This window comes from Lacerta agilis, chromosome 7, assembly GCF_009819535.1.
Source record: "Lacerta agilis isolate rLacAgi1 chromosome 7, rLacAgi1.pri, whole genome shotgun sequence".
NCBI classification, from domain to species: domain Eukaryota; kingdom Metazoa; phylum Chordata; class Lepidosauria; order Squamata; family Lacertidae; genus Lacerta; species Lacerta agilis.
Window position 1 is genome coordinate 62033003 of NC_046318.1, and position 132906 is coordinate 62165908.

Genomic DNA, 132906 nt, shown 5'->3' on the forward strand with positions numbered 1-132906 from the left:
ATACACCAACCTACCCTCCTCACAGATATATTAAAAGTGGAAAGCCAGTACTGAAGGCTGGGCAGCCTGGTCTAGTTCTTGCAATTGCTCCCATCAGCAAAGTGTAGCCAACTGATGCATGTGGACTTTGAGGAGACAGCATATCGGAGCCCCGAAGGAAGCATTGTGCAGATGTGCAGATATGCACTAAATCCTACATCGCTGCAGCATTGTGATGCAATGGCTGGAATGATTCTCAGCACATGGTTCAGAGCTAGTTTTTGTTGACTCTCTAAGAGAAAACTAATGAGTTTCTTAGAAGAGCTTTGGGGCTTCCTGTGATTTAAAACTGGCAGTAAAAGGGGGGAAAGACAGAGAAGGTAGTTGGTTAATTGACCTTTATTGTGCCTTCTGGTTCATTTAGAAATGGAAATTAAATTAACATGATAATTCAGTCCTACTGAGTTAAGGCTGCTATAAACCCATTAAATTTTATGGCAATTGATTTAGCATTTTTTTCTATTAACTGGGTTTAATTTTCAATATTGTCATGCAGATTCGGAGAAGTGGTTCATTCACTTGGGTTCCTTCAAGTTACCAATCGTAGCTGTTTTATGAGGGTAACTTAATTATGGAAGAGCACAGGCCCTTGCCATCAAGAGCATGTATTAATCTTGAAAATGAGTCTGTGCAAAGAGCATGGAAAAACGAGGGAATCCAGAATATCGTGTGTTAAATGCCATGGGGAAGCTCCCTTCACCTATCACCAGTGACCCCCTTCCCCTGAAATTCTCCAATAGCCAAAGATATGTTTAAGATTCACCTGCCGTTCACCATAATACAAACTCTTTATGTATTTTGCAATGACTCGTGGGTTTTTTAAAATTTCATTTCTAAATCCAGTATCTCTAGATCTTAGGCAAGCTCAGGCTTGATTCTGTTCTTCTCACGCCCATTTTATTGTGGCCAGTTTGTATTTTCCTTCTGCTAGGACTAATTTTGCTATTTCATTAGCATTGCAGAAGATGATAGTGACTATATTTTTATCTTATACAATGACCAAACTTAACTAAACAACCAGGATCCCACAAGGAAGTAATCACAAAACAAGGGTACAGACTAGAGTTGTAATGGTAATGCATACATACAAAACATTTATTAGGGGATATTTGCCCTAAATGCTGATGAATTGTTTTAACTAAAATTCACAAATTGCTGCAGAAATGTGAACTGAGTTTAAGATTGTAGTTTACCCCTCCCAGAGCTACAATTCCCAGCCTCCGGCAGAAACTACAATTCCCAGGATGCGTGCATGATGTGGATGCGGCCGATACATTATAAACTCAGTATAAGGCAATTATATACCGGTAAGTTCTTCTGCGCCAGTTTCGTGTCACTTCATCCGCATACAACTGATACTGTAACCACCTTCTTACGAGCTCTGTTGTCTGAATGAAAAACAAAACCCCACATGATCGCCATTTTACCTCATCAGCAAATCTGTGAACTCATCTGAAAATATATTTTCCTCCTGTTTAATATCTGTGCTTATAAATTTATGTGATTTTAATCTATCCTGTGTTGTTTGTTTCTGTAATTGTTTTGTGTGTTTTTTGTGTTTTTTTTAGAAAAGGAAAGGAAAGAAATAGCAGAAATATGCGGTTTGGTGCCTTAAGGGCACACACTGAATGCCTGAACAAAATGACAGTAATAATAATCAGCATTTCAATGCAAGATTGAATTCAACTCTCTGACTCAAATTCAGATACAGTTTCGAGCAGATATCCCCCAGGGAGTTCTGAATGCTAGGTTGGGTTAGAGCAAGTATTTCTCAGGATGCTGTTTGTAATTCGTGCTGTTTTGAGATGTATTATTTCTGTGTGGTCCTTTTCTTTTGCATCTACTCGCTCATGGAGAGACTGCAAGGGTGTGAATCCTGGCTGAATGGTGAACGTCAAATGTAAAGTATAATTAAGACAGACAGATGCTTACTGCCCATGACTATGTGGAGCAATTCTGTTCCTCACTCTTTCCCCGCCAATGATGATTTGCAAAAGAGCCTTGTTCCATATTTAAACATTGTTAGTGTATTGGGAGCGCTTTGGGTAAGCCTGGAGTTATTCAGGAAGCAATTTTAGAGCAGTTGTTGTTTTTTTATTAGCTGGTAGGCACTGGAATTTGTGTCAACATCCTATTCCCCTGAATTCTTACATGACTGAAGCTGACATATTTTCCATAGCTATAAATATTGCAGAAGCTGCTCTTGTGTGCAGGTAAGCATTTTACTGTGAGGAATTAATGGCAAACAGCTTTTCTTTATTCGATCAAAGGGGAAGTTATACAAAATAGAATACCCAGATCATAAATTCTTCACTGATGTGTGTTGTATATGAGTAAATCTCTGTCTAAAATAAAATAAAATAAATTCATTATAAACTCTTTTGATGAAACTGAAAGATCCAGAAATGTATACATCTTTAGGACTTTTTATTATCTGTGACCTCTTGGGTGGGTGGGATGTTTTAATCCTACCATTTCAATATATGTTTGACATTTAGATTTTTATTTGTTTTGTTTTATGGCTGGCCCAAGACGGACAGATGCCAACAACGAAATATATATGTGTTTTTTCATTGTTTGTAAGTCACTTTGAATTACTTTTGCAAAATAAAGCAACTAATTAATTTAATAATTAACTAACTAACTAAAACGGAGAGGGTGGTAAACATTGAAATATTTATTGGTTCTAATAATCAATGGAGTAGGGGGGGAGTATTTAAAACAAATATTTAATCTGTTGTTGTAAGTCAAGCTGTACTGCTAGTCAGTGTTCCTTAGATTGGATGGGACTTGGTCAAGGAAAGTTGGCTGTTCTCAAGGAAATGGATGCAAGTCATGTTCACCTGCCAAAATCAGGGCTTAAGTCAGGTAAAGGGGTGTTTGTGTACCACACACAATAAAGCATGGGTTTCACTGCCCTGTCCATTTCAGATACACAGTCATGAATCCATCACTACCAACCTGCTTGCTTATGAACATGTGAAGCTAAGTGGCAGGACAGCCACAAGAAGCTGCCTTATACAGTACCAAATTAGACCATTTGTCCTTCTAGTAAAGCATGCCCTCCAACAGTCCTCAGATAGGGACATTTCTCACTCTCCCGCCAACTGACCCTTCTCGACACCCCATTTTTTGTCGTCCCCCCACAGAGCACTTAATATCAGAGGAAGGGTGAGTGTCACCACCACACCACCAAATGGACACACTAAGAAATCCCAAATGCTGCACCCTTTTCCTCAGGGGGTGTTGCTCGCTAGCTGCCGGGCACCCACCTAGAAACTATTGGAGACATTTTCATTTCAACAAGCTTTTCCAGCTGGGTGGTAAGGAAATTGCAATTGTTTTTAATCCTATCTTCAGAAGGGTTTTAGGTTCTGTTTTTAACTGGTTCAGCTGGTTGTTGGGGCATGTTTGCCAATCGCCTTGAGACGCATTTAAAAGATGACTAATAAATTAACAAATGAATCATTCACATGGTCCCGTATGAGAAGGGAATTCTCTTCATGTGCATGGTTTCTGCTGTGGACACTGGAAGCTCCCCTCTCACGAAAGGGAATGGCTCGTCTTTGCATGTATCGAAGCCATGGCCTTTGCCTCAGTGAGTGATTAAAGAATGTATTATACATTCAGAAAGTATCTGAAGTGTAAGTGGGTTCCCATGAGGCAAGACACAGTGATAACAGCAAGAACCTTTATTGAACTAATGAAACTGGACAACAGGGGCAAAACAACTGCTTATATACATTTCTGAAGACCTGGGCCACTCTCCCAACATGATTGGCTGTCTAAACTTCCAAGCTACGAATCCTGATTCAGAGTTTAGGGGCCAATGGCAGAGGCCCAAATCCTGAAATGTTTTGTGACTGGATATCATGTATCAAATCAGAACACAGGGGTTCAGACTCCTTAGTCCAGACTCAAGCTCAGGCAAACACAGACTACTGAATACATAACAGTATCATAATGGGATTCTGTAATATAATTAAAATTGTGACATTTGTTTTAATGGATATGGCTGAGGAAGTGCACTGCCCATGTGTATTCTTTAAGAAATATTGTATTAACTGCATTTTTAAATATGTTGTTGTTAGTTGCCTTGGTTTTGTTGGAGAAAGACAGGATTTAAATCAAGAAAAGAAACTCTAGCTATCACTGCTCCCCTTTTTACTATCCTAATCTTTCTCATTTAATTCCTTCCCTCCCGGTGGAACACAGCCTGGCTACAACCAGAACATGCATTTAAGGCATGTGGGGAAACCACAGGCAGGGTTGATCTAGCCCAGCTAATATTGTCCATTTTGGCAGAGGCTCTCCACAGTCTTAGGCAGCCTGTCACATCACCTGCTTACCTGAGCCTTTTAACTGAAGATCACAGGGACTGAAACTGGGATTGTCTGCCACTGAAACATGATTGCAAGAGGCTCACTTAGCATTTACATATCAATAGACCCTGATGATATGCTTTCCTTTCCTTTCTGTAGGCAGTGAGTTTTTGACACCATGTCTCTGAATACTGGGGAATGCTGGGAATCACAATTAGGAGAACACTATTGACCTCATGTCTTCCTTGCGGGGTTCCCGTAAGCATCTGGTTGGCCGTTGTGAGAACAGAATGCTAGACTCAATGGGCCTTTGTTGGTCTGATCCATCCTAACTCTTCTTATGTCCTTATGACTTGGGCAAATGTCCACAACATTTGCGGGGAGGGTGTTTATCAGAATTGCAGCATTTGAGAAGGGGCATTTTGGCCCTTCGTTTCTCCACTGCGATTTCCACAAAAAAATACCCAACCACTCCATTCCATTTGGGTCCCGTGGAGCAAGGTGGAACGATAGCACAAAAGAAGAGCTTCTAGTGAACAACTTGCTGTGCCTTTTATTGCTTCACATCCAGAACCACTTTCGGACCCCATCCACTCCTTGAAAAGTGGAAGGCCTTAAAGGGGCAGGCCTTTGGTTTACAGCACAGAGCTCCATTGTCTCTCTAGGAGCTATGCTGCCTGCACCGATGCTCTGCTCTGTGGCGTGTGAGACCTTTGGAGGCAACTATGTGGGCCCCTTGCTGGGCTTGGGAGCTACAGTTTCTAACCCCGGCTATGGCATCTCCAGAGGTTTCTGGCAACTTGAGATCAGGGGTCTTTTTTCAGTGGAGGTGCTTGGGCCATGAGCTTCCTCCATAGGCACCATTCAGCCTTTGAGTCTGCATCCAGGTCACTGCTAAATTTCAGGTGTGTTACACTCTCCCTGCTAACAGATGCTTTCCCTGCCTAAACTGAATTGTAATATTCCATTATGATTGCAGTGGTGAAGGAAAGGATTAAATCTTCTCTCTCTGCATGCTGCAACCCCCCCACACACACACACACACCCTGCACACCTGTAGTAAATAAGAAAAACCAACACCAGGATTGCAAGTGGCACAATTAACACATGACGTCAAGCCCTCGCTCTTGAAGATGACACAAGGGAGAACAGAGGAAATTTGCTGATGACACTAAATTGTTCAGGGTTGTTAGAAGACAAATAGGATTGTGAAGAGCTCCGAAAGGACCTCTCCAAACTAAGCAAATGGGCAGTAAAATGGCAAATGTAAACAAGTGCTTTGGTCCACCACTCGACAGAACTTTAATGAGTGAAGAAATCATCCCCTGTAATAGTGATTCAATAGCACTCTGCCAGTGAGCGCTGGCAGATAAGTCATGGAGCATTCAGTTACCATCCCTGAAACACCTCTGTTGTGGGACTTCTGCTGAGACTTCTGCTCACTGACTGAGCCCCAAACTGAGCCAAGATGCACAAGTTGAGCCAGTGTATCTTCAGCTGAGCTGGAGTTAGGTACTTGAGCCAGAGCTAGAGACCTGCCACATCCTAACCTCACCCTGCCTCACCCTGGCAGATTTTGGCTTAGGGTGGCCCAGTGCTATTTTTCTAGGGGGGAAAAGGTGCCAGAACTTAGGACAAACTCCTCTTTTGTTCTCTTATAATGGCAATGGCTCCCACCTGAGAGGTGCCAGAACTGAGTCCTGGTGAATACTGGATGAAAAAAGGCCCTGGGATTGCCCCCCTCAGTATAACAAAGTCACACCACTGCTATGCCGCTCACACTGCTGTAATGATATGTAAGGGATAATAGCCACAATAATGCTTTTCAAATGTAACGGTTTGTTTTCTAATTCAACCATGAAAGCATTCAAGAGTGGGCCTTTGGACATTCCTGAATCTTGCTCCTCCTTGCTGTTTAACATCTGTGGATGTGTGTGCGTGCACACACAAATACACACACACAGTGAAATCTGATGACCCTCTAACATCTTATAGGGTTGTACAAGTTCAGGCATAGGTGATGCGCATTCAAGTGACATTCCTATGTATGAGCTCTATTGTGTTCCTTACTGATTAAGAAACAGACGCAACATAGATTCTATGCAGAACACATTCCTTGAGCAGTAATTATTATAAAAGCACAAAATAGAATTTAAGTACAAATCAAGAGTTTTCTGTTCTACCCGTTTTTGTGCAGCCTTCACTAAATTGTGGCAGCTACTTTTTTCTTTTGTTTGTTTTCTGTTGCTGTTTCAGGAGATGGTAAATACATTGTGCCATACCATTTTATGTTTTATAAAAAGGTGACCCCCACTTTCCATTTCAAATGCGGTTTCTTTAATGAAAATATTGTAATGTCAGTCCATGCAAAGCAAGTGCATATTAATATGCGTTTACATCTGTCTCATATTAATATTCATGCCTGAATCCACATCTCTACACAAAGCCAATTTTCTGACCATCTGTGTGATGGCTGGTGGATGCAATGAATAAATTTTATTTGTGAGGGGAGTGATAAATCATGTATCTTCGGCTTTTTTTTCTTCTTCCTTCTTCACCCACAATCTCTGCTCTTAGGTGCTAAAATGTTTTCATCTTGGTTTGGAATTTTTAAGCAAAACCAAGTGATTAACCCTTTCGCACCTTTCTGTAGTTCTGCCAGATTTACAAAAGGACATAGGAAGACGCTTAATGAAAAGCAGGAATGTGTGACTCTGCAAGAGCTCCTGCCACTTTAGGTACATTGTCTCCTTGTGTGTGTGTTTTTTTCTGAATTGCATCTTCTTATTTTAGGAATTCATTTGACTTGGTAATTTAGAGCTTCACTCTGGTACCTCAGCCACCAAGGAGAATATATACACTATTCTGGGAGTGCCAACTTTCATTGTAAAATTCTTGATCATTTCTATCGTGTGTTTCTTTTATGTCTTTCTGTCTTATGTCTGGTAAAATCCTCAGAGGTGGCGGATTATTGTTATCAATATTCTTATTGATATTCTTATTCTCATTCTTATTATTCCTGATTCACTTACATGTGAGGAACTGTGGCCAAGGGTTCCTTAGAGTAAAGATTTACTGGGCTTTTACCTCCAAGCCTGTTTTCAGTGACAGAACTCAACTCTGGAACATGAAACCATTTTTGTCACTTTATGTGATGAGCAAAAGGAATTCTCTCTGCCTGTGTACCAGGGGCACATTCTCCTTTCATTGCATCAGAGATGAGCTGCAACAGTCATTAGAACAAATTTTAGGAAGAGTAGCAAATTGCACTGGAAATGGGAGCAGAAATGGTCGATGTTCACTTATTTGTCCTTTGTCTGGAACGGAAATCTATCCAACTAATATACTGTATTGGTATTTGCTGTTGTTTTCAGTCTGCAAACAATTGATTGTGGGTTCCCCCCCCCCATTTGCATGGTGTTTCCTTTGCATTGAAATGAATGAGGTGGAATAAAGTAATGACAACATAATTTACATAATTAATTTTGTATGTCACATAATTTTTGCCACACATGACAACTAGATGAATAATGTAGCTTTTGGTGGAAGTTGAACTGCAATGGCATACAAAGAAATGCATTTACAGGTAGGTAGCCGTGTTGGTCTGCCATAGTAAAAATAAAAAATAAAATCCTTCCAGTACACCTTAGAGACCAACTAAGTTTGTTCTTGGTATGAGCTTTCGTGTGCATGCACACTTCTTCAGATACCACACTTCTTTTGAAGAAGTGTGCGTGCACACGAAAGCGCATACCAAGTACAAACTTAGTTGGTCTCTAAGGTGCTACTGGAAGGGAAAAAAATTTGTTTGTATAAACAAATGCATGTCACAAATGCAGGGTAGAATGGAAAACCTTCTGACATTCCTGCCCTAGAACCAGCCAGCATACAAATCTGGGCTTCCATAGTGGAGGTTGAGCTCTTGGTCCATTTCTGAGCTCAGTTCAAAATGTTGGTGTTTGTGTTTAAAAACTCTGCATGGCTTGGGACCCAGATGTCTGTTGGACCAGCTTCTCTCACATGTATGTTCATTCACTGAGGTCATCATCTGAAGCTCTTGTGTGAGTGCCTCTGGCGTAGTGGTTGGTTCAACACATTAGAGCTGTGAGTGGGAAGTATGAATTGCAAGATGTGTCTGGTGCTTTGGCTGATGGTGGCATGAAAGAGCATGCAATGGTTGAAGAGAGAGAGCTTTCTTGATGGTGGCACTCTGCCTTTGGAATCTCTCATAACAAAAAGGGGTCTGCAAAAGCCCCATCTAGGCCAGCATTCTGCTTTCAAATTGGATAACCAGATATCTATGGTCAGAAGCAAAACACTAGCATAATGGTCTTTTCACAGGAAGGCCAACTGATACCTTTTCTGATCTCATTTTGGTGCCAGGTGAATACTTTCTTTTGTTGTTGTTGTTCAGTCGTTCAGTCATGTCCGACTCTTCGTGACTCCATGGACCAGAGCACGCCAGGCACGCCTATCCTTCACTGCCTCTCACAGTTTGGCCAAACTCATGTTAGTAGCTTCGAGAACACTTTCTTGCTTTTCCTGTTCTTCTTACCTGGAAGTAGTGCTATTCTAGTTACACATCTTGAATTTGAACTACTGTGTTTTGTCACTGTTTTAAGTTACAGATGTTTAGTTCTGTTAAATTGTAGTTTCTATATTCATATTTTAGTACAAACTGTCCTGAGAACACTACCAGGTTGAAGGTGCAGGGTACAAATAAATAAATATAATGTGGTTTCCAACCTTGACTAAGATCTTCTCATGAAATTTGACATGTTTAGCTTGCCTATAATGTTTGAGTGTGGCTGAACTGGAATTTTAATCCAAGCTGATGGAGTTCATTGAGACTTATTCCCAGGTAAGCATATACACTATAAGATTGCCACCTAAGACTTTGTGTTATTCAGTGTAGAGAAAGAATCAGCATCCATATAATGTTCCACACATCTGTGAATGAGCAAACAATCAAGTGCCTCCATCTGCTTTCTACACATGAACCATTTTGCCAGTCTGGGTGAGATATTTAGTGATGGTGAGGGGAAATACTATGCTGGATTTCCCCCTTCTGTGACCTATTATTCCCTGCCCTCAGTTACCTTCCCAACAAACTAGAGGTAAGAAAAATATACAGAGATTGGCTAAATATTAAGTCTTTGGTGTCTTTCATGGCATCACCAAGCAAGACACCAGACACATCTTTCCTTTCATACCAATTTATATGATTCCAGCTCCCAGAGCTAATGAGTTGAACCAACAGTGATCCAGCAACTGGATGATGTAAACTTTAACCATCTCACATCTACTGGAGACAAAGATCAGTTCTGTAGCAGTACCGAAACAATAGTTTTAGTGCTCCTGTTTTAAGATAGTGTTTCTCATCTGCAGTATTTATAACTGTTATCTTAACTATGACATTTTAAAAAATTAAATTCTGCCTTTGGGTAATATGTACCTTTTTAGTAGATCAATATGTTTTAATCAATAAATGTAAGCTATGTGGGGTTGCTCTTTGGAGGAGACATCTCTATGTCATAATATATGATTCCATTCTCATTCTTTGCTCTTCAAAAATATTTGAATTTACTTTCTTTACATAATAATATGAAATTAAGGTTGGTAAAACCTGAAAGTTTCTTATTCTTTCCCTGATTCTCTCTGTTTTCCTAAGGCAAATTCCAAATTCTATTCATTCCAACAGGATAGAATTTATGAAGACAACCAACTTGCATAAACATACCAAAGACATTATGATAAAATGGTTCAAGGAACCCATGAAGTGGAAGGTGGTGTGTGCGTTTAAATTTCCTTTTGGCAGGCCAAAGGCATGTCACTAGCATGTAGCCTACTTCTGCCTTTGACAGTGCAACCATATGTTAGTTTTGACATTTTTTGTTCACTGAAGTTCAAAAAGGAATTTGAAATGAGCTTCGTACATCATCTGCATAATTAGCAAGAAATCATTTGTGGCTCCAATCAATGCATGCAATTTTAATAAATTGCTCTAATAACAACTCTGCAGAAATTAGACAAAGCCGTCATTGGGTCAATCAATGCTGCTCAAGAAAATAGCATTGTAATGAAACTTCAAATGACAGTGTAATTCTACTTCATTCCTTTTTTTATATTATTTAGGCAAATAATGTTTTACTGAAAATCTCTGGCAAATGGAGGACAGAGTGGTTTGAGAGATTGTTAAAGAACATAATGCTTTTCATCAGTAGATTGCTATCCGAGCTCTGTAGAAATTGAAAAATATTACAATGTAAGGGCTAATGAGTGAAGCACAAGTTATTATCACCCTTTAAGAGGAACTCAGTTGGCAATGGGTATCTTTATTTTATTTTTTAACATACTCAGTGCTAGAGCTTTTGGATCCTGGCCCAGGGGACTGTCAGAAAATACAATGAAGTGGCCTCTGGACCACAAAAGCTTAGGCTACAATAAATCAGTTTTAAGGTGCAAAAAAACCTCTTTTGTTGTTGTTTGCTTCTGCAGACTGACATGGCTAGTGCTCGAGATGTTCTCAGTAATAATGTGCTTATTTATGATGTGTTTGTCTTGCTTTTCCTCCTAGGAGATCAGGGCAGTATATGGGGCTGCTCCCATTTTTATCCTCACTAGACTGGTATATAATGACTGGCCCGAGGTCATAGCCAAGTGGGAAATTGAATGCAAGTCCCCCATGCCAAGTCTGACACACTATCCCTTACAAAACACTAGCTGTCCTTTATGGGCGGTCCAGCGCTCTACTTTACAGAAGACAAGCACCTAATTGAATGCATCCTCTATTTGAAGAGCTGGCCATGGACTGTTAAACATCTCTGGTCCGATTTCAAGTGCCTGTGATTATGTTTAAAGCTACAATGGCTTGGGCCCCCAATACTTCAGTGGGCACTTCACCCTTTACTCTCTTGCCTGCCTATTCCAATCAGTTGGAGGGCTGCTTTCTTCTGTGTTCCATCTGTGGGAGCTGTATATTATGTGGAGACATGGGGGAAGGCCTTCTGTGCTATCTCATCCTGGCTGTGGAATGCCCTCTGCTCATTGGCTCCATCACTGGTCTCATTCTTCTGACAACTTAAGACCTGGCTATTCACTTAATCGTTTGTGGGATGTAAACTGCAATTGTATTTCATGTGCTTATGTAACCCGAATTTTAGCTTTTAAGAGGAGTGTTGATTTGATTACTGGTGTGTTGATTGTAATTTTGTGGCTTGGAACCCACCCTGAAATAAGCATTGCAGTCTGAACACTGATTAGGGTTTTTATTTCCTTGCCTAGCAGCTACGTTACCAAACAAGAACTTTTAACAGAATATTGTTTGATGGAAGGTTCCTTCACTCACTTACTCACTCTCTCTCTCTCTCTCTCTCTCTCTCTCTCTCTCTCTCTCACACACACACACACACACACACACACACGGCTAAGTCAGCCAGCCTTGTGAATGCAAAAATTAGATGATTTTCATATCTCTAGTTCCTTTTTTAAAGAGCCAGCATTTTCCAAGTAGACTTTAAGAAGTTTCTCCAAACAAGAGATGCAGATCTGACTTTATCAATTCCAAGTTTTTAAATAAATGTTCTGTTTTGTCCAATCAAGTATAAATTATACTCAAGAACACATTTCTATGGATGCTATGTGCAAAAGCTGGTTTCTTCCTCTGCTGTTCTGTTGCAGAGCAACATTTGCAACATTATACGCAGAGAGATTATCTGCACTCAGTATTATTATTATTTTTTAGTGCACAAAGCTAGTGTACCTCTCAGTGAGATTAATTGTATGTAAAATAAAGAGGAGGTTGGTGCCTCAGTTCTGTTGTGTGTGTGTTTTTTTCAGTAGGAGTAAGGGAAGAAGAACAGAGGAGTCTAAGCCATGAATGTGCATCCTTCATCTCAGATACCTGCACTGATATTCTGTACAGCCTCTAGCAAAATATTGAAGAATGTGCTTGATTGCTTTGAAAAAGTTCCCAAATTCTTGGGAAAGTTATGTGAAAGAGAAGGGCCAATGCTACTGCTATGACTCAGTATTAAAAGTTCAATTTTTGAGGGATGTTTCAGTGCTTGTAAATGAAGAGAAATACATTTGTTATTTAGAAAGTTACGGGTGAATATTTTTTTAAAAAGACAGACAGAGAGAGATTGCTCAAGAAATAACAAACAATAGTTTTATCCATTTAAAGCAGGCATGTCCAAAGTCCTTTTCAGCAGCCTAATCTGGCCCGCTGGTCGATTTAATCTGGCCCCCGTAGCAGTACGTCCTGGGTAAAATCCTAATAAAGCTCAGCAACTTTGGGGTAAATTTAAAAAAAAAAAAACTTCAATTCTCAACAATTTTGGTCGACCCTCACGCATGTTCACTTCATCTGATCTGGGCATCCCTGATTTAAAATAGCTGTTCATCCTTGTAGTGACTTGTAGCAGTTTCTTAAATCAGTGGTGAGCAACAGAAAAAAAGCAACCTTTTCTTCCTCCTGTTGGTTCCTTCTTTAGTAACTACCTGTTATTATGTATATTGTGTTCCTTCCTTCCTCCTTCTTCTCCAGCCACACTGGCGTAGGAAGGGTGGGGAGTAGGGGGCAGAGCGCCCCGAGCAGCGCGATCCCGGTAGGGATCCATCTCGGCTGCCCCCCCCCCACTTGCGCTGCACACCACACCCCCAGAACGCGTGCTATGTCCCTGCGGGCAGCGCACCACACCCCCAGAACACGCACCACGCCCCTGTGGGCAGCGCGTCCCACCTCCAGAACGCGCACCAGCCCCGCCCCCTCCTGCTTCCCACCCCCAGTGCTGGAGCATGAAGCTCTGACACTGTCCAGCCAGTCTTTCTTTCTTTGCCCTTGTGGCTTTGTTAACTTTAACTTTCTTTTATTTTTTTGGCCAGCAATCTTACCAGGCTCTTTATTTCTGCACACTGCTGCAATGTTTACCAAACTGTAAGCCTGTTCCGGTGACCACCTATGGAGCATGTGGAACATTTGGAAAGTGGGGTTGGAACTGTGGCAGCCAGTCCCACCCAGTCCTTTGTGTGCTCAGTGCAGGACGCGGTGGTGCTGTGGTCTAAACCACTGAGCCTCTTGGGCTTGCCAATTGGAAGGTCAGCAGTTCGAATCCCTATGATGAGGTGAGCTCCCATTGCTTTGTCCCAGTTCCTGCCAACCTAGCAGTTCAAAAGCACACCAGTGCAAGTAGATAAATAGGTACCGCTGCAGCAGGAAGGTAAACAGCGTTTCCATGCGCTCTGGCTTCCATCACGGTGTCCCATTGCACCAGAAGCAGTTTGGTCATGCTGGCCACATGACCCAGAAAGCTGTCTGTGGACAAACACCAGCTCCCTTGGCCTGAAAGTGAGATGAGTGCCACACCCCATAGTCACCTTTGACTGGACTTAACCATCCAGGGGTCCTTTACCTTTACCTCAATACCCATACAACCAGGGACCAACAAATCATGGTAGCCAGACAAACTTCATTCTTACCATGACCTTGACGGAATTCCATGTTCCACCATCACCCGTATTTAAGGGACAAGGCCATGGACCAAGGAAGAGCATCAGGAGGTGAGAGAGAATCACCCTCAGAACCAGTCCCAGACATTCACATCCCCCAACTCTAGAAACACCAACACAAGAGGTGCCCTTTGGCATGCACCTTTCTGGCCTGAGGATATTATGTTGCTGTCTTCTGATTCCAAGGACTCAAGCCCAGAAGTCCCAGTAGAACATACTCTCCCCTGTGCTCTCAGGATGAACGACTGTTAAAGCAGGCTAGGTCCCTTTAACTGAAGACGCTATGTGTAATGCGAGTGGAGCTGGCTACCAGGAAAGCATTGCAGCTCTATTTAAGGCTCAACCTGAGTTTGCTTGAGGAAGAAGCATCACCAACTGAGCTTGTGTTTCAGCTATTCGTGGAGCTATCCAGGGTGCTACTCCCACCTCTGTTCTGCAAGAAATGAGACACAGATCTGGAGGTCAGTCACAAGAGAAGTCCACACTTCAATTGCGCAGCAAGGCAATTTTTACTATAGTACACTTTATTTTTGCCATGGACCAAATAACTAAGAATGGGGCTCAATATGTTTCATAATTATGAAGTTATTGTTTATAGAATTGTCTCATTGGTTATGCAGTGGAATTATTGTTGTTGTTGTTGTTATTTGTTACTATGTAACTTCAGTGGTTTTGTTTAAAATGCCCTTTTCTGTGTATTCTTCTAATTAATACTCTGAGACTGAAGTCTAATATCTCAGTGAAACAGTTGTATTGTTTATTCTGCACTCTCCAATAGGAATATGCCTTATTCTAAGTAAGATCGTCAACCCAGGGTTTTGTCTGTGCTGACTGGCAGTGATATTCCAAGGTTTCATACAAGGGTCTGCTGTGTGGGGATGCTGGGGATCGAACCACAGACTCACTGCATGAAAAGAAAATCCACTAGCACTAAGCTATGGCTCCCCCCCCCAATAATAAAGGGTGACATTCCCTCGTGACACTAGTTCTCAGCCCCTGCAAAGAGAAAGATACTCTTGGGAAACTGATGAACATCTAGACGAAGCAGAATGAGGGGGGACTAAAATAGGGTTACCAGATGTCCCCATTTCCTGGGGACAGCACCCAGATTTGCAAATAAGTTCCCGGACAAATTACATCCCCGGAACGTCCCCAGATTTCATCTCATATCCCTGGGAAACGCAGCAGCGGCAGTCTCAGCAGCCTGGAGCAGTTGGCTCTGGCTGGCTTCAGGAGCTACTCGGAAGTCCCCATATGATGGTGGTGCAGGGGCTCTAAGATGCAGCTTCTGGGCTGCCTCCACCTTCCCTGAACCCAGAAACTAAGCTGTGAAGGGAGGCTTCACGCTGCCTATCAGAGTAGCCTCCCAACTCCTACTTGCGTGCAAGCAGGAGTGGGGTGGGGATCTCTCAGCTGTGAAGGGAGGCTTCACGCTGCCTATCAGAGCTGGCATGCAAGCAGGAGGGGGCAGGGATCTCTCAGTTAGGCAACTGGAAGCCTCCCTTCCCAGCTGAGGGATCCCCGCCCCCTCCTGCTTGCACACAAGTAGGAGTGTGATTGGGGCTGCTCCGATGAGAAGGGGGGCATTGTGCTGCCCGAGCCTCGCCGCCACTCTTGGCCCTCCTTCTCTGCCTTCCATGCCTGACCCACCGCTCAACGCTTCCCCACCACCACCACCCAAGAAGGGGCTGCCCATGCTCATAGGGAAGGGAGATAGAAGCCTTGTAGGAAAGGGAAACGTGAACATGTAGTATTCAGTTAGTTAGTTAGTTAGTTAGTTAGTTAGTTAGTTAGTCAGTCAGTCAGTCAGTCCCTGGATTCATTGAAAAAAATCTGGTAACTTTAGACTAAAATTCCAAAGTCAGTCTCAGCATCAGAACCTGGCATCCTAGGGCAGCTGCAACCAGTGGTGGAGCTTCATTCTCCGGCACCGGGGGTGGGGAGCAAGCGGGGGCGGGGCTGGCATGCGTCCTGGGGTGGGGCATGCCGCCCAAATGGGGCGGGGGCGCGTTCTGGGGCGGGGTGTGCAGCCTGTGGGGGTGGGGCGCCCAGCACGGGCGGAGGAGCAGCCGCGATGGAACCCCACCAGGATCGCACCAATGGGGGTGGAGCGCACCCATCGCCCCCCTTCCTTCCTCCGCCGCTGGCTGCAACAGGCCTTGTCACTGCTGGCACCTTCACCAGGCCTTCCACACTGGGCAGCTGGGTATGCCAGCCTTTCAATTTCCCATAATGCTCTGGAGTGACACTACTGGATAGATAGATAGATAGATAGATAGATAGATAGATAGATAGATAGATAGATAGATAGACAGACAGACAGACAGACACTGAGCAATTTTGTGTGTTGTGAGGAGTGAAAATGGTGGCTCCCAGCCAGTCTTGGAGTACTGTTCCAACTGGGACCCATTAATTTAAGTGGTGGCTTATTAGAAGGCACTTTGCCCAGGACCTTCCAATCCTAAACTGGCCCTGACCGTTGTGGTGCTCTTTGAACTGATTGTCAGCATAACCCCTCTGCCATCTGTCTCCTTGGATCCATTCGCTGAAGGATCAGTGGTAGTTTGCCATTCTTCCCCGCTCCCACTTGCAGGTTGCATAGAAAACTATGGATTAAGATCTCTGCACTGTAACTTTGTATGCATTTCGCTGGGTCTTGCTGTGAATAATTCTGCTTCTCTCCAAGTACAGTGATCCTGTGTGGGGTGTAAATTAAGGACAAATTTCCTTCTTGATTCATCGTTGCATATGTTCTATTCTTTTCCACTGATGCCTCTGCTCTGTTTATGCCCTCAAAAAGATGTTTTATTCATGGATCTGTACATAATTGCCCGTGCCTGTGCTCCAGGAGCTATTCAAACACCTTTGGAATATACATCTAATTTTAGAATGTTTAGGATTGCTCAGATGTTAACCATGCCAGGTATGGAGGATTTTTGATGGCACGACAATAAAACAGTTAAACAGAAGTCCATGAGTTCAGTGTCTGAAGCATAATAATCACTTTCCAATTGCAAAATGCACAGATGTATCTCAGCAATAGCAGACTGTTGATTGCTGTAACTGGCTCTATTAGGGATGGGTTCCCCCCCCCAGCCATCTTGCATGCTTGTTTTTCCCCACCCCTTTTTTAAAAACTTGCATAGCTGTAAAACAGGGGAAAAAATTGGGGGGGGGGAGAGAGAAATTACCGGACCTCCATTTTCAAATATCTCCAAAGGGACTGTGCTGTCTCGTGCTGGAAACTTTGTCATGCTGTCAATTATACCATCAAAATGTGAGATTTATTTTTGTCTCTTCAGTGCAGCTGGAAGGGAATAAGATTCTGCTAAGGCAGGCATGCAAATGTATAGCCGTGGTATACAATAAAGCGCCTAATTAGTTCAGAGATGGCATTTCTATCCATTCCGATGTGCCAGCAGGTTTAAGGGGTGGCGTAGGCATTTGCTTGTTTTGAATACATGGAGCACTTCTCTCCCCCACCCCACCCCTGATTAAATTCCGCTCACATTTCACAGAGAAAACTACATCTGCTCCATCAGTGCTATAAAATAGGTATTTCCTCGGGGGTATGTAAAGCATATATAAATCTCAGCTTCTGCTTCAGATTTGCATAGATACTGGCACGCAGGTCAGCAGCGCATTTAGTTTTCTTTGTAACTGTGGCGAGTTTTCAGTGGTCTAATGAGATGGTGGGCATTTCTGCTTACATGTGTAAAGAGTGAGTGCAGCCGTGAATAGGACCCCACAGTATTCTCCAAATCTCGTGGTTTAAGTCCTCAGTATTTGCTGGTGTAGAAGAAAGGGGGGGGGAACGCCCCACTAGTTTTCGGATGACCTTACAACCCACGAGGCACATATAAAGATTAAAAACCACATCTAAAACGAACCCTGTGGTGCAAGGTTTCTGTTTTGTTTTTGTTTATTCAACCATGTGTTTCGTTGCAGTTAAATGATGCTTTGGGGGGGGGGGAGAACCTTTTCTGACTGTAAGTACGACTTTTGCTGCAGCTTCTCAAGGAATTCCCCCTGTAGCAATCCTCTCGGTAAGCCATTAGCTGTGCACATCTGCCCACTCTAATGACCGCGCCAGTGTACACATACCTGACTGCCATCTAATTCAGATATCACCCACAGGACACAAATGCTGGTGTCTCATGGGCCAGTTAAATCCGGGATTATTGACCAGCTACAGTTATCGCTTCATTTGGCTTTGGGGTGGTGTGGGGGGCGTTGAAGCACGTGGACCTGAGGTCACAGGTAGGTCAAATGCTGATACATATGGTGGGGGAAGAAAACTGGAAGGACATGTTTCTCTCTCTCTCTCTCTCTCTCACACACACACACACATACACACCTTCCTTTCTCACAATGGCTGAAAGCCGAACTGACAATGCTCTTCCATTCTTCTGAAACTTTGCCCATTCACCATATCCTGGATTGTTTATTAAAGGTAGATTTGTCAAATTAGCTAGATTGGTCTCTGGAGACAAGTCCTGGCCTGCCGCTGTCAGAACACAGCAACTCTGTCCAGCTAAGCATCCAACACTGCAGTCCTATGCTGGCCTACTCCAGAGTAAGTCCTATGACATTCAGTGGGACCCATCTTCTAGGTAAGTGTGCATAGGATTGCACTCCCAACAGAATTCTTCAGAGGACACGAGGGAGGTTCAACAGACCCGCCTACTGCTCTAGAACTCAGAAATGTGATTACAGGCCTCCCCTTTCCTCCCTTGGCAAATAGGCCATTGCTAAGGTTTCCATGACAACCAACCAGGAAGTAAAACAACAACTTGGGTGATAGTTGCTTATTTTGCTTTATGCCACTTGCCAGAGTTAAAACTATGGAAAAAAACATAGTTAAAACTATGTAAACTACTACCTATTTGATGGCTTTAACATTGTAGGATAACAATATGTCGATCATAAAAATGCCCTTGGTGACTACTACCATACTCTGGAAACCAGCCAAGGAATTCTGGTATGTTAAAATGCATAGGCAACCTCTGTACTTTGCTAAGTCCACAGTTTGTGACTGCCTCGGGATTTCAATGCCGTTATCTTCCATTCATTTCCATATTGTTTAAGGACTAGTCTGAGGCTTCTCATATTGTTTGTGCCTTCCTCTGTCACCTTTCATCTATGTCCTTTTCAGCACAGAGGCAAGCAGAGGAGGCCAAGGAAGGAAGCATTATTATTTTCCAATCAATTGTGCCCGTAAGAAAGGATTCAAACATATGCCTTTGGCAGACTCCCTATCCCGTGTTGTTCCACTCTTATTCCTTCTGACTGCTGGGCCATGATTTCACATCCCTGCTTGGAAGGGGCAAAGGACGTTTCTGAGATGCACAGGGAAATAATCCTAGATTGCCCTAGGCAGTGGGTCTGAAGACCCCCTTCCCGCTTCTAAAGCATGTAAGACCTTGGGCTACGCTGTTCCTCAACTTCAACCATCTTGATCCTTTCTTCTAGCCCAAAACATCTCAAGCCAGGGCACTTCCCTCCATCCAGTTGCAGTCACTATTAATGTTTCTCCCATTCCAGCCTAGGGTCTTTCTGGAAAAGTCCAGTCTCTAGGCTACAATTATGACAGAAAGCATTAACTTGTAATGGAGAAGTCTCTTAAGCCCACTTAACTTGAAACTCTCAAGATTTCATACATTTATAGGGATATACACACAGGACTCAAGGCAATGACCTTTTTACTTTCAGTGCATCTTAGATAGAGCCTTCCATTCCAGAGGAACATTCCTAAGAAACTGATCTGAAATTACAGGCAGAAGAGCTCTCTATGTAGCGTTGCAATGGCTCAGTTGTTCACAATAGCTCATTAAGCGGATTATCAGTATTTCATATATTGGAAATGTAAGTCATGGGCACTTGCTAGGGTAGCAGAGTCTGAGACCAGTTTTCTGCCATATAGTGTGTATCCTGTAAGAGCAGATGAAAAAGGGGCAGTTTTGAATTTGACCACAGAAAGAGTCACATTGGGTGTGGTGCCGCATAGCACCTAAGCACTGCCAAGGCAGTGCCTCAGCTCATGTAGACTGGGACATGAGGACTGGGACATTCGCAGGGAAACCATAATGCTCGTTTACAAAGCTATTGCACTACCAACCTTAGTGTATGCTTGTGAAACATGGACCACTTACAAACGCCATTTCCAACTCCTTGAAAGATTCCATCAACGGTGTCTCTGAAAAATTTTACACATCACTTGGGAAGACAGGCAAACTAATGCCAGTGTACTGGAAGAAGCAAAGATCACCAGTGTTGAACAATTATTCTTCAACATCAACTTCGGTGGACTGGTGATGTTGTGCAGATGCCTGATTATCATCTTCCAAAGCAACTATTCTACTCTGAACTTGAAAATGGAAAGCACAATACTGGTGGTCAACAAAAGAGGTTTAAAGACTCTCTCAAGGCAAATCTTAAAAAATGTAGTATAAACACCGACAACCGGGAAACATGGGCATGTGAGCACTCCAATTGGAGAACAGCCTTTACCAAAGGTGCCATGGGCTTTGAAGACACTCAAACTCAGGACAAAAGGGAGAAAGGCACATTTGGCAAACTCTCACCGTGATCATCTCCCGCCCAGAAACCTATGTCCCCACTGTGTCCCCAGAATTGGCCTCCACAGTCACTTACGGACTCACTGTTAAAACGGTGCTCATGGAAGACAATCTTACTCAGCTATGTGTGATCACCAAAGAATAAAAGAGACCCTTGTGTGTGAGGACTGGGCACTTAATTCCAAATAAAAAACACTATTTAAACCAAGAACCTGTGGCCCTCCAAATGTGGTTGGACTCCAGCTCCCCATCATCCCTGACCATTGACCACACTGGCCGTGACCAATAGGAGCTGGGGGGGGGACTACAGATTTCCCACCCCTCATTTAAAGTCAGGTTTACCAGTAATACTGAAACTGCCACCATTGTGGTGCCTGGAGCTTAAACAACTCTGCTGAAATCAACAAGAGCTTTTGTGCAGTTACATATCCCTACCTGGAAGGCCAGATCCAAGAGCAGCATCAGGCACCAAGGATTCCAGCTTCCTTTTCTTTATGCATCTAATTAGTCTTGTGCAGAAGCAATTTAACCAGAATAAATTATTGTGTCTTCTTGGAAATATGTCTGGCAGGTGCACCTTCATCCACAGAAGATTTAGCAGAGGCATCATTGTTCAGATTGCTGACACCTGGCTGTTTATTATTTAACACAGTCCAATAAGAGTAATGGCAAAAATGAGAATCAATTTTGGAACAGATAAATGCATTAGACTCTGGGCATGTGTAAACTTAACATTATCCAGCTGCACTGTAGACATTAAAGAATTATAAAACCCAGTTTTGGCTGAAATTCAAGAGTCTGCAAATGTAATGTCCAATGGACCTATTTAGTAATTATGGAGAGAAAACAGCCAATCACCTTTGTACCTGCATGGTACAATCTTTTTTAAAAATGCAAGGAATAGAATTTATTGTAAAAGTACTTCTTCAGTGTTGAGATACTTGCCTAATGATCCTTTGATTAATCTTACATAATTTTTGATCATTTCATCTATTTATCTATCTCCTATTAAATATTTATGCTCCAGTCTCACAGTGGTAAAGCACATTTTCCCTGGGGATGAGGGGGGACCGTTGTTCCCAGCCAAAATGGGTTACTCTAGTACAACTTTTCAAAATTTCAGTTACTCCACAGTCACAGATTCAGGCCATTCTGTTTGCCAGCTGGCCTGTGACAGGTTCAAAGTAATTTCCTGCATTCACTCTTCATAGCACTTTGCCCAACCTTTGATCTACATATCACAGTAAGTGATTCAGACATTTCCATGATATAGTTTTCATCACCAGGATTCAAGATCAGGATTACTTATTCCTTAGAAATCCTAAAGTGCAAACTCAAAGAACAAACAAACAAAGACGTAATAAAAAGTGGGTTAATTTTAAAAGGTCATATTGTTACTATGCAAGGTCTCCAATTTCATGAGGGAAAATTAATTTTTAAACAAAACAAAAAAAATTAAAGTACACAGGATTATTACTTTTAATGGGCACAGGCTACCCACTGTTTGGTAAATAGAGCTTTTGCACAGCCATGATATAAAACTCCAGGAAGCAACAACATAAAAGGCGAGGTAAATCATTTGTCATCGTTTTAATTTATGTTTTTCCTACAATTCCAATTATAAAATTCCATATAGGAGAGGATGATCGCAGCAGGATCACAAAGGTTCCGTCACAGATCCCAGCTGCTTTACTCATTCGCAAACCCCAACCACACTCAGTTATGTAATGGTCTTCCAAACAAATTTCCCTTTCTTTTGGACTCAAGGCTCTGATAAATTCACAACAGAATTATTACACCTAAATAAGACACATGAAATATGAAAGGAGGGGTCCATGGAGAGTTTGCAACAAAGGGCTATTCAAAAAGACCTGTTTATTCAGCCTGGTTTGCTCGCACAAAAATTATGCAGAGGTTAGATTATACCTGGTCTCCATTGCAGGGTGCTTATACTTCTTCCCGTTAGTGATTTATTACACATTTTTCAATGCATTTCCCCATCACTTCCCTAGCTGCAAAAAGACGGATTCTTTTCTTTTCTTTTCTTTTTTTTAGTGGATTTGTTGTGCTAGGACAACAGAGCACTTTAACTCACTTAACTGTGCAAACCTAAACTTGAATCCCTCCCACAATGCATGGCTACCGGTTTGTAACTACTGTTCATCTGATTTCACCGAGAACTTGAAACGGCTGGAGGAGATGGAACGACTCCCCTGTGAGGAAAGGTGACAACATTTGGGGATTCGTAATTTAGAGAAAAGGCAAGTAAGAGGCAACATGATAGAAGTGCATAATTTTATTTTTCTTCCAGAGAAGAAGAAGAAGAGTTTGGATTTGATATCCCGCTTTTCACTACCCGAAGGAGTCTCAAAGCGGCTAACATTCTCCTTTCCCTTCCTCCCCCACAACAAACACTCTGTGAGGTGAGTGGGGCTGAGAGACTTCAAAGAAGTGTGACTAGCCCAAGGTCACCCAGCAGCTGCATGTGGGGGAGTGGAGACGCGAACCCGGTTCCCCAGATTACGAGTCTACCACTCTTAACCACTACACCACACTGGGGTGATTGAAGATCTACATCAGGAACAAGGGGGATGGGTTACAGGTGGGTAGCCGTGTTGGTCTGCCATAGTCAAAACAAAATCGAAAATTCTTTCTAGTAGCACCTTAGAGACCAACTGAGTTTGTTCCTGGTATGAGCTTTCGTGTGCATGCACACTTCTTCAGATACACTGAAACAGAAGTCACCAGATCCTTAAATATAGTGGGGGAGTCCCCACTCCCCCACTATATTTAAGGATCTGGTGACTTCTGTTTCAGTGTATCTGAAGAAGTGTGCATGCACACGAAAGCTCATACCAGGAACAAACTCAGTTGGTCTCTAAGGTGCTACTAGAAAGGGGGATGGGAATAAACATCTACATTGGGAACAAGGGTAGGAGGAGCCCAGCATTGCTTCCCATTTGCCAGTTGATGGCACATGTTCCCCTGGCCTGGTCTCCCTTGCTTCTGCCTTCCCTCAAGACATGCAGACTTTGTACACATTGCAGGCTTAAAACACAGGTTGTTCGTTTTGTCAGTTCAGATCAAAGATGGGAAATGCATCAAAATGCAGCATTTCATAAGAACCTTGTGTACAGGTATATACTACTTCCCAAACCAGCAGCTGCAGACCCTGCAAGTGTCCCCAATTTCCAGGGACAGTCCCGGATTTACAGAAGCCGTCCCGGTTTCTGGTTTGGTCCGGGAATGCCCTTTCCCTTAGGACTTCCCTATTTTCATCAGAGAAATGTTGGAGGGTATGGAGTTATCCAACCCCCTAGCCATCTGAAGGCAGCCATGTATAGGGAAGTTTTTTAATGCTTAATGTTTTATTAGGCTTTCGTATATGTTGGAAGCCGCCCAGAGTGGCTGGGCAACCCAGACGGGCAGGGTATAAATAGTATTATTATTATTATTATTATTATTATTATTATTATTATTATGGAATAGGACGTTCCTATTTTCATCAGAGAAATGTTGGAGGGTATGCTTGGCTTGCACTGGAGACAGAGTAAGTAGATGTAAGTAGGCCCAGAGAAGGAGGGGGGCTGCCCCAACAGTTCTCTCAGGCTGTTGATGGTTCTGTCAGGAGCTGATGGTATCTGCTCTCTGGCCTGGCCTCCCTTCTGCAGATTTCTTGTGCTGATTTCTTTATTTCTTTTTTAGCACAAGAGTCTCTGCAGCCTTATCAGTGCAGGTCTCTAGCAGTGACAGAGCTCACTTTCAAGAGTGATAAGGCTCAATCTAAACAAAAAAAAAGCGTTCTGGGGGGCAGGTTTACTGGGGGGGTGTCACAGTGGTTTCTATTTTCAGCATGTGCGGCTTCCAGGGCTGCTTCATTTCTAACATGAGAATTCTGTGTAAATTCCTCATGCAGAAGGCATGTAGCTTCAGAAAGGATATCTTTACTTTGTAGGCAGAGATCAGGCTTAAAACCGCTAATCTCATTTGAAAAGCTAATCTTCTTTGAAAGAGAACTGTAGCTCACCAGAACAAATCTTATGTTTTATGTCTCCACAGTATAGGATTGCACCTATAGCTGTGCAGATCCCACTGAACTGTTACCTATTAAAAACTGGTGGTTTAGATGCAACACGAAATCGTGGTTTGAACCCAGTGTGGGTACCAAACCATGATTTGTGTTTTAGGCATACAGACAAACCATGGTTTGTGCGGTTTCCTGCTTCCCCTTGATGCTATCCCCAAAAGTGGCCTTTAAGGTCCCAAACAACTTCAAACCATAATATTAGTTCCTGCTTGCTGGTCACTCACAAACCATGACTTGCCAAACGGTATTGATTCTAATACCCTAAGTAACTATAGTTTTGCATTGTGACCAATTATTTCTTGAGTTTGTATCATGTCACAGAAACCCACACTGAGGAGCAGCTAGAGCAAGATGAGAGGGGGAATATTCTAGCCATACAAAAGACTGACTAAGAGGAGTATTAAATGCTTACGCACATTCAGTTGCTCCAGCTACCATTTTATTTCTAACTCAGAGTATCAAAGCCAGAAACCAGAAAAAATTACTAGACTGCCTGAAAGGTTTCCCATATGCCAGGGGTGGCCAACTCCCAAGAGACTGTGATCTACTTACAGAGTTAAAAACTGGCAGTGATCTACCCCCTTTTGGGGGGGTTCAGGAGAAAGTTGTTGAGCTTTTTGGGGGAGGAGGAAAGCCCCATTTTTTATGGCATTCAGGTCAAAGTTGTTGCTGAGCTTCTTTAGGGAGAAGGAAAGCCCTGTTTTTTGGGGGGTGCAGGGCAAAACATGAGCTTTTTTTTTAGGGGAGCCAAAGTTGTTGAGCTTCTTTGGGAGAGCCATTCATCTACCAGTGATCTACCACAGACGTCCAGTGATCTACCGGTAGATCACGATCTACCTGTTGGACGTGCCTGCCATATGCCTACTGTGTAATCATTTTACTATTAAAATAACACACATACAGAGCACCTTCAACTCACAAGCGCACCCCCCAAAAAAAATTTATTTTCTGGGTTTCCCCTCAACCCTCCTTAGCAGACTTGGGAAGTTTTTAATGTGTGATATTTTAATATATTTTTAATCTTTGTTGGAAGCCACCCAGAGTGTCTGGGGAAACCCAGCCAGATGGGCGGGGTACAAATAAATTATTATTATTATTATTATTATTATTATTATTATTATTATTATTAGGGTTATGCAGAGGGAGGGAGGCACAGGCAGAAGTCTTTGCATTAGTGGGACAACTTTGTTGGATACAACCCAATATGTTTATGTTTCATGGTGGCAGAGTGGTCAGAGAGTCAGATAAGGACTGAGGAGGTCAGGGTTCAAGTTTCCACTCAAATATAAAACTGAACTTGCAATCCTGGGGCAGTCATCATATCTCACACAGGGGCATAGCAAGGGGGTGTGGTAGATGTGGTCCGCCCCAGGTGTCCTCACTGAGGGGGGTGACAAAATGGTGGGCGGCACTCACCGCGGGGCCTGCAGTGTGCCAGAGCCATGCGTCTCTCCTGGGAGCGACGCGGTGACTTGAGCACCCGCAGGCTCCGCGCTGCCCAAGCAGTCAGCCTGTTGCCTTCCCCCTCAGCTGTAGGGGGGCTGAGTGGGAAGAGGCAGGCAGATTCCTCGGAGGTCCCACAGTGCCCCCATTGGTGGCTGGCCCTGCCCCCGGACACAGGGCATGTACGCCGCCCTAGGCACCCAATTGGCTTGCTCCACCACTGACCTCACAGAGTACCTGTGGGGGTTAAAATTGAGAGTGAGGAAAGTAGCATGTACACAGCATATATTGAAACACATTTAAAGCATGCTCTCTCTCATACACACAGACGGAGAGAGAGAGAGAGAGAGAGAGAGAGAGAGAGAGAGAGAGAGAGAGAGAGAATGAGAATGAATTCTGGGAACTGCAGTCAACCTTTCATAGAGCTACAATTTTCAACACCTTTAACAAACTACAATCCTTGTTTTCGAGGGGAAACTTTAGGTGTGTGGTGTGTTTGCAGCCTAAATGTAATAAACAAATTGGATCTATATCTGTGCAAAAGTCAAAACGTGCTCAATCTCACTATTGTTTAATATGCTGCCTTAATGAGAACATTGCTGGTATGTTTTATTCCTCAAAACTGAGCAACTGCAATCCAGGGCAATATTTTTTTTTCTATTACAGCATACGTATTTTAAGCTTAATTTGCAAATAAAGAAAAATCAATGGAGGATTAAAATCCCACATTATCCAAAACGACGCAGAAGTATGTATATATAATTTTTCCTCTATGAATCAATAAGTATTTCCCCAACCATCATTTATTAATAGGTTTACCATCTGCATTCAGATCTCAGTTCCACCAATTAATAGACAGGAGTCTGACAGCAGTGCGCATATGATTTGCAGAATAAGAAAAAAAGAAACCTGATAAGCAATTCATTTAACAGCAAGGAATTCAAAACCAATACAAAAGAGACTGTAAGAATAGATTTGTTGTTAAGCCTTAAATAATTATAGTTAGATGAGAAAGAATTCACATTCATTTCAAAAGCTGACCTTTAGAAAGAAAACAGAATTAAATGAGGGGGAGATACATCTCCTCTATGTTGATTTGCACAAGATAATACAAGGAATCAATTTGTGTTTTGTTTTTTTTCTGCTGTTGCTCCAGTGACTCTTTCAGCTTTGAGATAGGGAGATTCAAATCTGCAAAGGAAATAAGAATTCAGGTGAATATGCAACACCTTTGTTTTGTTTAAGGATAGGCGAACTTACCAAATAGCTTGTAAAATATATACAAGTTCAATAAATGTTTGTTTGGCTGCTTCCACTGTCTGAGGCAGTATACCTCTGGATACCAGTTCCTGAAAATCACTTAAGTAAAGAGTGTAGCATGCAGGTCCTGCTTTCTAGCATCCCATAGTCATCTTGGTTGACCACTTAGAGAACAAGGTGCTCGTCCACATGGGTCTTTGGTGTGTTCCAGCATGTTTCCTCTTTTGTCTGTTCACCCCTTCTTAGACGGGCAGCTTTGCGGGCAGGTCCTGGGCCTCCTCTGTGAACTGGCCTATTGAAGGCCAGATTGTCCTCCTGCCACCAAATTGGCCAATGGTGGCAGAAACCAGAGGAAATCTCCCTGGGCATGGGACCAACTGACCAATAGCAGTGCTTGACCCCATGCCCAAGGCAAGGATGGATCCCCAGCCTGTGGGGCCTTTCAGCCTCCCTCTTGCAAAATCCCCACTAAGATGCTGTTTTGCACCTCCTATTAGGGGCCAAACTAGAGATTACATTATTCACATAAAATTTGGCCTTGCATGCAGTGATGGACAGCACGGCAGGCTGCATCACTTTCCTGACCTCCCTCTGGCCTCATGGCTGCATACATTCCAGTTCTACTGCCAGAAATTGCATCACACTGATACCTTGCCCCTGTGCCTCTCCATCCCAGTGTGCAGCAGAGACTGGTGGTAATGCCTATACAGATCATAAATCATGTCCACCCTAAAAGAGGGCACATGTTGCGGTGAGACCTGGAGGCTGGCCTCCTGGTTGTGGGTGGGTCTATTGGATAGCCACAACACCCAATTGGTAGGTCCCTCATTGCTGGGTTTAATCTGGCCCATGGGGTGCAGTCTAAATGGATCGAGGGACCTATATATACCTATGCACGTCACCCAGAGTTTCCTCTCTCGGCTCGTGCATCGGAACACCCGCCCACCTCTCCCTATTTTTAGGGCATTTTGCGATTGACCTTGCTATGCCATCATGTGTCGTCTGTCATTGGGACAGGGGCACAGCAGGAATTTTTCCCACTTGGCTGATTGGCTGTTGCCATTTGGGTTTCGCCTGCCGCATAGCAAATCGTCACAACTTGTAAGGTTGCGGGTAGGCACTGGTTCAGGTGAACGGTCTCGCCATCCCTGTGTGAAGGGTATTCCGTTAAAGGAATCCAGGGACTCAACTTGGTTTGGTCAACCCCCGAGAGGGGGTTGTGCCCATGCCAGAGTCCAGGGGAGCATCTGGGGAGTGAACAGAGTCTGTTCCTGGGCTTTTCACCTACCTCAGGTGTTCACCCTTGGCTGACCTATGATAGAGCTCTGGGTCAGCTCTTCCTGCAAGGGTGCAGGGAGCTAGTCGAACCAGAGCCTATTCAACCACTCACTGTTTCTGTAATCAATAAATTTGTGGCCTAAATTTTGCCAAAAACCAAAACTAAAATTTGAGTCAAATGTGTGTTTATTTAGGGGGGAGGTCTCTGGGTCTGAACACGCAAAAGTTCCTGAATATGTTGGAGTGTGTGTTCGCCACATTTGTAGTTAGGTGCTGACTTTTGAGGACCAACGTTGGTGAGTTTTCAACTCTTGTAAAATTCTGCAGTTGGAGTGCTCTGGAAAACAGTGCTTGATGTTTGCAGCCTCCCATGGTTATTCAAGAAGTGGGATCACGCCTCATTCACCCTCATTCTTAGAACTAGAATTTTCATAAACTTTACACACCATCTCTCTTCTCTTCTATTTTTTCTCAGACGCTCCGTAACCTTTGCTTCCCTGCTCACAGCTGGACAGCATTAATGCAATATCTTCCCCAGTAGGATTATTAGAAAAGTTAGTCAAGTGATCATTATCACCTTCCTCTGCTGCTTCTCCTCATGCCATCAATTCATTTGCAAGTTGCAATCAATTGTGTAACCTTCCCCCCCCCCAGGAAAAAAAAACTAATTTTAAAGGCTTGAATGCATTTTGTTTCCCTGCTATGAAATCCTTCCCGCTATGAACTCCTTAGTTTTTGGTTTTTAAGCACATTTTCTTTGTTAATTCTGTCTGTTCATTCTAAACACCAGCAGAAATGTCACCGCCTTCAAAATTAGGTTTGGTTCTTCAAGAAGATCAGCTGGTAGCTTAACGTAGCTTGTGGATTTCTTAACAAGGAGACAGTTTGCCTTAGGCAACACATCGTACACTCCTTGCAACAGCGCAGCCAAAGACAGGGTCCAGAATGAGTGTTCTGGAACTTTCTGTCAATTTCCCCCCAACCCCTTCCCATTTTATCATTTCTTATGCCAAATAATATGGAAATGAATGTTTGTTCGCACAATTATTTCAAACCCAAAATGATAGCTTTCATGTCAGTCTCATGGAGGCTGAAAATTGCAACAGTTGAATAAAGCAAAGCCTTGGCAAAAAGGAACCGAACTCAATGGAAACAGGATTAAGGCAAAACTGAATTTTTGTGCCCAGGCGCAGTCCCGTTCCCCCCCCCCACACACACACACACACACACTGGGTATGGTGGGAACCCAACAGCCTTCACAACGGCCAGGGGAGCGGAGCAACAGCTTGAAGGACAGCATGGCATTGGGAGGACAGGGAAGCAGCACGCTGGGCCACAAACGCCGGCCCACCACCAGTCTGGTTGAGCAGCCATTTCAGGACCATCTAGATCTTCAAGTTATTAAATAACACAAAGGCGTTGACATAAATTATTTTTGGTAATTTATGGCAAATTGTAGAGATGCATTTTAAATGCGAGAGCATAATTTCTCATGTCAGCTCCAATACAAAAATGTTGGTGGTAGCGCAAATAATATTAACATACTTGCTAAGCACTTAAATTGAACTTTTTCCCAGTTGCCTAAAATGTAAATGATCATTTTTGCAGTCCATAATAAATTGGATTATTAAAAAAACAATTAAATAAGATTTAAATTATAATAATAATTTCTGTTGGGTGGCAAATTTGCATGCCTTTAAAACAAGGGTGAATGATAGAACCAGTTACAAACTCAAGAGAGAATACAGTCATACAAAAAGAAAATAAAAAAGAGATCCTCCCTAACAAACAGTCAGCAGACCTGCTGCAAATATTTACCATGTTTGCAAAAGTTATAGCCCTGTGCAGATTCTAATCACTTGTTCTGAGATGAGAGGCATGCTGAGCAGCTCCAGCCTCTTTGGCACATTTCCATCACCAACTGGGCCACCTTTCCATGCGCCACAGGGCTAAACACCTATAGCCTTACAGTACTTGTGGAGGCTGCCGGAACAAACCACCGGAGAATCGCAGCACCTGCTTTGGCTGCAGAGACTGATAACTCATAACTGCTGCCTCCCGCACTGTGTTGATGCATTAGCAGCACTGAACTGACCTCCCCAGGGCACAAGCCTGGGCAGTGTGTATGGAGGTCCTGGGCTGCCCTGATGCGGTCCAAAGGAAAGCAGAGCAATACATTTGGCACCAGGTGGGCTGCAGGAGTTGCCGGAAGGAGGCACACAATACGCCATCCGTCTTAGGGCCTCCGCTCCAGATTTTTGTAGGGTTTCCTCCTTAGCCTTTTCTTCTGCCAAAGATGTCCCACAAGGCACCGAGTATGGGTTTTCCCCTCAGAATTTACTCCCAAAGCCTTTCTCACAAATGTGTATCGTCACAAGCAGCTCCATGCATAGCTTGTCTGAGGCCCAGGGCAGGAGCCTTGTTAGAATAAAATTATAAACTGAAACAGAAAAAAAACAGCTAGTTCCTGGCAGCAGGGGCGGAGCTACCTGCCCCGGCTCCCGGAGCGGCATGGGGACAGGGCTAGCCGGCCCACAGGAGCGGGGCTAGCCGCCTGCACGGCGAGCGTCAGTAGGGGCGCTGCCTGCCGCCCGCGGCAGCATCGTCCCTAGCAGCCTGCCGCCCACGCAGCGAGCGTGGGGTGGGGTTGGGGTGGCACGGCGATGTCACCCGCCCTCACGGCTGACACCCGGTGCACACCCCACACCCCACACCCGCCTTCTTCTGCCAGTGCCTGGCAGAGCCTGTTGGCCAGCTTAACCCTCCAAGGGCTCCCAGCTGCCCCCTGGCTCTGCACTTAGGATCAGAGTTTTCTTTCTCCTAGATGGGCTACCTTCCCAGGATCAGTCTTGCTTTGGCTACAGCAATTATAGTTAAGGCAAAACTTCACGTGATGCTGGAGAGTTGTGATTGGCTCTCCTATAGTGTCATTAACTTCCCTAAAATCAACTGTGGGGGTTTTGGACCAGAGCCATGGCAGGAAACAGTTAACACGTTTCCCTGACCCTGACGTCCTGGTGCAGATTGTCCCACCTGAGTTGCTATCAGCCACAAGGAGGGAAATGTGCCATATACTGCATATATTCTTTCTCTTCTGCAGCTCATAGCTCCAGTAATATAAAAGGAGAGCTTTCTGGTGTGCCCTTTCTTGGCACACACCCTCCCAGGTACAAAGACCAGACTCAACTCCCTGACCAGTAAGCGTGACCTGAATTGCAAGTTAACCTTGATTGCCTATTAATTAGCATTCAGCGTTAGGGGCCAAGAAGCCACTAAGAGGGCAGCTCTCCTCATCACAATATTTAGATGCAGCAGAGCTGTTCCTTCATTCTGTCTTCTTACAAGCCCCAAAGATGTACTTTTTTGCAGGGAAATTACAAATCTGGATGAACAAGGAAGCTTTCTCTGGCAAGCCACAACAATCAAACCGGGACTAAGATAGGGACAGGAACGCACAATTTAATTTACTTTCATGCTTCTACAATTTACCATGTATCAGCGTCACATCTGTGTGTTATGTTGTGCTTCCCATTCCAAGCCACTTTGTTTTCCTGGCTTTACATACATATCTTGCCTTTTCTTTGTCAACCCAAGCTAAACTTCATTTCGGCAAGTCCTTTGATGCGGATCATCCCCCAAAGTCACACTAGTCCAAGAAGCACCAGAGCTTGTAGAATTTCATCTTTTATTCCAATTAGCATCAAAGCCTGCTGTGTGCTCTTTGAGATGTCTGCAAATGTTGTTTGTAGGATCATAGGGGTGAATGGTGGCCATGCACATGAAGTTTGCTTAAATAAATGAGGCCATGTTCCCCTACAGCACTGGGAAGGTTAATTTGGCTTCTTCTCTGGACTAAGAGCAAGGAGGGGTGGTCAGAACAGTCTCTTTTGATGTTGCTTTCACATGTGTTCATTCTCAATTAGGGACAGATGATTTCTGCACATTTCCAAACATTTCTGCAAGCAGTTTCCTCAGATAAAATGCATTTGTGTGTTTTCACCAATATATGCATTCTTATGCACACTTTCCCCTAATAAATGCATATGTGCTCACATTTTTGGGATGGAGAATTGCATCAACAGATTCAGAGAAGGCCAAATTTCAAAATACAGTTGTGTTTCAGTTTGCATATTGTTTCAGGAAGTGCAAATTGGATAGGTTCGTGTTAAAATCTGCACCAAACTCAATCTCTCCCCCTGTCCACAATACCATTCTGTCCCACATCTACATTCACCTGTGATTCTTTTTTAAAAATCCCAGTGTCCCTCAGCCAGAAAGAGTACAAAGCTTTAGCATTTAAAACAAGGGTCAAAGATAAATGTCATTAATGGTTACAAGGCTTCCCAGGCTGCTGTTTATGTAAGAAGAAAAAAAGTGCATGTGAATCGCAGCCATGCAATTAATGTCTTATTTAGTTTGACCCTTGATAGGAAGAGTTTCTGTGGGACTGCATGTCTGCAGGTATGGCTGTGATAGGGAACTTGCCCCCACTCCCACCCCCCGCATAGCAAGCACAAAACTCAAGAGCTCTTCAGCTATTTATTAGAGTTGTCATCATATAGACAGTTACCTATTAATTTAGATTGGCATTTGATAGTATTGCTGGGTCGGACCAGGTAGAAGAAAATCTCATGGTTTGGGGAAAAGGGGAGGAAAAGCAGACAGTCTCTAGGCTGCAAAGCCCTTTCTCTCCACACAACCATCTTTTTTATAAAATCAAAGTGGGTGTTATGTACTGAGTTGAATAGGATCCAAACTGCAGCAGTCTGATTGGTCCTAGAACAATAGGATTGCGATTGCAGCAGTCTGATTGGTCCCAGAACAATAGGATTGAGATTGCAGCAGTCTGATTGGTCTGCAGGAGCCACCCAATCCAGCTCCAGGTGGAAGTGAATCCGCACTCTGATTGGCATACAGGAGTATCCCGGAATTAGCCAATCACGTGGGGCCCATTGTGTAAATAGTGTATATAAAGCAAACGTTTTGGGGGAACTACATTCCTCACTACTATGAGCTGAATAAAGAGCATGAAAATCACACTGGACTCCGAGTATATTTCAGTGGGCTTCTCGTTTTCATTCAAATAGCATTTGATTTCCAGGATGATACTGACTCAGGACAGGCAGTTTTTAAAAATCTGATGGACACTCCCCCTGCCCTTTGCCCCAATGGTCTTTAATGTGTAACTTATTTGTATTCTACTGCGTGTAACAAAAGAGAGAAGGGAAACTATTTTTGCATGTATTTTAAATGTATTCTATGGTATCCTCCCACTTAGCAACTCAGCTGAGCCGTCATTACTCATACAGTAAACGGAAGGATAAGATTTATATGCATACTGTATATACTTGAGTATAAGCCTAGTTTTTCAGCACACTTTTTGTGCTTTAAAAGCTGCCCTCGGCTTATACTCAAGTCGACCATTCCTTAAGAAGTGTACAAGAACGGTGGTTCTTTACTCTCCCCAGGCAGCTTGTTCCATTCCTGAACTGCTCACATAAATGCAAAATTTAGACCCCAGAAGGCAGAAATACTATCAGTTAAGGAAATATTAAAACCCCACAGGTGCTCACTTTCCCTGGCTCCTGCTTAAACAGGACAGGATCCCAGCCTTCTCTGTATAACACAAGGGAACATTGCACTGTGAGTTAAACCACAGAGCCCTAGGGCTTGCTGATCAGAAGAATGCCGGTTCGAAACCCTGCGACGGGGTGAGCTCCACATCAGCAAAGGAGGAAGAGGAAGGAGCAGCCCAAAGGGCTGCTTTGGGCTGCTCGTTCCTCCTCTACCACAGTGGCAAAGGTGAACCGGCTTATACTTGAGTCAATAAGCTTTCCCACATTTTTGTAGGGAAATTAGGTGCCTCGGCTTATATTTGGGTCGACTTATACTCGAGTATATACGGTAGTCCATTTCACTCAATTTAAGAAACAATAAGATTGATAAAAGAAGTCCAATTGAGCACTTGGTCATTTTTTAAAGAGAGAAAAGAAAAGAATTAATTGGGGGAGGGGGGAGAAACTAGCCCTTTTCTTATAGAAGGAAATGGTAGCATTCCTTACATCATGCACTGATTTACTGTACTTGGGTGGATAGGATAGGAACCTCCAGGCTTATAGTTATGCATAGGCAGTGTTTATACTGCTGAAATGCAGTCTTCTGCTGCCCTCTAGAAGCTGATTGATGAACACATCCTACTCCAACAGGACATCTTTAACAAGTTCGTCATGGAGGGAAAAGACATGCTTAGGCCAAAAAAAATTTGAATTAGGCTTCAGTGCATTTCAACATTGTGTTGAATTGCGATTATTGAGTTTCGGTGAATTTTGCAATGCTGAGGCTAAGTGAGCTAAAGCACTGGTCTTCAAATGGTGGGTTAGGTCCCACTAACTGGCTGCATCTGATCCAAGGTGGGTTGCAACAGAAGCACTGCTACCATGCAAATATATATATGTATAGGGGTGCATAGAGTGTTAGGGGAGGGGATAGTACCTCTGGTGGGGGGCACCGTCATACTCCTTCTGCGGTATTTTGTCCACCTTTGGTCCCCACCCTGCACTCAGCTCTCACCTGTGGCTCCTAGAAGCTGCCAGCATGTGACAGCAGCCACATCCTGGGAACAGCTTTGACTGGCCACCTGAACCAGGTGAGGGTCATTGATGGGTCTCAAACCCATTGGGGACTTCTCCTGCATGCAATCCGGTGGATTGAGTGGATGAGACCAATAGTGGGTCCGATGGTCAAGAAGGCGATCTCTACACATGCTGTAGAGGGAAGTGAGGGGCAGATGGGGCTCGTCAATCTGGGAAGGTAGCCCATCTACAAGATGGTAAACTCTGGTCCTAAACCTCCACTGCATTGCAGGACATCTTCAGGAGAAGACAAACTCTAAGGAATCCCTAAGATGGTTGGATGGTGCCTTGTACGCCTCCTTCCGGCAACTCCTGCAGCCAAGCTGGTGTCAAACATATTGCTCTGTTTTCCTTTGGACCACATCTGTGAGTTCAAGATGAGGGTCTTGTCATCTGGGCAGCCCAGGACCTCCATATACACTGCTCAGGCTTGTGACCCGGAGAGGTCATTTCAATGCTGCTAAAGCAGCGATTTGACTTCATGCCCGGAGGCACACTCCATTGTTATCTCAACATGCAACATTTATTAAAAAATATTTATATGCCACTATTTCATTAAAAAAATCAAAGTAGCTTACAACAAAAATGCATTCAACCATTTAATAAAAAAATAATATTTTTAAAACAGACATCAACTAACTATTGTGGAAAGATATATCCTTAATTGCCTGCATAGGCCTGGATATATAGAAAAGTTTTCAGTGGGTGTTTGAGTAGTTGAAACAGAAGGTGCCTGCTGAATCTCTGTTGACTGAGTATTCCACGGGAATATTAGATGGTAAACTCTGATCCTAAACCTTCACTACCTTGTGGGGCATCTTCAGGAGAAGACAAGGCTATGGAGCAAACTTTAAGGAGTCCCTAAGATGGTAAAAGATTATTACTGTATTTTCCCATGTATAAGACTATTTTTTTCCTAATTTTTAAAGTTTAAAGTTGGGGATCATCTTATACATGGAATGTTGCAATGATTTCTTAATTTTGGGCTCAAAAAAATAGGGGGTGTCTTATACACGGGAAAAATACAGTACACGGGTCCCCAAATGTTTGGGTTAAGTGGGTCCTGAAAATTTTTAAGATACCTGTCCTAAAGGATGCAATTCTGTACATATTGATAGGCAATATCCACTGGTTTCAAAGGGATGTGTGTTTATGTAACTGTTTCTAGGGCTGCAGCCTGGTTTCTCTGTTCTGACTATTTGTCCAGGCATATCAGCTTGTAATGCCAATAGCATAATAGCAAGGGTTTTGAAGGCGAACTAGCACAGCAATATATTCACCCTTTGTAAATATGAATTGTGAGTCCAACTGGCCTCGTTGGCAGATCATAATACTGCCATTTATGCTAACCTTGCGTTCATTTTGCACTGTTGCATTCAGTAAAAGAATGAAAGAAGTGGAAAAAACAAGCACGTGGGTTAGAATCAAAGAATTGAAGAGTTGGATGGGTTTTGTCTGCATTGACTCACCTTTGCAGATGTTCCATACAGTTTGTTCCAGCTACACTGCTAATCAATATGCAAGGCACTGTGTTCTATATATTCACAGAAGGGTGTTTCCTCTAATGGTCTGACTCAGGATCAATTCTCATATTGACATTTTATACTAACAGAAAATGAGACAAAGGTCAGAATAGAGGGGGACACCCAACATTACAGATATCACATCCAAGACCATGGGACTTCTATTTTACGTTCTGCGCTGCTACTAGGATTATTTGGATTATTAAATGTATCTATCACTTCACACTACAAAAACCTTGCAGTGATTTACAGTGAGAGTATGTACAAGAATAAAAATACATAGATATATTAAAAACATAGAATAAAATCATCCAGTCAGTGGTTGTGCTCAAATACTCAGCGATGGGGACGAGGACATCTTTCCCTAGTACCAAAAAGGAGACAGAGTTGACACCAGGCGGACCTCCCTGGTGAGAACACTCCATAGATGGGGACTACTGCAGGAAAGCCCTGTTCTTTCATCACCACCCTTCAGACCTTCCTGGAGATGGCACAAAGAGAAGGGCTTCAGACAATAATATCATGGTCTGGGCAGGTTTATATGGGGAAACATGGTCCTTTCTAGGTCTTGCAGCTCTTCTCTTCATCCTGGAGAGAAGTGACTAGTGGGGTGCCACAGGGTTCTGTCTTGGGCCCAGTCTTATTCAACATCTTCATCAATGACTTGGATGATGGGCTTGAGGGTAACCTGATCAAGTTTGCAGATGACACCAAATTAGGAGGGGTGGCTAATACCCCAGAGGACAGGATCACACTTCAAAATGACCTTAACAGACTAGAGAACTGGGCCAAAGCAAACAAGATGAATTTTGCAGGTGGGTAGCCGTGTTGGTCTGCCATAGTCAAAACAAAATCAAAAATTCTTTCCAGTAGCACCATGCCAATAATCAGTTGGTCTCTAAGGTGCTACTGGAAAGAATTTTTGATTTTGTTTTGAAGATGAATTTTAACAGGGAGAAATGTAAAGTACTACACTTGGGCAAAAAAAAATGAAAGACACAAATACAGGATGGGTGACACCTGGCTTGAGAGCAGTACATGTGAAAAGGATCTAGGAGTCTTGGTAGACCATAAACTTGACATGAGTCAACAGTGTGATGCAGCAGCTAAAAAAGCCAATGCAATTCTGGGCTGCATCAATAGGAGTATAGCATCTAGATCAAGGGAAGTAATAGTACCACTATATTCTGCTCTGGTCAGACCTCACCTGGAATACTGTGTCCAGTTCTGGGCACCACAATTCAAGAAGGATACTGACAAGCTGGAACGTGTCCAGAGGAGGGCAACCAAAATGGTCAAAGGCCGGGAAACGATGCCTTATGAGGAACGGCTTAGGGAGCTGGGTATGTTTAGCCTGGAGAAGAGAAGGTTAAGGGGTGATATGATAGCCATGTTCAAATATATCAAAGGATGTCATATAGAGGAGGGTGAAAGGTTGTTTTCTGCTGCTCCAGAGAAGCGGACACGGGGCAATGGATTCAAACTACAAGAAAGAAGATTCCACCTAAACATTAGGAAGAACTTCCTGACAGTGAGAGCTGTTCGACAGTGGAATTTGCTACCAAGGAGTGTGGTGGAGTCTCCTTCTTTGGAGGTCTTTAAGCAGAGGCTTGACAGCCATCTGTCAGGAATGTTTTGATGGTGTTTCCTGCTTGGCAGGGGGTTGGATTGGATGGCCCTTGTGGTCTCTTCCAACTCTATGATTCTATGATTCTACTTAACAGAAGATACCATTGTGGTGTTGAGAGTGGCATACATATTGCAGGTGTAACAGAAACAGCTGGTTATAGTGTTGGAGTAGGACCCAGGAAACCAGGGTTCAAAGACTCACTCCACCATGACGCTCATGGGGAGAAGAGGAGCTAAATATGCCAGCTTGAACTCCTTGGTGGAGAGGTGGGATATAAATGCAATCATAAATAAATAAAAGAAAAAGACAAGAGTTGCAACTCAGAAGAGTATAACAAAGAGCATGCGGGCAGTCTTCTTTCAGGAAACTCGGCTCAGCAGCAATACTTGTGTGCAAATGATGTTCAAAGATTACTCTGATCAGAAGCCAAGACAAGCTCTCAGACTTTTCCCAAGACCTCCCACCCAGCACTCTCTTCAACTTTGGACAAACAATGCTGGCTATTAGCTCAGCTAATAAGGAGCCACTGGAAGACCTTATCCAACAGCACCATCTAGTGACACCTGCTATCAGTTAATTCAACAGAAAGTTGATGTCGAACAATTTCACCACTTAAATTAACAAACATTTTTAAGGAGTATAAATCATGAGAGCATGCTAAGAATAGGAACTGTATTTTCAAAAGTTCCACGTAAGCTAACATGCTTCCATTTAGGCATCTTGGATATGAATTGGAAGCAGCAGGTCATCATTTTTCAGCACTGGCCATGCTAGCTGGGGCAGATGTTGTTGTTGGAGACCAATGTCTGGAGAGCCACAGATCCCTAACCTCTGATGCAGGAAAAATGTAAGAAATGCCTGGCTGAATCACCCAGAAAATTAGATGGGAATGCAGAATAATGATTTCTATACACTCACACACAAAGTATATTCACATGCACACACCAAAAAATACAGACAGATGAGCCTTCTTGAGCTTCTAAAACTTGATAAAACTGCAGTTTTCCTTACAAGTGAGCTAGAGGATAGATTGTGGGACAGGTTTCTACATACATGCACAGCTATATGACTCTTGCTGTTTCTAAAGGTTTTGTACATACTTGAAAAGCAGGCTGTGTACATACACAGCACATTCTTTCCCTCAAATAATTCTAGGCACTGTATTTACCCCTCCCAACACTTGGCAACCCTTAACAAACTATGGTACACAGAATTATTTGGAGGAAAGAATGTGCTTTGAATGTGCTGGAAAGGTAAAATGTGTACACAGTCTCAGATTTGATCTGAGGGTTCAAAAAAATTCACAAAAATCACTACATCTAGAAAAATTAAATAACGTTGCTTCATGGCCTGACAATAATCTATTCACCTAGATTTGAAATTGAACTTTAGTGATAAAGTTTGAGGTTCTAATATAAAAAAGCCAATTCCCATAACATCATATCTGCCCAACATTGATGTAAAAGACTAGAGAAATACCAGACTGTGAAAAGATATATTATTTATTGACTGACCGGGGTGAATCTATCACCTTCAAGACAACTCTGTTTACTATGACCAAAATGGTCCAATCAATAATATTTTCCAGTCATGAATAGGCCTACCCATCGGATAGAACACTGTTAAACAAAATTGAAATTGTTATCTACCGGTAATTGCTTATCTGGTGCTGTGTCAAATATTGTAGCGTAATATACGCTAGCCTGGCAACCATCTTACATTTTGTGGAAATAAAAGCTTCTCCTGTTGCTCTTTGACTTTGGTACTGTTCCTGTGATTTAAAAAGTGATATGAAATTTGTGTAGCACATTTCAGATGTTCAAAACTGCTGCTCATATATTATGTCAGCAATCCTTAGGGCATCTTATAGTCAAGGTAGACCAGAGTTGCCATTCTCATTTTGCACATACAGGGGTAAGACTGAGATTAGTGGCCATCCTTGTGAATTTGTACATTTCAGAGTGGGTAAGTGAAAGGAAAACCTACACTGCCCAGAACGCTCATTTGAATTACAATGCCCACCCTCCATTTTTTTTCCAATTGCTCTTGGACTACACCTCCCAGTACCTCTTACCACTGATCAGGCTGGTTGAGGCTGATGCGATTTACAGTCTAAGAACATCTAGAGGGTCACAGGTTCCCCATCCCATCTAGTGCAAAGGAAGTTTCAGTGTAATTTAAGACTCATCTATGAAAATGTGCAATGCTACCATGCAACATTACCACTGTCTTCCAGCATTCTGCCTCCAACTGTGGCAAGTCATATTTTAGGAAAGGGAGGCTTAAAACTTTTGGCCAATCACAATATATCTTTGCAATACAACTGCCAAAGAAGGCAAATGCCGTTTTTTAGATTCAGTAGCCATAGCTTTTCCAGGACGGGCAGGGGTATATTACGGTAATAGTGCAAACTCAAAAGTATTGTTAATAAACTATGGCATGGTAGATCTCAATTCAATGCATGCCAATAATTGCTACAGAGAATGACCAGTTTCAACTACTCAAGTTTTGAAAGGTCTCCAAAATACAGGTAAAACCATCAGGTTTGGTCCCTTGGCCTTACCTAATAAACAATAGTAGCAAGTTCATCTGCTACTGCAAACCTCTCAAATGTCCCAGATTTTATAGGATGCAATTATGCAGCCTGTCATCTTAAGCATGGACTCATTGATGAAAATATTGCAGTGAAGCCTTGCCTTTGCAGAAGGCAAGTGCAATAACAGTAACCATGAATCAAGACATCAGCACTGCCAGAACTACATGGCTGTATGATAGCAAAATGGAATTCCTGTACAGAATACCTGGAATACATACACACACACACCTAAAATGTGAGTTATCCAATTTATTCACAACTTTCAAATTGAGTCACTTGCTAAAAGCTAACATTTTCATCTCTACAATTTTAGACACTGAAATGATATACTGTGATAATTAAGAATAAAATTAAGACTATATTTTTAAGCTAATATGCATTTTTGAAAAAGAAAATGCTCGGGTCAGTAAATTAAAAGCAATATCTCAAGAATTTGTGAGCAAAGCACTTGCCATCTAGGCTTGGGACTAGGCACTGAAAACTCTTGGGTCTGATTCCCATTTGAGTTTAGAGCAGGCAGAAAGTGATGTAATTTCTCTTGCCATGATTTCTGCTCATTTATTCCCCCGTGTAGATTTTATGCTCACTCAGCTCCAAGCAATCAGGATTATTAAAAATATCATAAAACAAATTAAAGTTATTGTAAAGAAAGCCATATTGTAAAAATGCAAATTCTACCAAATTAAAAACCACCTACTGTTTGCTTATCCACAGCAATAAGCAACTAATCCAAACAAAACTGCCTTCCAAGACTTCAAGAAAATGTTCAGGTTCAACTTTTGGCAGGTTTTTAGAGGAAGAGAGTTCTGTTACTGTAAGGCCCACAGTAACCCTAGATGTCAGGGTCGAGTCAGATGAGGAGGAGTGGTGGCAAGCCCCCCCTGACAAGGCAGCACCCACAGAGGAATCTGAGGAATTCGTACCTGGGGAAGACTGGTGGCGGCATTCCTCAGAAGAGGAGGAATCTGATAGGGAGGAGGAGGAAAGACCAGAGCTAGAGGAAGAAGTGGGGGCAGGAGCAGGTCCCAGTCCAGAGCGGAATCAGCCGATCCCCTCTCCTCCTCCCTTCTCAGCTGTAGAACGCCGAGCTGAGAAGCGAAGGCGGCAATTAGAGACAGCTGTAGCTCATAGGAAGCGTGGGAGTGAGCCGACTACTTAAGAAAGCTACTCCCCTACTCCATTGCGTCTGCAACAATTGTGTTGGGCGCGTGGTTGCTGTACTCGTCTTGTTCCTGTGTTCCTGGTTCATATCTGACTGACTTGGCTTGTTTTGACTTGGACTGTTTCTGACTTCGGCTTCTCTTGACCCCAATACTGTACCTGACTTCGGCTGGCTTCTGACCTGGACTGTTGACCTTGGCTTATCTCGTCCTGACTGCTGCGCTGCAGCACACCAACTTGTTGTCGCCCTGACAGATTGCAGACGCCAACAAACCCTCTTGCTCTGTGAGTATGACAGAACAGGGGGCTGCTGGGGGGTCTCCCACAACCCCTCCTCCTTCTCCACAAGCACAGATAGACCAGCTGCAGGAGACTGTACAGCAATTGTTACGAGCTAATCTGGTGCTTCAAGGACATGTGGAACAGTTGACTATTGCTGTGAACACCCAGCAAGCACAGCATGGCTCAGCAGGAGTTCTACCTCCTCGGCCTCCCCCTGTGTTACCACCTGCAAAATTCAAGGGGGACAGGCAAGAGTTTCCAGCTTTTAAGGCACAGGCCATGCTGTACATTCGAGTAAGGGAAGCAGAGTTTGGTTCTCCTGAGGCCAAAGTGGCATTCTTGATCAGTTTGTTGGAAGGAACTGCCAGGCGTTGGGTGACACCTATGCTGGTGGGCAATCACCCTCACTTGAGGGACTATGACCGTTTCCTGGAGGACATGACGAATATGTTTGAGGACAGACAGAGGAAAGCAGCCAACACCCGGAAGCTCTTGCAGCTCCAGCAGGGTGATGGGCCTTTAATGGACTATGTTACGGAGTTTTGCCTCCTCTCTCAGGAACTGGGGTGGAATGAAGAGGCCCTGTTAGCGCACTTCAAGGCGGGGCTCCAGGATGACATACTGGATGAGATGGCCAGGGTTGGGCCCCCTAGTTCCCTGGATGCCGCCATTCAACTCAGTGCCCAAATTGATGAACGCCTGCAGGGGAGAAGGAGAGAAAGAAGGATGGCGCACAGGCCACCAGGGAAGGGGGAACCTCTTCCCTTCGCACCTCCCCGCCCGGTGAGAGCAAGTCCTTCTGACCCGCCAGCTGAAGAACCCATGCAGCTTGGGGCAGTGCGGGGGCCGTTGTCAGGGGCTGAGAAGGAGCGGCGACGCAGAGAGCGACTTTGCTTGTACTGTGGCAAGGGGGGTCATTTTGTTCGCAACTGTCCAGCAAAGAGCGTTGCCAGCTCTCGCCCTGTAGCCGGTGTGGGGGAAGGGTCTGGTACTAATCCCCAGCCACAGGGAAACACCAACTCCCAGCTCTGGTAGAGGCCACAGGGCTAGGAAGGGCTTGGATCTCTGAACCACAATGGCCTACCCCTTCGCCTCCTCCGTTAGCTATTCCAAGCCTGGTTTTGAATGCACTGCTACGATTTCCAGATGGGCACCAGGTGCGAGTGTTGGGCTTGGTCGACTCAGGTGCCTCAAACAACTTTCTAGATGAGGGCGTAGCCCAGCAGCTAGGGCTGGAGACTCGAAAGTTGGAGGTACCATTGACTGTGCACACCATCGACGGCCGTCCCCTGCTCTCCGGTGCTGTTACCCATGCCACCGCACCCTTGATGCTGGAGTTACCGGGACACCGAGAACAAATAGTCCTGTATCTAGCCAAGATGTCTGCGGCTCCGCTGGTGCTGGGAATGCCATGGCTGACGCAACATGACCCGTCCATTGCGTGGGGGCAGCGCTCCCTTGTGTTTGCTTCAGCGTATTGTCGGCATCATTGCCTGGGAAAGCGGAATGTCGCAAGGGAAACAGCAGCACAGGGGGCACAAGAGGGAACTCTCACAGGAATGGAGAGTCAGCTACCAGTGGAGTACCACGCCTTCCAAGACGTGTTTTGCGAAAAGGAGGCGGACCAGTTACCACCCCATCGGCCGTATGACTGCAAAATTGACCTCCTTCCAGGCTCACAACTGCCCACGAGTCGGCTTTATCCAATGTCCGAAACAGAACTGGTGGCATTGCGGGAATTCTTGGACAAAAATCTGGCCAGAGGGTTCATCAGGCCCTCAAAGGCACCGGGCGGTGCGCCTGTCCTATTTGTGAAGAAAAAAGGCTCCTCTGAGTTGAGGCCTTGCATGGACTACAGGAAGTTGAACCGCATCATTGTTCCAGTCCGTTACCCCTTGCCGCTCATTGGTGAGTTGTTAGAGAGGTTGCGTGATGCACAATTTTATACAAAGTTGGACTTACGAGGTGCCTACAATTTAATCCGTATACGAGAAGGGGATGAATGGAAAACCACTTTCAATACTCGGTACGGTAGCTTCGAGCACTTGGTGATGCCCTTCGGAATACAATCGGGAACTGCGACGTTCCAGGCCTTCATAAACCACGTGTTGGCAGACCTGGTAGACCGGTTTGTGGTGGTTTATTTGGATGACATTCTGATCTATTCAGAAAATCTGACACAGCATGTGCAACATGTACGGACTGTGCTGCAAAGGCTGAGGGAACATCGCTTGTATGCGAAGTTAGAAAAGTGTCAATTTCACGTCTCCTCGGTAGACTTCTTGGGTTATCGTCTGACCCCAGAGGGCATAAAAATGGACCCTGCCAAGGTACAAAGTGTGCGTTCTTGGCAGGCCCCGCGGACAAAGAAGGACCTTCAACGGTTCTTGGGGTTTGCGAATTATTATAGGAAGTTCCTGCCCAAGTACTCCTGGCTCACGGCACCCCTCACTGATTGCTTGAGGGGTAAGAAACCGTTTAAGTGGACTGAAGAGGCGCAACAAGCCTTTGTACACCTCAAGGCCTTGTTCTCAGCCGAGGCGTACCTGGCCCATGCAGATCCCCGACGGCCTTTCATAGTAGAGGCCGATGCCTCTGATAGAGCCATTGGAGCAGTGTTGCTGCAAGCTGACAAAGAAGGGTTCTTGCGGCCTTGCGCCTTCCATTCCCGGAAGTTGAACGATTCAGAAAAGAACTATACAATCTGGGATAAAGAACTATTAGCCATCAAAGATGCCTTCGCAGCCTGGAGGCACTTCCTGGAGGGCGCTCAGCACCTGATAGAGGTCCGTACCGACCACCGTAACCTAGAATACTGGCAGACAGCCCGCCACCTCAATCAGAGACAGATCCGGTGGTCTCAGTTCTTTTCCAGGTTCCATTTTAGGGTAGTATATGTGCCAAGCGAACAGAATAAAGGAGCTGACGCATTGTCCCGGAAGCCAGAATACGGGGATGCCAGTCAAGACCAGGTATTGAGGCACATTCTGCAACCCCACCAGTTGCAGTTAGCCACGGGATCAGCCGTGGCCATCTCTGAATTCCAATGCCACACAGCAGCAGACCCGTTCGCCAGGGACAAACTAGCAGCACTAAGGGAAGGCAATCCCGGGATGGAACTGTTTTCGGAGGAAAATGGTCTACTCTATCACAGAGACGCTCTGTATGTGCCAGACGGAGAACTGCGAGCCAGGGTGCTACGCCAGTGTCATGACTGTCCGACAGCTGGTCACTTTGGGAGGTACAAGACACTGTACCATGTGACGCGTCAGTTTTGGTGGCCGCAAGTGCGGAAGGATGTCTGGGAGTACGTCAGAGCCTGTGATGTTTGCCAGCGCGCCAAGCGACCCCGAGAAGTGCCGGCGGGGCTGCTACAACCACTACCTACTCCAGAGGGGCCGTGGGAGACGATAGCTATGGATTTCATTACTGACCTCCCGGCCTCACAACAACAGACAGTAATCTGGGTGGTTGTAGACCTTTTCACCAAAATGGCCCACTTCATACCCTGTAAGGCGCTGCCGACCGCCCAAGAAACAGCCCGGTTGTTCATTGATCACATTTTCCGGCTGCACGGGCTACCCCGTCAAATTGTGTCAGATAGAGGGGCCCAGTTCACTTCCCAGTTCTGGAGGAAAGTCATGCAATTGCTAAAGGTGGAGGTATGCTTGACCTCCGCGCGGCACCCTGAGAGCAATGGCGAGGCGGAAAGGACCAATGCCACACTACAACAATACCTGCGCTGCTATGTTAACTATCGGCAGGACGACTGGGTGAGTCTACTTCCCTTGGCGGAATTTGCATATAACAATGCCTTGCATGCCTCCTCACAACAGTCCCCGTTCTTTGCCAACTATGGGTTCCACCCGCGTGCCTTCCCGTCTCCGGAATCATTACTACCGCTACCAGCCGCTGATGAATTCGTAGAAGAATTATCAGCTATACAAGGGCTTCTACGAGATCAGCTAGAACGGGCCAAGGAGAACTATAAGAGAATGACGGATGCTCACCGCCAACCTGGCGCAGATATCAAGGTGGGGGACAAGGTATGGCTGTCTACACGAGACCTGCCGCAGAAAGGTCGCTGCAAGAAGTTAGCTCCACAGAGAGTGGGGCCATTCGAGGTAGTACAGCAGATCAACCCTGTGGCCTTCCGGCTCCGCCTACCGGCTACAATGCGGATTCACCCGGTGTTCCACCGTTCACTGTTATCGCCAGCGATACCAGCACACCGCTATCAACCTGTCAAAGAGATACCACCGCCCGTCACGGTGGATGGGGAAGTGGAGTACGAAGTGGAACAGATCCTGGACTCCGGGTGGCGACGGCGGAAGCTGCAATATCTCATTGCCTGGAAGGGGTATGGGCCGGAGGCAAACTCCTGGGAAGATGCAGAGCTTGTCCATGCCCCAGCACTACAGAAAACCTTCCACGCGCAGCACCCAACTCGGCCTAGACCACCAGATTGGGAGGAGGAGAGCTGCTCTGGAGAGGGGGGTGATGTCAGGGTCGAGTCAGATGAGGAGGAGTGGTGGCAAGCCCCCCCTGACAAGGCAGCACCCACAGAGGAATCTGAGGAATTCGTACCTGGGGAAGACTGGTGGCGGCATTCCTCAGAAGAGGAGGAATCTGATAGGGAGGAGGAGGAAAGACCAGAGCTAGAGGAAGAAGTGGGGGCAGGAGCAGGTCCCAGTCCAGAGCGGAATCAGCCGATCCCCTCTCCTCCTCCCTTCTCAGCTGTAGAACGCCGAGCTGAGAAGCGAAGGCGGCAATTAGAGACAGCTGTAGCTCATAGGAAGCGTGGGAGTGAGCCGACTACTTAAGAAAGCTACTCCCCTACTCCATTGCGTCTGCAACAATTGTGTTGGGCGCGTGGTTGCTGTACTCGTCTTGTTCCTGTGTTCCTGGTTCATATCTGACTGACTTGGCTTGTTTTGACTTGGACTGTTTCTGACTTCGGCTTCTCTTGACCCCAATACTGTACCTGACTTCGGCTGGCTTCTGACCTGGACTGTTGACCTTGGCTTATCTCGTCCTGACTGCTGCGCTGCAGCACACCAACTTGTTGTCGCCCTGACACTATTCATACAAGCACTGGGAATCTGGAACAGCAGAAAAAGAGATTACAAACCCTGTGTATGGTGGCTCCCAACCCATGTGAGTTGGACATGCATGTTTGCCACCATTCAAGGTTTGAATGCTGCCACAAATGCTCAAAATGCAACATTTGTAATGCTATGTTGCAAACTGCGTCCTGTGTTTGGTAGCAGGTGTGCACTGTCCAAATTTCAGTTCAAGGACACTAAGAACCAAACTACATATTTTTTTGGAGATCTATGATGACTGCATCTCCCAATGTTTGCTACTATTTAGCTGAAAAGCAGCTTTGGGGAGCAGACTGTTTCTTTGGAGCAGTGGTGCAGAAGGGGAGACGGGGAGACGCAGAGCAAATAGGGAGAGGGCACTTTTGATCGGGAAAGGATTGTGAGGGGAAAAGTTAAATGTTCCCTCTTCCACTACTGCTCCAAAAAAATAAAAAATGGCAGCCTCCATAGACTGAACTTCACTAACAAAACAAACATGGGTTTGCTTTGATATCCTTGTATGTTTCAATTCTCTTACTGCCTCCCTAACAGCATAAGAAGCTTGTTGCCACAGACCAAAGGTCCATCTACTTCTGCATCCTGTTTCCTCACAGTGCCCAACCAGATGCTCTAAGAAAGTCCACAGTAAGGGATGAAGGCAATAGTCTTCTCCTACTGTTGCTCTCCAACAAATAGTATTCAGCAACACATCACCTCTGAATAGGGAGGTCCCACTCAGCTATTATGGGCAAATAACCATCTCCTGAATTGTCTTATCTCCTTTTAAAGCCTTTCTAGGGTTTAGGGTCCCCCTGAAAGTCACTGCACGTGAAAAACTATCATATGAGTGAGAAGGATTCATGTGTTGGAAGTATTTCACATGAAGGGGTTTTCTGCTTATGTGAAGACACACCTGAATTCTGATGTTTCAGAGTCCAATGAAGACTGCGCCATGCTCTTTTCTTGAAGTTCAGATCAGCTTTGTGCTGATTAACTTTGAGGTTCTACTGCATAGCTAAGCCACCTAGAAATTTTCTCACAATCAAGCAGTGTATATGAATTTTGTTAGAGCAGAAACCACTGTATTTTCCAATATGATCTTATTTCTGTTACCTATTTTATTTTGTTTAAACCCCCCCCCCCTTTCTGTCTGTCACACCATTAGGATGGGGAGGAGGGCAGGGTGAGCAAGTGAGAGGAATCAGTGGTTTTAGCAGTAAGAAACTGTTTGCACCCCCACTAGTTGTTTTGCGCTGCTATCACTTTCTCTAGCCACCCAAAGTTCCAGGCATCCCCAAACTTGGCCCTCCAGATGTTTTGGGACTACAACTCCCATCATCCCTAGCTAACAGGGCCAGTGGTCAGGGATGGTCGGAATTGTAGTCTCAAAACATCTGGAGGGCTGAGTTTGTCTATGCCTGCTGCACTACACCAGCCCAGATGAAAAAATGAGAGGAGGAAGAGCCCTACAGCCACAGTGACCTCCACTCCCTGGGTCACCTCCCTCCTCGCTCCAGGTGGCAAAATAATTGAGGATGGCTCTGCACTATCCAAAGAAACAGCAGATGCTGCAGAGATTGCAAAGCGCCCCCTTCCCTCCTTCATTCGTGCTCTTGTCTGTCTTGTGCGAGGTGAGGGGCTCATGTAACTGGCTGGAGTGTTTGCAGGTCGCTTTGGATTGCCATGAACGACATAAAGTGACAAATAAAGAAACAACTGCGTTCAGGACAGCTCGGTTGGTTAGAGCGCGTGGTGCTGACAATGCCAAGGTTGCAAGTTTATTCCCTGTATGGGGCAGCTGTATTGCAGGGGGTTGGACTATTAGAATGATCCTCAAGGCCCCTTTTAACTCTACAATTGTATGATTCTATGAATGAGGAATGAAGGCTACGTGTGGCAGGGGGCTCTCTGAAGTCTGTGGTCTCCAGCCGCCGTTGAGACTACAGCTCCCATCATTCCTCACAGCTCGCTACCTTATCCGGGGCCGATGGGAGTTGGAGTCCAGCATCATCTTGAAATCCTCTCTCCCCACCCCCCACCCCCACCCCCCGTTCTAAAAGTACTGCCCGGAAAGGGCTCCTTTTTAAAATAACGGCGGTCATTTCCCCCGGACTGACTCTGAAGGGAAGAGACGCGAGCCCTGCCCTCCCGAGGAGTGAAAGGGAGGCGAGCTCATTGGGCCGCCTCTCTCCCCCTCAGGCCGGCTTTTTCGTGTGGGCGAGACTAGGCCGCGCAACTGTGTGGGCGGGTGGGCGGTCCTCGGTTTCCAAGGGAACCGGCTGGAAGCCGCGAGCGAGCGATCGCGCGCGCGCGCCCGGGGCTCCTTCCGCTAACCGCCGCTGTTGTCGTCGCTGCGGCTTCTGCCGCCGCCGCCGCCGCCGCCATGTTGATGCTGGGCCGCGGGCTGGACGCCAGGTAACGGCTCTGCGGAGAGGCAGAGGGGCGGGCGGGAGTGGAGACAAACTCCCCTCCGCCTTGGTTGTTGGCCGCAAAGCGAGGGATCTTCGCAGACCGGGGTCGGGGGGAGGCGCAGCGAACAAGGATGCTCGCCTTGGGGTGAACGGGAGGACGCGCGATGGCCGCGCCCTCCCCATAATTGGGGGTTTCGGGAAGGGGGTAGGTTTGGCTGACTTGGGGGTCCCCCCACCACACCCATCCACTCACAGTGGGCCCCCGGGTTTGCATCCTAACAAGCAAGTAGCCCGCCCCTTTCACTTCCATCCCCGAGTGTGGCTCGGCCCCTTGGGGAAAGGCACTCTGCACGCGCTCAGGAACCCTATGCGTATTTTAGCTCGGCGCTCAAATCCTTGGGTGCGCGTATTTGGAAAGCTTGGAGGAGAAACGAAGCCCGGCCCCAGTCTCAAGCGCCCCGTCTCTAGAATCACCCACCCCACCCCAACTTCGCTGTCGTTGCGCCTGCTTCAAAATCGCCCTCGGGAGATGTAATGACTCATTCTTTTCTCCATTCCACACACACGTTTTAAGATACTATGGAATATGTTACAGGTGGGTAGCCGTGCTGGTCTGCCATAGTCGAAACAAAATAGAAAATTCTTTCCAGTAGCACCTTAGAGACCAGCTGAGTTTGTTCTTCGAAGTGTGCATGCACACGAAAGCTCATACCAAGAACAAACTCAGCTGGTCTCTAAGGTGCTACTGGAAAGAATTTTCTATTTTGTTTCGACTATGGAATATGTAATCCTTCTGGGTTTTAGAAAATGAGCTATACTATTTTTGCAATGCAGCTCTAATATGTATTTGAAAGGTTTGTGCCTGTAGCCAGGGGGGCAGCTTCTCCCCATTAAGTAAAACAATAGATATACTGTACGTACTTAACTTGGTTCTGCCCCCCTCCCAAACAAAAATCCTGGCTACGCCCATGGAAACTTTTTTTAACCCATCTTTCAGGACACACGGCCCTCATCTGGTACCACCTGAAGATACATTTGCAAAGTACACACACACCAGCAGCAGCATGATTTAGCAAATGCAGGCTTGAATAAATGTGTTTTCATATATTAATAGCTAGCATTGAAAAGAGCATACACCACTTGGTGGGATGCGGGGAGGCAGTTCCAAAGGTGTGGGGCCACCACTGAGAAAACTGCCCCTAGTATTCACCAGCGTAACAGCTCTTGCTGGCATTCAGGTTTTTGAACACTGTAATACTTGGGCATGTTCATACAGGTAACTGAAGACATGCCCTAAATATATTGTACATCACTGAACTCCCAGGAACGTTTTTATTACTTCCAGCAGATAATCAGAAGTGGCATTTGGGGAATCCCAGGAGCTGGGGAATCTTGGAACACTTATACAGTATTCCTATACTGTATGCTGTTCAAACTTGATAGAGGGGGCAGTATACTTGAGAAAGCTACAGAAGATTAACAGCAGCAATAGCTCAGTTAATTAATCTCAGGTTCGTGGGTCTGAGCCCCACATTGGGGGAAAAGATTCCATCATTGCAGGGGGCCGAACTAGATGACCCTTATGGTCACTTCCAACTCTAGAATTCTATGAATTAATGATATTCACCCTACACACTTACCAATAGAGCGGATTGTTTTTTCTTCTCTTCAAATGAACTGAGATCAAAATAATTGTTGTAGTATTACCAGAGTTGTTTAGGCTGTTGTCAATGTTCCCTGACCATAATGCTTTAACTTCTTTGTCTAGGGACAACCAGACTCGTCAAGTACGAGAATCTGTGTCAAAAGTGGAAAAACATTTTGGTGAATTGTGCCAAATATTTGCAGCATATGTGCGAAAAACTGCCAGACTGCGAGACAAAGCAGATCTTCTAGTAAATGAGATTCATGCTTATGCAGCGACAGAAACACCAAGTTTAAGGAATGGATTGAAAAACTTTGCAAATGAGTTTTCCAAACTTCAAGATTATCGCCATGCAGAGGTATACAATACACTTCATGGTGGAAAGTTTGTATTTTAAATGATAAGCTATTACTTTTATTTGCACACATGACTTTATGCACTCAAGAATAAGAGGTTGGATCCAGAGTATGTTAGTTGTGCTAAGGCCCTATGAGACAAGTTAGTCTTAACTTTTTCACATTGATTTCAGGGGGATTCGAGGGCATCTTTTCTTGCTCTGATGCAGCCCAAAGAAATCACAGAATCCACTGATCAGCTAACAATATACAGTAAATACTGGGGAATTAGCAGCAGTACTACCTCATGCAAATGACCGTGGCCATTTTTGAAACTGTAGCTGCAATGTACTCATGACCACCTTGAATCTATTTTCATGAATTGTGGTATATAAGTATTTTAAATAAAATAAAACTCCTGCCATGATCGTAAAGAACTTTGGGGGGAAAGTGGGCAGTCAGGTGTAGGCTCAAAAACGGGTTCTGCATACTAAGCTGATACTGCTCCTCTTTTCTTCCTGTTGCTGCTTCCTTCCTCCTCCCACCCCCACCCCCGTTACACCACTGTTCTTCCATCTTGCCATTTTAAGATGATTATTCTGTTATTATGTGCTCTTTCATGAACTCTGGCCTGTGTTCAACACTGTTGAGATGAGTGCACACCCTGCACATTTCCCCCTTAAAGAATGATACAGTTGCTAGTTGGGTTCTTAGGCTTAGAAAGGCAAAGACAGATTGCAAAGCTGACATGACTTGGAAATTTTTCCAGCAATCAAAAGAATAAATGTTAGTATCTTGCATAGATCCAATGCTGCTCTCATGACAGCTGTTTCTTCCTGTTTTATTTTTGATCATCGTAATTTATAAGGTGCTTAAAACACTCCTAAGCAAAAGAGCAAAAAAAAAAAAAAAACGCCTGCCTTATTGGCTTCAAATCTAATAAACACAAAAAGAAGAGACAAGCGTTCAGATAGCATATGTCAAATCATGATTTCACATAATAGCCACTGTGGTAGAAGATCCAAATTGCAGCTAGTCTACATGAAGGTGGATGGAGACATCCTTGCTGCCTTGCATTTCTCAAAATGGTCATGTTTTATAGTTACACAAATCACCATGGCATTTTCTGCTTTCCCCCCTTGTATCATCCAGTAAACCTTTCCTTGCAGAAATACCCCATGTTTTTTTTTGGGGGGGGGACTCATTTAGAAACTTAAATAAAATTGCATAACTAAATCTTCAAATGATGGGGCAAATTTCACCAGATGGTTCTGAAAGTTAATGACACATTTATTTACCTGTGTTTACTTTGGTCCTGCTTTATTACTGTAAATGGGAATGAGGGGGACAGTATTAAATGTTTTCTTTCCTACTATGCTTATTTTCTTCAATATTTCAAAAAGATAACTGTAGTGAGTGTTTTGAGAGATGTCATTTGTATTTCAATTTATTCTTTCAGTAAAAGGCAGATAATTAATCAACTATTTTAAAGTAAAAATGCAGATGTAATTTTTGAGATACCAAAACCAAAATTGAATTTTCTTACTGCAGGACTGTAGTATGTTTTTCCTCTTCCTTAGTTGTGTGTTGGAATTTCCTCAATACCAGTTTTAAGACTGATAGTCAAAATTTAAAGTTAAAATAATACTTCATTGCTCCTCTTTACAGGTAGAAAGACTTGAAGCAAAAGTTGTTGAACCTCTGAAATGTTATGGGACCATCATAAAACTTAAGAGAGTAGGTGATGGATTTTGTTTTCCATTGCATGTTTATTTTCTTTTCAAGGAAGGTAAATAACTAAGCAAGTCCAACTGATGCTTCTGATCTCATAAATTAGTATTTCAGTAATCAATTGTTGGTAAATTCAGCAAGAAAATGTCATATCAATAATTAAACTTTACATACCTGAACATAATGCCAGAACCTAAGGTCATCCAATGAAGTAGAATTACGACAATGTCATGGAGGATATGGTTGTCAATATGCCTCTGAATATTGATTGGAAACCACAGCAGGAAAAGGCTGTTCTGTTGACCTCATGTCATGCTTTTAGGACAGCACAAGAATGATGTGGATCAGTTAGTAATCTAGCAACCACATTCTGAACTAATGCAGTTTCAGAATCCTATTCAAAATGCAGCACCAGAGACAACCCTTGCACTTATGAGACTGAAATTCAGAATACACACAGGTCCTGCTATCTGCATGCTCTTTATACCAAAATTCACTTATCCACACTTAAAAGAAATATGCCCAAACCTTGCTATATGCTTGGCAGATTCACTTATCTGAACAGCAGCTAGCTTCCTTACTTCCTTGTATTTGGGGGTTTGCTACTCAGCAGTTCCCATTTTCAGGCAGAAACCATGGAGAGAGGGAGGGGGAATGAGATCAGACAAATCAAAGAGCAAGAAAAAGCAGATAAATTAGGGAGCAAGAGTACAAATCAGTTTTTTTTTGCTTTGTATCTCTTTTTCTAATTGGCTGCAGCAATTTCAGGAAGAAACCATGGAGACATGGGAAAGAGCACACAAATCCCTCATTAGAAGTGTATCCATAGGAAATATTGAAAAGCTATAGGCCTAGAAGGGGGAAATTACCACTTATTTAGGATTGCCTCCCATGCATTTAAGATGACATTTTATGGAAAGATAGTGCAAATATTGCCATTAAGAATGGGGAAAAATGGGAGTTCTGTTTTCAGCCTTTCGTTGCCTATTATAAGAAGAATCAAGTTTTTTTCTTGTTTTCTTTTACTTTATTGTCTTTTATTTGGCAGTTGCATATATTCTGTGTATATTGAACTTTGTCATGTAATATCTGATTAAGATTGTCTTGTATTAATCCTAGTATTTCATGGGTACCCACAGCATTTCTTGAAGATTAGAGAAACTTTTCTTTAGAAAAAATCCCTCTCTGATTATTTTTGTTATATATTCATTTATATCCTGCCTTACTACCCAACAGGGGCACAAGACGGCTTATAGATAAAATAGGAATAGCTAAAAACAAAAAATCATTTAAAAACCAATATTAATAGAATCAAAACTATTTATGTAATCTAGTAGCATACAGATAATTACAATAAAAGCACAGCACCAGCCCTGTCATTAAAAGCAGTTTCCAGTTCATAATCCTGTCTCGATTACAGTGGTACCTCTGGTTAAGTACTTAATTCGTTCCGGAGGTCCATTCTTAACCTGAAACTGTTCTTAACCTGAAGCACCACTTTAGCAAATGGGATCTCCCACTGCCGCTGCGCCGCCAGAGCACAATTTCTGTTCTTATCCTGAGGCACAGTTCTTAACCTGAAGCGTTATTTCTGGGTTAGCGGAGTCTGTAACCTGAAGTGTATGTAACCCAAGGTACCACTGTAGTAACTTCCAAGACAAAGTGAATGGTTAGTGTGGTAAAACTGCTTTGACTTGAAGGCTAGTTATCAGGAACTCAAATGAACAGAAATCCTTTCTGTAAAATCTTTAGACTTTGAGTGTGTCCATATATGTGATTTCAGGAGGATCTCAAAGCAACTTTATCAGCAAAGAATCGAGAAGCGAAACAGCTCTCTCAGCTTGAAAAGACACGTCAACGAAATCCATCAGACCGGCACATTATTGTATCCTTTGCAAACAAGTGTTTAGCAGCTTTCAAATATACACTTTACTAGATGACTGTTGCAAAATTTATGTGTGTGTGAGATATGCCTCTCCAGTGCAATTTCTTCCACCTAGTGTGTCCCTAAAGCAGTGGTTTGCAACCAGTGTGCCTTGAATAATGGTCAGGGGTGCGGCAGGCAACACTGGACTCTGTCCCTCTTTCCTTTCCTCCTCCTTCTGATGCCCTCACACCTCTGCTTCCTAAAGGCTTGCACAGCTGTTTGTTGCAGTGGCCCTGGCTACAAGCTCCCCAAGCGAATAGTGTCTCTGGGGCTGGCCAGGGGTGCTGGTCGCCAGGAGCTGAGGCAGCCTTGGAGTAAGCAAGGGAGCTGAGCCAGCCAGTTCGTCAGTCCTTTCTGTTAGGAATGGACAGACAAGTGGGAGACTGGGCAGGCTGGCTCTGGCCTTTCTTGTGCTTGCTGTGTGCATAGCCTGCCTGGGAGCTGAGTGACTGGTGCTGAATGGGAGCCCTTCTGCCATGCAGGCCCAGCAGCATCCACTGCTGCCTCCTAAGGTAAGGTGCTGGTCTCATGTTCACCTTTGACCAGTCTCCGTTGGGCCACTAAGATTGGGGGCATCCTTTTCCCAGGCCCTCGTGAGGCAGTTGTCTTTGGGGCAAGGGCATGCAGCTTAAGAGACCGGGGTGGCAGCACTGACTGCCCAGAGGGCTTCCAATAAGAGGGGACAGGAGAGGAGGCTGAGGGAGCATCCCACAAGGGTGTTGGAAAAAGGGTGAGGCTGCCAGCTCTGCAGGCAAGGGGTGACATAACTGGGCTCCTGGGCCCCACAAGGGAACCACAGAAAGAATGTAGTTGGTCAAGGGAGCCGTGGACTCAAAAAGGTTGAAAACCTCTGCCCTAAAGTATTCTGGCTGATTGATAGCAACATCAACAGATAACATTGTTTAAAAGGAGTTGTCTATCAATGAAGCTCCTGAGAGGAAAATAATATTTCTTAGCTCCCTGTTTTGTTATAGGTTCTAGATTTTCTTTTTTTAAATCCATCAGAAATTCATTTGAATGCCTAAGAGACACTGGGAACCAACTGACCTATTTGTATATAAATAGGCTTTTATGTCTGTAGAATAGTAGTGTTTCCATAACTTAAAATACTTCGTTTACTGCAAACTTCAGTCACAGGTAGGTCTTCTTTTTTGGATGAAATATCAGATTAAATTCTACAATTGATAATTATGTTTCATCAGTTATTTTTATATCAGCATCTCAGCTGTACAAGTTACTTTATCTTTTTTACAATCATTATGGTGAAGCCAATAAACAGCAGATGTCATCAGCTGCTCTAAGGCTCTGTTTAACAGATCATGTTCTTTTCTGGTAAAACAGCAGCTTGAAAAAGTAGATGAAGTATAATGTAATGTTTATTACATTGTTCTATTGCTTAAAAAATCACGCATGTAGTGGTCAGCTTGTTTTGGCTTCAAAAAAATTCTTAGGGAAAGGCAAAAATGCTAGAAATTCAATTATAAGAGTCTTCCTTTCTAGTCAGAGCTGTCAACCTTCCTTTTTTTGCATTGGGAAACGGCACTGGAATAAGGGAATTTCCCGCAAAAAAGGGAAAGTTGACAGCTATGTTTCTGGTGCAGGAGACAGTAGTGTAGCAAAGGTCTTTGAGACAGTACCAGGGTGAAGTGCCCTGAAATTCAGCTCTGACTCGGTTAGGTGCTTTTTAAAGTTGTTCATTCATTCAACAGAAACCTTTACCATTACTTTGATCGCTATAGCATTTTCCACACTATTGCCTTACATAGAGGGCAGACTTCAGTTGGTGTTATTCCACTGATGAAAGACATCCATCAGAAGGGGAGGGAATAAATTTCTGGAGATTTCTCCTTCCCCATCTTGTCCCACAAAATCTCCTTCAGACTCCAAGCCTTTGGAGATTTGCAGGGGCTGTAAAGAGAAATGATTTCAAACTGCTTAACTGTTCCAGTTGTTGGGTGCCTTCCATCAGCACAGTAACCCCAAATTTTATTCCACCCAGAGTTTATGATCTTAAAGCAATTAAAAAAAGAAAAATCCTTTATTGGTATTAGCGGCATTTTTGCATGTGAGCCATAAGGCCAGTTATTTTCCAAACCGTGGAAATGGTAATGGTAGCTGTGATGCAGTGTAACACATATGTTTTGGAAGTCTGAACTGGCAGTTACTGGCCAGTAAAGAGATCTTTGATAACTCAAAACTGTGAAAAGGGCGAGTTTCCAGTTAGGGATCATTAGGAAAGGGTTTGAAAATAAAACTGCTAATATCAGATGACATTAAACAAATATATGGTGCAACTGCACTTACAGTGGTGCCCCGCTAGACGAAAATAATTCGTTCTGCGAAAATTTTCGTCTAGCGGGTTTTTCGTCTTGCGGAGCGGGAATGACAGCCGCGCTCCGCAAAACGAAAAAAAAAAAGACGAATTTTTTTCGTCTTGCGAGGCAGCCCCATAGACTTTTTCGTCTAGCGGGGCAGCCTTCCGCTAGACGAATGCCTTCGTCTAGCGAGTTTTTCGTCTAGCGAGGCATTCGTCTAGCGGGGTACCACTGTTTATAGTTCTGGTTACTTTGGTCTGATCCAGGGGAGCTCTTCTTATGAAATACAGTGGTACACAGATTAATAGCTTTGTTCTGAGAGCTACCACTATAGTGGTTCATATTTGCAGGGCATGCTAAATAATAGCGCCTGTTCAAAATTATAGGAATAACATCTATTTATCATTTCTGTTTAAAGGCTGAAAGTGAATTACAAAGAGCTTCATTGGATGCCACGCGGACAAGTCGGTACTTGGAAGAAACCATTGACAACTTTGAAAAACAAAAAATAAGAGATATTAAGGTGTGTGAGTGAGTGTATCTAATATAAATCAACAACCTAAAAAATGGCTCAGGGAAAGAGCCATTTAGACCATCTATTTAATATTCCTTCACCATTTATTTTAACAAACATTAATCTGCTATTGGGGACCAACAGGTCCCCTTGTCCTAGCTAGAAATAGATACAATTATAATTTCAAAATGACTTCAATTTCACATAATAAAATTTACTTTATATCTCATTTTAAAGTTTTCATTGGTATATCAATAAAGCACAAAATCTATTGTGGTACATCAGACCCCATGTTGTTCCCTAAAAAAAAATGTAGAGCATTATTTCTTTTGTGATGCAACTGGAACAAAGCTATAAACCACCAAATAGACAACCCTTGTGCTATCAGGAAGCACTAGAGAAGAAAGCAGTACAAAAAAGAAGCCCAAAAATGCCTAGATGAAATGTTTGGTCATAGTATATAACAGAAGGAATATAGCATATCCTAAGGAGCAGGTTTGGTTTTGTATGTGCTTGCACACGGAGGAATGTACAGACAAAATAAACTAAACAGAAAATCCACTCCACTGCTCCTGTGGTATACTTACAAAAAATGGAATTACAGTACAAGCAAAATACTAACTTTTTTTAACTACCCAATTTTGAGACATTGCTGGGGATAGAATGGACTCGTTTAGCTTAGGCCTTTGGCAGATTTATTTTCCCAGTCATTTCAATAGGGATAAATTGAGACCTGATTGCTTAGTTTCAGAAATGGAAATGATGGTGAAACATCACAGGACAACTGACCCCATAACTGTGGAGAACTATGAAGTAGCTCATATTGGCTAATTTTTAACTTAAGAAATATTTTGAGCAGCTGCTGGAATTCACAGGAACCCCAGTGTGGTACCAGTTTGCCCCAGTTTGTGGGTAAAATGAGGTGTCAGCTTGTACTAGAATGCTAAAGGAAAGTCTAAAAACTGTAATTGAGGATATTTAGATAATACATGTTGCAATGTAGTATCACAGCCCACTCACAGCTAGTTTCTACTTGTTATAAAAATAGGTAAAGCTGTTTCAGTCTTGTGCAGAACTTTAAAAATCGAGGGGCCAGAGCAGTGGACTTCTCATTTAGTTAAGAATTTGGTCAGGTTCCTAGCACTAACATGTTGTTTATTAATTGTAAGGAACAAGTAACTTTGTGGGTGATTAAACAGAAAAGTAATTCTTACCATGCAGCAGCTCCCTGAACAACAGAAGTGAAAGTGCAGTTGGGTTCAGGTAGGAAATGCTAAAACAGTGAAGGCTTCTAGCCAGAATGGCAAGGGGTGGGGTGAGGTAAAAGTATCTAGGGAAAGACCAAGTACTTGGCTGTATGCAGAATTGAGCTGGGGCTTCATTGACCTCATATAGGCCAATACAAGAAAAGCCTCAGCCTATGAGAGGCTGCCATTACAACTGCAAAGGGCTGCTATGTAATGATCCATATTCTTTTTATACAGTATAGAGTTTAATCAGGCTACCAGTCTTCATACAGTGACAACCCAGTTAGTCTGCCTTTATTATAAATATAGAGCAGTTACTGTAACACTTTCTCCCTTCATTTGTTTTTAGAATATCTTTTCAGAATTTGTAACAATTGAAATGCTATTCCATGGGAAAGCCTTAGAAATTTACACTGCTGCCTACCAAACTATACAAAATATTGATGAGAATGAAGACCTAGAGGTAAGAAACATGATGAACTTCTAATGTAGTGCTTTGCAGGGTTGTTGTTGTTGTTGGGTTTTTTTTAAGTTAACAGCCCAGACAGAAATATTCCCTACACAATATTTAATGTTAATTGAGGCTTATCTTTGGACCAGTTTACCTACGAGCACCTTACCCAATATGCACCCATTTGACCCCTTAGATCAGTGGAATTGGCACATAGTGTGGCAGCACCTACACTTTGGAACTCCCTGCCTATTGAGATCAAGCAAGCGCCTTCACTGTACTCTTTTGGGCGCCTGCCAAAAACATTCCTATTTAGGCAAGCTTACCTAGATACTTAAAAAGTTTTAATGTGTTTTAGTATTTTAACTTTTTAATGTTTTAACGTAGGATTGTAAATTTTTCTTGATTTCATGGTTTTACCTTTCGTAAACCGCTTTGAGGGTTGTTTTTTACAATCAAGCAGTGTATAACTTTCAATAAATAAAAATAAAATATGTAGTCGTCGTGCCACTGGCAACTCTTCAGTGAACTTCAGATAACTGAAAATCCTTAATGTATTCAGCCATGATGAACAAAATGAAGCCTGTGCTAGTGCTAGTCTCAAGATTTAAGAGGAATTTTAGATCTTAACTTATTAAGGTGGAATATTTCTAAAGATTTCTTAAGGGAAATCTCACATGCCAGCCCCTGTAGTGATCAGCTGCAAGGCTTGGTCTATTCTCCCTTAGGCTACCATTTCACTTCATGGTAAGGCATAGTTCAAAAAAGAAAGAAAGAAATGAAGACAAGTTTGGAGCCGTAGAGACAAACCACCATTTAGCTGCATTTTATCCCTGCAACCTTGCCTCAGACATCCACTCCAGCAAGTTAGGTAGAATTACTAGAATTTATGCCAGTATCTGTTGGCCATAAGGCAGTAGCACACCTGTTTTCTAGTTGGAATGTATGCTAGAAAAATCCTGTGGGCTCTATATAGCAGGGCAGGCTAACCATTTTTTGGCTCCAAGCTGCATTCATCCTTGGCCAACCCTCTGGAAGCTGCATGCGAGTTTGGCCTCGTCACACTCTTGCAGATACACACAGCCACTAATTCATGCAGATGAGGTGAGGAGAGGGCTTATTGCCCCCTTTGCTCATCAAATGATTGATCGGATGACTGAGGAGTAATCTGCATCCCCATTAGGGCACTAGGCACCATCCACTGCCTCCCACATGCTGAATCTTTTTCCTTTTTTTAATAAATAAAAATTGCTGTCGCCACAATCAGTATCTTGCTGAGGACAGAAAAAAATTATTGTCTGCCGGATCAGGCCTCTGCTCTAGGCACCTGTGCTGCACCTTACCTAGTTCTTGTGGAGCTTTATAATTGGACAAACTGAAGCTTAACAGGACTGGCCAGTGTCCCATATGAACCATGTACACTCTTAGACAACACACTTCAGAATCATTTGCAAGGTGCTGAGGCTGTGGGGCAGACATGCAGTGCGTTTCCATGGGTATCAAACTGATAGGGGAATGGTTCACAGCAGGTAGATTTTAAAACCTCTGGTCTCCTGTGTATTCTGAACACCAACATTTATTTAACAGATGTTTCGGAGTTCGCTTTATCAAACAGAACATCAGTCTCGTTTGGATATTGTCCGTGCAAATTCAGAGTCTCCCCTCCAGAGGACTGCTTCATCCAAATCTTGTCCTGGAATAGTTCAGGTTGGTTAGAAAGCTTCAATGCTTTCCTTAGCTACATCCCATGAAATATTATGAAATTAATGAATTAAATTACCTCACTTTGTGATTTCCATCAACATCTTCTCTGGCCCTTTCTCCTCAAGAGTAAGAAGACCTTCCTTCCCTCCTGAACTTTTGTCACTGTGCTACTTTTATTCACTATGCAAACAATTCCTGGTGCTGACATTTGTTGAACCAAAGGTCTATGTTACTGCTACAAAGCAGGGCAGGCAAAGGAGGACCAGCAACTTTTGACACCACCCACTCACCTCTCACACCACCTTCCCAAAGGCCAGTTGTCTCGCTTACCCAGCTTTGGGAAAGCAGCAAATATGAAGCTCGCTCCCACCCCACACATGCGTGCCAAGGCAGTGTGCGGCCTGCAGGGTCTGTATCAAATTACTCTTGCTGTCCACTTGGTATGAAAGTTGGCCCGCCCTCGGTTAGACTTTTACAGGAAAGCTCACCTGCATGTTATTCCACACCTACTGGATCACCTGCCAACCACACACCCATACTGCAGTGTTTTTCAACCACTGTTCCGCGGCACACTAGTGTGCCGCGAGATGTTGCCTGGTGTGCCGTGGGAAAAATTGAAAAGTAATTATAAAATACTTTCTTTGAGTTTATTTGATTCCTATTCAAGAGAATTACTTTATATATAGTCAATATAGGCACAGAGTTAATTTTTAAAAAAATTTCTAATGGTGGTGTGCCTCGTGATTTTTTTCATGAAACAAGTGTGCCTTTGCCCAAAAAAGGTTGAAAAACACTGCCATACTGTATACAAAAATATTTTTTTAAAAAAACAAGATACTGAATATATATTTTAAATGCAGATTAACTTCATTCAAGGCTAATGCTTTTTTTGGTTACAATTTTAAAAATTCTTATTTGTCATATTCTATGTAGCAGATTTCAAGAAATCCATTGAAAAAGGAGGAGGAAGATGAAGAGTATGACAATGAGGATGACTATGAAGATTAGCATCAAAACCACCAAGGAAGAGAGCACCTTTGAGACTAGAAAGCATTTCCCTGCAAAGTGATATTTTTCATTGTTGATGCTCGGTGATGGACACAATTAAGACTATTCATTTAAACTACAGTAAAGAAAGAACTGATCAGTTACCTGACAATTATGATTTTTTAATGGTATGAAATTCAGTGGTCCGCTAAAAGTAGATTTCAGCAATATGAAAATAAAGTTGTGTCAGTAAATTGTGTTTGAAGGGATTCAGAGTTTCATAATTATGAAAGACCTGGATAGCTCAGTTGGTTACAGCATGGTGCTCATAATGCTGAAGCTGCAGGTTCTTATCCCCATATGGGAAATCTGCATATTCCTGCACTGCCGGGGGTTGGACTAGATGATCCTCAGGGTTCCTTTCAACTCTACAATTCTATGATTCTATTTCAGAATACATTTTGACTTTTCATAAACAACCTTCATAGCAAACATAGCCCCAATCCCTAGCAACCAAGTTAATCTTCCTTTTCCCAATGTATGCCAAAGCATGGAAGCAAATTAAGCAGCTGGTGAAAATAGACAGCACTGCTTTTCATAAAAGTGTCACAAAACATTCCAAAATTTTCATTCTCCGACTTACCATATTCATGGAGTGTTAAATTGGGTGGCTAGCATACAGGTTTGGTTTTTGTGCCTATTCTTACTTGAGGTCTTTCCTAACATCCTGCCCCTCAATCTTTAACTTACCGGTAGTTACAGCTGCATCAGTGCAGATGACGGAATAAAATCTGCATCAATGTAGCAGTTAAGCTGCTTCAGTATGTGTGAAAGAATACCTTCAGTATTACAGAACTTCTAATTTACATTTAATTTTATTTTCCTTGTGATTCCCAAAAGGGATACAAAATGGAAGGCAGCTGATATTTGGGGTGTTTTATTTTCTTTTTATTTCAGATGTGAGGAACCTTGGCCTTCCAAATGTTGCTTCTACTGGCTATGCTTGCTAGGGCTGGTGGGAACTGCAGTTCAGCAATGTCTCAAAGGCCAAAGTTTCCCCCCACCTGCCAATTTTTCTTCATACCAGCATTTCTACATTAACTTTTTATTACCAGTATTATAAAGTCTAGTCTTTCTGCATGAATTTCAGTTTTGTCATTGACTTTAAATGCAACTATATTATGGCACTATCTAAGCCATTGGGAATAATTACAATAAATAAATACTTGTATTTTTCACAAAATAGCATTTTTTTCCTCTGTCAGTAATTCTTTAACTGTGGCCTGCAGAACAGAGATGGACTTGGAATGATATGATTAAGAGGGTAAAGCTGGAAGACTTTTCTAAAGGTGCCATATGTAAAACTCGCCTGTAAAGGAACCATAGTGAACATGGAAAAGCAAGTGCAAAGCCCTAACACTGATCTCTTGCTTTACAACCATCTCTGTCATATGCAGGACAACAACCAGCAATACTCACCTCTCACTCATTGGTAGCGTACTATGGTTATGTAGTGTTCTACAGTGGAGCGTAGGGAGAATTGTTAATCCTCCATAGCCAATGGGGTTGCTGTACACCCTTAATAACCATTATAATTTTTTTTAAAAAAAACCTGAAGCAATTTATACTCCATCCTCAACAGTTAATGCGTTCAGTTGTCTTGAAGTAATCCATCTTCCCCCTACCCCTTTCAATTTAAAACAAAAACCTCACACTAAGTAAGTAAAATTAATTAGGCTCCATTCTTTTCCAACTTAATGAAACACAATAGAGAAAAGTTCAAGTTTTAGTTACACACACACAAACACACACACAACCTACAAAGCACTGCAGGGGTCAGTTGGACCCCAAGAGTAAGGCTTCTGCTCCAAACTGACCTTAACGTGATGGAAAGGCTAACACTCTCATAGTTCAAACTTCCAAACACTGCTTTCTTAGATATAATGTACCGGTAATGAATCCTAATACATTACAAGCATGAAATCTGAATCTGCACGTTAGAACGATGAGATTATAGATTATACCTGTTCCATTAGTAGCAGCCCAGTGTTACACCTAGGCATTCTGGGGGGTTCTGTTCCTGATAGCCCAAGGGGAATTTAGATTAACATAGCCAGAACCAATAGTTTTTTAAAAAATCTCTTACTAGGTAAAAATTTAAAGGTGTCCTCTGGCCTCCAAATGTTGAATACTGTCAAAATTTGTATGTGATGGGTAATTCACCAGCTTTTCAAGAATCCATCCCCATGGTGGCTTCAAAGTGAAATAAAATGAGTTGTCTAAAGAAAAACAAACCCAAACAATGGCATGCAATATACAAAAGCAGAGCAGGGAAATCTGGCCTTCTAAATGATGTTGAACTACAACCCTGAACTTTAGCCATACAGGCTGAGGCTAATAGGAGTTAGGAGTCCAAATGGTTTTACAAAGTACATGGGGATTTGCTACCAGCTAGTCAATACAATACGTAGGGACCCAGGTGGTGCTGTGGGTTAAACCACAGAGTCTAGGGCTTGCTGATCAGAAGGTTGGTGGTTCGAATCCCTGCCACGGGGTGAGCTCCCGTTGCTCGGTCCCAGCTCTTGCCCACCTAGCAGTTCAAAAGCATGTCAAAGTGCAAGTAGATAAATAGGGACCACTCCAGCGTGAAGGTAAACGGCGTTTCCGTGCGCTGCTCTGGTTTGCCAGAAGTGGGTTTGTCATGCTGGCCACATGACCTAGAAGCTGTCGGCGGAAAAACGCTGGCTCCCTCGGCCTATAGAGTGAGTTGAGCGCCTTAACCCCAGAGTTGGACACGACTGGACCAAATAGTGCCGGAATTGGCAAATATCTAAGGAGAGGAATAAACCATCACAATAGCAATTTGCCAGAGGTTTGCCAAGCTTTTTGTACCAATGAGCACATTTTGAATTTTGAGTGTGTGCTGTGGGCACCAGTCACAAAATGGCTGCCATTGGGGACATGGCATAACACAAAATTAGACTAAAAAATCCATCAACCTTAGGCTTATCACAAGAAGTCAGCTATGCCCTGCTGGTCCTGATTGTGGAGATCACCACAATACTGAATATACACTGATGCTGTTGCTGTCTAACAAGAAAACTATACAAGGTGGCCACACCACACTCACTATCATCTCACAGAAATCACTTATTTCATAAAATTTATACGCTGCTTGATTAAAAAACAAACAAATCTCAAAGTGCTTTACAAAAATATAAAACGAGGATATCAAGGAAAATTCACAACCATACTTTAAAACATAAAAAGTTTAAATACTAAAACAGAGGTGGATTACCTTGAGTTAATACTAAAATTACCTCAAGGTAATTTAGAAGGTACTGTACATTTTGCCACATAACTTTCTTTCTGGGAGGGCTAGAGACCTGCTTTTTTCTTAAATGAAAGCTAAGACTCTGGGACATCTGCCTGCAGACACACACAAAATCCTTTCAAATGTCAGATTGATGACCCCTGCATTTTAATATTGAAAATGCATTATAATCTTGAAAAGTAACTCCATCTAGTAATGCTTCCTCAATTTTCATTGTAGGTGTGCAGTTGAAAGTAGTCTGCACTAAACATCACAAAAGACTGCAGTTTGAAGACCCAAACAAAAGTGTTGTGCAGATATGGAAAAGAAAATGGGTACATTCCTTTTTCAAAAAGATCAGTCAGGAAGCTCGCTGATACCAACTTCATGGGAGTTGAAGTTTGGGGATAATACAACTTCCCTTTAAACTCTTGCTTTTACATATTCATCCAAGCAGCCTTTTCATCCAATGGACAGTTTGTTCTTCCCTGGATTATTATTTTTTTATATAATAATAAAAAAAAACCTCTGTAAATCAGTAGTATGAGGACACCCAATTACCATTATTCAAAAATTTGGGAAGCCAAGTGGACATGAAAATATGCATCTTGGGTTGTTTAACCAACAGCCTTAGAACTTCAAGAGTTTCAACTATCTTCTAGTAGTACCAATGTATTTCCTGTATAGCCTGTAATTTGTACAATTTATAGAGGAAGACACTGCCAAACTGCAATACTGGTTCTTATTAGGGCTGTCATACGCTAATGGGTGTAAAAAAGCAATATACAAATTAACCATACACATATTTCATTTAGGTACATTTATTTTAAAAGAAACGCTAAGCTGAAATTAACAAGAAACATTCAATATGCCATTGAATGCTACAGACAAGAATCCAAAACTTGTGTTCAACTTACTATTTATATTCAGGAGTAACTAACAACCTATGCCTTCTAACAGATGCAATTGCACTGCATCAAACAGCTTTCATTTTAAAGCAGTTAACTATTTACAAATAGATGGATGTTTTTTCATCACTTTCCAAATAACAAAAACACAAATCTACTTTTATTATATTAATACTGCAAACATATTCACTTTGCCTCCTAGGCATTTTCGCATCTACCCAAAAGTTAAACTAACTTTGCGGTTGCCAATTGGCCTGTCATTTAATTCATTAATAGCAGCCACTGCCTCATTATAATTCATCATGGCAAGAATAGCTTCACCAGAAGACATTCCATATTCATTGCGCAGAATAGAAAGAGATTCTGGTATGATTTTATAACCATGGAAGAAATCCAGAATTTCATTAGCAGAAGCTTGAAACGGTATGTTCTTTAATTTAATCATTGTGACACGGTCTGAGCCACCTCTAGAAGTATAGTCAGGCCTAAAGTGCCCTTCTTGAAAACTACCAGGAATGCTGTCACCAGGAGGCCCTCTAAAAAGATCAGATGAGCGGATAAAATCATCAGACGGGTGTCTATAATGAGACAGGTGTTTTACGTTCCCATGCAAAGAGGATCCTTGTGAACTGCTGGGGTAAAAATGTTCACCTCTTTCATATCCACGGAGATTATCCTGTATCTTTTCATTTGATGTTGATGAAATATTAATACCAAACTCTTGCATTTGTTGCTCAGAAATACATCTTAGGAGTACCTCTGTTCCCAAAAACCGCCGGCGATTTAAGCTTTCAGCTTTGCGGGCTTGTTCTTCAGTTCTGAAGTTGACCAATGCTTCCCCAAGTCCAATTCCTTTGTCATCATAAAGCAAATAAATGTCACGGTTATCAATACTAAATCCTGCAAAGAACTTCTGTACTTCAACATTTGTCACATCAAATGGAAAGTTTCTCACATATACACAGGTCTTTAAGCCAGAATATTCATCTCTATCACTTCTTTCCTTTGCATGGTGCTGTCTTTCTGGTGATGTTTTTGTTTCAGAAGATCCAGTTAAGGACAACAGCTTTTCTTTTGAAATGGGATAGATGGAAACCGGCTGGCCTAGCAGTTTGTCCTTGTGAAAGCTCAATATAAACTCATACACCGCCAATGATCGACACAGCATAATTGCCTTTTTCGTCTTTGCTTCGCCTTCTGGCTTTAAAAATATAATAGGACTGGCAATCATACCTGGATGCCCAAAGAACTTTAGCAAATCTTTCTTCTCAACAGTAGGTAGGAGATTTTTAATGAGTATAGAATATTTTGTGCTTTCAAAACGAGAGTGTGTCGTAAACCTCTGCGGTGGAGACCTTGAACGGGTGCGTATCATATACCTCTGTTGTGGAGACCTTGACCGGGTGCGTGCCATAACCCTCCGTGGTGACCTTGACCGGGTCCGGGTCCTTGCCCTCCGTGGTGACCTTGACTGGGTGTGTGTCCTTACCCTCTGTGGAGACCTTGACCGAGGGCGTGCCTTAACCCTCCCTGGAGACCTTGAATGGGCACGTGACAAACCCCTCGCCACAGGAGACCTTGAATGGGCATGTGACAAACCTCTCGCCGCAGGAGACCTTGAATGGGCACGTGATGTAATCCTCCCTGCAGGAGACCTTGAACGAGTGCGTGCCATAACCCTCCCGGGAGACCTTGAACAGGTGCGTTTTCTTGAGGACAAATAGTCTGGCTCTCTTTGCGAATGCTCTCTGCTTGAAGAAAATGTTTCCTTATTCAAATGATGAGTGAAATGTTTGGTATTGAAAGGACCGCCAGTCTCTCCACCAAACTTAATCCATGTTCCTCTATTAGAGTTTCGTACGATAACAAATCTTGAACCCATATACTCTCTATCACGTTGAAGCCCTTCTGTGGCATGGCTTAATGTTGCAAATTTTACCACAGCTTCTCCAGTATTTTTACCATTAACTTTTCTCATAGCTATTCCCTCCACTTGTAATCCAGAGAAGAAATTGCGTACATCATCATCTGTTGCAGAGTAAGGCATACTACGTATATATAGGTACACACTTGGAAATGCCTCTTTCTTGGGCTGATTATAGTTTGGTTCCAAAATATCTGTATCACTGTTTCGAGATCCATTTGAACGGAACTCATTCTCCAACGGATCCATAGAACTACAGCTAGATTTATTAATTCCTTTATTAATGGCAGCAACTAAATTTGAAAAATTGCCAATTCCAGATGCGCCTGAGTTAATGGAACCTGCCCGTCTTTTCCTACTAATTTCTATTATAGTCTGCATTTCTGTCTTGCTGCTAAGAAAGAACTCTATACGTGAATCCTTGATAAATCCTCCAGAATAGCTCATTGCTTGTCGTGCATCTTCATCTGTTGCAAATATAACGAAAGCTTCCCCCTTTTCTCCTCCAATGATATGTACACCTCCATCAGGAATACTCAATCCTGAGAAGAAGCGGCGAATATCTGCAGAACCCGCAACAACAGGAAGCCCCTGTAAACGGATGACTACCGCCATTCTGCACTCAGCCCACAACAATAATCACCTGTGGACAAAAAGGTATATGTGATAGCAAGCCTTTAGTACACTGGAAAAGTTAAGAAGTGCTACAAATAAATAAAAGAACTCCTTCATCTGGAATAACAAACCTATTTTAGTGTGAAAGTTTACACACTATTCAATCTGAAATTCCGCACTGTCCACCAGCATTCCCCATTTTAAAAGCAGCAATATCAAACATCACTCTTCTTACAATCTATAATAAGACATATCAAACCTTTCACAGAATATAATCTAGACAACTATGGTCCTATGTTCTTGCCATCCATTAGCAAAAGCCAAGAAAGATCTGTGATCAAAAATGTCTCACGACTCTCTAGCAACTTACACTGAAATCTTAGATTTTCAGACATTTATGTTCTATCAGTAGAACAGCCCACCTCATAACGAATCAAATTTCAGCCATCCTTGCCCCTTGATCAGGATATTGAATTGCACATCTTTTCCAGTCACAAGCCTGGGAGAAAAAACCATCATCTCAGACAAAAGAAGCATAAGCTTTGAAGCTTACCTTTTTTCCCTTTAGAAGACCTGATAAAGTCTGTGAAATCAATTTAACTGTGGAAAGAAAATGAAACATTATTAACGGTCAAGAAGCAGGTTTATCCTGTGTTACTGTGGTATATTCATAATCATGGTCAACATCAGCCAATAAGAAATCAAGATTGGTATTCTTATGTTAAAATTATTTCCCAGTCCAGAGAGGCACAAAAATCAGAAATAACCAATCTCAACTGAACAACATTTTGGCCAGTGTATCCATTTAAAACAGATTGCAACAAGTGAAGAAAATAGTTTGAAATCAGTCTTCAAAAGATCCACACAGAGTTGGGTGGAGGAACCCAAACATTTCACTGCCTGTAGTTATAGAAAACTGAAGTCCCACACAAAAATAGGGAGTTGGCAGTTGTTCTTAAATTCTTTTCAGAAGAGGGTGGCAAGATGTTCGCTTGTAGTTTAATTCGTTGTTGTAAAGATGACCATATTGGAAGAAAAATCCAAAAATTAAGTAAATTCGGGAAAATATACTGCTTATGCTCATTCCAATTTCACCACAAAAGCTTGTCATTCAACCACAAATCCAGAATACAATATACTCTATGATATCTCTTTAGAGCACTAAAACATCACGAAAGTTAAGGCACTCAAATGTACTGACTACATTCATAAATGTAGTGTTCTCAAAGCGACTAGCATGAGTTTGGCCAAACTGCGGGAGGCAGTGGAAGATAGGCGTGCCTGGCGTGCTCTGGTCCATGGGGTCACGAAGAGTCGGACACAACTGAACAACAACATTCATAAAACATCTTCATGGCACTTTCCAAGCCAATCTTTTCACAAATTCCGTAAAATACATAAATATGAAGCAACAGAATAGCCCAATCCTATGCAGGTTTAACCGGAGGTCCAACTGAGTTCAAGGAAGCCTACTCAAAAATAAATGTCCGGATGATCACAATCACAGTGTCAAAATAGAATATTCTCTAGCATATATGGGAACAGTGCAAGAACCGAATTCATCTATAACTGATTCATACGACCAAGAAAGCAAACTATGAAATCTTATTTACTTTAAACTTGATTTCAGTAAAGTACATAGAAACGGCCTACTTTCTTTCACCCCCTCTGCAAATATCATAGACCACCAATCTGGAAGTTTCGAACAAGGGCTTTTTGAGAAGATTGAATAGTTCTCTAAAAGCACTATCAGTATCATACTGAAACCAATGGCTGTATTCTAATCAATAGGGATTAATAACATCTCATTACTCAAAAGCCTAATATCAAACATTCTTCTTATATACCGGTAATGTTATTGTTGGGAAGCAAGAACAAGAATAGCCTACTGAATCAGGCCAGTGGCCCATCTAGTCCAGCATCCTGTTCTCACAATGGCCAACCAGATGTCCTTGCAAGCAGGGCATCAGTGCAAAAACACTCTAACAATGCTAAAAACCAGCCACAAATGTTCTAAATACTCCTGGGTAACTCAAGATCTTCCACCAACACCATGGATAATATACACCATGTCCAACACAGAACTGAATCTATTTTATTTGTTTTTCGGGGGTTTTAAAAAGACAACTATAAATTCTTTTTCCGTCCCAGTAGAGACCTCCAAAGCAAGTAGACAAAGGTATTCACCGAAAGGAAAGTTTTTACTTCTAGAGGCCCATCCCCCAACAATAACAAAAAAATGAAACAAATATTAACAATTTGCTAAGTATTTTGTATATCCACAGAATAGTTATTCCCAATTAAAAATCTGTACGTGTATTTTACTCCTATGCAGTCCTTGATGAGAAAGAAGCTAACACAAAACAAGAATATAGATTCCTGTTAAAACATGCACTTCTAACAGCTAAACAGGCACTTCTAACTCCTATACTTAAACTGTTCATGATAATGTTATTGGAGTACTGTAGTGTCTAGGCTATTCCTTCCCAGGGACTGGTGCATGATAGAACTCGGGGATATCCTGAAAGAGCAAAAATATACTGTACTTTGGTACAGAGTATGTGAAGGGCAGAGAAGGCACGCCATCCTGAGCATCTTAGAATTCTTCCTTTTTCTCCAGGTAAATGCAGGCTAGGAGAAATCACACCACCAAAGAACATTTCTTGGGCAGCCATCAAGAACCATTTGTTAAAACAAGCCGTGAATGCGGTCAGCATCTCCTTAGTCCTGCGTGGTTCTCCCATACCAGTTCCTGTATATTCCAATGCACTCCCAGGGATGCCAGCGGCAGAAAGGTCCAGTGGGTTCCAAGGGATTGCTATTAACCAACCATTCGAAAACGCGTGGGAGAACAATAGATTCTGTGGCTAGGGCGAAAAAGAAAAAGAAAAACCAAAATCAAAAGCCACGATGACCGTCACCGGGTATGAACTGGAATCACCAACCGGATCAGCCACTCCTAAATTGGAGCTGTAATTCGTCCCCAGGCCGGAATGAATTCCGTCCACAAAAAAGAACGGTGTTCGCTTGAAGGCAGTATTATTTTGTCACCGCACCTACTACACTGGACGCTGGAGGGGGAAGAAGAAGAGTTTGGATTTGATATCCCGCTTTATCACTACCAGAAGGAGTCTCAAAGCGGCTCACATTCTCCTTTCCCTTCCTTCCCCACAACAAACACTCTGTGAGGTGAGTGGGGCTGAGAGACTTCAGAGAAGTGTGACTAGCCCAAGGTCACCCAGCAGCTGCATGTGGAGGAGCGGAGACGCGAACCCGGTTCCCCAGATAAGGAGTCTACCGCTCTAAACCACTACACCACACTGGGAAGACATAGGCGCGGCCTCCCCCTACAAGTAGCCACCAGGTACGTCCCGTCACCGGTTGCCCGCGCACTACTGAATATAAGTTATCACCCACCGGGGTATCGCTCGGACCCCTTTTACCACAAGGGAGAGAAGCACAGTAAGGGGCAGGAGGTGTTTCTGCAGCTTAAGACACTCACTACCGATAACAGCCAGGCAGCTTACCCGCGTGCTAACACACCAACTCGCGTGTACACACAAACACACATACGACCACACCCTTTAGCGCTACTAACCAAGCCCGTGTGGCGCGAATGGGCCCGGAGAGCGCCCAGGCTCCGCGACTTCCCTCAACGGAAGGAAGGAAACAGCGCAACCGCTTTGCTTTTGCTGCGGCGGGAAAACTCGCCAGACCCAACGGCGCGGCCTCTTCCGTACGGCCTCGCCACGTCCGAAAGCGCGCCTCGTCGCGGCCCGCCCAGCTACACCATCTGAAACGCGCGGTACTCGCTCGCCTCCAGCAGCAACAGCGCTACTCTCCCCTCGCTCTGCCTCACAGAGGAAAAGGCCCAACTGCAAGGGACAAAATGGCAGCCGCCTTCCTCCCCGTCTCCCTCAGGAGAAACGCGAGGACGGGCGCCGGGAGGAGGGGGAAATGGTTCTGCTGCGCACGCGCGCAAAGAGTCCCCCAGAAGCCGTCTAGCAACCAGTACGCATGCGTCTGTTGCTGTACAGGAAACTCGAGGCTTCACCAATCGTTTTGCTTTGTCGTATCGTTTTCTGTTAGTATGGCACATGAGCGGAAGAAGTAAATTCTTGCGCACAGTGCAGTTTCGATGGAAAAGAATTAGAGTGTGGAAATAACAGCAGCTAATTTTTTACGTGTCTTCATTTCCACCTCTAGTTCAGAAATCAATCTGTGCCCTTTTTGTCTCATGCGAATTTTCGTTAAACTTCGCGCAGTTTTCCTGTCTGAAATCGAATGGAAAATAGGAGTTGGGGTTGGCTATTCCGGTTTCCTAGTGTTTGTCCAAAAAAAATTGGTGGTTGTCTAAATTTCTGGTGTTCTATCATCACCATTGGCAGTAGCTCCTAACAGCAGTTTTATAATCTGTGCCTTATGTGGCACCTACACAATAATCTCAAATAAATGCACTTATTCCCTGGCATGAACGAAACACCCATCTTGCTTGATTTGGAATTTGCAACCCTACGCTTTAACTGAGAAAAAAAAAACCCTACTGAATTTGGGACGGATTTCTTCTGCGTAGACATGCTTGGTCTTTCCACGTAGAAAACCCGTTTATTGACTTGATGTAAGAGTGACCGCAAAACAGGGAAAAAAACTGACTTGCGAAAGGCCAATTTCCCCCCTTTATATTTGTCGAGAAAATTTTAGGCAGATCCCAGTATTCGGTCAACTAAGGCTGTAATCCTAACCCCAATTACCTTGGGAGCAAACCCCGTTGAATTCAGTAGGGCACCTACGGTATTGGGGAATGGTTGATTTGCGCACTCTGATATATTTGGTCTGCCTGGCATCCCGTAGCGGCAGCTCCGAAACGCGAGAGCCTATTGGCTGCGCCGCTGAGGAAGGCTGCCGAGGCCGAGGCCTCGGTAGCCATGGCGACGGCGAGGCTTTGGGTTTGCGCGGCCTTCTTCTTACTCCCGTTCGGCGCGGGACTGTCGGGAGGCCAGGGCTTCTTCCTCCCGCTGCACCGGCCCCAGGGCTGCGGTGGGACGCAGTACTTTGACATCGCCAGCCTGAGTTGCGGGCAGTGCGGGGCCTCGCAGAGGAAAAGCTCTCGGGGTGAGGAGAGCTGGGCGAGCGCGGCTTACAGGCGAAATCTCTAGGAAGGGCCGCCTGGCGAGGAGCCAGCGCCTCGGGAAGGCCCACGGGAGGGCTCCTTCCCCCGCTTGTATCGAAGCCTCATTTCTTTCCACTTCAGTCATACTCCCGAGTACATGAGCCGACCCATGAAATCCATGGCGTTCCCATTGATTGGAATGGGCCTGCTGCGGGTATGGCTAACGTTGCGTATTGCCCTATGTCTCCCTCCCTCTAATGTTTCAATTCAAATGCAGCTACAACGAAGAAATCGTTAAAGGCCAAGTGAAATAAACCGCAAGGTCCAACCCCAAAAATACCCAAACATCTTATGTAGTTACAAGAGAATGCAACTGTGTATGAAGTGGGTCTATGGAACTTTTCCTCAAGGGGTGAATTGATGGGATTTACCGGTATTCCAGGGCCGTTGATAAAGCATTTTAGAGAAGTGGGGCCTCTATAGAGAAGGCTTTTTCATGAATGCCTATTTGGTCTTGGGTTTGGACATCTAAGGAGGGCCTTTCCTGTCATCTTCGCAGGAGCTAAAGAACTGAGCTCAAAAATTTGTTGAGACCCAATCTTTCTTCATTTCATCAGTCCAATTAGGATGGGGGGAGAGTAATTTTGTTGTTGCTATTGTAAAACACACCAAGTGATCTACCAGTAGACCCTGATACGACACCTTGCTGTAAGGTGTGGCTGCTTCTGTCACTCCCTGGTGTGTGTTGTTATTTATATAATCAGTGTGCATGGTTAGGTTGAAAGAGTGACAGGTCCAGGGTCAGTCAGTAAGTTTCACAGCCTACAATAGGATTTGAATCCAAGTTTCCCCAAACAGAGTCCATTACTAGCCATCAAAGCACACAGAAGTGCCAATGGAGAGGCGGGCTTTTAGCATAGCTGTCAACCCTCCCTGCTGTTTCCCAATGCTGTAATAAGGGAATTTCCCACAAAAAAGGAAAGGTTGACAGCTATGTTTTAGGATATATTTCAGAGAGGTAAGCTTGTTAGAGCAAATTGGATTTCAGTGTGTAGCAACTGAAATAACAAGTTATTGTGTTGGTTTCAGGTACATCATGCACTTGTCTACCAGGATTCAAGTTAGTTTCTGATAATGGTGGATCTTCTATAGCTTGTGAAAAATGTCCAGAAAGCATGGTAATGTTATACTTGCAATAAATTCTAAACAGTTTTTACTGCAAACAATGTATAGATGTACTATATAGTTATAATGCAGTGAGATTTAAAATATTTCAATATGTGTTTTCTTAGAGTGGAGTTACCCAAGATGGATGGGACTGCATTACTTGTCCTAAAGGCTTAACTAGTGAAGGAAGATGTAAATGCCCGGTTAATGAGATCTTGGGTAAGAATTCTATGAAGTTGTTCATAGTGTTAAAATATTAGATATCTCCAGCAAAGGAAGCAGTACTGAATATTTTTGTGGGTTGTACCTAATATTTTAAGTCCATGAATGGAAAGATCTTCAATTCATGGAAAGAGAGTTGTGCACTTAAGAGTTGCACACCAAGGCTGTGTACACACTATACATTTAAAGTACATTATGTCCCCAAAAGAATCATGGGAGCTGTAGTTTACCTATCACCAAATTGCAGTTCTCAGCACCCTTAACAAACTATAGTTCTCAAGATTCAGGTTGGGGAAAGTCATGTGCTTAAAATGTATGATGCATACTCAGCCTCAGAAAGGGTCCTTCTATTCATGGGATGAAAAGATTGGATATAATACTATATGTTTGATTTCTGTCTTAAGGAAGTAACAAAAATATATTAGTCTTTTCACCCACCCAATATCAAATACTATGCTGCATTTGAGGAAGGTCATTTTTGCAGCTATTGTACTATGGGCTTCTCAACTAAAATCAAGAGGTCAATAAGTCAGTAACAGAATGATAATAACAGAGACAAAAAATGAAAATATAAACTTATTAACTTGCTTTATACTGTCAATGATTTGTCTGTCTAACTTGGCATTGTCTCTTCTGACTAGCTTTACAAGACTTCAAGTTGAGGTCTTTCCCTGCTACCTTAAATGCTTTAATTCAGGAGTGAGGAACAGGATCCAGTCAGTAGGCTAGATCCTGACCTCTCCCACACCTGTGGGTCATTTTGACAAGTTTCTATAGCATAGTTGTTAGGATTAAGAGACCCATCCATGTGTAAAAAGCACTTCCAAGTAGCTGGTTTTCTAACTGCATCAATCCCTTATGTCACATGGAGTTTCACTCCAGAGAGTTCTGGAAGATTTTGGAATGATTTTTTCATAACCACCAGAGCCTATGGAAAAAAGAGCAGTCCTAGAAGACCCCAGCATATGTGCAGAACACTGAAAAGCCCTTTGGATCACAGTAAAGTTTTAAATTTGTGACGTGCATTAGGCAACTGAATTTTCTAGCTTTTTTCTGAAACATTGCATTTGTACATGGTTATTCACATGTACATATTATATAAGCCTATATGCCATGTTACTATATGTGTTACTTAGTGGAAAGAGACACCAATGGTGTGGTGTTGGCAGATGCATTATGTGTTCCATGTGATGGAAAAGGGAAGTCATTTGCTACTTCAAATACATTAAATAACATGTAAGTATTCTTTTTGTTGAAGACTTGCTTTGGGAGAAGGGGTTGTTGATTTATTCTTTTATTCATGGACAAATATATGAAATTGGAAGTAAGTGCAATTGATACAATTTTGCAAAATGTTGCAGGAATGCGGTTGTATGCAGTGCTTTTTTCTAAAAAAAATGTTTAGGGGTACTCTCATTTTCCTACTCTTATTGAAATACCGCCCCTCAATGAGGCCAAACTTAGATTCACAAATGTTTAGGGGTATGCGTCCCTCCAGAAAAAAAACACTGGTTGTATGCAATATTACCCAGGTAACATTCCATGCATGCTGCCTTACCCTCATCTCCCCATGCACCCCAAAATCCATTTCACAGAGCCCACCAACCCTTTTGGAGCAGACTTTGAAGGGTGGCTGCAGGGGAGAGGAGGAGGAAGTTTTGTTGTGCAAGTAGAACGCTGCTCTGTGAGCTGAACAGCATTGCATACAACCTATAATTTCAAACTTTCTGACGCGCTCCCATGTTTAAAAGAAAATGGAATCAGATCAGATACATTTTCAGCTTCATAAGTCATAGTTTAACTAAATGTCAGGTCTGTGACTGTAGTAGGTTCTTACTCACTGGTTGAAGACCAATGCTTTAAAGCACAGTTCCCTATTACAGCTGAAATGGGGAACTTCAGTTTTATGTCAGGTTTCTAAAAAGGATTTAAACTTGGTTAGTGAACTGATGTTAAACCATAGGGTAGAATTCAGTGTTGTGCTATGACAAATGTTCTAGCTGCACAAGCATTTTACCTGTACACTGTTTCAGGACCTCCAACCAGCCAGTTTCAGAGGGCACAGTGTAAGGGGGGGGGGGAGTCCCATAATGGGGAACTGGCTTGAAGATACCAGAACTGGAGCACTAGAGGAAACCAACAGAAAACTGAAGCAAGGAGGCTCAAACCCAACACTCGTTCCTAGCTTTCTGTATTGTAGTTTAGGAAGCTGGCAGTGATAAGTCCAAAAAGATCCATTTTCAGTAAATTACTGATAGCATGCAAAAGGAAGCTGGTTCTGGAATATAAGGGCAGTAGTTTTTCTGTATAGGTGGAAGAGAAAGTTCAACTCAACATCCTCCTAAACATGTGCATCATTTTGTCTAATACAGTTGTTTTTGATTTGAAGAAAAAACCTCAATATGTGTTTGCTACTTTTTCAGTGCTGAGAAATATGTGTAAACCTATAAACTTTCCTTAAGCTTAGGCCAGATTTACTTAAATTTCTCCAAAAGAATGCACAAATATAAGCCCCAAATATCTTTATGTTCTTCAAACTATTAACATTTGTTTGCCTCTAGATTAGTCTCCTCCATCTTGGTGCCCTTCTGATATTTTGGAATACAACTCCCATCAGCACTGGCTGTGGTAGTTTGGGTCCAGTGGGAGTTGTAGTTCAGTCTTCCCAACCTGCTGCCCTCTAGCTGTTGCTGGATTGCAGTTCCCACCATCCAGACCATTTAAGTTCATCCCTGACACTGGGGCTAATGGGAGTTGGAGTACAACACTACCTGGAGGACTCCTGGCAGGCAAATGCTACTCTAAATGCTGCTATTATTACTACTATTATTATTAAGATTATTATTAATAATAATTTATGTACCAGGCTATATCCGCAGGTCTCAGGGCCTTTCACAAGATAAAATTACAATATAAAAACACAAAATATATAATCAAAATGTAAACAGAAACAGCCAAATAACCCCCCCAACACATAAAAACGATTTTAAAAGCACACAATTAAAAAGCAGTTTGAAAGGATGTAAACAGTACTCGCTGCTGGGCAGCAGTAGTCCTTTTGTAGTTTGTCAGTTATTTCAGGATGCTTCATTTCTATGAGGAGAACAAGACATTATAGAAAATGCTAGGTGTCAGTCAAAAATAGCATTCCCACATCTATGCCACATCTCATCTGTAGCATCAGGTGAAACTCACTAGGGGAAATCAATTCATCATTCTGCTAGTTTACCCAGCAGCAGCCTCCAATGCTTATGAAGCTAGCATGAGAAAATTCATAGTGTGATCATATTACAGCACATAGTGAGTTTCACAAGATATTATGGGAGGAATAAGACACAGAGATATCATTTTTTGCAGCATTTTTGTCCTCCATAACTCTACTTATCTCTCACGAGTATATCTGAATTGGATACTCTGAACTGTTAGATATGTGCACCTGATAGAACTAATGGTATAGTCTGCTTTTCATAAATGGGGCAAGTCTGTTCTCTGGTGTTGCCTGTGATGTTATTTCATTATAAAGGATTACTAAACTATAGGGTATGAAATGCCTTCAAGGAATGCCTTCAAATTCTATTTTTATCTTTTTAGGTGTATAAGATGTGAACCAACATTCATCAGTGTAAACAAGTCATGTAGCTGTTCTGAGCCCAATATTTTAGTAAGTACAATAGGACATCTTTGGGAGAAGGAAAGGTTAAGGAAATAACCCCTATGCAAATCTGGAGTGGAGTCCCTAAGACAGTTGGGTGGTGTCTTGTATGCCTCCTTCCAGCAACACCTGCAGCCAAGCTGGTGCCACATGCATTGCTCTGCTTTACTTGGGACCACATAAATGAGGTCAAGTGGTGGTCTTGTTTTCTGGGCAGCCCAGGAACTCACTGCTCAGGCATGCTCCCCAGTGAGGTCACCGATGCTGCTAACGCAGCAATAACAATGCAGTCTCTGCAGTTACAGCGGGCGCTTTGATTCTGCAATGATTTGACTTTGCCCACAGAGGTGCACTGCATTGTTCCTTGAGACGGATGCAAACGAAATAATAGGACAATATGTAGGCGAAGCAGTTTCAGTTATATCCCACAGTGGGAGGTTTGCTCATGTAAGCTACCTTCCCTGTCATCACATCCTAGGTCCCCTGACCCTCAAAAGATGCTATGTCACAGTACTGCAGTAGGGGGAGGACACAGAAAGGGCCCTTTGTGCAAGTGGGATTCTGCTCACCTAACTCTGGATTCATGCCTCTTTCCATTTGTGACAAAGCTATTCTAGATCCAAGCCTCTGTCTTTAAGAGTAGATATTTACATAATTTGATTTTTAAAATATATATATATCTTTTCAGACAGGAGGTTTATGCTTCAGGAGTACGGGGAATTACCCCCCAAAGGGAATTGCAACAGTACGCTTTGGAAAGCTAGTAAGTCATAGTAATAATCATTTTGTTTGCATGCTGCCAGAGTGTTTGCATACGTTCAACTTACTATTTATATTCAGGAGTAACTAACAACCTATGCTTTCTAACAGATGCAATTGCACTGCATCAAACAGCTTTCATTTTAAAGCAGTTAACTATTTACAAATAGATGGATGTTTTTTCATCACTTTCCAAACAACAAAAACACAAATCTAATTTTATTATATTAATACTGCAAACATATTCACTTTGCCTCCTAGGCATTTTCGCATCTACCCAAAAGTTAAACTAACTTTGCGGTTGCCAATTGGCCTGTCATTTAATTCATTAATAGCAGCCACTGCCTCATTATAATTCATCATGGCAAGAATAGCTTCACCAGAAGACATTCCATATTCATTGCGCAGAATAGAAAGAGATTCTGGTATGATTTTATAACCATGGAAGAAATCCAGAATTTCATTAGCAGAAGCTTGAAACGGTATGTTCTTTAATTTAATCATTGTGACACGATCTGAGCCACATCTAGAAGTATAGTCAGGCCTAAAGTGCCCTTCTTGAAAACTACCAGGAATGCTGTCACCAGGAGGCCCTCTAAAAAGATCAGATGAGCAGATAAAATCATCAGACGGGTGTCTATAATTAGACAGGTGTTTTACGTTCCCATACAAAGAGGATCCTTGTGAACTGCTGGGGTAAAAATGTTCACCTCTTTCATATCCACGGAGATTGTCCTGTATCTTTTCATTTGATGTTGATGAAATATTAATACCAAACTCTTGCATTTGTTGCTCAGAAATACATCTTAGGAGTACCTCTGTTCCCAAAAACCGCCGGCGATTTAAGCTTTCAGCTTTGCGGGCTTGTTCTTCAGTTCTGAAGTTGACCAATGCTTCCCCAAGTCCAATTCCTTTGTCATCATAAAGCAAATAAATGTCACGGTTATCAATACTAAATCCTGCAAAGAACTTCTGTACTTCAACATTTGTCACATCAAATGGAAAGTTTCTCACATATACACAGGTCTTTAAGCCAGAATATTCATCTCTATCACTTCTTTCCTTTGCATGGTGCTGTCTTTCTGGTGATGTTTTTGTTTCAGAAGATCCAGTTAAGAACAACAGCTTTTCTTTTGTAATGGGATAGATGAAAATCGGCTGGCCTAGCAGTTCATTCTTGTGAAATTTAAATACAAACTCATACACCTCCAATGATTTACACAGCAAAATTGCCTTTTTCGTCTTTGCTTCGCCTTCTGGCTTTAAAAATATAATATGACTGGCAATCATACCTGGATGCCCAAAGAACTTTATCAAATCTTTCTTCTCAACAGTAGGTAGGAGATTTTTAATGAGTATATTATATTTACTGCTTTGAAAACGAGTGTGTGTCGTAAACCTCTGCGGTGGAGACCTTGAACGGGTGCGTATCATAAACCTCCGTTGTGGAGACCTTGACCGGGTGCGTGCCATAACCCTCCGTGGTGACCTTGACCGGGTCCGGGTCCTTGCCCTCCGTGGTGACCTTGACTGGGTGTGTGTCCTTACCCTCTGTGGAGACCTTGACCGAGGGCGTGCCTTAACCCTCCCCGGAGACCTTGAATGGGCACGTGACAAACCCCTCGCCACAGGAGACCTTGAATGGGCATGTGACAAACCTCTCGCCGCAGGAGACCTTGAATGGGCACGTGATGTAATCCTCCCTGCAGGAGACCTTGAATGAGTGCGTGCCATAACCCTCCCTGGAGACCTTGAACAGGTGCGTTTTCTTGAGGACAAATAGTCTGGCTCTCTTTGCGAATGCTCTCTGCTTGAAGAAAATGTTTCCTTATTCAAATGATGAGTGAAATGTTTGGTATTGAAAGGACCGCCAGTCTCTCCACCAAACTTAATCCATGTTCCTCTATTAGAGTTTCGTACGATAACAAATCTTGAACCCATATACTCTCTATCACGTTGAAGCCCTTCTGTGGCATGGCTTAATGTTGCAAATTTTACCACAGCTTCTCCAGTATTTTTACCATTAACTTTTCTCATAGCTATTCCCTCCACTTGTAATCCAGAGAAGAAATTGCGTACATCATCATCTGTTGCAGAGTAAGGCATACTACGTATATATAGGTACACACTTGGAAATGCCTCTTTCTTGGGCTGATTATAGTTTGGTTCCAAAATATCTGTATCACTGTTTCGAGATCCATTTGAACGGAACTCATTCTCCAACGGATCCATAGAACTACAGCTAGATTTATTAATTCCTTTATTAATGGCAGCAACTAAATTTGAAAAATTGCCAATTCCAGATGCGCCTGAGTTAATGGAACCTGCCCGTCTTTTCCTACTAATTTCTATTATACTCTGCATTTCTGTCTTGCTGCTAAGAAAGAACTCTATACGTGAATCCTTGATAAATCCTCCAGAATAGCTCATTGCTTGTCGTGCATCTTCATCTGTTGCAAATATAACGAAAGCTTCCCCCTTTTCTCCTCCAATGATATGTACACCTCCATCAGGAATACTCAATCCTGAGAAGAAGCGGCGAATATCTGCAGAACCCGCAACAACAGGAAGCCCCTGTAAACGGATGACTACCGCCATTCTGCACTCAGCCCACAACAATAATCACCTGTGGACAAAAAGGTATATGTGATAGCAAGCCTTTAGTACACTGGAAAAGTTAAGAAGTGCTACAAATAAATAAAAGAACTCCTTCATCTGGAATAACAAACCTATTTTAGTGTGAAAGTTTACACACTATTCAATCTGAAATTCCGCACTGTCCACCAGCATTCCCCATTTTAAAAGCAGCAATATCAAACATCACTCTTCTTACAATCTATAATAAGACATATCAAACCTTTCACAGAATATATTCTAGACAACTATGGTCCTATGTTCTTGCCATCCATTAGCAAAAGCCAAGAAAGATCTGTGATCAAAAATGTCTCACGACTCTCTAGCAACTTACACTGAAATCTTAGATTTTCAGACATTTATGTTCTATCAGTAGAACAGCCCACCTCATAACGAATCAAATTTCAGCCATCCTTGCCCCATGATCAGGATATTGAATTGCACATCTTTTCCAGTCACAAGCCTGGGAGAAAAAACCATCATCTCAGACAAAAGAAGCATTAAGCTTTGAAGCTTACCTTTTTTCCCTTTAGAAGACCTGATAAAGTCTGTGAAATCAATTTAACTGTGGAAAGAAAATGAAACATTATTAACGGTCAAGAAGCACGTTTACATACTATCCTGTGTTACTGTGGTATATTCATAATCATGGTCAACATCAGCCAATAAGAAAACAAGATTGGTATTCTTATGTTAAAATTATTTCCCAGTCCAGAGAGGCACAAAAATCAGAAATAACCAATCTCAACTGAACAACATTTTGGCCAGTGTATCCATTTAAAACAGATTGCAACAAGTGAAGAAAATAATTTGAAATCAGTCTTCAAAAGATCCACACAGAGTTGGGAGGAAGAACCCAAACATTTCACTGCCTGTAGCTATAGAAAACTGAAGTCCCACACAAAAATAGGGAGTTGGCAGTTGTTCTTAAATTCTTTTCAGAAGAGGGTGGCAAGATGTTCGCTTGTAGTTTAATTCGTTGTTGTAAAGATGACCATATTGGAAGAAAAATCCAAAAATTAAGTAAATTCGGGAAAATATACTGCTTATGCTCATTCCAATTTCACCACAAATGCTTGTCATTCAACCACAAATCCAGAATACAATATACTCTATGATATCTCTTTAAAGCACTAAAACATCACGAAAGTTAAGGCACTCAAATGTACTGACTACATTCATAAATGTAGTGTTCTCAAAGCGACTAGCATGAGTTTGGCCAAACTGCGGGAGGCAGTGGAAGATAGGCGTGCCTGGCGTGCTCTGGTCCATGGGGTCACGAAGAGTCGGACACAACTGAACAACAACATTCATAAAACATCTTCATGGCACTTTCCAAGCCAATCTTTTCACAAATTCCGTAAAATACATAAATATGAAGCAACAGAAAACTGGGTAGCCCAATCCTATGCAGGTTTAACCGGAGGTCCAACTGAGTTCAATGAAGCCTACTCAAAAACAAATGTCTGGATGATCACAATCACAGTGTCAAAATAGAATATTCTCTAGCATATATGGGAACAGTGCAAGAACCGAATTCATCTATAACTGATTCATCCGACCAAGAAAGCAAACTATGAAATCTTATTTACTTTAAACTTGATTTCAGTAAAGTACATAGAAACGGCCTACTTTCTTTCACCCCCTCTGCAAATATCTTAGACCACCAATCTGGAAGTTTCGAACAAGGGCTTTTTGAGAAGATTGAATAGTTCTCTAAAAGCACTATCAGTATCATACTGAAACCAATGGTTGTATTCTAATCAATAGGGATTAATAACATCTCATTACTCAAAAGCCTAATATCAAACATTTTTCTTATATACCGGTAATGTTATTGTTGGGAAGCAAGAACAAGAATAGCCTACTGAATCAGGCCAGTGGCCCATCTAGTCGAGCATCCTGTTCTCACAATGGCCAACCAGATGTCCTTGCAAGCAGGGCATCAGTGCAAAAACACTCTAACAATGCTAAAAACCAGCCACAAATGTTCTAAATACTCCTGGGTAACTCAAGATCTTCCACCAACACCATGGATGATATCCACCATGTCCAACACAGAACTGAATCTATTTTATTTGTTTTTCGGGTTTTTTAAAAAGACAACTATAAATTCTTTTTCCGTCCCAGTAGAGACCTCCAAAGCAAGTAGACAAAGGTATTCACCGAAAGGAAAGTTTTTACTTCTAGAGCCCCATCCCCCAACAATAACAAAAAATGAAACAAATATTAAAAATTTGCTAAGTATTTTGTATATCCACAGAATAGTTATTCCCAATTAAAAATCTGTACGTGTACTTTACTCCTATGCAGTCCTTGATGAGAAAGAAGCTAACACAAAACAAGAATATAGATTCCTGTTAAAACATGCACTTCTAACACCTAAACAGGCACTTCTAACTCCTATCCTTAAACTGTTCATGATAATGTTATTGGAGTACTGTAGTGTCTAGGCTATTCCTTCCCAGGGACTGGTGCATGATAGAACTCGGGGATATCCTGACAGAGCAAAAATATACTGTACTTTGGTACAGAGTATGTGAAGGGCAGAGAAGGCACGCCATCCTGAGCATCTTAGAATTCTTCCTTTTTCTCCAGGTAAATGCAGGCTAGGAGAAATCACACCACCAAAGAACATTTCTTGGGCAGCCATCAAGAACCATTTGTTAAAACAAGCTGTGAATGCGGTCAGCATCTCCTTAGTCGTGCGTGGTTCTCCCATACCAGTTCCTGTATATTCCAATGCACTCCCAGGGATGCCAGCGGCAGAAAGGTCCAGTGGGTTCCAAGGGATTGCTATTAACCAACCATTCGAATACGCGTGGGAGAACAATAGATTCTGTGGCTAGGGCGAAAAAGAAAAAGAAAAACCAAAATCAAAAGCCACGATGACCGTCACCGGGTATGAACTGGAATCACCAACCGGATCAGCCACTCCTAAATTGGAGCTGTAATTCGTCCCCAGGCCGGAATGAATTCCGTCCACAAAAAAGAACGGTGTTCGCTTGAAGGCAGTATTATTTTGTCACCGCACCTACTACAATGGACGCTGGAGGGGGAAGACATAGGCGCGGCCTCCCCCTACAAGTAGCCACCAGGTTCGTCCCGTCACCGGTTGCCCGCGCACTACTGAATATAAGTTATCACCCACCGGGGTATCGCTCGGACCCCTTTTACCACAAGGGAGAGAAGCACAGTAAGGGGCAGGAGGTGTTTCTGCAGCTTAAGACACTCACTACCGATAACAGCCAGGCAGCTTACCCGCGTGCTAACACACCAACTCGCGTGTACACACAAACACACATACGACCACACCCTTTAGCGCTACTAACCAAGCCCGTGTGGCGCGAATGGGCCCGGAGAGCGCCCAGGCTCCGCGACTTCCCTCAACGGAAGGAAGGAAACAGCGCAACCGCTTTGCTTTTGCTGCGGCGGGAAAACTCGCCAGACCCAACGGCGCGGCCTCTTCCGTACGGCCTCGCCACGTCCGAAAGCGCGCCTAGTCGCGGCCCGCCCAGCTACACCATCTGAAACGCGCGGTACTCGCTCGCCTCCAGCAGCAACAGCGCTACTCTCCCCTCGCTCTGCCTCACAGAGGAAAAGGCCCAACTGCAAGGGACAAAATGGCAGCCGCCTTCCTCCCCGTCTCCCTCAGGAGAAACGCGAGGACGGGCGCCGGGAGGAGGGGGAAATGGTTCTGCTGCGCACGCGCGCAAAGAGTCCCCCAGAAGCCGTCTAGCAACCAGTACGCATGCGTCTGTTGCTGTACAGGAAACTCGAGGCTTCACCAATCGTTTTGCTTTGTCGTATCGTTTTCTGTTAGTATGGCACATGAGCGGAAGAAGTAAGTTCTTGCGCACAGTGCAGTTTCGATGGAAAAGAATTAGAGTGTGGAAATAACAGCAGCTAATTTTTTACGTGTCTTCATTTCCACCTCTAGTTCAGAAATCAATCTGTGCCCTTTTTGTCTCATGCGAATTTTCGTTAAACTTCGCGCAGTTTTCCTGTCTGAAATCGAATGGAAAATAGGAGTTGGGGTTGGCTATTCCGGTTTCCTAGTGTTTGTCCAAAAAAAATTGGTGGTTGTCTAAATTTCTGGTGTTCTATCATCACCATTGGCAGTAGCTCCTAACAGCAGTTTTATAATCTGTGCCTTATGTAGCACCTACACAATAATCTCAAATAAATGCACTTATTCCCTGGCATGAACGAAACACCCATCTTGCTTGATTTGGAATTTGCAACCCTACGCTTTAACTGAGGAAAAAAAACCCTACTGAATTTGGGACGGATTTCTTCTGCGTAGACATGCTTGGTCTTTCCACGTAGAAAACCCGTTTATTGACTTGATGTAAGAGTGACCGCAAAACAGGGGGAAAAACTGACTTGCGAAAGGCCAATTTCCCCCCTTTATATTTGTCGAGAAAATTTTAGGCAGATCCCAGTATTCGGTCAACTAAGGCTGTAATCCTAACCCCAATTACCTTGGGAGCAAACCCCGTTGAATTCAGTAGGGCACCTACGGTATTGGGGAATGGTTGATTTGCGCACTCTGATATATTTGGTCTGCCTGGCATCCCGTAGCGGCAGCTCCGAAACGCGAGAGCCTATTGGCTGCGCCGCTGAGGAAGGCTGCCGAGGCCGAGGCCTCGGTAGCCATGGCGACGGCGAGGCTTTGGGTTTGCGCGGCCTTCTTCTTACTCCCGTTCGGCGCGGGACTGTCGGGAGGCCAGGGCTTCTTCCTCCCGCTGCACCGGCCCCAGGGCTGCGGTGGGACGCAGTACTTTGACATCGCCAGCCTGAGTTGCGGGCAGTGCGGGGCCTCGCAGAGGAAAAGCTCTCGGGGTGAGGAGAGCTGGGCGAGCGCGGCTTACAGGCGAAATCTCTAGGAAGGGCCGCCTGGCGAGGAGCCAGCGCCTCGGGAAGGCCCACGGGAGGGCTCCTTCCCCCGCTTGTATCGAAGCCTCATTTCTTTCCACTTCAGTCATACTCCCGAGTACATGAGCCGACCCATGAAATCCATGGCGTTCCCATTGATTGGAATGGGCCTGCTGCGGGTATGGCTAACGTTGCGTATTGCCCTATGTCTCCCTCCCTCTAATGTTTCAATTCAAATGCAGCTACAACGAAGAAATCGTTAAAGGCCAAGTGAAATAAACCGCAAGGTCCAACCCCAAAAATACCCAAACATCTTATGTAGTTACAAGAGAATGCAACTGTGTATGAAGTGGGTCTATGGAACTTTTCTTCAAGGGGTGAATTGATGGGATTTACCGGTATTCCAGGGCCGTTGATAAAGCATTTTAGAGAAGTGGGGCCTCTACAGAGAAGGCTTTTTCATGAATGCCTATTTGGTCTTGGGTTTGGACATCTAAGGAGGGCCTTTCCTGTCATCTTCGCAGGAGCTAAAGAACTGAGCTCAAAAATTTGTTGAGACCCAATCTTTCTTCATTTCATCAGTCCAATTAGGATGGGGAGAGAGTAATTTTGTTGTTGCTATTGTAAAACACACCAAGTGATCTACCAGTAGACCCTGATACGACACCTTGCTGTAAGGTGTGGCTGCTTCTGTCACTCCCTGGTGTGTGTTGTTATTTATATAATCAGTGTGCATGGTTAGGTTGAAAGAGTGACAGGTCCAGGGTCAGTCAGTAAGTTTCACAGCCTACAATAGGATTTGAATCCAAGTTTCCCCAAACAGAGTCCATTACTAGCCATCAAAGCACACAGAAGTGCCAATGGAGAGGCGGGCTTTTAGCATAGCTGTCAACCCTCCCTGCTGTTTCCCAATGCTGTAATAAGGGAATTTCCCACAAAAAAGGAAAGGTTGACAGCTATGTTTTAGGATATATTTCAGAGAGGTAAGCTTGTTAGAGCAAATTGGATTTCAGTGTGTAGCAACTGAAATAACAAGTTATTGTGTTGGTTTCAGGTACATCATGCACTTGTCTACCAGGATTCAAGTTAGTTTCTGATAATGGTGGATCTTCTATAGCTTGTGAAAAATGTCCAGAAAGCATGGTAATGTTATACTTGCAATAAATTCTAAACAGTTTTTACTGCAAACAATGTATAGATGTACTATATAGTTATAATGCAGTGAGATTTAAAATATTTCAATATGTGTTTTCTTAGAGTGGAGTTACCCAAGATGGATGGGACTGCATTACTTGTCCTAAAGGCTTAACTAGTGAAGGAAGATGTAAATGCCCGGTTAATGAGATCTTGGGTAAGAATTCTATGAAGTTGTTCATTGTGTTAAAATATTAGATATCTCCAGCAAAGGAAGCAGTACTGAATATTTTTGTGGGTTGTACCTAATATTTTAAGTCCATGAATGGAAAGATCTTCAATTCATGGAAAGAGAGTTGTGCACTTAAGAGTTGCACACCAAGGCTGTGTACACACTATACATTTAAAGTACATTATGTCCCCAAAAGAATCATGGGAGCTGTAGTTTACCTATCACCAAATTACAGTTCTCAGCACCCTTAACAAACTATAGTTCTCAAGATTCAGGTTGGGGAAAGTCATGTGCTTAAAATGTATGATGCATACTCAGCCTCAGAAAGGGTCCTATTCATGGGATGAAAAGATTGGATATAATACTATATGTTTGATTTCTGTCTTAAGGAAGTAACAAAAATATATTAGTCTTTTCACCCACCCAATATCAAATACTATGCTGCATTTGAGGAAGGTCATTTTTGCAGCTATTGTACTATGGGCTTCTCAACTAAAATCAAGAGGTCAATAAGTCAGTAACAGAATGATAATAACAGAGACAAAAAATGAAAATATAAACTTATTAACTTGCTTTATACTGTCAATGATTTGTCTGTCTAACTTGGCATTGTCTCTTCTGACTAGCTTTACAAGACTTCAAGTTGAGGTCTTTCCCTGCTACCTTAAATGCTTTAATTCAGGAGTGAGGAACAGGATCCAGTCAGTAGGCTAGATCCTGACCTCTCCCACACCTGTGGGTCATTTTGACAAGTTTCTATAGCATAGTTGTTAGGATTAAGAGACCCATCCATGTGTAAAAAGCACTTCCAAGTAGCTGGTTTTCTAAGTGCATCAATCCCTTATGTCACATGGAGTTTCACTCCAGAGAGTTCCGGAAGATTTTGGAATGATTTTTTCATAACCACCAGAGCCTATGGAAAAAAGAGCAGTCCTAGAAGGCCCCAGCGTATGTGCAGAACACTGAAAAGCCCTTTGGATCACAGTAAAGTTTTAAATTTGTGACGTGCATTAGGCAACTGAATTTTCTAGCTTTTTTCTGAAACATTGCATTTGTACACGGTTATTCACATGTACATATTATATGAGCCTATATGCCATGTAGTACTATATGTGTTCATATTCTCTTACTTAGTGGAAAGAGACACCAATGGTGTGGTGTTGGCAGATGCATTATGTGTTCCATGTGATGGAAAAGGGAAGTCATTTGCTACTTCAAATGCATTAAATAACATGTAAGTATTCTTTTTGTTGAAGACTTGCTTTGGGAGAAGGGGTTGTTGATTTATTCTTTTATTCATGGACAAATATATGAAACTGGAAGTAAGTGCAATTGATACAATTTTGCAAAATGTTGCAGGAATGCGGTTGTATGCAGTGCTTTTTTCTAAAAAATAAAATAAAAATGTTTAGGGGTACTCTCATTTTCCTACTCATATTGAAATACTGCCCCTCAATGAGGCCAAACTTAGATTCACAAATGTTTAGGGGTATGCGTCCCTCCAGAAAAAAAACACTGGTTGTATGCAATATTACCCAGGTAACATTCCATGCATGCTGCCTTACCCTCATCTCCCCATGCACCCCAAAATCCATTTCACAGAGCCCACCAACCCTTTTGGAGCAGACTTTGAAGGGTGGCTGCAGGGGAGAGGAGGAGGAAGTTTTGTTGTGCAAGTAGAACGCTGCTCTGTAAGCTGAACAGCATTGCATACAACCTATAATTTCAAACTTTCTGACGCGCTCCCATGTTTAAAAGAAAATGGAATCAGATCAGATACATTTTCAGCTCCATAAGTCATAGTTTAACTAAATGTCAGGTCTGTGTAGTGGGTTCTTACTCACTGGTTGAAGACCAATGCTTTAAAGCACAGTTCCCTATTACAGCTGAAATGGGGAACTTCAGTTTTATGTCAGGTTTCTAAAAAGGATTTAAACTTGGTTAGTGAACTGATGTTAAACCATAGGGTAGAATTCAGTGTTGTGCTATGACAAATGTTCTAGCTGCACAAGCATTTTACCTGTACACTGTTTCAGGACCTCCAACCAGCCAGTTTCAGAGGGCACAGTGTAAGGGGGGGGGGGGAGTCCCATAATGGGGAACTGGCTTGAAGATGCCAGAACTGGAGCACTAGAGGAAACCAACAGAAAACTGAAGCAAGGAGGCTCAAACCCAACACTCGTTCCTAGCTTTCTGTATTGTAGTTTAGGAAGCTGGCAGTGATAAGTCCAAAAAGATCCATTTTCAGTAAATTACTGATAGCATGCAAAAGGAAGCTGGTTCTGGAATATAAGGGCAGTAGTTTTTCTGTATAGGTGGAAGAGAAAGTTCAACTCAACATCCTCCTAAACATGTGCATCATTTTGTCTAATACAGTTGTTTTTGATTTGAAGAAAAAACCTCAATATGTGTTTGCTACTTTTTCAGTGCTGAGAAATATGTGTAAACCTATAAACTTTCCTTAAGCTTAGGCCAGATTTACTTAAATTTCTCTAAAAGAATGCACAAATATAAGCCCCAAATATCTTTATGTTCTTCAAACTATTAACATTTGTTTGCCTCTAGATTAGTCTCCTCCATCTTGGTGCCCTTCTGATATTTTGGAATACAACTCCCATCAGCACTGGCTGTGGTAGTTTGGGTCCAGTGGGAGTTGTAGTTCAGTCTTCCCAACCTGCTGGATTGCAGTTCCCACCATCCAGACCATTTAAGTTCATCCCTGACACTGGGGCTAATGGGAGTTGGAGTACAACACTACCTGGAGGACTCCTGGCAGGCAAATGCTACTCTAAATGCTATTATTATTATTACCATATATACTTGAGTATAAGCCTAGTTTTTCAGCACATTTTTTGTGCTGAAAAAGCTGCCCTCGGCTTATACTTGAGTGAGGCGGGCGGTGGGGGCGGCGAGAAAGAAGCCCTTTCTCTCCGCTTGTGCTGCCACCCGCTCTCCCCAGTCAACCATTCCTTAAGAAGCATACAAGAACAGCGGTTCTTTACTCTCCCCAGGCAGCTTGTTCCATTCCTGAACTGCTCGCATAAATGCAAACTTGCCAAAGGAGGAAGAGGAAGGAGCAGCCCAAAGGGCTGCTTTCGGGCTGCTCGTTCCTCCTCCTCCTCCACAGCGGCAAAGGTGAACCGGCTTATACTCGAGTCAATAAGCTTTCCCATGTTTTTGTGGGAAAATTAGGTGCCTCGGTTTATATTCGGGTCGGCTTATGTTCGGGTATATACGGTACTATTATTATTAAGATTATTATTAATAATAATTTATGTACCAGGCTATATCCGCAGGTCTCGGGGCCTTTCACAAGATAAAATTACAATATAAAAACACAAAATATATAATCAAAATGTAAACAGAAACAGCCAAATAACACCCCCACACACACATAAAAACACTTAAAAACGATTTTAAAAGCACACAATTAAAAAGCAGTTTGAAAGGATGTAAACAGTACTCGCTGCTGGGCAGCAGTAGTCCTTTTGTAGTTTGTCAAGCCCTACCCTAGGCCTGGTAGAGAGATTCAAGAGCAGGACCCTCAGGCTGTCAGCAATCTGAGCAAATTGAGATTACTCGATTGAGCATTATGCTAGATGTTTTTGTGCTAACTCTTTTTTTTCAGTTCAACAGTTATTTCAGGATGCTTCATTTCTATGAGGAGAACAAGACATTATAGAAAATGCTAGGTGTCAGTCAAAAATAGCATTCCCACATCTATGCCACATCTCATCTGTAGCATCAGGTGAAACTCACTAGGGGAAATCAATTCATCATTCTGCTAGTTTACCCAGCAGCAGCCTCCAATGCTTATGAAGCTAGCATGAGAAAATTCATAGTGTGATCATATTACAGCACATAGTGAGTTTCACAAGATATTATGGGAGGAATGAGACACAGAGATATCATTTTTTGCAGCATTTTTGTCCTCCATAACTCTACTTATCTCTCACAAGTATATCTGAATTGGATACTCTGAACTGTTAGATATGTGCACCTGATAGAACTAATGGTATAGTCTGCTTTTCATAAATGGGGCAAGTCTGTTCTCTGGTGTTGCCTGTGATGTTATTTCATTATAAAGGATTACTAAACTATAGGGTATGAAATGCCTTCAAATTCTATTTTCATCTTTTTAGGTGTATAAGATGTGAACCAACATTCATCAGTGTAAACAAGTCATGTAGCTGTTCTGAGCCCAATATTTTAGTAAGTACAATAGGACATCTTTGGGAGAAGGAAAGGTTAAGGAAATAACCCCTATGCAAATCTGGAGTGGAGTCCCTAAGACAGTTGGGTGGTGTCTTGTATGCCTCCTTCCAGCAACACCTGCAGCCTAGCTGGTGCCACATGCATTGCTCTGCTTTACTTGGGACCACATAAATGAGGTCAAGTGGTGGTCTTGTTTTCTGGGCAGCCCAGGAACTCACTGCTCAGGCATGCTCCCCAGTGAGGTCACCGATGCTGCTAACGCAGCAATAACAATGCAGTCTCTGCAGTTACAGCGGGCGCTTTGATTCTGCAATGATTTGACTTTGCCCACAGAGGTGCACTGCATTGTTCCTTGAGACGGATGCAAACGAAATAATAGGACAATATGTAGGCGAAGCAGTTTCAGTTATATCCCACAGTGGGAGGTTTGCTCATGTAAGCTACCTTCCCTGTCATCACATCCTAGGTCCCCTGACCCTCAAAAGATGCTATGTCACAGTACTGCAGTAGGGGGAGGACACAGAAAGGGCCCTTTGTGCAAGTGGGATTCTGCTCACCTAACTCTGGATTCATGCCTCTTTCCATTTGTGACAAAGCTATTCTAGATCCAAGCCTCTGTCTTTAAGAGTAGATATTTACATAATTTGATTTTTTAAATATATATATATCTTTTCAGACAGGAGGTTTATGCTTCAGGAGTACGGGGAATTACCCCCCAAAGGGAATTGCAACAGTACGCTTTGGAAAGCTAGTAAGTCATAGTAATAATCATTTTGTTTGCATGCTGCCAGAGTGTTTGCAGACGTTCAAGGTGACACATTTACACTTAAAATGAGCACACACACATCCAGCAACAATAGAAATACATCAATCAATGCAAAAATGTAAGTACATCATAGATATAAGAGCATAAGACTAAACCCTCATGGAGTCACGCACAATAGCATTCTCCCTCCTGTGGTTTCCAGCAGCTATTATTCAGAAGCATTACTGCATGCCATATGTATCCACACTATGTTAGTATGAAGAGCAATTCAGTAAAACAATTTATATCAAAACAGCAGTATGCAATGCAATAAATAAATAAATAATCAAGTTTACATATTATTCCAAAAATTGGTTAATCTAACAATATAATTCATTACATTAAGCAAATAATTATTTTTTATTCATTATTTATCCCCCTTTTATTGTACTCCTTATCTAACAGATACCTGTTTTGTGTCGCAAAACATTTATGATCGGTGTAGTGGTTAGAATGTCAGACTAGGACCTGCAAGACCTGGATTCAAATGCACACATTTTCTCTAAATCTCACTGGGTGACATTAGGCCAGTCACTGCCTCTCAGCCTAACCTACCACACAGGGTTACTGTGGGTATTAAGTGAGGAGGGGGAGAACCAGTGCTTTTTTCCAGGGGGTACTCAAGGGTACGCTGTACCAGCACCTGGTATGTGTGTGTGTGTGTGTTTGGGGGGGGTGTTAAAAAGTGTGGCACTTACTGTAACAACTTCATGGTGAGTACCGACACTTACCCAGTATTTTTCTAGGGGGGGGGAAGCACTAGGGAGAATCATGTACAACACTGAGCTCCTTGGAGAAAACAATGGGATAAAAATGCAATAAAACAAATAATACAACTCCTAGAAATGTTTACAGAAGCACCTACCACCCACTAGCAGCATATTACTCCAAAAGCAGAATATAAAGTTTCTGGTATCCACGACAGTTCAATCCTCCCACAACAACAGTAGCATTAAAAAGAGAGCACAAGCCTCAATGAGGTGAGGGCCTGCTCTTCTACCTTGAACCAAAACAATTTGCTGTAACCATTTTGACTTTCTGGTCTTATTTATAGGGCATCACCTTGATATCAGCATGGTTTTCAAAAAACCTACAAGCGTCAGCAGCTGCTTGCTGGGTAAGCTTTGAAGGTTTTTCTCTTTCAACAGGATTACTGATAAGTATTACTAATACACATAGTTTATTATTTTGTGATTCCATGGATAATCTGTGGATTGAAACCTGGTTGCAGTTTTCCCTGGTGCTTTGAGGTATTGAAACAGTGTAGAAGTGTAAAATGTGCTGCAGAATGCCTCTTCCCAGTGTTACTTAAAACTTCTCAAAGCATTTTTTAAAAAAATTAAAAAAAAAACCTTTAAAAAGCCAGAAATGGTATTCTAAGATGATACTTTTAGTTTTAAAATATCTTTACAGTCTTGTAATAATTGTCATTGGCTTATCTCCTTGCAGCTGTACTCCAACCTTACATCTTGCCAAACACTTGGAAATATGTGTGTGATGAACATGAATAGTTTGAGCTCTGGCAGCACAGATGCATGTGGTCTATTTCAGTATGTTTTTGCAAATACTGCTGGACTTGGTACTGTTCATTCCATATCATTTTGGTATGTGGCATTTGCTACTCATTTATAGATAGATAGATTTGCTACTCATTTATAGATAGATAGATAGATAATCTAGAAATTAATAGTTGCAACAAACATCATGTAACTGTTTGCAGGAGACAGAACCTTCCATGGCTATACTATGGTGACCAGCCAGGATTAGCATCACAGGTTCTTGACACAACCCAGTTTCCTGCTAGTTTCACTTTTAAAGGAGAAAACAAAGTAAGTTGCAATTTTTTTAAAAAAATACTTTGAGTCCAGGTTTATTCTTCGTGTGATTCAGTTATGATGAGATTGCACAGGTTTCCAGTTTTCCTCATAATTTTAATGTGTTCCTTGTAATTGAGGCTGCAGTCCTCTACTCCAGGGGTGGGTAACCTGCAAACCAAACAGAGAAAGAAAGATCTAGGCCTCTGGCCAGAAAATATTCCCCACCTCTGCTCTACTCCAGGGGTGTTTAACTACGTTGGTCTGGATGACTGGATCATTCCTTAGCAAAAGGCCCCACAGAGATTGGTTCTGCTCCACTGAGGCACTAAATTTAAAGAGTGACAAATGCAAGTCCAGTTGCTAAGCAACAGTAAAAAGCACATGTGTATGCTTCTGATTAGGGACGCGGGTGGCGCTGTGGGTTAAACCACAGAGCCTAGGGCTTGTCAATCAGAAGGTCGGCGGTTCGAATCCCCGTGACGGGGTGAGCTCCCGTTGCTTGGTCCCTGCTCCTGCCAGCCTAGCAGTTTGGAAGCACCCCAAAAAGTGCAAGTAGATAAATAGGTACTGCTCCGGCGGGAAGATGAACGGCGTTTCCGTGTGCTGCTCTGGTTCGCCAGAAGTGGCTTAGTCATGCTGGCCACATGACCCGGAAGCCGTATGCCGGCTCCCTCAGCCAATAAAGCGAGATGAGCGCTGCAACCCCAGAGTCGTCCGTGACTGGACCTAATGGTCAGAGGTCCCTTTCCTTTATGCTTCTGATTGTTCCTTGGCAGCCACAACTTTACCTACTCGCACATGGCATCAGGTGAGTAATAGGTGGTCATGGATGGCCCCAAATGACTGGCCTAGTGGGCCCAATTTGGCTCATGGGTGAGACATTCCCTACCCATGCTACACTCATCTGGCAGTAAGTGCAATTCAGTTCAGTAAGGCTTAATTCTGAGAAGACACTTCTCAGTTATATTGCACTTTTGCAATATAAACTTCTTTTAGTATCAGCCATAAAATCAGAAAGGGGGGGGGGAATATACATGAAGTGACCAAAATGTTTGCAATTTCAGCTCTAATATTTTGGAGAGTTTGATTCTACATTACACTGGCATACCTGCTAGGTTTGATTTCCTTGACTGTCTTCCCAGCCAAACTGATCTTTTACTTTACCCAAAGAAGTTGAATTCTCTTCAAGCACTTTATTACTGAGTTTATGCACAGCAGCTCAGCAAGTAGTTAACAAGGGCTTGCAGACAGGTTAATAACCAACTGATGATTATATGTTGTATATAAGTGTAATGTAACTCTGAAATGATGGTTAATTTGTAAACCAAACAAGTAGCATGTACTGTAGTCCATATTATTTATTTTGCTGAAGCAGTTTTATTATACACTTTAGGAACATGTTGGGGTCTGGTTTATTATACAAAATTCACCTTTCATTTCATGGATAAGTTTTTGTTAAAATATGGACTTTGTTCCCCACAATAGTTTGAGAACAACAAACTAACTTTTCACACTTGCATGGTATTGTGCGTGTTACACAATGTAGCTACCTGGTAAAGCAGGACATTTACATTAGGTATCTAATTTCTTTGGCAAAATTATAGAAGAAGTGAAATGCTAATAATATTTTAGTTTTGTTTCATGTGTGCTGTAAGAAATGTCTAAAATATAAAATACCAGTTTTTAAAGGCACTTTTATCTTCATTGACAGAATATAAAATTGCAGTTTATTGCTGCTTCATATGATGCAGGGGGAAATTTTCTTAAATGGCAGTATTTAGAAGGTGGTGTTTTGCAGGTAAGCTTGTGTTTGTTATTTATGATACATCATGGATTAAATTTAGAGCCATGAACCAAATGAGGGAAAGTATGAACACATCATTTCAAAGCATCTAGTATTTAGTATATCTCTTTTTTCTATGGCCTCATAGTTTGTAAATATGTTGGTCAGCAAAGAGGGGGGAAATGGCTCAGTTCAATGCTGTGCATGGTTCTAATGAACATGCAGAGATCCACCTAAGCTGGATCTGGCTTGTTACTTCAATGTCTGGAGAAACTTTGTGTACATAGACTCTGCTGTTGAAGTGAATTTGACAGTTCGTGCTCATACAGAGTTTTGAATATGCATTGGAGCCCCATGTGCTGCCCAGAGCCACTGAACAGAGGACACTTTGATTATTTATCATCATTTTTTTCATTTTTTGCAAGTGTCCTGTTCACGTTTTACACTACCTGTTTGCTTTTATTCATCATTTACATATTAAGTTAGCAGAGGGCGCTCAGGTGACTACAGTTATTTCTTTTTCCCCATCCACATATGGCATAGCTTGACCTGCCTGTCCTGAGAGGATTATTTCTGAAATGTTTGAAAGCTTAATTTGCTTTGGTGGAATGTGAAAGAAGCAAAGTTGGCTTTTAAACGACCAGCTACTGTCACAATTTTTATTCTGTTATTTTAAAGCTTATGTTTACCTTTTACTAAAAAATGATAAATGCAGAAGTTTGTGTTTGTGAGGGGGGCGGTAGTAGGTATATGAAGACTGCACTAAAATATGCCAAATGTTTGATTATTATACTTTTTTAATTTGCAGCTTTGCCCAGATACGCTAACTAAACTGAATGCTGCTTACATTTTTGGGACAACTTATCAACAAAAAGTAAGAGTAATTTAAAACAGTATTAAATATGTTCATGCAAGCTGGAGAAGGTGCAGAAAAGGACAAGCAAAAAGATTGGGGGCAGGTGCCATTCCCCTCCAAGGAAAAGTTACAGCACTAGAGCTTTAAACTAAAAACAATGCAGGTAGGGGTAGGAGGAACATGATCAAGGCTCATAAAAGAATGCACTGTGTCAAGAAAGTACCGGGTAGATAGAAGTTTCTCTCTTTCTCTTATATACTAGAATCATGGGTCACCTAATGAAGTTGAATGTTGGGAAATTCCAGACAGGTAAAAAGAAGGTACTTCGCAACCTGGAAGACTTTAAAAGGGGATTAGGCAAATTCATTGAGAAGAAGGCTTTTAGTGATTACTAGTTATGATGGCTATATCATAGCTCCAGGCTCAGAGGCAGTTTTTCTGTGAATACTGGTTGCTGGGGAATAAAAGCAACAGAGGGCTATTGACCCTCAAGCCCAGCTTGTGGGCACCTCATGGAAATCTGGTTGGCCACTGTGGGAAACAGTACACTGCCCTAGTTAAACCATTGGTTTAACTCAGCAGTGCTCTTCTTCCATTCTCAAGAGGAGAAATGCAGCTACTTTTCAAGTCTGATGCTCTGCTCAGCAACATAAATTTTGATGCAGATTGAATCATTTCTCTGTACGATCGCTAGAAAGTAATTGCACGTCTATACTTTTCATTCTGTGAGAGGGTAGAATTTATTAAGAATTCCAGGGGAATTTTTCAGGGATTTTATTGGAACAGTGAAGATACGTATTTTATTCTAGTTCATTTTACCTTTATGCTCTTTTTCTACAGTGTACAATATCGATTTCCAAAATGTTAAAGGATTATTCTAATCCTGTATTTTATGATGTGTTCCTTGAATATTATGATGAAGAAGATGGACAAAAGTACCTTTGGGCAGTGCCAGTGTTAAACTTAAATCTTCAGTATAATGAAATGTTTGTGAACCGAGGTAAGAACATTCAGGCTCTATTCTCAGTGAGCTTAGACTATATACATTCTGTTACATGCAATAATTCTAGTTTTTTGGCAACGTATTGTTTCACTGTGTCTGTCATTATATTTGTGATGTAATATCACACAAGTCTTCTTTTGTAAACAGTCACCTTGTTTGAACATAATGTGGCAAAGTCACAAACCTTTTTCTCCCGAGTTCATTGTAATGCATGTTGACAATTGGTGGTACCAGAGCCAAGCAACATTCTTTGTTGCTCCCCATAACCTTACAAAAGAAAGTGTGGTGGTAGTGATCTAATGAAAGAGAGAGTGAGTGATGGGTGGTAATAATCTTAACTTCAGTATTACATGAAGAAGCCTCAGGTTCCCCTCTTTTCCAGTGCAGCACTGAAAATAAGCTTTCACTTCTGATTTCAGTTAACTGCAATTTACTGTTGCACGTGAACTCTAAACTATTTTTTTAAAGAAGCCAGCTTCATGAACCACTGCTTTAAATTGATAGTTTCAGTAAAGCATAGTTAAAACTAACCACAGTTTGTCCAATTTTTTCATGGCCTCAGCAGAGGAGGAATGGGGTGGGGGAGGCACACAATCCTGAGGCTCATTCACATAACGTTACACCACAGTTTAGTGTTATGTCCAAACAAGTTCATTGACTTTAAGGAGAATTTGAAATGTAGTTTATATGAAGAGGTTGTTGATTTTGAAATGAGAGTCAGAATTTTGATAGATCATTCTTATTATAGCTTTCGCTGTTGAATTAGAAGCATGACATAGTAAACCTGCATCTTCTGAAAACAAGGAAATGTTCGTTTTTCTTTGAAAATTTACTTGCCCTAGTTTCTTTACTACTATCATTTTCGCATGCTAATATTTATAAAAGTATATTTCATTATTTCTTCATTACACTGCTGCTGTTCTATATTAAAGTTTTCTGTTTTGAAATTTTAATTTTACATTTTTTTAAAAAAAGGTAGCAATATGAATAATTGGCTTTTGACACGTCGAATGTTTTTGGTGGATACTTTAAGTGGACAAGAAAATGACTTAGGAAACCAGCCAAGAATAATCAGAATTGCTAGTGAAATAACAATAAGGTGAGATCACATGACGATACTACCAGCTATAGCTTCCCAATTATAAATTTGACATTACCATGATTTACTTATAATTTACTTGTTATCATTATTTATCTTATTTGTTGTGAGAAAATATTTAATAAATTTTGCAAGGCATTTAGCATACTAACAATGTAATCCTGTATGTGTTGGCTCAGAACTAATGTGCTTTTAAGATTTAATGGCATCTTGCCTCTTTGGGAATGGAAGACAATTTAAAAGGAAAACCCATTCTGTACATATGGTTCACTGCAGAAAATCAACAGTTCTTTTACTGTAAGGCAGACTAAAATTAATTTAATTTTTTACTTTGTATATGCACATCACATTAGATTATTATAACCATTGTTAAAATAAAGTTTTATCAGAGATCTGGGTTTTTGTTTAGTGTCTAATTTCTCATCTCCTTTTATTTCTTTGTTAACATTGTGTTGTGTATATTTCTGCAGTATTCGTCTTGTGCCTAACACTCAGAAAGGAGCCATTTATCCCCCTCTGATTACAATTGCGTACAGTGATGTTCTGGTTCAGAATCCCAGTGCTGAGAATGTGGTGGTGAGTTCCTATGTAGCTCCAGCAATTACTTGAATTTCCCTGGCATCATTCAACAGTAAATCAATCAATCAATCAAAAATGGTATAGGTGAGGTACATAATGCCAAAGAATTGAATAATGAACGCTATTTATGAACTAGCAAAAATAATAGGGCCATAACGGTACAGATTTCATATTTTAAATTAACAGCAAAATCGGGCATGTTTTCAAAAGTGTCAGAATATACTGAATAAAAATAAGCCCTTGCTTCTTGTATCCTGCCTGCCTGATGACTGTCAAAAAGGCAGCAAATTCATCTATGAAGATTCTTCAGCTTTGTTCAAACTTGTTGGGGAAGAAATGGTTCTGATGAGCAAGAAGTAGTTTCTGCTTTCCCCACGTGTGTAGCTGTGTTGGAGGCAACATGTCTCCGAATACCACTTGCTGGGAACCACAGGTGGGGAGAGTTTCCCATGGGCATCTCATTGGCCTGTGAGGACCGGCTGCATGACTACATTTGGCCTGATTCAGGAGGTTTTTCTTACATTCTCATGTGTATGGTCCTGGTCCTCTCCTCTTACTTCTTGGTTCCTAAATAGGGGTGCCATGCATCTGGAATTTCCTGGACATAGTTGGGATTCATCCTTCAAAAATGGCGTCTGGGTGGAATTTTCAAAAATCGCTTGCAATGTCCAGGGAAACCCAGTTGTATGGCAGCCCATATCGGAAGTGGTGGGTGGGTGTGTGAGTGTGTTTTATTTTCCCCAAAATAGGTTTAAAATTAACTTTGCCAAAAATAATAATAAAAGTATAATTGCAACCAGCAGTTACTCATTGCAGGAGCAGTAATTGCTAGATAGGCTTGAGCAGTGGTGTCACATGTCCCCAGCTACACCCTGGTCCACTGCTACCAGTGGCTGCCTCTACCAAACAACCCTAAGCTTTCCTGGGTCTTGACGACATCCTCTTTAGGTAGTGTGGCGTCATAGACACACAGAGACCACAAGGCTTTATGAACCAAATTTAAAAGCTTACTTAATAAAGAGATTATTCTTATGTAAAATATTTTAACTTCTGAATACCGGTAGTTGCAAGCGTACAAATCAATCCCAAAGAAGCAAAAGGATAATTAAAACAGGATGAACACATCTAGCTAATTTTATCTACTGTAAAAGGTTTCCTGCTGGCTAAAATTCTGGTAGGGAGCTTGAAATTCTTCAGATCTTCCTGGGTGCCACCTCTCTATCTCTCCAGGCTACCCTGTTTCTTATATCCCAATCCACAAACAAACCAAACATCAAGAAAGTACACTTCTATCTTAATTCCATCTGCAAGTTAGACTGCCTGAAATCCATACTTTTAATGCCTCCTTAAGTGAATACCTGCCAGTCAATGTTGGCATTAGGAAGCAAATTAACTCCATAATTCCCAAACCAAACTATCTACAAGTTTTGGGAAGTTCACTTACTGAGTATTGGCATAAGCGATCTGTTGTAGTATCTTCCAGATCCCAGATAAAATTCTGTATGTAGACCATAGATATTGGCAGGCATTTCCAACACTATATTCATTCCTTGGTTAAAAAAAATTTCATACAATTGCAGGCAATTTTCTTGCAAAGCTAGTATTTCTATTGTCAATGACTGTGTTATTAATTCCTTTCAGCAACATTCATGGTTTCTACTGGAAAAGCTATGCAACCACAGCTTTTCTTAATGCACTTCTCCCTCTTTTCATGCTTTCATGGCATCAAATTCTTGTGCCCAAACTATTAAAAGTGTTCAACACATTGAATTAGCAACACTTAACTTAACATTCTGTTTTACTTATTTATATTTTATGTATTGTAATTTAATGCAGCATGAAAAGTGGCATTCAGGATAGAATGATTTATTGGAGTGTTAATGGAATTGTTTCACTGTTCAGGTTTCCTTCTCAGTCAACTATGAAATGAACCAGTCGGAGGCTCGCATTCAGACTGATGTAAGTTTTCTCTCCTCATCAAATGTTAATTCCTTTACTGTATGCTTGCTGATTTCTGTACAAAATGCAGCAGAAGCATAACTCTTGATTTATTTATCTTTTCCTGCAGATAGCTCTAGGTGTTTTGGGTGGCCTGGCAGTTCTATGGTCCCTTCTCAAGACAGCTGGCTGGAAGAGACGTATAGGGAGCCCCATGATTGACCTACAGGTATGACTGATTGGGAGTCCTAGCCAATAATACATTTTACACATTTGCACGCTTTGTATCTAAGATCTCATAAATACACACATGGTTCCTTTAAGTGCTGATGAGGATATAATGCTATAACTGCACACTCTTCTGATCCGTGGTCCGTGGTCCTGGACATTTGGGAAGGGCTGCAGAAAGCAAGCAGATATTTGCCTCATCTTATGACTTTTGGGTTAGGATCAGATCTTTTCACATCTTCCTTTACAGCCACCTTCCCTTTCTCCTGCTGCCGCCCGCTCACTCACCGCTCTCGCCGCCCTTCTTGGCTGTGGCTTGGGGAGAGCGAGCGAGGGAAGACCCAACTGCCTCTCCTTCTCTGTCGCCGCTGCCTCCTTCGTTTCCCGCCATGGCTGAGGCTCCTCAGCCCGTGGAGACTCCGGCCAGGGCCGCTTCTCCGCCCCGCTGCGGGAGGGTGGCCGCGGCCCTTTGCCCCTCGTCGCCTGGAGGAGACCTGCTCAGCCTGCTGGAGGCTGGCGGCGGCGGCGGAGAGGGCTTTGAGGCCCTCCCCGCTCCTCTCCCCGCTGCGGATCGTGCTCCCCACTTGCTCTCCTTGCTCTCCCCGCTGCGGATCGTGCTCCCCGCTTGCTCTCCTTGCTCTCCCCGCTGCGGATCGTGCTCCCCGCTTGCTCTCCTGGCTCCCCCCCGCTTGCAAACCATGCTTACCGATCGCCCTTCGTCCTCCCCACTCCTCTCCCCGCTTGCCGCTCGCCCTCCTCGCTTGCAAACCATGCTTACCGATCGCCCTTCGTCCTCCCCACTCCTCTCCCCGCTTGCCGCTCGCCCTCCTCGCTTGCAATCCATGCTTACCGATCGCCCTTCGTCCTCCCCACTCCTCTTGCCGCTTGCCCTCCTGGCTTGCTCTCCTTCCTCGCCGGCAGGAGGCTCTGGCTGGGCCCAGCCAGGCCCAACCCCTCCCTGCTGCTGCCAGCAACAAGCCCGGACTTTTTTCCCATAGGAACGCATTGATTAAATTTCAATGCATTCCTATGGGAAACCGTGCCGCGCAAGACGAAAGTTCCGCAAGACGAAAAGACTTGCGGAACGAATTAATTTCGTCTTGCGAGGCACCACTGTATGAAGTGATGGCTGCAAATCATCCTTGGAATTCAAAACAAATGAAGAATAATTGTATTATTCTTTAGCTGCTCCTCTTTTTATTTGATAATGGTTGCCCTTTATAAAAAGAGACTACACAGAGTCTTTTCATTTCAGGGGGTGATTTTTTTAAAGGCTATAGCTAACAACATTTTCCAATTGAAGATTAATTATCAGCTGATAGAGTACAGCAACTTTAAGTTAGCTCTTCTGTCACCTAAGAACACGTATGGACAACTTTTTTTGAAGCAGCACCTCTGCCTATCCCTGCAAGTTGCCAGTGTGACTCAGTTCACTAAAGGATTACTGGAGGTGATGAAATCCACATGGCCAGTGTAGCAGTATATAACTGTGCATCACATTGGCTCATTGCACAAAAGCTCCAGTAAGAAAGTGTGGGGTAACTGTTGTCTAAACACAGTTCCAAAGTCAGGTGCCTCCCCATTTTTTGAATCACTGCATAAAGTTACTAGATACAGGTGTAGAGACCCTGTGTAAGAATAGCATTTCTGTCTGTCTCTGTTGGGACACCTTTCTGTCATTGCACCTAACACATTTGTACTCTGATGTTGTAGACAGTTCTGAAGTTCTTGCTATTCTACTCTGGTGACCTTGCAAATGTTTTCTTCATCATCTCAGTGGGAACAGGGATATATTGGCTTATATTTTTCAAAGTAAGTTTCATCATATTGTGTTTCTTTAAAGATAATAAACAATTGTGCACATATAAATGTTAGATATGACATCTAAATGTTCATGTGTTTTGTTTTCCCTTTTTGCTTTTCTCACCAGACCATTGAGGCAAGTTGTACCTGTAAAATATTCTCTGTATTTGTCCTTTATACTTTACCTCTTCCTCTAACTTTAAATGTGCATGCAGTAGTAAATAGAGCTAGTTTTTTTTTATAAAAAAAATGCTCCAAATCCTAATTTTCATCAAGCTCTGGTAACTTTGGCACAAGCAACCACTATTTTAAATTCAGTTGTAGAAATTGTATGCTATGATTAAACATACATGTAGTTACAGCTTGTCTGATTTAATGAATACCCTTCACTCCACAGGCACAGCAGTATGTTTCTGTTCTCTTACCATTACCAAGTCAAGAAGACAATTTTGTTTCTTACATTGGATGTGCTTTTGCTCTTAAGGTAAGCAGTAAGGCCATGCTCTGGATTTGTCTGAGTCCTGAGCAGAAACCGGCTTGTTCAGAGGGACTCAGGCATCAGGTGAGTCGGATACAGAGAAGCCTCTTGCTGTTAAGCAGAGGTACCAATACTTCCTGACACAGGGCACTCTTTTGCAAGTGAATTCTCTGCAGACCCCTCCCCCTGTCAGTTGGGAGAGGAATGTTTTATTAGGGTTTTTTAAAAAAACTAATTAAACATAAGCCTTGCCCCCCAAACTATGTTGGAACTGGATCCATGGTGGGGTGAGTGTCTCCCGGGTTAGCCCTGGGAGGGTCACCCAAATCTCAAGGGTGGGGGGGAGCCTTGTGCAGAGCCCTAATAATTAAATTGCCCATCTGATACTGTGGTTAATTTTTTCTTCTAAATAAAAAATCATATCAGGGTTAGCACTGTTAGCACAAGCTCCAGTTCTGCTGTTTTCTGGAGGAAAGACAAATGGTTTCAGTGGTAAGGTATAACTTCTTTATTTGTCTTCCAATAGCGAAAGATTTAAAAAAGAGAGACCTAACAGCAGATACAGGCAAATTAAGTAGACTGGCCTTTGCTAGAACCTGAGAGGGGACTCAGCCCCATCTCTAAACAGTGGACTACATTGGAGGACTGTTGCAGGCCACACTCTCCCATTCATAGCCCCACCCCAGCTGCTGCCTTTCAATATAGAAATAATGGATTATTGACACTGGCAGGGCACATTTGTCTTTCAGAGTTTTAAAGCTAAACAAAAATATATATTTTTTCAAATGAAATAAAACTTGAGTTGGAATTCAATGTTTCATATCCAACATTGCTGTCCTACTAATGCAGCAGATTTCCACTTGGGCAACAAAATGCTCCTCTTCTCTCTTCCTTTCAGCACCCCATGCTCTCTCAAAATCTGCTCCAGATGTTTTAAGGGCACAGGAAGAGTAGAGGAAGAGCATTGGATGTAACCCAATATCCAGTCTGTTTTTGCAGAGGGAGAACCCCAGCTATGCTACAAACTATGGGCTTAGCCTCTTGGAGATCAGTACAGTGGTACCTCAGGTTAAGTACTTAATTCGTTCTGGAGGTCCGTTCTTAACCTGAAACTGTTCTTAACCTGAAGCACCACTTTAGCTAATGGGACCTCCTGCTGCCGCTGCGCCACCAGAGCACAATTTCTGTTCTTATCCTGAAGCAAAGTTCTTAACCTGAAGCATTATTTCTGGGTTAGCAGAATTTGTAACCTGAAGTGTATGTAACCTGAAGCGTATGTAACCCGAGGTACCACTGTATGTTGAACTAGGGAGGCTTTTGGTCTGATCCAGCAGTGGTCTTCTAATGTCCCATTGAACTAAATGGAACTTGCATCTCCATGTGAGTAGGATTTGCACAGTGACAGTCCCATAGATTTCAGTGGGACAGGTGTAAGCACATGTTCTTTCACAGCAATCTTTGGAAGTTAAAAGTTCCTAATTTTTAACTGACCCTGTTTACAAATTTGTGATAGTTTCAGAGCAGGGATGAGTTAAATTGCCAAACTAGCAGCAGGTTTTTCAAGTGGAATTACACTTTAATATACTACCCATGATCTTGAGTTGTCACCACCAACCCTAATGCAGCCAACTCCTGTTGATGGATATAAGAAGTGGAAATATTTATCAGGAATGAGATTTTATCCTATTTCTGCAGCCAGGTTTTCTAAATGCTAATTTAGGTTTAACTTTGTTTCATTAAATTGTTTCCATAGGCACTGCAGTTTTTGCATCTGCTTGTTTCCCAACTTACGGTAGATATCTTTTTCATCGACTGGGAGCGTCCTAAAGGAAAAGTTCTTAAAGCTGTTGAAGGTGTGTGTTCCTACAACTTCTGTCAGCCCCAGCCAGCATTGTTAGTGGCCAGAGATGATGGAAGTTGCAATATCTGGATAGCCACAGGCTTACCATCCCTTTTCTACATGAATGTGTGGAATAGCCCCAAGAAATTAGGAATATGTCCATGTGCCAGCTGTAGTCAGTTAAGATACTGTTTTATTTGAATTTGGGCAACATCTAACAAAGTAGCACTGCTGACGCAAGGATTTCCACCTGTGCAGCAGAACTCCCCCCCCCCCCCCCGGCCTTCTCTCCCCATGAGCCCTTGCCTGGCATCCTCTGCAGAAGACATTTAAGGGGTGTATGGAGAGAATGGAGAGTTTCCTTGCAGAGTCCTTGTGCTAAAAGAACTTTTGCATTGGATACCACCCCTTGTGCTGCCACTAATAACTGGCCATGTTCCTGTGCTTATGGCTTCCTTTTAAAGCATTAAATGATTTGCGACCTATATAAACTGGCTGGGGCCCTAAGATTGGCTCCAGAAGCCCTGCTCACAAAAACACTATTGTGTCCCCCTCCCATGGGATGTACGTTTGGCCTTCTATTTTTAATTGTTTTCCAACAGGCATTAAATACCTTTTTATTCCTATAAGCTTTTAATTACTGATAATGGTTTGAAGTTTTTTTACGGTTTATTTCTTGGTCTTTTACATTATTTGGACTGGCATATTTTTAATTCTTCTGTCTTAAGTTTTCCTGTCTTAATGTATTTTATAAGTTTTTATATTATAGATCGTTTTTTAGATCACTGTTTATTATATTGTGTTAAAATGTATTTTAATAGATGCAAGCTGCTTTGTGAAAGTTATTTAAGCTGGAAAAGCGGGATATAAAGAAATAACATTTAAGATCTTTACAGTTTGAACTATGCTTCTCCACAGGCGAAAATGGCATAAGAAGTATTTCTGCACCTGTCAGCATATGGAGAACGTATTTCATAGCAAATGAGTGGAATGAAATTCAAACCATCAGGAAAATAAATCCTCTCTTCCAAGTGCTTGCTGTTCTCTTCTTCTTAGAGGTGACTTTCAGATTTCATTATCATTCATTTGATTTTTTATCTTTCTAAAGAAGTTGGGTAAGCTGATGGGATGTAACCAATGAAGTCATCCCATTCATGCAAGGACTTCTGCCTGCACAACAGGACTTCCCCTCTGCTGCTTCTGTACAATCCCCCAACTGTTCTGGGGGTTCCCCAACCTTTCCCAAGCAGATTTGTTGGAAGTATGTGTGTTAACAGGGCAACTTGGTTGGATGCAACCCAATGGTTATATTGTGTGCTGTTGTGCTGCTTCTTTTATTATGAGCTCCCATAGTTCACTTTTAGTTCTGTTATCTATGTACTTAGTATATATGTGAGCCACAGAAGTTGTATCTTAAAAACAAATAGCATGACACAACTAGACATCAGTCTTAATCTATTCATCATGCAGCATCAGCTGAAATACTTGTTCTAGCTGAATTAAATGGTTAGCAAATGCTTTCTCCTACACACATAATGAGAAGGCAGGTGAGGAAGAAGAAGAAGAGTTTGGATTTGATATCCCGCTTTCCACTACCCGAAGGAGTCTCAAAGCGGCTAACATTCTCCTTTCCCTTCCTCCCCCACAACAAACACTCTGTGAGGTGAGTGGGGCTGAGAGACTTCAAAGAAGTGTGACTAGCCCAAGGTCACCCAGCAGCTGCATGTGGAGGAGTGGGGACACGAACCCGGTTCCCCAGATTACGAGTCTACCACTCTTAACCACTACACCACACTGGCTCTCAGACTAGTTGTCTTGTGCTTATATTATTAGTGAACAGGACAAGAGCTCTGCTAATGCTGTTTCTGTGCAACCTGCAGAGCTATTACTAGTATTGCCTTCATTTTAGACTTGCTTTTCCATAACAATACTTTGCAGAGTCGGTTCTTGGCTGCCAAGTGATATTTATGATGCAGGAAGTGAAGAAAGCTGCTCAGCTAAATACTTGATATCATAAAGCAGAATTACAATCAATGTTCATTCATCGGAATGGTCAAATCTTTAAGTTCCGGAGCTAAAATTATCCTGTTCTAGTGTTAATTTTTGCTAAGTCTTAACTAAAAATGGCTCAGCTGGCTTTGGAAGGGAGCTGAAAGTACAGCTCATGAAATTGTTATATTTTGATTTTATAGAATCCTCTTCCAGTTTTATCGAGCATAATGCAGTACATCTGCGTCATAATTCCAAGTCTTTCTGTACCATAAGTATAGAATTTTTATTTTTATTTGAATAAAAGTAGAGATCAATAAAATATTACCTCATGGTCAAAGACATACACTGAAATAACAGAACACAATAAGTCCAGCAATTTAGAAGATCTTTGTTAATGCAGATTACTAATGAGATACCTTTTGGTATTTTCAAAATTATGCTTTCAGGTTGTGGGGTTTTCAAATCTGGCCTTAATGGATTCTTCTTCCAGTCTTAAAAGGAGCCCAGAAAGTTACATAGCTCCCTGGAGTCGTATTCTGAGATTTGGCGTGTCTGCTGTCCTCTGGCTAGTGATTGCCATAATACAGGTAGAGCTTTCCATTGCCACTATATATTTAACTCTCTTCACTTCAAGTTATACAGATTTGTTGATTTTGTTGTTGTTAAAAGATTATAATTTTGGTTGTATTGGATGTCCTGGGAAAGGCACAAACTAAGTATTTGTGTGTTTCTGTATTTTTCTTTAGAGGTGATTATTTGGAGATCTATTTTCATTGGGAAGAACGTAGAAGTTGACATCCATCAATTATTAGCATAAAAGGACTCAACTGGTGTTAGCGATCTGCTCTAACGAAACTTGTTTGTACATGTGTGTGTACAAAGAGCATACATGCTGTGTGACATACCTATGAACATACAGTGGAAAATCAAATTTCCGCTGGAATTCTATTGGTGGATTTGAACTTTGGAAAATTCAAAAGATACTTGAAAAAAGTGGTTTAAAATATCTAATTGCAATTTGAAATGCATGTGCTATTGGAAATAGTTCATACAGAATCTGCAGATAAGGGAAGATTATTGAAGACCAAACAAAGAATGGGCCTCTCCTTGCAGTCTTCGCACATAGTTGAAAGAGAATAACAACAAAGGAGGGGAGGAACAGCAGGAGCAGGAATGCTCAACTGAGAGTGCCGTTTCCAGATTTCTCGAGAAAACACGCAAAAAAACAGAATTGCTAAGTCACCTCTAGGTCATTAATCAATAACAGGCATAGGCAAACTCGGCCCTTCAGATGTTTTGAGACTACAGTTCCCATCATCCCTCACCACTGGTCCTGTTAGCTAGGGGTGATGGGAGTTGTAGTCCCAAAACATCTGGAGGGCCGAGTTTGCCTATGCCTGGTCAACAACATAGGGGCAGACAAAACATATACAACTGCCCAGCATCCCAGACTGATACATCCCAGCTTTTGCTTCTTCTCTAAATTACCCCCATCTTCTTTGGAGGAGGCAGAATGCAGTGGCATAACAGGCAGCTCGTGGCTTATACTCTTATGACTGTTTCTGTTTAAAACTTGCTTCTAAAGCAGAGAAATTGCAAGCGCACATCCTTAATTCATTAGTAAATCTGATTTGTTACAGGTGATATACTTTTCTGTCTTCTATGAAAGATTTATAGAAGATAAGATAAGGCAGTTTGTTGACTTGTGCTGTATGAGCAATGTAAGTATTCAATCATTTTATGCTTCCAATTAGTGCCTTTCTCTGTGAAGTATGTTAATGCTTTAGAATGCTATAAAGATGTAGTTAGTTTTGCTCTAACAGTTAGCAATTAATAAACCAAAGTTGCTTCTCTTTATTCCACCAGTTCTTTGCCAAAATCTCAACAGGGTTTGATGTCTTGCTCACTTGTGGAACAAGGAGAAGACAATACTATATACTACAGCCTTACCTTGTGTTACGAACGCTGCGTGTTGCGTTCGTCACAGGTTACAAACGCGCCGAACTCAGAAGTACCGGAACAGGTTCCCGCATGTGCAGACGCACAAAATGACGTCATGCACAGAAGCGCCAAATCACATCGCACACATGCGCAGACACGGCGCTTCAGGATGCGGACCTTTCAGGTTACGAATGGGGCTCCGGAACGGATCCCGTTCGTAACCAAAGGTACCACTGTATAGTTTAGTAGACTCAGGGCCCTCAACAGTAATTTGAGAATCAACCCAGACCTCTCATCCTCACTCCAACAGTCAAGGGGGGGGTGAACTATCTACAAGCACATCCTCTTCTCACAGATGTACACACACAGGTTTATAGATGCCTAGAATAAAGATATGCCCAGTTTCCAAATATATTGTATCTCACTAACTGCATCATGGTAGAAAATAACTCATAAATAATAACTGCAAAATAGATTAGTTGTCCAGAATTTTTGCTTTCTTGTGCAAAGAATCTTCATATCCGTTGAAAAGAAGCACTGTAAAGTTATATTACTATTTGAATCTGTATCTTTTAAGATGCTGAATTTTATTTTTCTTACGTTGTAGATTTCAGTCTTTCTGTTGTCACACAGATGCTTTGGGTATTATATTCATGGTCGGTCTGTGCATGGGCATTCAGATACCAATATGGAAGAGATGAATATGAATCTAAAGAGGGAAGCGGTATGTAAAACAGCTAGGAAGGGGGAATCCCAAAACTCACTTATATATCAAGAATCCATGCACAAGAACTTTAGTTATTTTGTATTTCATTGTACTTCAATATGTGCTTGACTGTTGCTACTCGGGGGGGGGGGGGTGATGAGAGAGATTTCAGAGTAGGTCAAGCAGTAAAATTAGTTGCATTTTCTAGAATCCTTTTTACACCCTCAAATATTTTTTCTTGCTTATAATTTTCGACTGACTCCCATGCTTTATCAACAACTACATCTGAAACTCCTCTTTCTTTCATAAACAATCCATCACACCAGAATGGGGTATTGATGTTTCAGAGAAGCAAATAGAAACCACCCTTTTACACACCAACTTATTTGTCCTTTGTATCCTTGCCCTAATTTTTTTAAGCTTGTATTTTTTCACTTTTTTCTTTTCTTTTTTCTATGGCTTGTAATTAGCATTTCTAGTGCAGAACAGCAGTGCATTGACTTAACTATCAGTACAAAAGGGTAAAAGCAGATGTTGCTCAGGTTCAGTGGAATGGATAATAAATTCTTGAGTTCATTCCTTGTTCAAGTTGTTCCAGCAATTCTGCTTTATGTCATTTCCTTAGGAAAATCTGTGTAGTCAAAGAGGCTTGTTACCAAACACAGATGGTCAGACTTTTCAGATTTCCATTTCAAGCAAGATGAGGCAGCAGTATGACAGGATCCATGAAACATTAACAAGGGTATGTATATTATTGGCAGACTTGCTGTCCTCTGTATTTAAAATGTCCTTGTCCAGACAGATTTTAGTTCAAAAAGACATAGAAGCTTCCACATCTATTTTTCTTAATCATATATATCCTTTACAGCCAGTGCATCTTCATTCTTCTGACCATGCATTGTGCCTATAGATCATTCACACAGAGACAAAAATAGATGATATAAGTGAAGTTTACATTGTGCATCTGTGTGTGGAATGCTTGCATGTGAACTGCAGCCTCCCAGAACAGCAGAGCCTTTTGTCTATGAGTATTGTTTTGTGTCTGGGTCCTTTAAGTATCTGTGTAGCAGAACCTTGATGTCCAAAAACTGATATTGAAGATATGGCACAGGGTGTAGAATGCTGTTCTAGTGCTGGAGTGGTACATACCTTTAAAGCCTTACTTGGCTTGGGCCCCAACTACCTTAGGGATCATCTCTTCACATACCAGCCTGCCTGTGTCTTAACATTTTCTGCTGAGTTCCTGGTCTTAAGTGTTGTCCTCCTCAGAAGTACAGTTTATTTACCCATGCATTTTAATTTGTACAACCCCTTAGTCTGTGTTATACAGTGGTACCTCGACTTACGAATTTAATCCGTTCTGAATGCACATTCGTAGGTCGAAAAATTCGTAAGTCGAAAAAAGCAATTTCTCCATAGGAATGCATTTGAAATGAAAATTTTGGAAAAATTCGTAAGTCAAGTAAACCGCATCTAAAATTTGTAAGTCGAGTAAACCCCATCTAAAACCGCCAATGGATGTCCTTCGGATGTCGAAAAATTCGTAGGCGTGCGGGCACTTTTTTCATTCGTAAGTCAAAAAATTCGTATGTCGAGTAATTCGTAAGTCGAGGTACCACTGTAATTGTATCTGCTGTCTTTTATTATAATTTCTAGTGTGAATGTTTTACTATATTGGATTAGGTTTTATAAAAATTATTATCTATATTCCATCCCGGAATCAGTTTTGATGAAACGTTGTACAGTAATGTTTTAAATCAGTCAATAAGTATTCATACCACCAGTCATTAAAAAATGAGAACTTACTGTATTTTCAGCTGTGTGTTTCTGTGAATTTCTTGTACTAGGACCATCTTCTGGTGCAGTGGATTATTGGCTACAGTGAGTGGTTTAGAATTTTGTGCACTCTTATATGATGTTAAGGACAATCTTCTGAAACAGAGAGCCTCCTATATTCACAGAGGCCTCCAGTGAATTTTAGAGCCTGGATTTTCTAGGATTCCAAAACACGTGGGAAACCTCTAGAAGAACAGGAAGCTCACTGCTTCCGAAGATTGTCCTTAAACTTGTGCAGGCTGATCATGATTGCAACTGGAACTAGTATGTCTTGCGTTTTAAATTAACACAAATATCAAGCACCCGAAAAGGGCTATAACCTTAAGGGTATCTTTCAATCAAGTATTTTGCTTCAAGCCATAAGTGTCTTTGAGCGTGAATGCAGTCAGATATTTCCAGATATTTTACACATCCATTACGTCAAAAGAGACCTGTGTGCATTTAAAAATCATTTGTATTTCTTTTTCTCCGCAGAAGCAGGGTCCTGTTAGACTTTTGAATTCATCTGCGACTACATTTGAGCAGAGTACTAAAGCATACCATACCATGAATAAATTTCTAGGCTCATTTATTGATCATGTAAGTATCACAATTAACATTTAATAAAAAGATTCAATAATGTTTTTGATATTAAGGGGTTGTGATTTAGCCTCTGTTTTCATGTGATCCTATAGAGATTGTGCTGTGCAGATGCTGGTTCACTGCCCTGCAGTCAACACCACAGAAGTTGATTACTTGTATCACAGAACTTGTATCACAAGTTGATACAAGATCACCTCACTTCCTCCTTGTTGATTTTCCAGTGCTGTTTGATAACTTTAGTTTCTTTGCTTTTGGAAACTCATTTTTACTTTTTTTTCTCTTTTTCTTTTTTACTCCCTCCCTGAAATGTTTTTCTTTTTGTAGTTTTCTATTCTGCTGCTTTCAATGTGTTTTGTATTTCTAAAGTTGCTATATTCTTGTTGTTTGCTTTTAATTTGTTACATTAGCCGTCTTTAGTTCTTTGTTCTGCAGTGCAAAGGTGGGTTATAAATCCCTAAATAAATAAAATAGTGCTTTTCTTCATTTGTTTCTTAGAAGTGCTTTTATAATGAAAAGTTTGTTTTGTTTTTCCACTTATAGGTTCATAAGGAGATGGATTACATTGTAAAGGACAAATTGTTGCTGGAGAGAATCCTTGGAATGGAGTTCATGGAACCAATGGAAAAGAGCATCTTTTACAATGGTATTATCAATCTAGATGTTAAATTTTTATGTTAGGTGAGCAGATGAATCCTAATGGCTTATGTCTACATCATAAGTCCCAGCAATTTCTGTGGTTTATTTTTTGACCAAGCACTTGAATGCTACTGGAGCATGCCAGAAATGCAGCAAGCAGTATGGAGTTTAAATTCTCCAGTACCTAGGAGAAATGAAATTTGCCTACAAATAAATGAATCATATAATAGTAGGAGAAGCGAAGGTATATCTGAAATAGGGGAAAAAACTTCATTATTCATCCATGTAAGAAAAGCTTCACTAAGAATATATGAGTCTGCTGGATAAGGCCAGTGGCTCATCTAGTCCCAATTTGGTGTCCTCTGCAAATCTGATGCACATCCCCTCAATTCCTTCATCCAAGTCATTTATAAAGACATTGGACGACAATGGGCTCAGGACAGAATCCTGCAGCAGCCCACTTGTCACTTTTGAGGAACTACAGGTATTAATAAGCACTCTTTGGGTTCAGTCAGTCAACCAGCTACGAATCCACCTAATAACGGTAACCTCACTCAGCCCACACTCTACCAGCTTTTCTGCAATAATATAATGGAGGACTTTGTCAGAACCTTGGCTGAGATCAAGATGGCTCAGATCAAAATACACTATGTCCACAGCATTCCCAGCCTTCTCTCTCATCTTGATGTCAGGACTTGAAACTTCCTCTTAGATGTCAAAGTGTTTGTTCAGTCAGAACCTGTTTGTAGTCCTTCCAGCACTGCACTTGACAGGCATAACACAAGAAGTTTCACCTGTCATAGTTTTAGCCATTAGTTTTAGTACTTGTTCTGCTGCAGCTAAAGCTGATTTTCGGAGTAGTTAGACTACTATACTTAATTCCATAAAGTCTATCAAAGCAATGGAAACCAGATGCTCCAAACTTTATTTTTATAGATACCGATTTTCAGAAAGGTCTTGAATCTCTGCAATGTTCTGGTAGAGGTTCCTAAGACAGTTACACTGGCCAGATAACTAAGGGTTACCAGATAACAGTAGCTGATAATGACACCATAAAGTTAAGATGGCATGTCTTGGTTGCTAAATTCTTAGTCCTATAATTTTGAAATTTATGTGCATAGCTCATGTTTTAGTCATGCTGGATTTGGTATCTTTAAAACATGATTTTGAGGTGGAGTTTGTTGTTGTTGTTGTAAGTTATATAATAAAATATATTCATAGAGATCAGTGAGAATGTGTCTCTTGTTCAGAATGAGTCTTGGTAATCTGCTTCTGCTTTTTAAACAGTAAGCACTTAATGGACATCTGTGCACAACGGGATGTCATACAATACAAAGCCATTTTATAAAATTAAGTTGTTACAGCTTTCATGGTAAAGGAGTGAAATAACTATCTATTGCAGATCATTATGTTTCTAACTTTTTGTTTTAGTTTTCTTGTTTTACTTTTGTTGTTTTTATCCATTCTCTAGAAGTTTTTCAACCATTGTACAGCTTTTTTGATCCAGATATTATACCGGTACATGTTTTTTAACAGGTTGTTTCCTTATTTGCAGATGAAGGTCATTCTTTCAGTGATGTGCTATATTATGGCAATGAAGCCACGCTTCTCATATTTGACATGCTGTTTTTCACCATCGTGGATATGGCCACCCAAAGTTTTGTTTTAGCAGCTGTTCTGACGTATTTGCAACAAGAGGTAAGTCTCTTTATTGGAATGGAGTAGAGAATGTTTTTTTTTTAATGAAACCATATAGTAGTTTGCATTCTCAGTTATCTACAAATTTTATTATTAGACATCACAGATAATTGTTTGTTTGTTTGTTCCTAAGATTGCTAGGCACTGTTAAAAAAACAAAACAGGTGCTGCAAACTTGCAGTCCTAAGAGTAAACACTGCATGTTGGAACAAAACAGGACTTCAATGCTGTGGAAGTTTCTACTTGAGGCAGTGTAGGAGAGATGTTTTTTACTGCCCCCTTCACACACACACACACACAACCCAGCACCACATCCCAAGCTGCTCCCAAAGATCTCCCAACCCTCCAGAGCTGCTTTTCAGGGCATATAGGGGAAAGGAGAAATGAGCAAAAATCATCTCTCCGCCTCCCTTCCTCCAGTGGAATCCCATGTAAGCAGAACTCCATGCACTGCAAACCTGCATCCAACCCAAAATACATTGGAAAAGAAAGGGAACGCATCTATGGTAAAATTCAATGACTTTTCCCATTGAAGACTTAATATATGACAGATAGAATATGTGTGTGTATCAGGCCTATTATCCAGGCTAATTTATCTCTCCCAAGGAAGGATATTTATAGAATCTCGTCATTCCACTTGCGTAGCAATGTCCCTCCCTCCCCATGGGAAATAATGACACTTGACACATCATATAAGTTTAATGGGCAAAAAGGCCACAACTTTATTGGTTATGGGTGTTGAGCGGTATTGGCTTAGGCATTGGACCCTAACCGACTATATCCGACCCCAACCCGTGTGTTGGAAGTCCGGGAAGGGTTAACCACCAGTAAGGAGCCCAGTGATGCACATCGACTGGAACTCCCCCTGTGATCACTGTTGGGGCGTGCCTTAGGCCCTAACCTCCCTAGGCTTCGGACAGGGCCAAGCCCCCGGAATCCTTTAACAGAATACCCTTCAAATTGCGGGGCAGGTGATGGCGCTACCTCCCCTCCTTACCTCTACAGAGATTTTCCAATGCCTAACCACCAAAACCAAGAGTTGTGCCAAATTGCTACGAGGTAGGCGGAAAAAACCCTTGACTAGTCCCAGTGGAAAAAGTCATCCCTTGAATAAGACTTATTCAACAGAGAATAATATTTAGAGTCCACTGGACCCCAGCAAAACTATGCCAGAAGAAAATAACAAGTGCAGACAACTGCTGGAGATGTGGGAGTAAAAAGGCGAACTTAGTACATATGTTGATTAATTGCCCGATGATAAGATCATTTTGGTGTGAGGTGAGGATATTTATAGCAAGAGTAATAAAAAGGAATTGTCATTTAGGGGAACTGAATTTAATTCTAAATTATATTCCAGAAACGTGGGAGATTTCAGGGGGTCAAAAAAAATGGATATACCGTGCTATATTAGAAGCAAAAAAACTTGTTTTGATGAATTGGAAAAGCCGTAAAAAGATTCAGTTGAGCACATGGATTGATAATATGGACAGATTAGCTACATATGAACAAATTGCATGTCGTCACAAATTAAGAATGGATAAATATGAAGAAATCTGGAATGAATATTTAAGTGATAAGGCGGACAGAGGTGGGGGGTAGAGGGAGGCGAAAGAGGTGGGGAAACAGTGTTGTAAAAAAAAGGTGTAGTCATAGGTATATCAGTGTATTTAAATTTGAATTGTCAAACTGTGTTATTTTTGTTGTTATGGTTTTTATTGTTTGTGTTTTTTGTGGTTGATGCTTGTATTTTAAAAAAAAAGTTTAAAAAAAATCCCAGCTAATTTATCTCTCCCAAGGAAGGATATTTATAGAATCTCGTCATTCCACTTCTTGCTTCAAGTACTGTGCTAGCAGATATTGTAAGTTCAGTTGGGCTTTTGCAAACATCACCCTCTGCTCATCAATTAGTGCAAACTGGCAATTAGTGCAGAACTGTCTAGTACTGCCCCACTTTCCAATAAAATCCTCATTGTTCAAACAACAAAGGTGCATGACTGCTGTAGTTCCTACCAACTCTTAAAATGCTTTACCACATGACCTCTAGGATTTTCAAAACTAGAATTCCTAAACTTGTTAGTTTCCAAATTTCAAAAGGATATCAGACCCATTAGCCTGACCTAGACAAAACAGTTTATAAAACTGAGCCCCAATCTCAGTACGAGAACACAATTCACTGCTGGCACTGCAACCAGTTCTAGCCTTAGCAGGCCTCTTGCATACTGCCTACAGGCAGACTCGAATGAAAGGGAGCATTTGCTATGATTGGTGGCTGTTTCTCTTCATTTCTGGTGATGAGATCATGCTGAGGTACCCATATCACTTGCCCCCACCATCTACCATTGGGGCATACAGTACATACTGTACAATGGTCAAAAATAAAGCTAGGATTTTTTCCCTTCATTTATACTGCTTAGCTATGACAACCTCTAAATGGTGTGTATAAGCAATACAATACAGAAAATGTAAAAATCGGTAAAACTATAAAATCAGGTTTCAGTTAAAATGCCTACTGGAGGTTAAGAACAAAAACCTTAAGAAGTTCAGGGGGGGGGGGCTTGCTGAACACACCCATGAATACGAACCATGCATCTGAGCTGTGGGGGAACCACTAACAGTGACTCCCCAGAAGACCTCTGTGATTAAATATGGATATAAGGGATTAGGTATTCTGGACCCAAGTTGTTAAGGGCCTTTTGAATTAATGCATGAACTTTGAACTGAACCACTAGCTTATGGGCAACAAGTGCAATCTTTTGAGCACTGGAATTATGCACTGACCATATTCTGTCCCCATCAGCAGTCTAGTCACAATGTTTTGCACCAGCTGGAGCCTCAGACCAGGCCAAAGAGTAACCCCACTTTGGTGTATCTCTTCTAGGCTCCCTTGAAGATGAACACCAAAGTAACAATAAAACCATAGAAACATGTATGTTTGTTTGTATGTTTGTTTGTTTTCTGTCGCACATCTCTATCGTAACATAAACTGGACAATCATTATGATCTTCCAGTAACAAAGATGTTTGGAGTTGACAGCACAATTTTGAAATTGATAACAAGCTCTGTTATACTAAATTTGTGGTTTCTTTTTTAGAAGAATGGTCAGGAAATAAATTGTAAACAGCCCCCTCACTGTGAAAAGCAGCTTGCTTTCAGGTTACTGATGGGGTGACCAAACAAGTCTTATTTTCAACCTTTTACAAGTTACTGTTTATTATGTGAGATGCTTAACTTGGATTGATCAAACTTGACAAATCTAAGACAGTAACCTTAGATCAGATTAAAGAGCATCTAGCATTAGCTTGACATCCTGTCAAATAAGGATTTGCTGTTACACATGGAGTGTTTTCTACAATTTATACCATAACATCTGAAGTTGGCTTTATCTTTTCAGATTTTTAGGTTCATTCGTAATACAGTTGGACAGAAGAATTTGGCATCTAAAACTTTGGTGGATGAAAGATTTCTTATATGAAAAGGGAACTAATTATGGCTTTTAAATGACACACATACACAAAGGATTTGCTTGCGGTACTTTGTAAATATTAATGTGTAGAATTTTTCTTTCATATTGTATACTTGAAAACTGCTGTTTTGGATTAAATAAATTTGTACTTGTAATGGATAGTGATTATTCACATGCTTTAAAAGGGACGTCAAGATACAGAAAGATGTCACTGCCAGTATTAAAGCTGAACCCATGCATTAGTTTTGCAGATATTTTATGTATATGGGTACATCTCTGGTGCAGTGTTTTATGATTTGTGGGTAGGAGCTGGATGTGTATGGAGAAAATGATCAAAATGTAGAGGATTCAGTTTCCTGTGTACAATTAATTTTCCGGATTGAGTACAGAGGGCACTGAAGCAAACTGCATGTAGATATTCAGTTCCTGTGCTTTCATAGTTTCAGAGGCAGGTGTGATTTCATAAAGTTCAAGAGAAGCTTTGCTCTTGCCCAGCTCGTAACAGGAGCATTTGAAGCACTTTCTGATTTCAGGTTTTAATGAGAGAAGAAATTCATCCTATGTGGTACAGCCCTCTCTCTCTCTCTCTCTCTCTCTCTCTCTCTCTCTCTGTCTCTCTCTCTTGTTATTGGTGTATGGGCTTGAACCACAGATGGAATAAATCAGGAGGTCTCTTAAAAACAGCTTTGAAGAGGAAAAACACAGTTCATATATACATGACTGACTAGCTACTGTTCCTGTATTTCGTATAAACAAGAATGTTGTGTGTATTTTCCCAATCTGCTTCATGTACTGTCAACAAAAGGATTCTGGAATTTTGGCTTTTTAGCTGACAGTTTTGCTGATCCATTAGGTGAAGGAGTACAGGGTTTCACCTTCCACAGAAGAAAAAATGCTGACAAGTATAACAATGTGCTGATCTAATTAAACAGTTGGTGTGGCTTGGGCAACAAAACAGGCCTCCACTGCAGGAGTCAATGGCTAGAAACAGGGCATGCCTGACCTACCGTAATAGAGAATATTACAACCAGTGACTCTCAGAATTTTCTGCAGACTTTCTGCAGCAATGCACACAAAAATGCAAACTCACTGAAATCTGGTGAATGAATTTATGATGACAATATTTACACGTGCACCATTAACAGTGTGTTCTGATTACAGAATTGGGTTTCCAGAGAGTTTGGCCCATTTTAATTTTTGTTGTGTAGGAGAGCATGCCTCAGTCTATACAAGCTGTATAAAAAAACAAAGATTGTTTAGGGTTGCTTTTTATTTGCTAGCAGCTGTGAAGATGGCCACTTGAATTTCTCCTCATGCCTTGAAGCCATTGCAAGAGCAAGGTGAGAATTTTAGGAAGCACACCAAGAGGCACCTCACGCAAGCAGCCTCCATCAGACTGCATTTCAGTCAATTCCTCACACTGGTTCTGTGTGCATCCTTACTATAACAACTGGCGCTTTCCTTTTTCCCATTCAATATAAAACATTCAGTGCCTCTTTAAAATAACTCTGGCAGAGTAAACGTCACATTCCTAATATGTTTACTAGGCTGTGCTCCCAACATATTTTACTTATGAGTAATTGAGGAAATGAGCATTTCCACTGCAGCAGAGTTCCTGCCTGTGCCTTGTACTGTCTGAGTCATCAAGTAGATTAAATTCAGAATGCCATGCATACTAGGCTTGGGCCCCTTGGACAACGACATCTCTCCGGCAAATTGCACTACAACATATGCTTAAAAGTTCATATAAAAAACACTTAGTTATAAATTGTTTAGAAAATATTGAATACTTTCCCCCCATTATTTAAAAAGAAGAAATGGGTGGTATATTTATGCCTTGGGATCAGTGTGTTGAAAATGACCTGCAAGTTATCTTGTTTGAACCAATCCACTGTAGCAAGATCCTTTGAGGGGGGGGAAACTGCTCTTTTCTCTCTCCCCCCCCCTTGCCCTTCTTAAAATCAGTTGAGTTTATAATTAAAATTAAAAATTAAATTAAAAATGCAACAAAGTGAGGAAGGCTTCAATACCATGAAATAATAATAGGGGGAAACCATCAAATCAGGTCACTAAATGCCTGTCTTGAAATGTTCACTCATTAAAATCTCAAGACTGATAAGTTTCAAAGATATGAGATGGTGCAAACATGAACCCAAAGCAAAGCTTCCTCGGTGAATCTAAAGAGGTTTCTGGACAGTTTGCATAGGAAGAGAAATTCCCTATAATTTACATGTCCCAGAACATTGTAGGTCAAAGCCAGCCCCTTGAAGAGTGTCCAGAAGTGAAATAATGCAGTTTAAAAATAAATCTTAAATAAGTCTGGTAGCCCATGCCCATCTAGCAGTGAGCTGCCAAATCCTGCAGCAGCTGATACTTTCAAGCACTCTTCAAGGTCAACCCCAATCGAAATACATTGCAATAGTCTGGTTTACAAGAGCACAGGGCATAGCGGTTAAATCCATGTTCTGGTGGGGGGAAACAAGTGCAATGGATAAGGGCGATTTTGAGATACTGTACCATCACTTCTTTACATCTAATTGTGAAGCTGAACCAACAAAAATATGTGCAGATTGGTTTGCAAGCCTTTTAGCTCTCTTCTATGGCGACTGGTTTAGGATGAACCTGCCGGACTCGAAGTGACGGAAACCAATGCAAATGTCAGATGGTATCTCTCCGTGGTTTGAAAACAATATAATCAAAAAGGGTGATAGATGATGGGAACATAGGAAACACTATACTGATTCAGACCATTGGTGTACCTAACTCAGTATTGTACACATTCACTGGCGGCAACTCTCCAGGATTTCAAGCAAGGATTCCCTGCAAGCCCTACCCGGGGATGCCGAGAATTGAACCTGGGATGCTCTGCATTCAAATCAGGTGCTTTACCACTGAGTCGTCCCTTCTACCATCTCCTACTGTGTAGCACTGCTAGTTGACCCCTCTTGCTGCTGTTCTTGCATGTTTATACCTCATTCCACCTCTCCTGTGCCACTGTGGGAAGCCATTGCATTGTTGCAGTAAGTGTGTGGTTATGTGTGCAAGGTGTCCTCAACATTTTCTCTGGTTTGGAAGTTATCCCATGGGCCCCCAAGGGTTTGCGACCCTTGGTTTTATGCCTTGTCCTTGATTTGAACCAGGTCACCCTGTTCCAGGTATGGGGAATCTACGCCCCTCCAGATGTTCCTGGACTACAATTCCCATCATCCTTAACCATTGGCCATTGAGGCTGATGGGAGCTGGAGTCCAGCAACACATGTAGGGCCACTGGCTCCCCAATCCCTGCCCTATTGAGACAAAAGGCATTAAGCCCAACAGTCCCTAACTCCTGGTTTAACCACTGGTCTTTTGGAGATGGCAGTATTTTGTTAGCGTGGGGTGCTGGCATTCTCCTCCTTCAGCATTCAGCTCTCTTTCTAGAAGTTAAATCTCTGGATGCAAATAAATTGTCTCTAGTACACAAACAGAAGAACACATGGGCATGAACACTTACTGGCACCACACAGTGTAGAAACCACCATTAACAATCTTTCACCTGCTGAGATACATTTTGAACTGTACTGTATTGCAAAAGAATTGTTTCCATAATATATATCTTTAACAGAAAGAACAAACATCCTATTGGCTTTGAAATCAGTGGAGGGGCTGTTTGCTGAGTAAATAAATAAAGCAAGTGCTGAACTGTCTTCGAGGACATGTAATGGATGAAGACTTTCTGGGGCTTGGGCAGTGATGCTTTCCAAGCATCAGGCAGTGTGAGACATCTGCATCAAGCAGCAAATCTGGGAGGCAGTTTTGAACCTGCTTCTTGTTGCTGTGCCTTTAGGGGGCTACTTGTATGCTTGCATCCATGTTCTGGCTCTGACTGTACATTTGTAAGTAAGCAGATATTTATAAAGGAAGAGCCCATCAGTGCCCTCTTCTCCAAAGGAAATTTATCTAAAACTCAAAATGTGTTTATTTTCCCATGTGTTGGAGAACCACCAAGACGAAGCAAAATTGCGCACGCGATAAGCCTAATGGTAGCCTCAGATCCTCTTTTAATACTGTCTAGTCAATATATCAAGAGCATTGTGAGTTACTTTGAAACCAAACAAGGACAGCAATAATGTTGACCATTAAAAAAATTATGTGATCCTACTTCTCTTTCTTTTAAAAGGTGGTTGATTAAAGTAGGGAAATTAGAAAGATATGAGCTGAGAATGTGTTCGATTACAATGTTTACAAGGCAAACAATGCTTCGAGACTTGGACCAAATGTCCCCTTTTGTGGGATTTTGGAAGACAATGTATAAGTTGAAGTTTTATTATTATTATTTTTAATTGGATTTATATATAGGCCTATATATGCAGGTCTCAGGTAGTTCACAGAATAAAATCAGAATATGAAACCACAAAGTACATAATCAAAATAAAACAACAACAACCCAATAACCTCTATTTATATAGAGGTTTTCCTCTCTTGGAAATACTTTTTGTATATTTTCTATATTATTTGATGAGAAATATCAAAAGGATGTTTAAGAAGAGAAAGCTCCAAAGCATTCATTCTGCTGTTCAGAGGAGGAACACTATCATTTCAACAGTACTAAAATAAAGGTCTCATCTCTTTTCTAATGACATAAATGAGAAGCTCCACTGCTTGCTATCTTTTTTTCTATTCAGGACAGAGTCACAATGACCCAGTTTCTTCTTATCTTCTCCCAGTTCCTTCCTTCTAAGATTTCTGCCCTGGAGCCAAGAATATAGCTAGGAACATTAAGCAACCTTTGCTCGTAGCTCTATCTCAAATCCTGTGTGCAATATCCTGCTAACCCAAACATGGGTTGTCTGGACACAGGAATGTAAATAAGATAACATGAAATAGGCTTAGGATATTGTTTACAGATGCCAGGCATTCAGAATTTTAAGTATGTCGTCTTCCCTGTGGTGGATTATCAAATATGTAAAAAGATAGGGGGCTGACTGGTTTCATTTTTAAGAAAATAAACTTTATGAGAGAGTCTATTTGCCCCTTCTTCCCATGCTGATTGTGGCTAAAGGGATTAGAGTCCAACAATATGTGGAGACGGGCATAGGAAGGGGGGCGGGGGCGGTCCGTCCTTGGTGTCATCCCTGAGGGGGGGGTGACAAAAAGGCACACCACAGGGGGCTCACCCTGCCCCCCCCCCCGTGCGCAGTAGCTCGGGCCGCCGCCACACACAGCCGATCGCCCTGCCACCGCATGCAGCCAATCCTGCCGCTCCCCCACGCACCTCACCCTGCACACACCCCCAGGTGCATGGCATGGCTGCCGCTCCAGGCACCCATGCAGCTAACTCCGCCACTGTTTGGAGAGCCACAGGGTCCCCATTGCTGATCTGCAGAAACTTCCTTCTCTAACCATTGTTTGATTATGTTTTTGTTATTACATCTTATATTGGTAAAATAGGGCTGTAGTTAATAAGCTAAATATTCGTCAGCAGTGTGTTGCAGCTGCAGAAAAGGCTGGTGTGATTTTAGGCTGTGTTAATACAACCATAGTTTCCCAAGTCACAAGGAGGAAGGATGGGGAAGAAGTTAAACCCAGTTCTCATTTAAAGGAGAACATACCACATTTGTATTTTCCAAAACAATATGTGGACTGAAACACAGTCATATTTAAATAAATTAAAAATTAAAAACCTGCTTCAAACTGATGTGGAAATGTGTAGAACTGAACTTAAAATGGGGGGGGGGGAGAAAGAAAGAAACTAGGAGAAACCAAAATTGACAGATTCCCCAATCCCTACTCTGTTCTGGGTAAACTGACATGTGTATCTGAAGAAGTGTGCATGCACATGAAAGCTCATACCAAGAACAAACTCAGTTGGTCTCTAAGGTGCTACTGGAAAGAATTTCCTATTTTGTTTCCTATTTTGTTTTGACATGCAATTGTTCAAGTTGCTATATTATTATTATTATTATTATTATTATTATTATTATTATTATTATACCACCCTATACCCAGAGGTCTCAGGGCGGTTCACATAAAAAGATCACAGTACTGTATATAAAATTTAAATAAAAGCAATAATCAAATAATACCCCCAAAAAAAGCCACATTTTAAAAGGGTATGGGATGTTGAAGAAGTCAACCAAAGGCCTGGTTAAAAAGGAATGTTTTTGCCTGGTGCCTAAAGGTGTATAATGAAGGCGCCAGGCAAACTTCCCAGTGGAGAGCGTTCCACAGACTATACTATATCTACACTGAAACATTTCAGCTTACCAGTTCTATGTAAATCACTTGTTTTTTTGTTTTTTCCTTTAATGAGGTATTTGCTGCTGGGTGCTGTGGGTCAGTAGGAATTCCTTGGTCTGTGCCAACCCATCTGAAACTTAAACACAAATATATTTTGCTGCTAGTCTCATATATCCCAACCTGGCAGGCACCCAGAACAGGCCACATTTTGAAAATAGCACATTTTCATGACCTCTGCAGCACACAAGCTTGGGTGGCTTTATAAGCGTTTCAGGTGGGCTCTTGTGGGCACTGAAAGGTGACAAAAGGATGAATGCAAAGGCAGGAGAAAGTGCTGCTTATGTGGCTTCCAACCCATGTGTGATTGAAACTGAGTAACCTAGATGGCTCTGGCGCCTGGAGAATGACAAACGGCAGCTGTGATTGACATGTTGCTCAGTTGGTTCTCAGAGCACACAGTTAGAACAGGTGGCCTCAGCTGAGCTCTGGGCATCTCAGGGGAGCAAGCTTTAAAATAACTCTGATGATATAATATCAACTCAAACCTAAGAAAATGAGGCCAAGTTAACCCCAGAATCGCCCGCGACTGGACCTAATGGTCAGGGGTCCCTTTACCTTTACCTTTGTCCCAGCAAAACTCCCACAAACCACCCTCTGATTGCCCAAACTAGTAATTCACAAAAAAGAGAATTAAAACTGTCTATTAGGAGCTATGGATTGTTTCACTTAATTTAATTTCAGTGGGCAGCCTTTAACTCAGGAGTGGGGAGCCTGTGTTGGGGAGTCTGGATGTTGTTGGACTCCAACTCCCATCAGCCCCTGCCAGCTCCACTGACCTATCTGTGGGGTGCACTGATGTAGCTGGTGGCTGTTTATACTGCTCAAACAATTCCTAAGAAGCCCCAAAGACTCAGCAAGGGAACTATGGAGGGTGCATTGAGTTCTAGGGACACCAAGCTGCCTTCCAGTTTAAATCCCTCAAACGCAAATTCAGTTCCACATAATCTAGGACAGGGGTGAGGAAGGAACCTATTGTTGGAGTCCACATTGCAGAAGACCCAGCCCGACAGCTAATGGTCAGGGTTCAGGGATGATGGTAGTTGTAGTACAACACCTGGGAGAGCCATGGGTCCCCCACAGGGGCGAGACCGAGCGAGCAGAAGCTCATGGGGCTGCCCCAGCCTTCCGTAAAGCAGCACGGACAGAGTGCCAGGCAGCAGGGCTTGGCTTGGGGAGTGGCGCGAGGGGCCGCCGAGTGCCACCCCCCTCCCCTGGAACACGGGGTGCCCCGTCCCCATCGCCCCTCCCTTGCTACGCCACTGGTCCCCCCCCATCCCTGCACACTGGCTTTTCCTACTTACTAACACCACAGGTTGCTTTGTGTTGTTGCTGTTGTTGAGTGATTCTTAGTTTTTTGTTTAAGATAATGAATCTGTAGGTAGGGGGTTTATTATCTAATTACTGGCTGCTATTGCTAAAACTGAATTTAGGATATATTAATAAATATGATAGTACGTTTATGGGGCAGGAGTGAGGAACCAGTTGTTTTCCAAACGTTGTGGGACTCTACCTCCCACTAGCTCCAGCCAGCATAAATGATTATAGAATCATAGAGTTGGAAGGAACCATGAGGATCATCTAGTCCAACCCCCTTCAATGCAGGAATCTTTTGCCCAATGTGGGTTCGAATCCATGAACCTGAGATTAAAAATCCCATGCTCTACTGACTGAGCTGTCCCAGGTCCCAGGGATGTTAGGAGTCACAGTCCAGCATCTGGAGGGGACAGGCTTGCTGGGTGACCTTAGGTCAAGTCACTCACTCTCGTCCTAACCTACCTCACAGGGTTGTTGTAAGGATAAAATGGTGAGGGGGAGAACCCTGTACATTAACTTGAGTCCCTTGAGCTTTCTGTTATTAATTAAAGACACATTTCTTCACCCATGTCTTTGGGATATCTTAATGTTTGTGCCATTGTGTCTGTATTGATTTACCAGGCACAGTACTGTGTTGTTGCTATGAAGTGTGAAATGTTGGGTTTAATGTTTTGCTGTTTTATTGGATGTAATGATATTGTTGTATTTTTATTGCCTTGCTTTTCGTAAACTATCCTGGGGTCTTTCTTTATAAAGCATTGTGCCAATGTTAAGTGACTTACTCCAAAGTAGTCACATTAGATGGGTTAATTATTCCAGACCACAGGTTAGCAGCTTGGAGATCAAAGCCACAAATTGCAGCAGTTGTTATTTATATAACAGTGGTATTAAACAGGGATCTGTCCTTGAAGGTGTGAAAGAGAAGTGAATGAATGAATTCACCCAATGCTGGGCATGCAGGAAAAGGAAAAGTCTGCCATCTTTGCCAGGAAATAAATATTGATTCTTGTTTGTGCATGTTTCAACCTGCCTCCAAGAAAGCCTTTAGATATCACACCAGGTGGGGTCACTGCAGCACAAACAGGGACCAGTTACAACCATGGGGAAAGTAAATTGTTGCAAAATAAATTCAGGAGCAGCAGTACTACTTTATATTGCTGAAAGCAGCAGCCTAAATATGCCACAACCACCAAAAATATTTTGCTGACGCCCCAGTGGACTAAACTGAAGGCCTACGCAGCTTTTTTCCCCCCACAGGCATTCTGCCATTCTAAACATAGTATGAGCAGACTAAACGCAAACCAACTGACCATCAGGTCACATCAAGGTAAACTACACTTAGTCAAGACGCTTGTAAACTTTCAAGGATATCAGAAAGATGGTGAATCAATGAAGCAACATTAAGCAGAGTGCTGCTATCTCAGGTGAGCAATACAGTACTTTGTTTTTAAAAAGTCTCCCCCTCACCTCATCGTACAAAGTTATTTGCAGAACAGCAGCACAAGCCAGTAGCTAATTCTATTAATAGTTCTGACCTCTGAACTAATTGGGGATTACAAACAGCACCAGCTACGGTTCTAAAGCAGCAGCATTCAACAGTTTTGAGATATAGGGTCCACTTTTAACTACAACCTGTAACATGAGACCCACTTTGTTGTTGTTTTTCTTAACCATATACGTATACCTTCCTTCTTTTTCTACAGGCAAGAGCAGGGCTTCTGTAGCTTTCAGAGTTGCATTGTAGACGGAATGTTGCTAGATGCAGTGAAATGGTGAAGCTGCAAGCGCTGAAATTTCCCTTTTATACACAACTATCAATGATACAAGAGGACATCCATCCTCCTTTACATCTGGTCACACACACCCCTCAGACTGTCATGCCAACCCAGTATGATTCTTGACGCCCCTGTTGAAGATCAATGGTCTAGAGCAGGGGCCAAGAACCTCCAATCCTAATTAGATGCAGCAGGAGTCCTGATTGGACTTCTAAATGACTGCTAACTGAAACATGCACATTAAAAAACTTTCATAAAGGCTGTTGTGTGATGTAACTTGAAAGTTATCTTCACTGAAATCAACATGATTTTAGAATCCAAGTGTTATAGCCCTATCTTAATTATACTTTGATAACCACACATTAGCTTCTTTGTTGCCATTCCCCCCTTCCTCTGTTATATCTGCATCTATTTTTATTAAGTCCAATGGGGTAGGAGCATGTTCCTTGCAAAAGGCCACAGGTGCACAGATGGTGCAAACACTGGTCATCAGGTATCGCTCCCAGGGCATGCAAGATTAATTTGTTGATTTGAAGGGAGTCTGGTTCTGAGTAGCAGTGTCTGGACAGGAAACCAAAGTTACCCTCCCTGACTGAGCTTCTTGAAAGAGTGGATAATAAATAGAACCATCAATCATATTCTGTCTCCACCTCACCCTCCGTTTCTCTAATTTGGTGTTGCTTTGATTCTGCATGGAGACGAGATTGACTTTTTAAAAAATGTAATGCTACTCTAACAACCATGTATCAGGCAGAAATCAAACAAGGGGAACTTTTTGCAGCCTACAGATGCAGCAATGGGGAAAGCCTGAGCTATTGATCCTCATGTCTTGATTTTATGATGGTTATTAAAAGGTGCAAAGCCTCTTGTCTGATAAGTGGGTAGGTAGGTTGAGGGAAAACGAAGTAATCCTCGAGGGAAAAAGAGGTCAAGGCAGGATCACATTACTTTGAATTCTGGTACAGCATCATCAAGTGCACTTGACTATTTATAGTGTGTGTGTGTGTGTGTGTGTGTGTGTGTGAGAGAGAGAGAGAGAGAGAGAGAGAGAGAGAGAGAGAGAGAGAGATTATTATTTATTTTTATTAAAGGTTTTCTTGGGTTACAGAAGTACAACAGAAGTACATACATTGTCTCCATGTTCAGATTATAAAGTCCTTTTCAGACATCAGCTACATTTGTTTTAAATGGAAAACGGTACGCACAAGTAGAAACCTGCAACAAACAAGACTTGTGAAGAGTGCTCCTATCAAGAGGTCCAGTCCGCTAGCGCTAGCCAAGCCTTCTTTCAAGAGACTCCCATTTCATTTCCTCACAGCATTTTGTGACCAAGGAGAACACTCATCCCTCCTTATTCTGTCCTGGGGTCCACCCCTTAAGGGTCCCTCAAGCTTTTATGGACTCCTGCAAACCTGTCTGTTGATACCTTTCTGCTGGACAGTGCCATTTTTTTTTAATTCATGGGGTTGAGCTTGCTAATGGTAGATAGAATAGTTGCATTCACCTCTTACGTCTTCCCCTCTTCGACTATTCTAGAATGTAAGCTCTTTGCGGGCAGAGACCTGTCTCTGTTTGCCTAGTGCTGGGCTAGGACCAGGGGTCAGCAGAGCTTTTTTCATCCCCACCTACCTGAGGAGAGGAGGGTCCTCCCCTTTTTATAAGCCTTTTATGAACTGGAAAGATGGGGGGGGGGAGAGAGATTGCAATTCCCAATGCAAAGCTCTTCCAGTGGCTGATTCTCCCGCAAATCATTGCCTAGCAGGCTACATCACCCAACCCGATCCCCACCCATCAGTGGCAGCCAGCCGTAAACAATTTTACACTCTCTCTCATCAGCCTAACCTACCTCACAGGGTTGTTGTAAAGATAAAAGTGGGGAGGGGGCACGTGTTCCCTCACACAGCCCCCTCCGCTCCCTGGAGATGAGGATACAAACTAAAACATAGGAGTCAATTCCTAGATGCAGAGGTCCCTTCGCTCCCCCCAATAAAATATTTGAGGGAGTCAGGACCCCCCCCCCCACAAAAAAGTTGATGAGCATTGTTATGTCATTCCAATGGTGCTCATGTGCCATGTCTTGTGATCGATTGTGCGGAACAGGGCTTACCTGCCCCCCCCTCCGAATATTTTATTCCAAGTTGGCACCCCTAAAACTAAAATAAATGAGGATTTGTACCCGCAATCGGTGATGATTTCTTCCAAGGAAAGGCACTTTAGGATACGGGCACTGTTGGCACTCATCTTTATGACCACCACCTTTTTCAATGTATGTATACAGAAGGGGGAACAAAAGGTTTGAAAGTGACCTTGCTGGACTCTTTAAAAAAAAGTCGGCGGAAGAAGGAAATGCGCCCGCTTCATTCGCCTATGCGAGGTTTTTAACAGCCCCCCCCCCCCGCGTGCCCTTCCACAGGAGGAATGCGGGCCACGCCCTTCCTCCCCCAAGAGCCCCGATAGGGCAGGAGGAAGGAAAGGCGGGCCAAGCTCGGATAAACTCCGCCCCCTCCGGCGAAGCGCAGCCTCTTCTTGCGAGCCCGCCCTTTTTCTCCCCTCTCAGCCTCTTTGCGTCTAACCGAAATGCGCTAAGAAGAACGAGGAGGAACTCATCCGCGGCGGCGGCGGCGGCTTCTTCTTCAGCTTCAGCAAGATCTTTACCCACCAATGGAACAAGGCAAGCCGAAGAAGACGAGAATGTGAAATCCTTCCGCCGGTAAGGAAACCGTTGATATAAGAAAAAAGGAGGAGAGGGGGGTAAGAAATAGGAGGGGGCGGGGCGAGGCGAGGCGAGGCGGGGGAAGGTGAACGGGAGAGGCTCACGTGAGGGTCGTCCTTCAGCCAATAGGAGCTTCGGAGCCCGGCCGAGCGGAGGCTTTTATAAGCCGCGGCTCGTCACAAAAAGGAGAAAGAAAGGGGGAAAAAACCCGCCCACGACACAAGGGAAGCTGTCACGCGGCGGGCTGGGCGTTCGGCGCGCGGCGCTGCTGCTACTGCTGGAACGCG

General features: G+C 42.4%; 6 protein-coding genes across 15 annotated transcripts in view; 4 read left to right on the forward strand and 2 right to left on the reverse strand.

Annotated features, from left to right (window-relative positions):
• The first annotated feature begins 49720 nt into the window (after positions 1-49720).
• Positions 49721-62852, forward strand: CIBAR1 (CBY1 interacting BAR domain containing 1). 3 transcript variants are annotated; one of them, XM_033155561.1, is made up of 9 exons: positions 49721-49840; positions 51605-51839; positions 53485-53553; positions 55331-55432; positions 56606-56611; positions 58208-58312; positions 59900-60013; positions 61589-61708; positions 62639-62852. In XM_033155561.1, the coding sequence occupies exons 1-9, from the start codon at positions 49809-49811 to the stop codon at positions 62711-62713; spliced, it is 858 nt and encodes a 285-aa protein (XP_033011452.1). In that variant the 5' UTR covers positions 49721-49808; the 3' UTR covers positions 62714-62852. The 3 variants fall into 3 exon arrangements, with proteins under 3 accessions (XP_033011452.1, XP_033011453.1, XP_033011454.1); XM_033155562.1 differs by having other exon boundaries at positions 62642-62852; XM_033155563.1 differs by lacking the exon at positions 61589-61708.
• Positions 62853-66523: 3671 nt separating this feature from the next.
• On the reverse strand, positions 66524-73384 carry LOC117050149 (RNA-binding protein 12B-like). Of its 3 annotated transcripts, XM_033155564.1 has the most exons (3): positions 73051-73384; positions 70006-70052; positions 66524-69480 (listed from the first exon to the last, which is right to left on the reverse strand). In XM_033155564.1, exon 3 carries the CDS (start codon positions 69450-69452, stop codon positions 67128-67130), a length of 2325 nt encoding a protein of 774 aa, XP_033011455.1. In that variant the 5' UTR covers positions 69453-69480; positions 70006-70052; positions 73051-73384; the 3' UTR covers positions 66524-67127. The 3 variants fall into 3 exon arrangements, with proteins under 3 accessions (XP_033011455.1, XP_033011457.1, XP_033011456.1); XM_033155566.1 differs by lacking the exons at positions 70006-70052; positions 73051-73384 and having other exon boundaries at positions 66524-68451; positions 68530-69720; XM_033155565.1 differs by lacking the exons at positions 70006-70052; positions 73051-73384 and having other exon boundaries at positions 66524-68490; positions 68530-69720.
• A 970-nt stretch (positions 73385-74354) lies between these two features.
• Positions 74355-80469, forward strand: LOC117050152 (meckelin-like). The gene is made up of 6 exons (XM_033155570.1): positions 74355-74564; positions 75652-75740; positions 75855-75948; positions 77088-77187; positions 79543-79612; positions 80292-80469. The coding sequence occupies exons 1-6, from the start codon at positions 74378-74380 to the stop codon at positions 80451-80453; spliced, it is 702 nt and encodes a 233-aa protein (XP_033011461.1). The 5' UTR covers positions 74355-74377; the 3' UTR covers positions 80454-80469.
• A 138-nt stretch (positions 80470-80607) lies between these two features.
• LOC117050151 (RNA-binding protein 12B-like) lies at positions 80608-86664 on the reverse strand. Of its 2 annotated transcripts, XM_033155568.1 has the most exons (3): positions 86329-86664; positions 83515-83561; positions 80608-82988 (listed from the first exon to the last, which is right to left on the reverse strand). In XM_033155568.1, the coding sequence occupies exon 3, from the start codon at positions 82958-82960 to the stop codon at positions 80636-80638; it is 2325 nt and encodes a 774-aa protein (XP_033011459.1). In that variant the 5' UTR covers positions 82961-82988; positions 83515-83561; positions 86329-86664; the 3' UTR covers positions 80608-80635. The 2 variants fall into 2 exon arrangements, with proteins under 2 accessions (XP_033011459.1, XP_033011458.1); XM_033155567.1 differs by lacking the exon at positions 86329-86664 and having other exon boundaries at positions 83515-83791.
• Positions 86665-87631: 967 nt separating this feature from the next.
• LOC117050153 (meckelin-like) lies at positions 87632-120695 on the forward strand. Of its 2 annotated transcripts, XM_033155571.1 has the most exons (28): positions 87632-87841; positions 88929-89017; positions 89132-89225; positions 90375-90474; positions 93383-93452; positions 94132-94206; positions 95315-95377; positions 95710-95864; positions 95981-96089; positions 97789-97875; positions 98669-98734; positions 99557-99716; positions 100695-100818; positions 101289-101394; positions 103300-103356; positions 103466-103564; positions 105277-105375; positions 105764-105850; positions 107598-107697; positions 108603-108742; positions 110123-110263; positions 111317-111397; positions 112225-112341; positions 112949-113065; positions 114634-114738; positions 115282-115384; positions 116933-117075; positions 120467-120695. In XM_033155571.1, exons 1-28 carry the CDS (start codon positions 87655-87657, stop codon positions 120545-120547), a joined length of 2955 nt encoding a protein of 984 aa, XP_033011462.1. In that variant the 5' UTR covers positions 87632-87654; the 3' UTR covers positions 120548-120695. The 2 variants fall into 2 exon arrangements, with proteins under 2 accessions (XP_033011462.1, XP_033011463.1); XM_033155572.1 differs by lacking the exon at positions 120467-120695 and having other exon boundaries at positions 116914-117020.
• Positions 120696-132536: 11841 nt separating this feature from the next.
• The window catches only part of PDP1 (pyruvate dehyrogenase phosphatase catalytic subunit 1), an 8714-nt gene continuing 8344 nt past the window's right edge, over positions 132537-132906 (forward strand). The window contains exon 1 of one of the 4 annotated variants that reach the window (XM_033155577.1): positions 132537-132616. The gene's annotated coding sequence lies outside the window, so the exon portion shown is untranslated. The remainder of the gene's footprint in view (positions 132617-132906) is intronic. The other 3 variants (XM_033155575.1, XM_033155574.1, XM_033155578.1) reach the window with 3 other exon arrangements.

Coding starts and splice junctions, on each gene's coding strand:
- CIBAR1 (XM_033155561.1), top strand. CDS start 49,809: ATGTTGATGCTGGGCCGCGGGCTGGACGCCAG. Junction 51,840..53,484: donor AAGATTATCGCCATGCAGAG/GTATACAATACA, acceptor TCCTCTTTACAG/GTAGAAAGACTTGAAGCAAA. Junction 53,554..55,330: donor CCATCATAAAACTTAAGAGA/GTAGGTGATGGA, acceptor ATGTGATTTCAG/GAGGATCTCAAAGCAACTTT.
- LOC117050149 (XM_033155564.1), bottom strand. CDS start 69,452: ATGGCGGTAGTCATCCGTTTACAGGGGCTTCCTGTTGTTGCGGGTTCT.
- LOC117050152 (XM_033155570.1), top strand. CDS start 74,378: ATGGCGACGGCGAGGCTTTGGGTTTGCGCGGCCTTCTTCTTACTCCCG. Junction 75,949..77,087: donor CCCGGTTAATGAGATCTTGG/GTAAGAATTCTA, acceptor TGTGTTACTTAG/TGGAAAGAGACACCAATGGT. Junction 79,613..80,291: donor GTTCTGAGCCCAATATTTTA/GTAAGTACAATA, acceptor ATATCTTTTCAG/ACAGGAGGTTTATGCTTCAG.
- LOC117050151 (XM_033155568.1), bottom strand. CDS start 82,960: ATGGCGGTAGTCATCCGTTTACAGGGGCTTCCTGTTGTTGCGGGTTCT.
- LOC117050153 (XM_033155571.1), top strand. CDS start 87,655: ATGGCGACGGCGAGGCTTTGGGTTTGCGCGGCCTTCTTCTTACTCCCG. Junction 100,819..101,288: donor GCTAGTGAAATAACAATAAG/GTGAGATCACAT, acceptor ATATTTCTGCAG/TATTCGTCTTGTGCCTAACA. Junction 110,264..111,316: donor TAGTGATTGCCATAATACAG/GTAGAGCTTTCC, acceptor GATTTGTTACAG/GTGATATACTTTTCTGTCTT.